We start from the raw sequence: 144,179 nt of genomic DNA on the forward strand, positions 1-144,179 counted from the left end.
TTTTAAAATGGGCCTTGCAGCCAGGTGCAGTGGCTCACGCCTCTCATCCCAGCACTTTGGGAGGCCGAGGCAGGTGGATCACCTGAGGTCAGGAGTTCGAGACCAGCCTGGCCAACATGGTGAAACCCTGTCTCTACTAAAATACAAAAATTAGCCAGGCATGGTGGTGGGCACCTGTAATGCCAGCTATTTGGGGGGGGGGTAGGGAGGGTGGCGGCAGGGGTCTCAGGCAGGAGAATCGCTTGAACCCAGGAGGCAGAGTTTGCAGTGAGCCGAGATTGCGCCACTGCACTCCAGCCTAGGCAACAGAGCCAGACTCCATCTCCAAAAAAAAAAAAAAAAAAGAAACAAAGGGCCTTGGATTAGGTTCAAAGGGCTTTCAGCAGGTGACGTTGCAATGGAGAGTGTTCTACAGAGAAGAAACAGGTAGGGAAACATGAGATTGTGTGCAGGGAGTAGTGACCATATATTTTGGTCAAGGCACTCCATCTGTGGCCGGAAAGGTGTTTGAGTTGGCGGCATAGAAATCCTGGACTGGGATTGCTGACGGAAGGCTGTCAGGACGGATCTAGGTTGATTTAGAATGGGGAGATACTGGAAGTGGGGAGACCAGTTTGCAGGGTTTTGCAATGATGCAGGGAAGAGGTAAGGTGCCCTTGGATTGGGTGGGGATGCCGGTATTGGAAAGAGGAGGGTGTAAAGGGACCAGGGACATAGAGTCAACAGGCTTTGATAACTAGAGGTAGGGCTAAGTGGGTAGGGAGGTAGTCCAAGGCCATCTTGAAATTTTTGAGCTTGGGGTGAAATAAATAAATTCATTTTGGGGAATACTGTGGTAAGACAACCATTGCCTATCCAGGCAGTGCAGCCCAGAAGGTTGACAATGTGTCTGGAGAAAGTCAGTGCTAGATTTGGGATCATCCTCCCAAGGTTACAGCTGAAGTCTTGAACAACAGATGATACTGTGGAGGACAGAGTGAAGAGACAGGAAGGCAGCAGAGGACGTAACCTTGCCAAACATCCCGTTTTTGGGGCAGGAGAACAAGGAGGCATCAAAGGTGACTGAGGCGATGTAGGAGGAGAATGAGGGCAGTGCCGAGGTTCAGAAGTCTGGAGAGGGATTTCAAAGAGGAGGTGGCATAAATCAAAAATCACCTCAAAACCCAGGACCCGACAGGGCATGGTGGCTCACATCTGTAATCCCAGCACTTTGGGAGGCCTAGGTGGGTGGATCGCCTGAGATCAGGAGTTCAAGACCAGCCTGGCCAACATGGTGAAACCCCATCTCTACTAAAAATACAAAAATTAGCTGGGCGTGGTGGCGTGCACCTGTAATTCCAGCTACTCAGGAGGCTGAGGCAGGAGAATTGCTTGAACCTTGGAGGCGGAGTTTGCAGTGAGCTGAGATAGCGCCACTGCACTCCAGCCTGGGTGATGGAGTGAGACTCTGACTCAAAAAGATAAAACAAAACAGCCGGGCGCGGTGGCTCACACCTGTAATCCCAGCACTTTGGGAGTTCGAGGCAGGCGGATCACCTGAAGTCAGGAGTTCGAGACCAGCCTGACCAACATGGAGAAACCCCGTTTCTACTAAAAATACAAAATTAGCCAGGCGTGGTGGCACATGCCTGTAATCCCAGCTACTCAGGAGGCTGAGTCAGGAGAATCACTTGAACCCGGGAGGCAGAGGTTGCGGTGAGGTGAGATCATGCCACTGCACTCCAGCCTGGGCAAAAAGAGTGAAACTCCATCTCAAAAACAAAACAAAACAATACAAACAAACAAAAAACAAAAAAACAAAAACCAGGACCTTAACTATTTAGCAAGCTGCTGCTGCTTTAGTATTTTCACCAAGAGTAGATACAACCCTTTCCCTCTTTTTCCCCTCTTTCTGTTAGATGCTGGAACTTTCAAAGACTTTTCTAAGTATTGCCAACAGAGAGCAAAAGAGAATACAGTAAACATCAGATCTGCAGGGTATACGGTTCTCATGCCAGCACAGCCATGGTGCTCTATGGGGCTCATGGGTTTCCCTCCAAAAGGGAGCAGAGTTCCTCACACCCCAGCCCGAAGTTGGTATGGCCCCTTGGAGTTCTTGGCTGGGCTCCCTGTTTCAGGGGGTGGCTTCCACTCGCTGGCCTCTTTCTGCTCCCATCACATAGGGGCCCCTGCTCTGACAACTGGCATTTGCATCTGGGCAAGACGGCAGCCTGTCCAGGCCTGGCCTCCCTCTTCCTTTGCCCAGCATGAATGACCCCTTGTCCTGGTCAGGGACACCAGGAATCCTGTCACTCTTCCCAGGAGACAGTGACTACAAGCAGGGCCAAGAGCCCAGTGATAGGCTAAAGAGCTACCAGCACCGCAGTGTGTAAAGGACCAAGTCACGGGGTGCAGCTGGGGCACGCGGGAAAGGAGGCAGTGCTCTCCCTCGGAGCCAAGTGTAGCAAACACTGCCGTGGTGGAGGAGGTGACTGAGATGAGCCTCTAGGAAAGGACGAGAAGGATGCTGGTGGCTTTTGGCAGAGCTCACTCATTGTAGGGCAGGTTGGACCAGACAAACTGCAAAGGGTTATAGCATGAGCGTGGAGGCTGTGGCGTGGACAAGCCCGCTGGAGAGATCTGGCCCATTCCTCCCTTCTGCACCCCATGCAACCTGGCTGCTCCAGCTCCTGTTCAGGTCTTACTGGTCCAGGTGATTCAACCACATGGAAGCAGAGGCCCCATCATTCCCCGCAGGCTCGCTGCCTTCTGTGGGGTGGGGTTGTCCCTTTACCTTTCTGAGAGTCAGCTCTTGTGGCTGCACCCTCTAACTTAGGTTTGGGGTGTATCCTGGCAATGTAAAGAATCACCCAGTGTTGCAATCATAGAATTGTGGCATTTTAGGGCTGAAACGGATTTCACATATACAATGTCATAGAACTTCAGAATTTAAATAACATGTGGTATTGATGCTATCCGGTGTTGTCCTGGAACTGGTTCATACTGGCTCCCCAGTGCCACCCTAAGAAGGCGGAATGCACCCTCTAACCAGAGTTTCCATCTCTTCCATCCATCCTTTCCTTTCCTTGCCTGTCTTACACTTTAATTTTTTTTTTTCTTTTGGGTACAGTCTCGCTCTGTTGTCCAGGCTGGAGTGCTATGGCTCAGTCAGGGCTCCAGTGATCCTTCTGCCTCAGCCTCCCCAGTGGCTGAGACTACAGGCTTGAGCCACCACACCTGGCTAGCTTTCAAGTTTTTTGTAGAGATGGGGTCTTACTATGGTGCCCAGGCTGGCCCTCAAACTCCTGGCCTTAAGTGATTCTCCTGCCTTGGCCTCCCAAAGTGCTGGGATTCCAGGCGTGAGCCGCCATGCCTGCTGCTCTCATTTATAAGTGTCCATGCTTTCTTGACTTTTATCCTCCTGTAAAAGCCCTAACCAGAACTTTGAGCTCAGCTGTGCAAGAACAGAAAAATCACACTGTGGGGAAAAATACAAGCATCAAAGTTAATTTGCTTTCGTGTTGGATTCACATTTATCACCAAGATAGAGCAAGTCCAATAACCCATTATAAATGACGTATTTCCAGTCTAGTTTGTTTCTTCTTACTTGTGGTCACGCTGTTGACCCCAGCCTACAGGGTATGCCACTTTTCCCCTCAAGGGCAATGAAGCCTCTTATTGTTGAGGATATTACAAATACACGATTGTGTCTGCATCTCCCTGTTGCATTCCATGTAAGTATAATAAGAACATTGCCCCATATTCAGCTTAAACTATGAGAGGGAATTCCAGGAGAGGTTTAATAGTAGTCAGTCTCTTTCCCCTGAGAACCTATTTTCAGAGGAATTATTTGTCCCTCACTCCCTATTAATAGTGCAATAGCATCCTCCTGCTTCTATTTTTTGACAGGATTCTAGGCTGGGGTGACCAGACTATGCTTTCAGTATCCACTCATTGAAATGGAATGCAAAAGGCCAGGTGCAGTGGTTCACGTCTAGGACTTTGGGAGGCTGAGGCAGGTGGATCACTTGAGGTCAGGAGTTCAAGACCAGCCTGGCCAACATGGTGAAACCTTGTCTTTACTAAAAATACAAAAACTAGCTGGATGTGGTGGCGGGTGCCTGTAATCCCAGCTACGCGGGAAGCTGAGGCAGGAGAATCGCTTGAACCCAGGAGGCAGTGGTTGCAGTGAGCTGAGATTACGCCACTGCACTCCAGCCTGGGTGACAGAGTAAGACTCTGTATCAAAAAAAAAAAAAAAAAATAGAACACAAAAGATTTGGATTCTAAATTCTGCTGCTAATTAATAGCATGACCCTGGGTAAGTCGTTTCCTGTCTCTAGGCTGAGGTTTTCTCATCTATAAATGAAGGCTTTGGACAACGTCAATGATGGGCTAGTACATTTTTTAACAATCAGCTCTTAGTGAAGTGGGAGGAGAGAGAAGCCTGATTTGTAGTGTTTGTCAGTTTCTGTGGTGTAAATAATCCCACTGAAGGCCCATTTCAAACTACCAATTTGAAGTAAACCAGCTTGAAAATATCCTGAAAATGAAGCCATTGGCTGTGGTGAGCCAGTTATTTAAATTCTGAAGTTCTATGACATTGTATATGTAAAATCCATGTCAGCCCTAAAATGCCACAATTCTATGATTGCAACACTGGGTGATTCTTTAAATTGCCAGGATACACCCCAAACCTAATTAACAGCATTCGCTTGCTGCATCAGTGCACTGGCATCGTGATGAAAGCTGGCTTTGGTCCAGATTCGGAGCCAGACGCCGTGGAAGCAGAAGCTGCTCTGACGCTCTGTCGTGGCTGTGAGTTGGGGAACTCAGGCCTTGAAACTCAGTCAATCAAGAGCTGCTCCTGCCTTCCCTTCTTTTGGTCAGGTGGGGATGATTCATCCCTGTGTTATTTCAGCCACTGTTTCCCAGGGTGCCTGGAAGCAGGGAAGGCCTGAGAGCTTGAAGCAGACAGAGGAAAAACAGGGAGGAGGAGGAGAAAGGGACCCGCCTTGGGTAGGGCCCCTGCTGAGTCGCGGACAGGTGTGAGTCATTCCTCTCTGCTTCAGCAGCCACACCTTTTGTCAAGTTCTGAATGCCAGGTGGAGAATCTGCCTAGACCAAGCGCCCTTGATCAAGTCAGAACAGGTTTCCTGAAAGATCATTCCCATTAAAATTAATGGAATCAGAATAGGCTGATCTTTTCTGTAATGCGACGTGTTTCTTTTCAACATGTTTCCTAAATGCTTAGAGAGACCCCCTAAAAGTATAGAAGAGGGAGAAAAGAGGAAGAAGTGTGCTTTCACATCCCCAGGGCTCGGGACTAGAGAGAGAAGGTGGTTTTATATTATCCATTCCTGCCTTTCCAACCAACCACCTTACCAGCTTGCCAAAGAACTGACCAACTAGGGCAGTGAAGAGTATAATGAGCATGAATCCTCATGAGCTGCCATATTATGATCAAGATCTTTCCATTGAGTGTGTGTGTTGCTATTGAATTAAGAAGAAAAGGTCTAGAAGGGAAAGACTTGGCATATAAATAATTTCAAAGTCTTAGGGACACACTTTACAACCATAAGGATGACTACTATTGAAAACAGAAACAACTCCTCTCTCTGGTCCGTGTCTTCAAGATGATAAAGAAAAGAAGGAACAATAGTTGTGCCAAAAAGGGCCACGGTCACGTACAGCCTATTAGCTGCACAAACTGTGCCCTATGTGTGCCCGAGGACAAACCCATTAAGAAATTCATCTTTTGAAACATGTTGGAGACCACAGCAGTCAGGGACATTTCTGAAGCGAGCGTCTTCGATGTCTATGTGCTTCCCGAGCTGTATGTGAAGCTACATTACTGTGTGAGTTGTGCAATTCACAGCAAAGTAGTCAGGAATCGATCTCATGAAGCCGGCAAGAACCAAACACCCCTGCCGTGTTTAGACCTGCGGGTGCTGCCCCACAACTGCCAGCAAAGCCCATGTAAAGAGCTGAGTCCTTAAAGACTGAAGACAAACTATTCTCTGGAAAAAAATTAAATGGAAATTATACTTAAAAAAAAAGAAAACAGAAACAAACAGAAAATAACAATGGTGGGTGAGGGTGTGGAGAAATTGATACCCTTGTGCATTGTTGGTAGAATGTAAAATGGTGTAGCCGACGTGGAAAACAGTATGGGAGTTCCTCAAAAAAACTACACAGACAATTACCATATGATCCAGCAATCTCACCACTGGGGATACATCCAGAAGAACTGAAAAGAGTCTTAGCTGGGCACAGTGGCTCACGCTTATAACCCCAGCACTTTGGGAGGCTGAAGCGGGTGGATCACTTGAGGTCAGGGGTTCAAGACCAGCCTAGCTAACAAGGTGAAACCCCGTCTCTACTAAAAATACAAAAATTAGCTGGGTGGCCAGGCGAAGTGGCTCATGCCTGTAATCCCAGCACTTTGGGAGGCCGAGGTGAGTGAATCACTTGAGGTCAGGAGTTTGAGACTAGCCTGGCCAACATGGTGAAACCCCGTCTCTACTAAAAATACAAAATTAGGTGGATGTGGTGGCACATGCCTGTAATCCCAGCTACTAGGGAGGCTGAGGCAGAAGAATTGCTTGAACCCGGGAGGCGGAGGTTGTGGTGAGCCCAGATCATGCCATTGCACTCCAGCCTAGGCAACAAGAGTGAAACTCTTTCTCAAAAATAAATTAGCCAGCCGTGGTGGCACGTGCCTGTAATTCTAGCTACTCAGGAGGCTGAGGCAGGACAATCACTTGAACCCAGGAGTGGGAGGTTGCAGTGAGCTGAGATCCCGCCACTGCACTTCAGCCTGTGTGACAGAGCAAGACTCTGTCTCAAAAAAAAAAAAAAAAAAGAAAAGAAAACAGGGTCTTGAAGGTATATTTGTACACCAGTGTTCATGGCCATATTATTCATGATAGCCAAAAGGTGGAAGCAACTGAGTAACCAATGATGATGGATGAATGGACAAACACAATGTGGCCTGTCCATGCAATGGAATATTATTCAGCCTTAAATAGGAAGGAAATTCTGGCACATGCAACAACAAGGATGAACCTCGAGGACATTATGCTTAGTAAAAATAAGCCAGACACAGAAAAACAAATACTGGATGATTCCATTTATTTGAGATACCTAGAGGAGTCAGATTCATAGAGAGAGAAAGTAGAACGTGGGTTACCAAAGGCTAGAGTGAGGGGGGAATGGGAGTTATTGTTTAACAGGTACAGAGCTTCAGTTTGGAAAGATGAAAACGTTCTGGAGATGGATGGTGGTGATGGTTGCACAACAGTGTCAATGTGCTTAATGTCAGTGAACTGTACACTTAAAAATGGTTAAGATTTCTGTAACGTGTATTTTACCACAATTTGGAAAAGATTCTACACACACAGAATGACAATAACCAAAAACATTGGAGACAAACTCCCCGGGAAAAAAAAACCTCCCTTTTTTTTTTTTTTTTTTTTTCTTTCCGAGACAAGGTCTCACTCTGTCACCCAGGCTGTTGTGCACTGGCATGATCATGGCTCACTGTAGCCTCAACCTCCTGGGCTCAAGGGATCCTCCCACCTCAGCCTCCCCGAGTAGCTAGGAGTACAGGCACATGCCACCGCACCCAGTTAATTAAAAAAATTTTTTTAATAGAGACAGAGTTTCATTATGTTGCCCAGGCTGGTCTTGAACTCCTGGCCTCGAGCAATTCTCCTGCCTCAGCCTCCAAAAGTGCTGGAATTACAGGCACAAGCCACTGTGCTGGGCCTTCAATCTCTATTTTGTGTCTTTATAAGAAATACGAGCTCGGGCCGGGCTCTTGTGGTTATAGATGTGATTATAGATGTGGTGGCTCATATCTATAATCGCGGCACTTTGGAAGGCCAAGGCAGGTGGATTGCTTGAGGCCAGGAGTTCAAGACCAGCCTGGCTAACATGGTGAAAACCCCTCTCTACTAAAAATACAAAAATTAGTTGGGCGTGGTGGTACATGCCTGTGATCCCAGCTACTCAGGAGGCTGAGACATAAGAATTGTTTGAACCTAGGAAGCAGAGGTTGCAGTGAGCCAAGATTGTGCCATTGCACTTCAACCTGAGCAATAGAGCGAGACTCTGTCTCACAAAAAAAAAAAAGAAGGAAAAAGAAAGAGAAAGAAAGAAAGGAAGTAAGGAAGGAAAAAGAAAAAGAAAAAAAGAAATATAAGCTAAGAAAAGTAACTTGATCAATATGAGTCTGTTTGGTTATCTGTAAAATGGAGATGATAATGACATGTACTTCTTAAATCTGCCGTAAGGTTAAAATGAGACAGTCAAGTAAAGCCCTTGGTACAGTTTTGGCACGTAGTATATGCTCAATAACTGTTAGTGGCTGGGTGCGGTGGCTTACACCTATAATCCCAGTACTTTGGGAGGCTAAGGAGGGAGGATCACTTGAGCCCAGGAGTTCAAAACCAGCCTGGCCAATATAGCAAGATCTCATCTCTTAAAAAAAAAAAAAAAAGTGTTAGCCATTGCTATTATTGAATCATCGGACATCATGGTTGAAAGTCAACTAGAAGCTCTCCACGGGCAGTCTTATCTAATTTATCTTTTTAAACTGGATCCAAAAAATGGAAACAATTTTCTGCCACATAGTCACATCCATCAATACATGCATCATTGAGACCTACATATAAGTGGAGCAAAAACAAGCTACTATCTCTAGTCAGCATTCTTAACCTGTCTTCGTTGCTTATTCTGTATATCAGAGTCCTGCCTTCGTCCTCAGGCAAACTGCACTTGGAGCACAGGTGTTTTATGTTTATCAACACCATCAAAGATGAGACATTTGTTTTCTATGAGGAACTACCAGAATAATGTCAGCGGTGCTGTGGTGTCCACATAAACTTAAGAGGAAGGCCTGCAGGAGGAAGCCAGCTCTGCAGATAAGGCAGTGGTGATGGTAGAGCATGCCTGCATCCCCCAGGGTCCCACCCTAGGATACATGGATCCTCCAAAGCCATTTCTGTGCTCCCGGCTGCAGCATCCAGCATGTCTCCTTCAGGATATTTCCTGGGGAGTTCACCCAATGAGGGCGCAAAAGGCAAGGACAGGGAGAAAAACAGAGAAACAATACTGGGAACACCTAATACGTGGCTTTGAGATCTTTGAGACGATAGTTAAGGATGCAATATGGCAAAATGTGAACGTGTGAGGTTGCAATGCCAGTGAATATTTCCAGAACAGTGGTTCTCAACCTGGGGTGATTTTGCCCCTCCCTCTCTACTCCCCAGGGGACATGAGGCAAGACATTTTTGGTTGTCACACTGAAATGAGGTGCTGCTGTGTCTACTGGGTAGAGGCCAGGGATCCTGCAGAAAATCCTACAATCTACAGGACAGCCCTCTATAACAAAGGATTATCCCATCCAAAATGTCAGTAGCACTCAGGTAGAGAAGTCCTGCTCTAGAACAACCAGAAGGGATGAAAGGAAATAATTTCCTCCTCAGTGAGGGAAGGATGGAAGAAAATAGCTATTACTATGGATGGTTACAGATGAGGCCCAAAGAAAAAGAATCTAAAGAAAAAGACTGCCCTGCTGGGTGCAGTGGTTCACGCCTGTAATTCCAGCACTTTGGGAGGCCAAGGTGCATGGATCACCTGAGGTCAGGAGTTCGAGACCAGCCTGGCCAACATGGTGAAAACCCGTCTCTACTAAAAATACAAAAATCAGTCGGGTGTGGTGGCACATGCCTGTAATCTCAGCTACTTGGGAGTCTGAGGCAGGAGAATCACGTGAACTTGGGAGGCAGAAGTTGCAGTGAGCCAAGATCACACTACCGCACTCCAGCCTGGGGAACAGAGCGAGGCTCCGTCTCAAAAAAAAAAAAAATAGCAATAATTTTTAAAAATACCCTTTACCTTTTTAATTTCTTTCTTTTCTTTCTTTCTTTTTTTCTTTTTTTTTTTTTTTTTTGAGATAGGGTCTTGCTATTTTGCCCAGGGCTGGCCTTGAACTCCTGAGCCCAAGGAATCCTTCCACCTCATCCCCTCAAAGGGCTGGGATTACGCCCAGCCCAAGAATGCCCTTTGTATACTACTGGACATTTCTTAACTTTCTTACCCTTATATTCACACCCATACACCCACTAGTGAGCAAAGGATACATTTATTTATCATCTTTTTGCAACAGAGATATCAACATTTAAAACTGGATTTGGTGAGGAGGGGAAAATTCCTTTATAAAAGTAAGACTTCTGCATTCAGACCTTCATCTGTATTAGTCAGAACTTGTTTCCTATCCAGCTTAACATTCAGTAGGAATTTGTCCAAACATGAAATCGTTTTAAACTTCACAGTAGGTTATACGTGTGGAAACAGTTTTATGGACCACATATTAAAGTGGGGAAGAGATTTAGAAAAACTGCACTCAGTGGTCTGTCGAGAACTAAGAAAGAAGCAGCAGCTGGCCCAGGTCCTGGAATCCTAAACCGCATTGCTGTGTTCCTGGAGCACCGTCCCCCATAAAACAAGTGGCCCAATAGTGACCAGCATGTTCTATGACTGCCTGGGTTTGGATCCGATCTTCAGGAAGACAAGATGTGTGGCCTTAGGCCAGTTACTGAACTTCTTTGTGCCGCTGTCTTTTCACCCAAAAAAATAAAGATAACAATAGAACGTACCTCATAGCATTGTCGGATAGATCAAGCGAGATAATACAGGTAAAACACTTAGCACCTGTCAGGGCATTGCAAGCCCTCTAGAAGTCTTAGCTGGTACAGTTTGGATGAGAAAGTGAAACATGGTATATTGATCTAGGTTAAAGAACTGGGTCTGTTTGCTTTTAAATATAATCAACTTTTCTATCTCTGTGGCTTAAAAGAATCTGTAGGTTGTTTTAAAACTAGACAAAATAGAATTAATTTTCTTTTCCTCTACTCTGCAAATGACAAGCCAAAATTATACCGGTACCAAAGAATGCTTATAAAATTAGAAAACAGCATTGGTAGAGAAAGAGCCCAAGAAAGATAATTAGATAATTTACTATGAAAGGAAGTGTAAGAACAGGTTTTGTGTTTGTGCAACTCCTAAGTGCTCAATAAATGTCTACTGAGAAATAAAACTGAGCGATATTTTTTTGGAAGATGAGAAGTAATACAATCAAGGGAAAGTTGCGTGGGAAAAAAAGGGAGATCACTATAGAGGTGACACACTGGGCTCACAAAATATTGTAGGAGTTTTGGAGAGTTCCCATGAAAGCACTCACAGTGGTTCTCTTCCCTGGCAGCTCACCGGGGCACCTTTAAGAATCCTATTGTTGGCCAGGGTGTGGTGGCTCGCACTTGTAATCTCAGTAGTTTGGGAGACTGAGGTGGACGGATCGCTTGAGCCCAGGAGTTCAAGACCAGCCTGGGCGACCAAAAAATACGAAAACTAGCTGGGCTTGGTGGTGTGTATCTGTAGTCCCAGCTACTTGAGAGGATGAGGTGGGAAAATGGTCTGAGCCTGGGGAGGCTGAGGCTGCAGTGCCACTGCATGCCAGCCTGGGCAACGGAGAGAGACCCTGTCTCAAAAGAAGAATCCTATTGCTCAGGGAGGATTGATTAAATCAGGATGGGAAGAAGAGGGCTGCAGCTCAGGCTCCAGAGTTTTTTGTATGATTCCAATGCACAGCCAAGGTTGAGAGCCAAGGCTCTAGTCTAGACCAGTGGTTCTCAACCTTGAATGCCAAAGGAATTGCCTGGGATTTTATTAAAACTCAGATTCCAGTTCAGTCGGTGTGTATAAGGGAAGCGGGGAGCAGAAGGGAGCAGGAGGCAAAGATACCTTTTTCCTAAGTAACTCCCAGAAGATGTCAGTTTTGCAGTTCTGCAGATCCCATTTGCAGCTGCAAGGCTCACATGTTTTGAAAATGGCTCTATATAAACAAATGTATGATATCATTATAAAGTGCTACTGTTGTTCTTTCAGAGGAAACTCATTTGTTCTACAAATGTTTAGTAGCCTATGTGCTTTTGGAGGGATACAAAGATGGATAAATAGATGGCTTCCCTCAAGTTATTTACAATTCAGTTTATAATAGATGACATTTAAGTTAAGCAGAAAATAAAACTTCCTGATTGTAAAGCTTTCTGATGGTGGCGAGATGAGATGGGTGTTCGAGGACACTAGGAGAGTGTTGATGGGTATTGGGGTTGAGGATATTAAGGGAAAGTTTTGCTTCAGGAAAGTAATGAAGGAAGAATATCTGTGTCATGCAACAGAGGATAAGTGGAAAATTCATGAAAGAGGTAGAAGAAGTTCATAGCAAAAAGAGATTGAGCATCAGGGTTTTGTTTTGTGTTTTTGAGATAGGGTCTCACTCTGTTGCCCAGGCTGAGTGTTGTGGTGCAATCATAGCTCACTGCATACTTGACCTCCCAGGCTCAAGCAATGCTCCCATCTCAGCCTCCTGAGTAGCTGGGACTACAGGCATTCATCATCACACCTGGCTAGTTTTTTTATTTGTTGTAGGGACAGAGTTTGGCTAATGCCACCCAGGCTAGTCTTGAACTCCTGGGAGCAATCCTCCCACCTCGGCCTCCCAAAATGCTGGGATTACAGGCATGAGCCACCGCACTGGACCATGAAAGTTTGAAAGAAGTAGTCTTATAGATGGTTATGAAGAGTTGGAAGTTTCTGAGGAAAGACAGCCTTGTTGCTGAAGGTAAGAGGACATTGCTACTGGATTTGAGGTTGTACCTGGGAGCTCCTACTGGTCTATGATACTCACTGGGCTTCTCAGGTAAGCCAAGCACATAAGTTCAGCTAAATTTTCTCTAAAAGATTCATCCATATGCCATTTGCACCTGACTTCCAAACCAAATAGATTTATAGACATTGAGAGCAGCTTCAGTCAAGTGTTGGAACCTAGGGGTTTGTACCATGAATCTTTCTGAATAGTTTCTCTTCGTGTCTTCTCCATGCATTTAACATTACTAATCAACAGCAGTCTGACGTCAAGAGTGTTCAAATGCATTCATATGTGTCAGGCACCAAGTGGACAGACAAAAGTTAAACTGGAACCTCATCTTTATTGGTCACCTGGCTGATACCAACTTTGCTGACGCTGGCAAGCTCCACACCAGGCTTGCAAAATCTCCACCTGCTTATGAAAGCACTAATGGACCTGCTGAGTTTTCAAACTGTCGGACAAACCTGCTCCTCCTTGTCTAAGTGCCAGCAGATTTAGAAATGCCTCTGATAGTCATTCCCCAAGCTTAAGCACCTTAAATTTTTTTAACCCACCTCCTGCACACACACACACACACACAATTTTTAAAGGGTAGTGTGTTTTTTTCTTATTAAAAGTAATATCTGTACTAGGCAGAATATTCAGAAAATAGAAAAGTATAAAGGAAAACTTAAAAATCACCATAATCTCTCTATCCAAAGATAACTATGAGCCCTGTTCATATTTTGGTAAATTTCTTCCAGGTCATGTTTATTACAAATGTGGGATTATGCAGCAGAGACAGCTTTGCTATTCTACTTTGTCAGTTGACATTCTTGTTAAATAAGTTAAAAGGGGAAATCATTTTTCTTTTCCTAGTCTGCTCATATCCGTGAAGGCAAATAGCTCTTCCATAGTGTAAATTCCCACTGGTGGGTCATGGTCTTCATTATATCCTGGAAACAGCATTTGGTAAGAGAATTATCCGGTGTTCCAGATGCCTTGTGCTGAGACTGCTGTTGGATTCAGTAAAGAATGGTTCTGTCTGAGGTAGGGATTAGTTAAGGTAGGTAGAATTTGCTGATTCTCACTATCACAATATTCTTGGGGATAAGGTGTTGTGCCAAACTCCTATTAATCTCGGTAGGGAAGGTACCAGGTTCAAGAGACCAAAGAAGAGACCAAGAGCCAGCAAATGAGACACGGGGTTTTATTAGGGGGTTACATACAGGGGAGAGAGTCCAGCGGCAGCAGGCTGGGCAACATAACCACATAGCCCAGTGGCAGTGGGTTGGGTAGGAAAACTGCAGCCGCCTGCAAACAGCATGCAGTTTCCATAGCATTTCCAGTTAACATCCTCCCCGTGATGACCTCCACCTGGCAACCTTCATTTAACCCAAAACTCGGGGCCTCGATGTACAGCCTGTGTTCCGTGAAACGTGCAACGGGTTCAGATGTTTATCATAGATAAGGAACGAACTTCCAGGTTAGCTACTTGGGTTCCCCAGCTTGGAACACACATTTAGATGCATCTGCCATCCAGGGTCATTCTCAGAGTATGCTTTAATAATTGCTACCAGATGTGTTTACCCAACGTAAGACTATCCCAGGTTTAGGATAGCAGCCTCTACGACTTAAGAAGGCCACCTTTGTGTTCGTAAGATAATCTGCATATTGTCATAATATTTGCTTAACTGACTATATAATCCGCTCTCAGGACATTTTCATATTAAATGCTCATTATTTCTTAAACTTGCCCTTTTCTTCTCACCTGTCAATAGACATTGATTCTCATGAGGCAATTCTTTCAACAAGCACTTATTGAACACTGACAATGCAAGAGTTTTCAGAATGCTGATGATCAGGCCCTTCCCTGAGAGATGATTTTAGACTAAGGATGCATGGTTTGGGGAGCCTATGAGCCATGGTTCTCATACCTGCTATACATTAGCATCACCTGGAAAGCTTTTGCAAAGGCCAGGGCTCAGGATGCACCCAGACCAGGTGATTGACTCTTTCTGAGGATGGGACTTAGGCATGTAGCTTTCAAAGCTCCCCAAGTGATTTTAATGTGCAGCCAGGGTTGAGAACCAGTGCCAGAAAACAATGATTCTCATCAAATTGGCTGCATATGAGAATCATCCAGGGAGTTTTTTAAATAAATTAAACTACCTGGGCCCCACCCCAGAACAAATGAGTCAGAATCTTTGGAAGAGGGATCTGGGCAACTGTATGTTTTCCAAAGCTCCTTCATATAATCTGATACATGGCAAGTACTGAGAATCATTGCTACAGGCAATCTAGTGAATGAGAAAATCTAGAGTTGAACCCATTTCTGGCTCTTTGGCTTTGCAAGCCACGCATAACTGTAGGATGAAGAGTCACCTCTGAGCAGCCATGTTGGGTAATGAACAGCTGGGCTGAGAACCTGAAGGCATGGGTCAAGTCTTGGCTTTGCCATATAACATTTGCTCTGCAATATCACACAAATCACGTAACTTCTTTGGGTTGGGAGTCCTGTCCACCTGCCTAAAAATCCAGTGCTCTTTCTACCATACCTGTTTTTAGACTTTTTTTCTACCTTAATTGATATTTTACTGTTTTGTTTTTGTTTTTGTTTAATGATCAGTACATAGACCTAATGATTCATTTCTATATAGTTCTTTTATTTTTTTTCCCAAACCTCCAGGTAGTATTTATCCCAGATTCCAAACTCTACTGTGGCCGAAAAGCTATTTAGTCTATCGGAAACATTCAGCAAGCTCTTTACAAAAATGACTGCAGTGTCTTCAACACATTTGAGTTGCACTCATAGTTTGCTCCAGTCATGTGCAAGTTTAATGTACAACTCTACATCACATAATGGGACATCTTTAACAACAAAACCTTCCCGTGCCCAAGGTCATGGACAGGAGAAGAAGGGAGTGAATTTCTACTTTATGCATATTTTAGGGAACAATACTGTGGCTATCATTTACCCTTTGAGCACTCTTGATTTTGGTCATTTATATTAGAACATGAGAAACAGTGACAGTGAATACAAATGAGTACTATCCGAATTCCTAGGCTGCTACCAGAAAATAAAATTTAAAGTCCCTTCCCATATTCACGAAGGTGGCAATAACTGTATATATATATTTAAAAAGTCTATAAACTTACAGAAAAGATAAACTCTGGCTTCTAAACAAATTACAAAATTGATTTTGCCTTTATCCTTGAGTGTGACACAGAAAAATGAAAACCTGTAGACCTAGTTATCAAAAGGCACTTATCCTCCTCAGCCCAGGTATGAACTTAAAGTTTGGCCTGAGCCAGTTTGATCTTCAAGTTTTCTCCAAATTTGTCCTTGAATCAAACGTATTCAAGTAGTCAGAACATTGCACATTGGGTAAACCTTTAATGCAAGCAGTCAAGTCCTTAGTCATGAAACCAGCCTCAATTGTCTCAATACAGACTTCTTTCAAAGCATTTGCAAAGAAGGCAAGCTCTTTATTGTTATCAGTCTTTGCTCTGAGGGCCAACCCTCTGGTCCAGGCAAAAATGGAAGCAATGGGATTGGTGGATGTCTCCTGGCCTTTCTGGTACATGCAGTAGTGACAGGTTACAGTCCAGTGGGCAGCCTCTGCTTCTACTGTCTTGCCATGTGGACACACCAGCATGCTGCTCATCATGCCAAGAGAGCCATACCCTTGGGCCACAAAGTCTGACCGCATGTCACCATCATAGTTTTTACAGGCCCAGATGAAGCCTCCTTCTGATTTCATAGCTTGGGCCACCATGTCTTCGATGAGCCTATGCTCATACCAGATCTTTTGGGCTTCAGACTGGGACTTGTACTGCTTGTCATATATCTCCTGAAAGACGTCTTTAAAACGTCCATCATATTTCTTCAGAATAGTGTTTTTGGTGCTCAGCTACAAAGGCCAGCCCTTAGAGTCATTTGGAAGGAACTGTGTGCAAAATCTTCAATTGACTTATCTTGATTATACTTCCCCATGGCAACACCACCACCCTCTTCCAAGTTATGTACCAGGTATGTCACCTTTTGGGTTCTGTCACTTAGTGTGTGGGTTATCTCCACTTTTCCAGGCCCAGGAACAACAAAATCAGCTGCTCTGTATTGATCCCCATAAGCATGGCGACCTACGATGATGGATTTTACCCATCCACTCACAAGCCGGGGGATATTTTTGCAGATAATGGCTTCTCTGAAGACCGTGCCAACCAGAATATTTTGGATGGTGCCATTTGGTGATTTCCACATTTGTTTCAACTTGAACTCCTCAACCCTTTTCTCATCAGCAGTGATAGTGGCACACTTGACACCAACATTATTCTTCTTTATAGCTTCTGCAGCATCCTTGGTGACCTGGTCGTTGGTGGCATCACAGTTGTCTATGCCTAAATCATAGCTATGTAGATCCAGTTCCACATAGGGAAAAAATGAGTTTCTCTTTAATCAATTCCCAAATGATTTGTGTCATTTCATCTCCTTGCATCTCTACCACAGAACCGCCACTGAATTTTTCAGACATTTTGAGTTTAATAAACCTTGAAAGTGAATCAATTTTTTTTTTTTTTCTGAGATGGAATTTTGCTCTTGTTGCCCAGGCTGGAGTGCAATGGCATGATCTCGGCTCACTGCAACCTCCATCTCCAGGGGTTCAAGTGATTCTCCTGCCTCAGCCTCCCGAGTAGCTGGGATTACAGGCATGCACCACCACGCCCTGCTAATTTTGTACTTTTAGTAGAGATGGAGTTTCACCATTTTGGTCAGGCTGGTCTCGAACTCCTGAACTCAGGTGATCTGCCCGCCTCAGTCTTCCAAAGTGCTGGGATTACAGGCGTGAGCCACCGTGCCCCGCCAACAGTGCATCAATTTCTTATCACCCTAATTCCTTCCAGTCTTGCAGACTTAACTGAATGTAGTTTATCTCCTGCCGGGATGATATGCTGATGGGGAGCTGGGGCACTATAGCTGCTCACATGCTCAGACTCACACACACAGGCTGGCAATCCCAAACCGGACTCCTGCTGCCTTGGCTTCTGACACAGCCTCTGCAGAAACCCTGTATATAGTTCTTAATGGCAAGTACTGAAAATATAAAAAGCTATGCAACTGTAATTCTTTTCCAAACAGTTATTCTATTGACTTTTTAGCTTATGATTTGGAGACAAATTATTTTTTTTAGAAACAGGTTTTCAAATGCCATCATCTTAAAACATTGCAAATTTGTTTGGTCTAAAATTTGACTAATTCACGATTTAATATAGATACTACATGCTCAAACCTGTCCAATCTTTCACAACACATTGATAAAATTATTAGGAAAAATTGGATTACCAGGAACGAAGGTGTCATGGAGGACACCCCGTTCCATCGGGGAACCCAGATCAAGGAGTAGTTTTATAAATAATTTTAGTAAAAGACAAGGGAATAAAGCTAAGCAGTATAAAATGTTTATAAGGTAAATGCATGATTACGACTTTAAATTGCCATTTGATTGTGCTTTTTTTTTTTTGAGACAGGGTTTCCTTCTGTGGCGCAGGCTGGAATGCAGTGACCTGGTGCGATCTCAGCTCACCACAACCTCTGTGTCCCGGGCTGGGGTGATTCTCTTGAGTAGCTGGGACTATAGATGCGCACTACCACGCCCAGCTAATTTTTCTGTTTTTAGTAGAGACAGGGTTTTTCTGTGTTGCCCAGGCTGGTTTCAAACCCCTGGGCTCAAGTGATCCACCCACCTTGGCCTCCCAAGGAGCTGGGATTAGAGACACACACCACCACACCCAGCCTGATTGTGCTGCTTGTAATGGGATGTTGGAAACTGCCAGCACAGTTTCCACCACCTCCCCTCCCCGACCCTCAGACTATAGTCAGTGTCTCCCTTAATTTGATTTCCACTTATTCTATGAATAGCTAAATTGAAAAATGTATGATGTATATGGAAAAATATACAACCAGAGTGGGGAAGGGGCACTAAATAAAAGGAAAAGGAATCTAACCCCAGGCCGTGAGCTTACTTCTTTAAAAAAGTATTTACCCTTATCAAAAACAATTTTTTTTTTTAAGAGATGGGGTAGGTTTCCTGCTTCTTACAAGTGTGTTTCTAGAACTATTAAAAACTTGCATTTACAAAATAGTTGGTAAAATGCCTCTTCTGGCTTCTGCAAGAAAGCAATGCTGAGATAATCGAGGGTACTCGGTTGAGGATACTCACCAGATTTGGCTGCTTTCTCTCCTGCTTCACCAGAGTCTGGCCTCTTCTGGTTTTAGCATCTTCATTTTCTGCAGGTGAGTCTGATTTCATAGTTTTGCTCCCCCTTTCCCTTTTGTTTACACTTTCTTACTTTTATTGTTTGTATATTTTAAAATCAGTTTCAGCATCTGCAGGAGGTTTGGATACCATCTTGCCAGTCTCTCCATGACTGTCTCTTGAGCTGAACTGCTACTTTTCCCCGGCTTCCTGGCAGAGGCAGTGTTCCGGGCCGGCACTGCGAGGGCCTTTGCAGAGCTGTCCTGGTTGCAATTCTTACCACCCCTAAGCTGCTGGGACCGTTAAAACTTCTTAAAAGCATCAAAACTCCTTTTTTACTTGCGAAATATTGCACAGAATCCTGATATTTCATAGGGATAGAGATGTAATTATCCCTGCTGAAGTGGGAGCACGTACACTTTTGTGGAATGCTCATACCCTTGATCTGGAAATTCCACCAGTCATTGTGTGATGCTGACAGATTTTTACCTTTGAATATGAAAAATGATTAAGAATACTTTGGGGGATTTTCTTTTCATAAAGAGAAATTACCACTCACTTCTCCCAATTCTTTTTATTTTTTATTTGTATTAATCTAATTTTACAGAGATGGAGTCTCACTGTGTTGCCCAGGCTGGCCTCAAACTCCTGAGCTCAAGGAACCCTCACACCTTGACCTCCCGAAGTGCTGGGATTATAGAAATGAGCCGCCACGCCTGGGCTCCCAATTCTCGAAGTTGGAGAAAACAGGGAAAAAAGGTGATGTTGATGGTGAGGAGCTTGGGAACAAATAGCCCTCATGGTCCTGTCTGCTCATGTCAATGAGGGAGGGGATCCCTGGTGGAATACCTCACGGGAGAGGCAGGAGTCAAAATCTGACCAGGTAAGAATACACGACCCCGGCGGGCCCACGTTGTATTGGCCTTATTTATCCATAAAGGGTGAGGTGGAGAGTGAGAGGAAGGAGCATTTCCTCCTGAGAGAATAGGGTTGTGACACAGCCATATTTGACCTGGTCATCCCTGATGGTCCATCAGGTGCTACATAAGACCAACAGAAACTACTCACTGAGCCATCCCTATTAGGTGACCCATGACCTTAATTAATGACCACTAATCTGTGTTCATTGTTTACCAGCAGGTTAATAAGCCCTTTAGTAATACCAGAGAAGAAAACAATTAGGAAAGTACAGGCTAGATGACTGTATGACCTGCAGAGAGCCTAGACTTTTATCTGGCCCATCAGTTTGGGCTCCATAATAAGTGTAGCCCAATATTTCCTTTAATAATTATGTAGGACTAACGTCTCATCTCCCTGGGAAGCTCCAAACACTTGACTTATGAATAGGCTCTCTTTCTCTTCATTGCTAGAATTCTATCCATCACCACCCTCATTAAAGAAAATATATATAAGTTTTGAAATTGCTTATGTTTTTATAGAGATTCAATTGCCAATGAAATGATCTTGAAATTTCTAGATAGCACTGGGCATGGTAGCTCACGTCTATAATCCAAGCACTTTGGGAGGCCGAGGTGGGAGGATTGCTCGAGCCCAGGATTTAGAGACCAGCCTGGGCAATATGGCAAAACCTATCTCTACAAAAAATACAAAAATTAGCCAGATGTGGTGGCAGGCACCTGTGGTCCCAGCTCCTTGGGAGGCTGAGATAGGAGGGATCACCTGAGCCCAGAGAGGTTGAGGTTGCAGTGATCTGTGATAGTGCCACTGCACTCCGTTGGACGACAGAGTGAGACCCTATCTCAAAACAAAACAAAACAAATGTCTATGTAGGCATTTTGAGTAAACTTTTTACTAAAGTGTAATATTCATATAGAAATATATACAAATCATAAGTACAGAGTGGGATGAATTTCCTCACTCATCAACACACCATGTCCCCAGGTCAAGAAACAAAGCATTACTGTCATCCGAGAAGTCCCCTCTTTGGACCCTTTCGGTCACTCCCCACCCAAGGTAACTATTACCCTACTTCTTTTTTTTTTTTTTTTTTTGAGACAGAGTCTCACTCTGTCACCAGATTGGAGTGCAATGCTTCAATCTTGGCTCACTGCAACCTCCGCCTCCCAGGTTCAAGTGAGTCTTGTGCCTCAGTCTCTTGAGTAGCTGGAATTACAGGTGCATACCACCACACCTGGCTAATTTTTGTATTTTTTGTAGAGACAGGGTTTCACCATGTTGGGCAGGCTGGTCTTGAACTCCTGGCTTCAAGTAATCCACCTGCCTCAGCCTCCCAAAGTGCTAGGATTACAGGCGTGAGCCATTGTGCCTGGCCACCACTACCCTAATTCTAACACCATGTATTCATATTATTTGTTTTTGAATGTTTCCTTTTCAAGTTAACCAGTTTAAGTTTGTTCCTGTGGACAGAAAGCCTTCTTGTCGGTATTTTTATCTCATCAATTATAATGATAAAGAATGCTATTTTTTTTTCATCTTTCTCCTTAGTGCCCTAGAGTGATTGGACCAGCTTGATATAAAGCTGTAGAACTCAAAGGCTAAAACATCTTTCCCACAGATGCCATCACTCTTTTTGTTTAATTGTTTGACCTAGAGGGGCTGTGAACATCTCTGTTCTGGTGTATTTTACAGAGAATATCTCTGTAGCTGGTGTATTTTAGTGCTTATTTGTGGATCCAATCAAGCCATATGTATTTGCATATCTTACTTTTATGCACGTGTGAAATGTGCACATACACACACAGAACTTCCTGTTTTTTCCTGCATTGATTTCTCCTTTCCTATTTCTATCCTCAGTAGACATCCTTCTCTACCCCACACTATCCTTGCCTTGGGGTCCTCGTACAAACCTTCCTCAACAAATCCCACTCTCCAGAATCAGTCACCCCTGTACACACTGCCTTAAAATGATTGACTATTTATCATTCAAAAGGTGCACACAACCATGGAGAATCCCCTTTCACTTCTACTTTTGATGTAAAGACCATAAGAAATCCAGGTTTGGAAGGGGAAACAGTGCAGTTAAAGCAACTGGTAGAATGTGTGGCTTTTCATTATCTGCCTGAAGTTCCATTCTGAGTTTTTCCTGAATGAGGATGGAATGTCTGTGTTTATACATTTTTTTCTTTTTAAAATATGTCTCAGGCTGGAGTGCAGTGACTATTCACAAGTGCGATCATAGCGCACTATAGCCTCAAACTCCTGGGCTCAGGCAATCCTCCCACTTCAGCCTCCCAAGTAGCTGGGCCTACAGGCAGATACCACTGCTTGTGGTTCTGTGTTGAGACGTTTGTTTGCTGAAGCGACAGGCACCCTGTTCATGAGCTCATTCATTCACTCACTCACTCATTCATTCATTCATTCATTCAACACATCTTTCCTGAGTCCTATTATGTGCCTGACCTTGTTTGAGAGGCTGAACTTCTCAAGGGAGAGATCTGTTCTTCAGGCCAGAGGGAAATTTGGAAGCCCAAATAGAGAACAGTATTTATAGATCTGACCTTTAGACTATAAGAGGCACCTAATTCCTTAAAATAGAATATTGTTGCTTTTCGTTATGCCATGCACATGATAAGGGCTCTGTATATATTTTGGGATGAGGGCAATAGTATTGTACATGTTTCTCTAAAATAAACTGGTAAAAACCCTGGATTGTTTAGACTGAAATGAATAAAGATCATTATTACTTTTTAAATTAAGTCTAATCTCTTAGTTAAGTCACCACAACGTATTTGCAGTTGTTTGTGTATGGGCCTGTTTCTTTCTTGGAATAATACTCATTCCTTTTTAGGTTGCCACCTTTCCTGTTAGTTCCACTATGATGGTGAGCATCATATTCTACCTTTGTGTATTGCCTTTCATTTTAAAGGCTTATGGCAGAAGGATCTGAGGCATCCTTAAGGAAGCATTAGGTCGATGTATGAACAAAATACTACATATCCTTTTTGTGTTATGCAATAAATCATATAGTTCCTGCTTCAGATGATTTCTTCCAGACTCACTCAGCAACACTCTTTATCCAGACCATATAGCCTTGACTTTCAATAAAAAACAAAGATGAGGCCAGGTGTGGTGGCTCACGTCTGTAATCCCAGCACTTTGAGAGGCCGAAGTGGGAGAATCACCTGAGGACAGGAGTTCGAGACCTGCCTGGCCAACATGATGAAACCCCGTCTCTATTAAAAATACAAAAATTAGCTGGGTGTGGTGGCACATGCCTGTAATCCTAGCTACTTGGGTGGTTGAGGCACAAGAATCACTTGGACCCAGGAGGCAGAGGTTGCAGTGAGCCAAGACCACTCAAGGGTGGTGTCTGGGTGACAAAGTGAAACCCTGTCTCAAAAAAAAAAAAAACGAAAACCAAAGATGAGTTACCAAAAAAGTTTTAACAAAGGGCATAGGGGAGAAAGTCCTCCTCTTTCCGTGGCCAGCATTCTGTTACCAGTTGATAGTTTGCACACAGCCAGCTTTGACTGAACTCACCCCTGTTAGTTCAAATTTCTCTGAGATTTGAACTGGAAAGAGGAAAGAGACATTAAAATGAGCTCTCTGAGTTGTTTTTAAATTTGTTGCACTGAACCCATGACTGTTAATCCCATTCACAGCTGTAGTAATTATATTGCATAATCAGTGAGGGGAGACCCTTCCCTTTTTGTATTCTTATTGAATAGAGAAGACAGAAAAATGTCAGAGCTCTGCCCTAAAGTAAGATTCCTTCCCACAAAAGAATTCTGGACTCAGAAGGGAAGCATGATCCTTTAGAAGGTGAGCTCACCTTGTCCACTCTCAGCTCAGGGGTAGCAAACTCATAGATCAGTAATTCCTAGTCTATAGGACATGGATGCCTGATAAGGCATTTAAAATTGTGGGGTTGCAAGCATTATCTATAGACTGCATACATAATATTTTATACCTACACATACTATTCAAAAACATGGGGATGTGTAATTGCAATTAATAAAATACAAATTTGCTCAAAGGCATCACTAAATTCATGACAGTTTTAAAAATAACACTAATACATAATATTTCTTCCATTGGTTATCGTCAGAAGCTTTTCTTTGCTTAGAAGCAAATTAGCAGTTTTTATTAACAAGATGGCCCTCGTAATTTAAAAGTTTGGGGGTCACTGTTTGAGACTGTTGGTGATCTATGTTTAACTCATGGATGACCTCCTCCTAGCTCTATAAAATATTGAGGTGTTGACATCCCAAACCTGTTATAACTGGAACATACATATGAATCCTACTCTGCACAAGGCACGATATTCTTGATTTCATCCTTTCCTAACTCCGTTTGTCTCATGGCATTTACAAATCTTCTTTTTTGAGACGGAGTCTTGCTCTGTCGCCAGGCTGGAGTGCAGTGGCGTGATCTCGGCTCACTGCAACCTCCACCTCCCGTGTTCCAGCGATTCTCCTCCCTCAGCCTCCCAAGTAGCTGGGACTACAGGTGCGCACCACCATGCCCAGCTAATTTTTTTGTATTTTTAGTAGAGACAGGGTTTCACCATGTTGGCCAGGATGGTCTTGATCTCTTGACCTTGTGATCCGCCCGCCTTGGCCTCCCAAAGTGCTGGGATTACAGGCATGAGCCACCACGCCCAGCCCAGCATTTACAAATCTAATTGAAGAAATACGAAATAAGTGCACACGAAAGTTACATAACGAGTTAAGAAAATGCAAGGAGAAAACATATATACTACATGATCAATTGCGAAATGCTGTGAACTCAGAGATAGCAGGGAGGGAAAGGTAGAGAGAGAGAGGGAGAGGAAGGTGAGTGGTATGGTGAAAGGAAGTGTGTTCCCAGGGCGGACATCAGAGCAGGTTTTCATAGACTCTCATTCCTGGCTCTGCTGATTGCCACCCAAGTGACCATGGATAGATAACCTGACCCCGCTAAGCCTCTGTTTTATCATCAATAAAATCAAGATTATAATTATAATACCTCTCATATTGTGTTATTGTGAGGATAATTTATGACAAAATATATTAAATGCTTTGTACGATAGCTAGTGTATAATATGTGCAAACTAAATGGTAGCTAGTGTTTATTCTATTAGACTGTAAATCCCTCCAGGATGGGAAGTATGACTTACTTATTTTTGCTTCCACAGAATCTAGCACAATGCTTGACTCATAAGTACTCAATAAAAGGAAAACATTTGTTGAATGATGGGAAGGATAAATGGATAGATGGTGGGATGAATTTTTTTTAAATGAACTATGGGCTTTGGTGACATGGAAGGGTGTCATGGAGAGCAAGAGGTGAATCTAACCATTCATGGAGAAGAGAGGAGGGCACTGCAGTGGGAGAGGACAGGAACCAAAGCACAGAGGCAGGAAGGCACCTGGGATTGAGTACTGGGATTCGGCTGTGGAGGGAGTGGCCTGCCAGGCTGGGGAGTGTGTATCTTCCAAGTGGATAGTAGGAGCCAGTGAAAATTCATGAGGAGGAGAATGGCATGAGGAGGGAAGTTTTCAGAGGGTTAGCCTGGTGCTGGTGTGGAAAGGAAGGGAACAATCCATACTAAGCAAGAAGTGGTCAAGTTCCTGACGAGAGTGACAACTATGGAAATAGAGACAAAGGACTGACTGAGGAGAGGTCAGAGGTCTCACATCTCAATTCATTTGGAATTGATAAGGTGGTCACTTAAACCATCTACCAACACGCCTGCTGACTCTTGAAAGGCCACATTTTTGGCTGGGCACGGTGGCTCATGCCTGTAATCCCAGCACTTTGGAAGGCCAAGGTGGGCGGATCACCTGAGGTCAGGAGTTCGAGACCAGCCTGGCCAACATGGTGAAAGCTTGTCTCTACTAAAAATACAAAAATTAGCTGGGCATAGTGGCACACACCTGTAATCCCAGGAGGATGTACTCGGGAGGCTGAGGCAGGAGAATCACTTGAACCTGGGAGTCGGAGGTTGCCGCGAGCCAAGATCATGTCATTGCACTCTGGCCTGGGCAACAAGAGCAAAACTCCATTTCAAAAAAAAAAGAAAAAGAAAAAGAAAGAAAGACCACATTTTTGAAAATCACTGTGGGTGAGTACTGAGTTAGAGAAGAGACATTGGAGGGATGGATTGATGAGGAGTGTGGAGTCTGCTGCATGAACTGAGTCAAGGAAAGGTGATTGAGGGGTAGGCTTTTTTTTTTTTTTAAGAGACTTGGGAAGATCAACAGCGGTGAGTATTAGAATGGGCAATGGAGAGGGAATAATCTATAAAAGTGGAACTGAACTCGGGACTAAAGTGCCAATGACGGAGACTCACTTGCCTGAACAAAAGTGAACTGGAAGTCCAGCAACAGGTGCAGAGCCTCACGGCTCTGCCTGTGGTGGGGCCGAGGGCACAGGTGAAGCCTGGTGCTTGGAGCCAGACTGGGCCACTCCCCTTCCCTGAGGAGGAAGCAGAGCTGTGGTCACCTCCCTTCCCCCTCCACCCTCCACGGAGATCTCCCCTCCCTCTTCCACGTCCCACGGATACTTCCCTTCCCCTCCACATCCCACGGAGACCTCCCCCTGCCCCCTTCAATTTCACTTGACTAGGAATACACAGTGGAGCTAGCACAGGTGGCCTGCTTCTTTTATGTTTTTGGGAAAGCGGTCTGTCTTTCTGGAGGAAGTTATTTTTTCTTAGATAAAGGGACTATCTCTGGGGGAAAAATGATTCCAAAAAAAGAAATAAAGAACAAAGAAAAATAAGGACTCTCCTTTCTCCTACCCTTTGGGGGAATTCACTCATTCATTACCACATTTAATTGAATTGAAAAAATAGCCACTTTCTTCTTCCAATAACTACTATTGTCGGTGACTACTTGATGTTGTCTTCTGTTAACCACATGACATCCTCTGTGAGTTTGTGGAGCACCAGTGAAGAGGTAAGAACACCCAACTCATTACTGCTTTTCCATAACACAGGAAGATGCTGTTAGGGCTAGGTATTCTCTGGGGTTCTTAAAAATTAGATCAATCCAAGAAGACTGAGAAAAATCACATGTATTTCCCCAAAGAACTTTACAAAGGGTAAGATGCTCTAGCCCGGAACTAGAACTTTAACATAAATCTGGTCTGAAACCTTGGTTAAGGATGTAACAGTTTATATTGGGGAATCTGTATGTGGATCTGAAAAGCAGGCAGCTTTCTACACAACTGGTGCAGATATAAAGTGGTGCCACCATCTGAGACGACACTTTGGCCTTTTTGTGTGTGAAAATTGACATACTCTATGTGAAAATTCATATATTCTATGGTCTAACCTTCCATCCTTGGGTATATACCAACAAGAAAAACCAGGAGACATATCTAAAGATGTTCAGAGCAGACCTTTTAGTAATAGCAAAAATGTATAAATCAACCAATTGTCCATCAACAACAGAAAAGATAAATCCAATGTAATACGTTCATACAATGGAAAGTTATTAAATCATTAAATGGCAGATGGTCTTATAGCGACACGCAACAAAGTGGATAAATCTGAATAATATAATAGTGAGAAAGTTAAAGCCGGGTGCAGTGGCTCATGCCTGTAATCCACTTTGGGAGGCCGAGGCAGGCAGATCACTTGAGGTCAGGAGTTTGAGACCAGCCTGGCCAACCTAATTAAACCCAACTCTACTAAAAATACAGAAATTAGCTGAATGTGGTGGCAGGCACCTGTAATCCCAGCTACTCAGGAGGTTGAGGCATGAGAATTACTTGAACCTAGGAGGTAGAGGTTGCAGTGAGCTGAGATCACACCATTACACTCTTGCCTGGGTGACAGAGCAAGACCCCATCTCAAAAACAAACAAACAAAAAAAACAAAAACAAAAAAAGCAAGTTAAGTCCAAGAATTACACACGACATTAAGCTCCCCTCACAATGTTAAAAACAACTAAAATGAAACAACAGTTTTCCAGAATAGGTATATTTATGATAAAACTATAAAACACACATATACTTAACAGGAAGTGAATCGTAAGCCAAAAACTCGATATCCAGGGGAGTTCGCTCAGGTAAGCAGATGGATGTAAATTACACTCGTTTTGAGTGGTGAGCTAGTGGATGTTCTTTATTTTGTTTTACAAATAGGGTGATGGGGAATGCAGGAACCGATGATGAGTGTGTCATGAGCCATGATGTATGATTAATCCAGTTCTGCACATCTGAGTGGAGTAGGGGTTGTGGGAAACCGTCGCAGGTCTTGTGGGACACAGACAGACCTGATGACTTTTCAGATAGAATTGCAGGCTGTAGGCAGAGGAATGGAGTAGATATATTATTAGAGTTTGTCATCCAGGGCCTGGCAGGATAATCAGTGTCATGAAGGACAGCACTCCTGCCTGGAGGAGTTTTCAGCTTATTCCAGACAAAACAACAATGGAGACATTGAGTCTGAGTTAAACATTAGGGCCATGGAGTCTACTGTTTTTATTTTTCTAATGATAAAGATATTGTAACTCCAATGTCTTTATTTTATTTTTTCTGTCAAGAAAGATATTGCAGAGACAAAAATTTGGAAAATAAAGGATAAAAAAAGAAAATATTATTCCAATACCCAGAGATCATCACTGTCAACCTTTTGGTGTGTTTGCCTCCTGTGGACTGTGATTGATAAGAACCACTAACAACCCACCCATTGTATATTTTCTGACTGAGGTGACCTAGCAAAACTGTTCAGAGCTTAATTCTTTGGAGTGAGAAGAACTGAATTTGAATCCCAGCTTTGCATTTACCAGCTCATGGCAAGTCAATAGCCTTCCGTAAACCCCAGCTGGGTGATGGCACTAGTGGGATTTGTTTTGAGAATTAACCAAGAGGAAACGTGATGCAATTAGCATTTACAGTGTCTGGCACACAGTCAACCTTCAGTGAGAGTTGTGAGTTATTATTAAGATGATGTGCCTGGTTTGGGGCAGTAAGGTTCATTTAGTTAAAAGATGGGGAACTCCAAAAAACACCCAAACAGCGGAAGGGATCCTAGGGTTGTGAAGGTGGAAAGGGCTATGTTATGTTTGATTTGAAGACAATCTGATGGGTGACTTCCAATATGTGAAGAATGAAGGCTGTCTCAAAGGATTTGAGAGCCCAGAAAATAAGCTTAATCCTGCTCTTTCAGCATAATAGAAAGTTTATTTATCCTTCTCCAGTGAGAAAAAAAAAAATACCTTCAACATGAGAAGAGGAAAGGGCAGGGGAGGAAATGACAGGGACAAGCAGTGTCATCTTTTGAGCCTTTGTCTTGGCCACAGCAACTCTCGAGAATAATAACATGCTCTATTTCTCCTGCACTGGGGACCGAACAAGGGGGTATCTAGGTTGAATGCCTCTAAATTTATGTTCTAAAAGTGATGGAACACCCTCATCACTGAAGGTTTTATAAAATGTACAACGGACCAGAGTGGCCTTGGGCTTCTCAACAGCAACTCTGCAAACAGCAGATAATGGAGCAATGCTTCCAATAGTCTGAGGGGCCATTATTTCCAAACTTAAATTTGATATCTGGCCAGATGATCAATGAAGTTTGTAGTGGAATAAAGACACTTTCAAACACACAGGTTCTCAAAAACTTTACCTCCCATGTCAGTGGAAGATGTGTGCCACCCCACTGAAGGAGTAAACCAAGAAAGCAAAAGACACTGGACCCAGAAAAGAGAGGATCCAACCAACACGCAGCAGGCAGAGGGGATGATGGTGAAGGAGACCCCACCTCAGCAGCTGAGAAGCAGGTCAGGTCTGGAAAGCAACCAGTTCAGATTGGAGCCAGCCAGAAGATGCCAGGAAAGATTGCTTTGAGCAATGAAATTAATAGAATAACTGATATGAATGTACTGAGAAAATCTTTACTCAACTAGGGGAGAGTGTGGGGATAAATTAATAATAGTAAGAGACTACTAAGCAAAAAGGGAAAAAAAGACAGTTCTTAACACTGGGTGATGGGGAAATTGTAATGAAAGGAAAAGTTAAGGCTGGGCGCGGTGGCTCATGCCTGTAATCCCAGCACTTTGGGAGGCCGAGGTGGGTGGATCACCTGAGGTTAGGAGTTCAAGACCAGCCTGGCCAACATGGTAAAACCCATCTCTACTAAAAATACAAAAAAAAAAATTAGCCTGGTGCGGTGGCACATGCCTGTAATCCCAGATACTCCAGAGGCTGAGGCAGGAGAATCGCTTGAACTTGGGAGATGGAGGTTGCAGTGAGCCGAGATTGTGCCATTGCACTCCAGCCTGGGAAACAAGAGTGAGATTCTGTCCCAAAAAAAAGAAAAAAAAAAAAGGAAAAGTTTATAGTAATTTTACTACTTAAAAACAACATAGCAGTGTTATTTACAGTATCCAAAAAGTGGAAGCAATCCAAATGTCCATCAATTGATGACTGGTAAACAAAATGTGGTGTATTTATACAGTGAAATGTTATTTAGCCTTAAAAAGGAGAGAAATTCTGACACATGATATAACAAGGATCAACCTTGAGGACGTTATGCTAAGTGAAATGAGCCAGACACAAAAGCACAAATACTGTGTGATTCCGTGTTCATATGAGGTCCCTGGAGTAGTCAAATATATTATAGAGTCAGAAAGTAGAGTGGCAGTTACCAGGGGTGGTTGAAGTTGGGGAATGGGGAGTTTGTGGTTTTTGTTTTTGTTTTTTTGTTTTTGAGACAGGGTCTCACTCTCTCGCCCAGGCTGGAGTACAGTCACAGCTCACTGCAACCTCCGCCTCCTGAGCTCAAGTGATCTGCCCGCCTCAGACTCCCAAGTAGCTGGGACCACAGGTGCACACCTGTATTTCTGTAGAGACGGGGGCTTGCCCTGTCATCTAGGCTAGTCTCAAACTCCTGAGCTCAAGTGGTCCGCCCGCCTCAGCCTCCCAAAGTGCTGAGATTACAGGTGTGTGCCATCGCGCCTAGCTGTGAGTTAGTATTTAATGGGGACAGTTTCTATTTGAGATGATGAAAAAGTTCTAGAAATGGATCATGGTGATGATTGCACAACAGTGTGAATGTACTTAAGATCACTGAACTGTACACTTAAAATGATTAAAAAGATGAATTGTATGTTATTTATATTTTACTGCAATAAAATATCCGTGAAGAAAACCCCAAAACACCCTGTAAGGTGCTGTACAAATGAATTGAATTACAATTATTTTTCTCATAGTGATATCAGTTTAAAGACTCAGTTATTAGTGAGATCCTAATACCTCACTTTGGTAAGGGAAAGGAAATTACCTTTTCCCAACAAAATCACATATCTTTATTTTTAAAATCCATGATTCCAAACGCATACCCTAACAAATAATCCTGTATATCCATCTTCCAGTGATGACCTCTATGCCTCAAGATCCTTTATCTGTCTCTTCTAACATAATTTTCAATGTAAAAAAAGTCTGACCATGCTACATATATGGTTTAAAAATTGCTTTTTAAACAACTTTACAATATATTTTGCCTTCTTTCCACATCTATGTTTATATAAACACACTCATTTTTGTAACTTATTTTTAATAACTCTGGAATCAAGATATATTTTATATTAATGTAAGTCCCTCTTCTAAAGACAAGTCCCTCTGTAGTTAGAGGTTTTCAAAAGCCTCCTTTTTATATTTTCTATTGTCTCAGAGACACATGAAATAAAAATATTGATTTTTGTTTTAAGAACACAGAAATTCCAATTTTAGATCATGAGATTTTTTTTTTCCTTATTCAGTAAAGCAAAATAAAAACTTGTTGAGAGATGACGGTGATGTTTCTTCTGTGTGCCTTGGTGGGAAAGGACTCCGAGTTGCTTTGTTCATTTCCACCTGAAGCCAAACTGCTAAGCAGTTAAAACTCAAGGAGCCGTCGGACAGGTTTAACAAGAGTGAAGTGTGCCGCTCCACACCCACCTTTGCAAGACAGAACTGCTTCATGGGTTTGTTGAAACTGCTGTGGAACTGTGCTATAACTTCTTCCTAGATTGGAAATGTTTCTGTCTCAAGCCAGCATGGTTTAAATGTTTCAGAATAAAATTCTGCAAATTAGTAAAAAATGCACACATTGAATCAGGTTAAATCTGCTGTCACGTATATCCACTTATTATTGGAGAAGAAGCAATCCCTGGGGCTGTTCTCCTGATTTGCATGACTTTTTCTTGAATCCAGCTCTTGCTGAAGGGAGGATTTCTCATTTGGAGGTTAATTTATTAAATTGCGAGGAGCTGGTTAAAGAAAGCAGAAGTATGCCGGTTTTCTAAGAGTTTCCTAAGTATGAATGGCTGTTGAATTTCTCAAAGTTTAAGGGGGAAACTCTCCTGTTTCTGACGTTTGCAACCTGCCCTGAGGCTGGGAAGATTCTACAAGGAATTGTCTGCACCCCACAGGGCTTGATTGTTTTCCTAAACACCATTTGGTGGTGGTTGTAACTCCCGCCACTCAGTGATTGCCACCGCCTCACCCCTTCCTGTTTCCCATCCATAGTGAATGCTATTTGCCATTGATGTGAAAAGTTCTAGAACAAGAGTGGATCACTTGCATGGAAAGCTCCAGGACCGGCTGGGTGTGGTGGCTCATGCCTGTAGTTCCAGCACTTAGGTGGTGTCGCTTGAGCTCAGGAGTTTGAGACCAGTCTGGACAACACGTCAAAACCCTGTCTCAAAAAAAAAAAAAGCTCCAGGATCTGTACCTTGTCACTTTCAGAGCCTTTTTAAAAAATCAAACGCCACCAGAAAATATTATGCACCTTTAAAAGCAATGCTAACAAGACATTTACACGAGGTTGGAAAATGTTCATGATATTATGATCAATTAAGAAGCTGAGGCCGGGCGTGATGGCTCACACCTGTAATCCCAGCACTTTGGGCGGCTGAGGCAGGTGGATCACCTGAGGCCAGGAGTTCGAGACCAGCCTGGCCAACATAGCGAAACCCTGTCTCTACTAAAAATACAAAAATTAACCGGGCGTGGTGGCGGCAGCCTATAGTCCCAGCTACTAGGGAGGCTGAGACAGAAGAATTGCTTGAACTTGGGAGGCGGAAGTTGCAGTGAGCCAAGATCATACCACTGTACTCCAGCCAGGGTGACAGAGCGAGACTCTGTCTAAAAAAAAAAAAAAAAGCTGAATACAAACTTGTATATAACCTGACATTGGTTGGTTAAAAAGTTCATTAGGGGAAAAAACTGGAAGGAACCTTCCAAAAATATCTAGAATGATCACCTTGTCTGGTTGATAATTTGCTTTGCTTTTCTTTGCTTCTCTCCATTCCCTTCTGCCTTTTCTGAGTATTTTACAGCAAATACATAGACTTTTATAAACAAGAGAAAAAAAAATCCTAACTTCGGATACATCCTTCTAAGCAAGCCTCTTAATTGATTTGCTGAGTGAGCTCTCAGCTCCAATCTGGGCTTTGCCCTTTACAGACTTGGGCCTTGGCAAGTAATGCAGGTTCTTTCTCATGGCCTCACTTTTCTTAGCCAGTGTAGGCAAAGATGAGGAGTTTGAATAGGGTTTCTTCCCTGTGATCTGTGATCTTACCAAGCTTCTGACAAAAAAACAAAAACAAAAACAAAAACAAAAAAACAAAAAACAAAACAACCATAAAAACAAAAACAAACCAAAAAACCCCAAACTTTTTGGGACCCTAGATGAGGAGAGTCAGTTGAAACTTGAAACTAAAGATGATCTTTCCCCAGCTCCTGCTCTATTTAAATGATCACTTTCTTTCTTTCATTCTTTTTTTTTTCTTTTCTTTTCTTTGAGACAGGGTCTTGCTCTGATGCCCAGGATGGAGTGCAGTGGTGATCTCAGCTCACTGCAGCCACTGCCTCCCAGGCTCAGGTGATCTTCCTGAGTAGCTGGGACCACAGGTGCGCGCCACCATGCTAGCTAATTTTTGTATTTTTTGTAGAGATGAAGTCTCGCTATGTTGTCTAGGTTGCTGTCAAACTCCTGTCCTCAAGTGATCTGCCTGCCTTGGCCTCCCAGTGTTGGGATTATAGGTGTGAGCCACTGCACCTGGCCTAGATGTTCATTTTCTGTGTGTTGCTATTATGACCAGTGGGTTGTTTGATATTTTGTCTCCTGCTTTAAATGTTAAGATCAGTGAAGACAGAAATATGGACGTTTATCTTATTCTTTAGTCTCCCGTATACCTACACCTCTATCTGTAGCAGGGAAACAATGTATGTGCAATAACTGGTTCATGATGGTAAGATGCTAAGATGCAAATGGTTTATGAAATTTGTTGTTGCTGATGCCTAAGATTTTGAAAGGTGGTCACTTTGGAAACTAGGTTACATTTCGTTGGCATTACAATCATCCAAAGTCAGATCATTTATGGCTTAGTGTCCGTTTTGATTTCATGTCGTTTAGTATATGAATCTCTAATTTCATTTTTTCTTAACAATGGAAGCTACATTCAAACAAAACAAAACGAAACAAATACATGCACTGTGATTTGAGGACACCAAGAAAATCACCACAGCTTTGGGAATACAACTAAAAAAAATAAGAGTAGCTGGATGTGGAAAGATCACTTGAGCCCAGGAGTTTGAAGCCAGCCTGGGCAACATAGTGAGATCTCTAAAAATAGATAATAAATAAATAAATTCATTAATTCAATAATAACTGTAATACATTTTGGTGCGACTTCTACAAAGCAGGCTTATTACTCTAGTGGAGGAAAATAACAATTGAGGTTGGGTGTAGTGTCTCATGCTTGTAAACTCAGCACTTTGGAAGGCTGAGGCAGGAGGATCACTTGAGGCCAGGAGTTCAAGACCCACTTGGGCAAGATAGTGAGACCCCACCTCTACCAATAATAAAAAAATTAGCTGGGTGTAGTGGCACATGTCTGTGGTCCCACCTACTCAGGAGGCTAGGTGGGGGAATCGCTTGAGCCTAGACAGTTAGGGTGCAGTGAATCCTGATTGCCCCACTGAACTCCAGCCTGGGCAACAGAGCAAGATCCTGTCTCCAGAAAAAAAGAAAGAAAATAACAACTGATGGGATAGTTTCTTGGTTTCAAGTTGATACCAAATCATTGCTCAGAAATGTGTTCTTTCATGACTGATGGGACAGGAATTTTGACATAATGGAAAGGGCATGAGACTAGAAACAGATGGAATTCTGCTATTTTAGGTATCAAGTAACTCACAGATGTTTCTTAACTTCTCCAGGACTCACTATTTTCTGTTTATTAAAAGGTGGGTTCTGGTTTATATAGTGCTGATGTTGGGAACATGCTTTCCTGGCCAGAGCACGTGTGGTCCAGGTGCAGCAGGTGGGAAGTGTCCTACAACCAGTCTGGCACCACCATGATCTGTTTCCACTAGTGGCTGTCCTCAGGGGGTTTCATTTGGAGAATGAGTTCTGAGGCTTTACAAGTTTTTAAATAACCGATGCAAAAATGTTTTAAGCAAGCTTTTGTTTCTGAAATTATCTATGGAATATAAATGTTGAGTGCCTTCAGTAAAGGATGATTAGCTATTCAAGTTTCTTCACGTAACCATAGCACATTATATCTCCATGTGGTGTTTGCTGATAACTGGGTTTACTAGCAATAATCTGCATCTTGCCTTTATATATATATATGTTTGAGTAAGTGTCCCAATCCTAGCATGTTCTATAGATTGACAGTCCCTCACAATCATGATAAGCTTAGAAAATTACTTCCAAAGTATTTTCAAAAGGTAAACTTACTTGGCTGTTATATTATATTTATTGACTATGTGGCTTACCCATTAAAGTAAGTGGGAGTTATTGTTTAGCTTTAGATGTCACTTGGCCATGGGTGTGGGTGGCTCCTGTGGGGTCCATAGCGGTACGTGCCATCACTGGGAACTTTAACCTCCAGCCTCGCATCTTGCAAATCTGGGTGCTACATAAAAACAGGATCAGGCAGGAAAGTATGGATGAATCCCCAATATCCATGCTATCCAATGAAAGGCAGTCAAAAACGTACTCTATTTTTTTTCTTTTTGGAGACAGGGTTTCACTCTGTCACCCAGGCTGGAGTGCAATCGCTTAATCTTGGCTCACCGCAGCCTCGACCTCCTAGGCTCAAGTGATCTTCCCACCCTAGTCTCCTGAGTAGCTGATGTATACCACCATGCCAGGCTAAGTTTTGTATTTTGTATTTTTGTAGGAAGGGGGTCTAACTATATTGCCCAGGCTGGTCTCAAACTCCTGGGCTCAAGTTATCCTCCTGCCTCAGTTTCCCAAAGTGCTGAGCTTACAGGCATAAGCCACTGTGCCTGGCCCAAAAAACATATTCTTAAAGCACAATGGATAGCACAATTTACCTGTGCCAAACACAAACCAAATGGCAACAACAACAATAAAAACTCATCACTTCAGTGACAAAAAATGAGAAGTTCCTCTGAGCTATTTAATTTCCACAAAGGTTAAGTACCCTCCCCCAGCAAAAATGAAAAATCACTGCAAACAGAAAAACTCACCTGTTCCTGAAGGACACTTAAACCAAGTAAACCAAAGATAGTTTGGGCTTAATGTATATATTTTACAAACATTTTCCTATTTTTGAAATGGGCTTTGTCAAACACCTTTCTTCAATGAAAGCTTTACATCATTTCAACAATTTTAATTAGGAGAGATCAATCTTATTTTTGTGATAATTCAGATCCTAGATTCATTATTTCTGGAGGATTCTAATTTATTCAGACAAGTGGAAGAGAAAAGAAAAAGTAAAACATACATGTCCATTTTATTATTAAGATTTTAATTGTCAGCCATTTTAATAGGCATTTTCTTTTCCTTCACATTATGACTCCACTCCTAGCTTCTGCCTGTAATTTTGATTTATTAAAATACTACTCCTTGGCCGGACACTGTGGCTCATGCCTGTAATCCCAGCACTTTGGGAGGCCAAGGTGGGTGGATTGCTCGAGCCCAGGAGTTCCAGACCAGCTTGGGCAACAAGGTGAAATCCTGTATCTACAAAAAATACAAAAATTAGTCCAGTGTGGTGGTGTGCGCCGATAGTCTCAGCTACTGGGGAGGCTGAGGCAGGAGGATCACTTGAGCTCAGAAGGCAGAGGTCGTAGTGAGCCAAGATCGTGCCACTGCGCTCCAGCCTGGGTGACAGAGTGAGACTGTCTCAAACAAAACAAAAACCCCAAAACTACTCCTCTTTTAGGCAGAACAGTTATTTTAACTCACGGGCTATAAATCATCTTGTGACAAAGAGATATCCTTTACCAACACAAAGATATAGAGAGTTCCCATGGGATTTTGAGCAAGTAAATGATTCTTCTTAATCTCACTGAAATCAAAGTGTCTGTTTTCTTTTAAAAATCTGCTCTGAATGTGACTGATTCCTGTTTCCTAACTGCAAGGTCATTTCTAAGGTCAGCCAGAGAGAAAGCTGCCTGTCAGTGATCTGTTTTATCAGCACAAGGGGAGCTATCTATGAGTGGCAGGGAAAAAATAGCCGACCTTAGGTCAGCCAGTGAAGACTCTGCCAGACTTTGGATTCTGATTTTTTAAACCAAGTTGTAGGAAAACAAGCTACTTTTAAACCTCTTTGCTGTGCTTCCAAAATTCTATAAATATACCTTCATTATAGCATACTTAATGTTGTATTGTAATTATTTGTTTTACTACTGCACTTTGATACCCTGCAGAAAAAGAGTCATGCCTTATTCATCTTCATGTGGCTAGCATTGAAACTGTTGTGTAACATTGTAGATGTTCAATAACTGCTTTCTAAATGAATGCATCTTAAATGTCTCCAGGAGGGAGGTTTACTGATTTACATGTGGGATAAAGACAGGGACATTAACGGTTAAAATTTCACATCCAGCAAAGAACTTTTGGCTTAAGAGGTGGTACCTTAAGCTTTATATGTTTCACAGTGTTCAAGAATGTTCACGTATTTTATCTCATTTGACCCTCACTGTGGATTTGGAAGTTTGGCAGAGCAAGTGTTATTTCCATTATACACATGAAGGAATTGAGCTCTTGCCTAAGTAAATGGTAGCACTAAGATTATAACTATGGGCAAGTTATCCTCGCTCTTCATTGCGTGATGAGCCAGCCTAGACAACTGATGTGTGTGTGTGTATGTGCGTGTGTGTGTGTTGAGGTGGGGGGGGTTCCATCTGTCGGGCATGTCAATCTATTTATTTTATCCTCTTATCTTTCTTTATCACCCTTAGAGAAAGATAAATGAAAGCCACTGTCTTCCTAGAGCAGGCATGTTTGGTAGCTGGAAGCCATTCGTGTTCTTGGGGATGCCTGGAGAAGTCCAGGAAGCAGTAAAACGGGCGAGGAAGCAACGCAGCCAAAGGTGTGATTGGTGGCGTGGGCTCTTCGCCTCCTCCTCTGTTTTGCCTGCAGATTGAACAGTTTTGTGAGTCTGGGTGGTGGCTGGGTCTGTGTGGAGCCTGGTTCCTATGACCCTAACGGGACCCTTGGCTAAGAAGAGCTTTTGTTACCACTGGGGGGTGGTTAATAGATATGTGGTTTTTTTTTTTTTAAAGGATAATTCTACCATGCAATTGTGTGGCCTTTTTATCACACATTAGAGAAGAATAATCCCTGATTTTTTTTTTTTTTTTTTTTGAGACAGAGTCTTGCTCTGTTACCGAGGCTGGAGTGCAATGACACGATCTCTGCTCAATATAATCTCCACCTCCTGGATTCAAGCGATACTCGTGCCTTTGCCTCCCAAACAGCTAGGATTACAGGCACCTGCCACGACACCCAGCTAATTTTTGTATTTTTAGTAGAGATGGGGTTTCATCATGTTGGCCAGGCTGGTCTCGAACTCCTGACCTCAAGTGATCCACCCGCCTCAGCCTCCCAAAGTGCTGGGATTACAGGCGTGAGCCACCGCACGGGCCCCTGAATTTCTTAAATCAAAGTTTTACTATAATATATTTAAGGGCAGTGACTGGATCCTATTTATTTATCTTTGTATGTTGCAGAGTATTTCCATATCCTAGGTTATAATTATTTGCTGAACAAATGAGATGCATAGAGGGAAAACATCCTAAATGAAATTTTGTACATTATACACTGACATCTTCCCTCCATGCATGTCTTTCTCTCCTCCACCAATGGATATTATGGGCTGTTTGTGCAGAGGCTGACTTCCAGCCATTGATTCTGTTTGAGAAAAACCACTGTCTTGTCTATACATCAGTGTTTGTACAGGTTGAGCATCCCTAATCTGAAAATCTGAAATCCAAAATGCTCCCAAATGCAAACTTTCTGAGCACTGACATGATGACAAGTGGCGAATTCCACACCTGACCTCACGTGATGACTTGCAGTCAAAACTGTTTCATGCACAAAATGATCTAAAATATTGTATAAAATTACCTTCAGGCTATGTGTAAAAGGCATATAGAAAACAACTAAATTTCATGTTTAGGCTTGAGTTCCATCCGCAAAGATCTCTTGTTACATCTATGCAAATATTGCAAAATCCAAGAAAATCCAGAATCCAAAATATTTCTGGTCCCAAGCATTTTGGATAAGGGGTACTCAATCTGTATAATCATTTAAACACTTGACCACTTTGGTTTTATTAAAGATTCGAGGAAATTGAGACTACGATGCAAATTATTGGTTGTGCTAACAGTGATAAACTTTTATCTCATTATATGTGTTTACTCCTTGAATTTAAGACGTTCAGCTGTAAAAAGAAAAAGAACAAGACATTTTGTCAAAAATTATGCCTAAAGGGTCAAGTTGTCATGAGAAGCGCTATAATATGACAAAATTTAGAAAGTCCCACTCTCTTTACAACATAAAAATCTAGTTTTTTATTTTTGTTTTCAGTTCATAAACATTTTGGAAACGCAGTGTATCTGAAGGTAATTAGCGGCATTGTTTGGGAAGATGAAAAATTTATTAGAAAGATCTTTAAATGGCTTTTACTAAAGCGTCATTTAACAATTTTCCATATTATAGAAACAGCTTTTCATGGATGGTGTGACTGGGTCTGTATCCAAACTCGGTTCGGTTCCTGGAGCCTACGGTGCAGTTAACACTCAGCCTCTTAACTGGCAGTGGCCCTGGAGCAAGTCTTTGGAATGTTCAAGTCCCGCGTCACTCATCGGTACCAAGTTGATGATCTCTGCCTAGGATTCTTTGCCACCCTCAGTCTCAAGTCCCAGGAGGCCTCCTCCGCTGACTTGGGTGAACAGCTCTGAGTTCCGGAGAGGGTTGGGTCTGCGGAGAAGCGCGCGAGAGACAAGCATCCGCAAGGTTCTCGTACAAAATTTGGAAACTGGACCTGGCGTTGAAATCTTTACTCCTCGTTTAAAAAGACCATCGAAAGGGAAAAAAATAAAAGAAATTGCAACTTATATTTTTATGTTATCCCATGAAAAATTAGCTGTAGTGTTTTCCTCTTTATGCCAAAGAGATTAATATTTACGTTGAAGACTTTTCCAGGAAGTCATGGTTTTCTGTAAAAAAAGGTTTTACACATCAGAAATCGGACTTCTGAGGCAATTTCCTGAATTCCTGGAATAAAACAAAACAAAACAAGTCCCCAAACAAAACTCTATCATCTAAAGCGTTCCCTCCTCACTGTGGTTCTAGTCAGTGCGTGGTAGGTAGCGTTTCCAGTGATCAACAAAAGTAAATATTTGACCAGTAAGTCTCCAATCGAGAGGCCCCTCCATTCCAGCTATTTCCGCCCGGGGACCGAGGAAGTCCTCAAAAGCCGGGCCACGCATTCCCAGCCCGAGAGGCCCCAGCGCAGAGCGCAGCGGCCCCCGCGAGCGCACGTCCTCCCCGCGGTGGCTTCGCCCAGGGCGCTCGGGTCTCGGGGACCCCGCCCCCGCCCCGCCCGGCGTTACTCAGGCCTCGGTGGCGCAGGGCGGAGCCGCGGGCGGCGGGTGCAGGTGGGGAGGGGCGGCCGGAGTGCGTCGGTGACACCCGCGGCGGGGCGGGGAAGGCGCGGCGGCCGCACCCCGCCCTGGGAAGAAACCGGCCAGGTGTGGCCTCGGCGCCCGGTGCCAGCGGGGAGGAGACTCGCTCCGCCGCCGACCAACACCAACACCCAGCTCCGACGCAGCTCCTCTGCGCACTTGCCGCCCTTCGAGCCACAGCTCTTCCTCCCGCTCCAGCCCCCGGCCCGTCGCCGTCTCCGCGCTCGCAGCGGCCTCGGGAGGGCCCAGGTGGCGAGCAGCGACCTCGCGAGCCCTCCGCACTCGCGCCCGGTTCCCGGGCCGTCCGCCTGTCCTTGGTCCCCTCCGCTTTCTCCGCGCCGGCCCGCCTCGCTTATGCCTCGGCGCTGAGCCGCTCTCCCGATTGCCCGCCGACATGAGCTGCAACGGAGGCTCCCACCCGCGGATCAACACTCTGGGCCGCATGACCCGCGCCGAGTCTGGCCCGGACCTGCGCTACGAGGTGACCAGCGGCGGCGGGGGCACCAGCAGGATGTACTACTCGCGGCGCGGCGTGATCACCGACCAGAACTCGGACGGCTACTGGTGGGTACCTGCCCGGAGAGCGCGGGCTGCGGGGCTTGCGGGACAGGGAGGGACCGTCCTCTTCTGGGCGACTGGGAGACTCGAGTCCCGAAGGTGGAAAGATTTTTTGCCCCAGGTCCGGAAAGAACTTCCCGGCCGCGCTGGGAGCAGGACCCGGGTGTCCTGACGCGTGCGGGGACAGGTTGGCCCCTGTCCTGCGAACAGGGACTCGGTCTTACCTTTCTCTCCTCCCGCGAGCCCGGGCGGGTGGTCAGAGGGGGCGTCCGGCCAGCGCGGGGCTGTCCCCTGTCTGCTGGACACGGCTGCAGTCGCCTTTGTCCCAGCCCGCGAATGGGAGGTCAGGCGAGGTGGGGCTGCGACCACAAAACCCAACCTCTCCAACCGTAATCAAAGTAAAAGAGGAAAGGAGCTGGGCCCTGGTCCTGTCTGGTGGCCGAGTGGTGCTCGGGACTCCGCAGTCTCTACCGGCTCACCCCCAATGCCAAGTAACCCCGAGTCCACGACTGCAGCGACTCCTGGACTCCTCGGCCACCCAAGGACGTTTGTATCAAGGCTGCGCGTCCCGGCGGCGCGGGGTCCTGTCCCGAGGAGGCGCTTCGGCTTCCCCTGTCGGGCAAACGAAACTTCCCCGCCGGGGTGGCTGCCGGGCCTGGGGCTCGAAGTTCGGCCGGGACGTGCCTGTTCCCCTCGGTCGTCCGCGCCGCAGCCTCCGCGGGCGAGCGCACCCGGGATCCTGCCTCTGAGCCTTTTGTTTCCTCCTTTTTAAAAACACCGGATGAAAGACCCCAGTGTGCCTTGGATCGCAGAGCGCCGGCCGCGTGTCTGCTTTGATCCAGAATGTGTGGGCAGGGGAGTGGGGGGCGGGGGGAGAGGACGACGCTGGGGGTCCGCCCTGGCCTAGGTGCCCCGGGAAGACCCCCCGGTGAGAGGGTCAGCTTCTCCGGATCCTCGCGGAAACAGACCGAGGGCGTCATTTGGGTGGGTGGGGAGAGACCCTGTCCCTGCTTTGACCGGGTCTCGGGAGCTGGACTCTAGATGCCCACGTGAGCCGTGCGCGTTTTGCAGCCCGCCCCACCTCCCCGCCCCCTGCTAGTTCTTCCCACGTCGGGCTTTTGGGAAAGAGGCCCTGAGCGCCGGGACGTTATTTACCAGGCGTTGTGGCCCTAGGCCTGGGAGGAGCAGCCTGAATGCGCTCCAGGGAGTTTTGTTTTTGCAAGCAGTTTTGAAGGCAGGGAATACTCGAGTCGCAACCTGTTTTCTGCTTAGATTCATTTATTTATTTCTGGGGCATCCTGAAAATCTATTTTCGCTTTTTTTTTTTTTTTTTTTGAGTTAGCAACGAATTGTCTCAATCTTGGAGTTCTTTGTTTCCTGAACAAAATGTGTCTGGGGATTTCCAGGGAAAATGTGCCAAGCAATAGGAGGAATGAAAACTTGGGTTTTCATTACATTTGTTTTAAAATTTTGCCAGCCATTTAAATGTGAAATTTAAATTTTTTCTCGCAGTCCTCCAGGATTTGAGATGCACATCCTTTAAATGTGTGGGTTACACACAGTTTAAATCCAAGTCAGAATAGAATGTGAAGGACTCTTTAGTAGCTCTTTTTGGCGTTTTCATGAACCAAGTATTTATTTTGATTATGATTTATAACTATGCTTTTGCTAGCCTGGATTTCTTTTAAATAGACAATAATCAGTACTATTAATCGAATATTTCACTCCCTTGGCTTCTTATACCTTTTGTAGGGAAGTAAAACTTTAATAAATTAATTGGTTAATGAACTGCATCAAGATACATGTTTTATTAGGATTTCCCACTGAAACATTTAATTTTGGGCAGGCTCCATGTTTTTTCATTGTGTAGTATCATTTCTTGTGTTCTGTTTTTCCAACTTAAAGCCTACTTATAAACTTGTCAAGTCTCACATCTCTCTGGGAAGGGGAAAGAGATCTAAGTGAAAAATTACCTGACTTTGAGGAAGGATGTTTTTTCTCCTCATTAATGTTGCTCTGCCCGGCAGCAGGGCGTCAAGCTCAGGGCTTGAGTCGGGAGGCGGTCATTCTTTCCGGGGACCCTGGCAATGGAGTTTCCTCCCGAGCCTGTCCCAGCCTGCAGTGGTGCTACTGACTACAAAATAGCCCACACATGCTGACTTCTGCGTTTTCAAATAATAGCGACTGACTGAAGACAGGGCATGTAGCAGTTTTTCTGGTGGCATTCTGGTTTTGTGTGGAGGGATATGTTTGGCTGTGGCATGCACTTTGTAGAAGCAGGGTGCCCTCTGTGCCCAAGGGAGCCACTGCTCTCTGCTAAGTGAATGATGATTAAGAATTTCATAAGTATTTTTCTGACCCAAAGGTTTTCTAAATAAAGGTTTTTGTGGTTTTCTTTTCTTTCTTTCTTTTTTTTTTTTTTTAGCACGAAAACTAGTATAAAAACTATTGGTTGACTTTAAACTCATTTATTTCAAAAACTGCTACTTTATGGCTGAATTATTAATAGATTGGTGATTTTTGAGTGGAGTGTTTTGTATTTAGCCCTTCCCTAAATAAAGTAATTTGAATGTGTGGAGGGCCCAACTCTTAGTTTTCCTTTGAAAATGACTTTAAAACATCTCTCTCTCTGTCCTTTCCAGGAACAGCACTTACCTATTTTTAGGACAGTATTAGATCTCATTGTATCCTAATTCTCCCTTTTTCCCCTACCACCTGCCTGTTCTTTGTGTCTTTATTTTAGATTGAATGGAATCTGCAACTACTTAATTTTGTTAACATTTGGTAAATGTTACAACCTTGATAATGAAATAATAGACATGTACATGTCTTGAAATGTAAATTTTGGATTCTTCTTGGATAGGATGTTATATTAATACTGTTTTCAATTACAGCAGAATTACTCTAGTCTTATTCCTGTCATTAAAACAAGTTACAAATCTGTAGTGAAATTTGTTACCAAAGTAACAAAGTCTTACAGTTAGATCTCACCTATCAAAGGGTGAATTTGTGGGAGGATTAAAAGCAGAAAATAGTCATTAAGTTTCAGAAATATGTGGTTATAATATTAATGCTTATTTTTCTTCAGATCTCATGATTTCAAAACTAAGATACATGTGATCATTATTTCATATACATTTTAAAGTTAGTCTTAAATTAGGTTTTAAGAGAAGCTTATTTCTTACTATGAGACAAACAGGTCCATTCGCCTGAATTTTAGAGCAGGGGGGACCCCTAAGGATCACTTAGCCTAGGCAGAAACCCCACATGCAAACTTCAGAGACAGGAAGCTGAGGACGTGCCCAGGATCCCAGAATCCACTTATGGCTGGGTTGGCCTGAGGACCCAAGGATCCTCACCTTGGTTTTCCCTGTGCCTTCACAGCCTGACTTTTAGAATGGACAGGCCTGTAATTACACCATGAAAGCATCTCAAATTCCATTAATTCCTTAATTCAGCAAGAATTTACCGAGCATTGGCTGCATTCTGTGTTAAGTGTCAGGGGAGATCAAGGCGGAAATCTATAGCCTTGAAAGGAGTGTAGGCCCTTCCAAGGAAGATAAGTACACGAAGACTAGCACGCAAAAGCGGAATGCACAGGAGGGGTGTACGTGACTTCAGACTTCACAAGGAGGTGAGAGAATATCTGTCGTGGGGGCACTGGGAAGACTTTATATAGGAAGTGGTGTCGAACTAGACTTTGGAGTATTTCAGCTGTTTCAAGATGGGTGGGCAGAGAGCCTTCCAGGGGGAGAGAAGAGCATGAGAAAAGTCTGCGAAGCCCATGGAGTGATCTTTTTGAGCATTCCCTCTGAGCACGGAGGGAGTAAGACGAAAGGAGGAAGCATCCTTTTTGACCAAGGCATTGGAGACCTTGAATGCCCTGGAGAGGGATTTGGATAGGCAGAGGGAAGCTGGTGCAGGTTTTCATTGAAGCCGTTGAAAGTCTCCTCCATTGGAGTAGCAGGGAAGTCAGACGATCATAACTGAGCTTCTGGACTGTTTAGGTGTTGGCTTAAGGAAGCCATTGCACCAGTGAAGGAGGGAGGGAATGAAAGTCTGAACCACGGTGAGGGCGGTGGATGGGAAAGTAGGTGTTGCCAAGGTGAAGTGACAGCTTCAGCTAAGAATTGGATGCGAGAGGCAAGGGAGAGTCTGAGAAAACAGGCCCAGAGCTCGAGTGACTCATAGCGTAGATAGTCCAAACACTTTTCTGGGAGATGATTGCAAAGCAAGATTTAGTGTAGCTTAATATATGGCAGGTAACATTTATATGGTTATTAAATTTAACTTGTATATTTTATAAAAATATCAGGTCGGTGGTTAATAATAGTTACCATTACCCGGCAAATACCTGTGATGTGCCTTGTATAGGATGTTATGTCAAGCCTCATAACAAACTTCCCAGTTTACAGATGGGAATCTGAGGCTTGCCTAAGGTCACATAGCTAGTTAAGTGGTTAAGCTAGATTTGAATCCAGTATACCACAATGACCCAAGAGAAGATTAAACCTGTAGTGTGAGAATTCACCTTTTCTACTTGTAAACCTTTTTCTGAGTTATTACTTATTTTTAATCTGTTAAATTCCTCAGTCTGCATTCCTGTGAAATATTTCATAATCATTGTATTCTTTCATTAATACTCCTGTAGAGTTTCTATCTGCTTAGGAAAAAAGAAACTCAATTTGATTCTGCATTAAGCCAACTAATTGTTAGTCAGATCTATTTAATGGGACAATACAGCTTTCAACAGTCATTTTTTTCTCTAAATATGGGCATAATTTCATTGTTCAGGTAATGGAAATGTCTTGGAAAGGGAAAAACTGCTGATGGCTCTGATGCCTCAGTGCTGACTTCTTAGGGTGGAGCAAGGAGGGCTTGGGTGTGAGACTTGGAGAGTGTGTCTTGACTCAGCTAACCAGTTTTTCCAGACCAGGAGGTTCTAGAAGGAGTGGTTTCAGTCTGGAGGCCTTGTTGCTGCAGCTGGGAGAAGTGCCCCACCCCTTGATTTTCTCCATCTCCCTCCCGCTGGGCTGGTCCCAGTGGCCCTGCTGCTTGAAAACGTTCAGGTGTGGTTATGATTTTGAAGTCACGGCCCCACAGATCCTAAGACTCAGACATGAGCTGCTCATTTGAGGTGACATCTTGTAAAATACTAGTGCAGTCCAATAATTTATGCCTCACCACGGACACCTTGGGCTGGAAGGGCTCATGAATGTGAAATCTACATTTCATGAAAATGAAGACAGTTTAGTGAGAAGCTGCAGCAAACAGATCTAAGGTTCTGCTTGGAATTACATTTTGTTTGTTTGTTTGTTTGTTTGTTTGTTTGTTTTGAGATGGGTCTTGCTCTGTGGCTAAGGCTGGAGTGGTGGCATGATCATAGCTCACTGCAGTCTTGACCACTCAGGCTTAAGTGACTCTCCCACCTCAGCCTCTCGAGTAGCTGGGACCACAGGTGTGTGCCACCATACCCAACTAATTAAAACAATTTTTTTTTTGTAGAGACAAGGTCTCGCTCTCTTGCCCAGGCTGGTCTTGAACTCCTGGGCTCAAGTGATCCTCCCACCTTGGCCTTCCAAAGTGCTAGAATTACAGGCAAGAGCCAGTGCACCTGGCCTTTGAATTTTCTTACCCTCAATAAGTTTCTTTCATGCTGGTAAAGTGTATCACTCTCTATGAATTGTCTCAGTTATTTTTGAGCCTCGTAGGGAACCTTACGAACTCCTGAAATGCCTCACACTTAATACCCAATCCATTTCTTCCTTCTCCTCTTTCTCTTTTTTTTCTTATCACCCCACTTCCATTTTGCTGCAGGACATCCTTAAAGTTATGGACTGGGGCAAAGACAAAACACAAAAATGAAATTTCAGCTGGGCGCGGTGGCTCATAGCTGTAATCCAGCACTTTGGGAGGCTGAGGCGGGCGGATCACGAGGTCAGGAGTTCCAGACCAGCCTAGCCAATATGGTGAAACCCCGTCTCTACTAAAAATACAAAAATTAGCCGGGCATGGTGGCGGGTGCCTGTAGTCCCAACTGCTCAGGAGGCTGAGGTAGAAGAATCGCTTGAACCCGGGAGGCAGAGGTTGCAGTGAGCTGAGATCATGCCACTGCACTCCAGCCTGGGCAACACAGCGAGACTCCGTGGAAAAAAAAAAAAAGAAAGAAATTTCAGAACCATAACAACAGCAGCAGCCTCCGCAAGTAAGAGCTATCACTAAGTGAGGCCTCTGCCTCTGCAGTGCCCCCCTGAGCCTCACCTCAGCCCCAGGAGGGGGGTGTTCTACCTGTCATAGAGGCAGAAGCTCCAGGCACTGCCAGTGGATGTCACTTTAAGTTGCTCAAGGTCACAGGCTGTATAACTGGAAGTGGCTGAGCTGGGCGTGGACTCCAACTGTGCCCTACTTCAAAGTCCTTCTGAAGTTAATGATATGTGATCAGCTTTCCACTATCCCGCAAACACAATCTGCCAAACACACAGTGTGAAAATCGAGAAAACTGCCTGGAAAAGAAGCAGAACTTTTATTAGAGTACTGTTTCTGTAGCTCCTGGGCGTAGACAAAATGCAGGATCAAAGGAGGCTGTCTTTCTAAAATCTATAGAGAAAAAAAATCCACCATGTTTGCTCACTGCTGGAGTGGGAATGGGGAGGGGACAGCTGTACTCTCTGGTTGAGCTTTTGAAATGAGGGTAATGAGATGAGCCATAATATCCTCAGATCGGTCTTTTGTTTGCCTTTGTTTTTCTTCCACTTTACTAAGCCAAACATGCATTAAGTACCTTCTGTGTGCCGAACCTTATTTATGTTGTTAGGTTAAGTGTTTGTAGGAGTCCAAGATGACTAAGACATGGGACTTTGCTCTCCAGGAGCAGGTAGCCAGGTGTGTTCAATGCAAGAGAGAGGATGCAGAGGTGTGATACGGAAGCTCCTTGCAGAAGGCTGTAACTTCTGAAATTTTGAACTTTTGAAGGATGGCTAACACGGCATTTCAGCTGATGTATATAGAGGGTGTTTAATGAATTTTTTTTTTTGAGACGGAGTTTCGCTCTTGTTGCCCAGGCTGGAGGGCAATGGTGCCCTCGGCTCACTGCAACCTCCGCCTCCCAGGTTCAAGCGATTCTCCTGCTTCAGCCTCCTGAGTAGCTGGGATTACAGGCATGCGCCACCACTCCTGGCTAATTTTGTATTTTTAGTAGAGACGGGGTTTCTCCATGTTGGTCAGGCTGGTCTCAAACTCCCGGCCTCAGGTGATCCTCCCACCTCAGCCTCCTGAAGTGTTGGGATTACAGGCGTGAGCCACCGCACCCGGCTAGTGAATCTTAGAGGTAAAGTATCATCCTTAAATGAAGTATTAAAAATATATTTTTCTTTTTATGCAAGAGCCTTTCAAGAAACTCAAACAAAATAGTATATGTGAAAAATGCTTTGAAAATTGTAAAGAGCTAAGCAAATAGGCCTTACGGTCAATATTAATGCATTACATAACTATCATAGTTCCTAACACACATTTCCTGAGTTTTTTCTAGGCAATTATTCCATGAACCTGAAAACAGAGAGACATATGAGTCTTTCTGGCATATGTACAAGAGCCTGTGTTGACTGAATGAACAAAAGAAGAGGAGAGAGAGGAAGGGAGAGATGGAAAGAGGAAGGAAGGAAAGAGTCCAGTTGGAGAGAAAATATATAAACAGAAAGAAATGCAAAGTTACGGGGCATGGTCCAAGTGTCTAATGAGCAACATAGTTATTATAAAAGTATTTTTATAAAACAAAGAGAGTAACTCTTCATTTAAAAACTTTTTTTTTTGCCTATAATGTCCCTTTTTGAAATATTTGTCTTTTTTTTGTGTGTTATTTTTTCTTTAGCTTTCTGAAAGTATGAACTTTTTTTCCTGTATCTTTCTGAATATTTTTATTTTTTTAAGACAAGGTCTTGCTCTTTCGCCCAGGCTGGAGTGCAGTGGTGCAATCTCGGCTCACTGCAGCCTCTGCCTCCCAGGTTCAACCATCTCATCTCAGCCTCCCATCTCAGCCTCCTGAGTAGCTGGGACTTACAGGCCTGTGCCATCACGCCCAGCTGGTTTTTTTTTTTTTTTTTTCTGTAGAGATAGGGTTTCGCCATGTTGCCCAGGCTGATCTTAAACTCCTGGGTTCAAACAATCCGGCGGCCTCTGCCTCCCTAAGTGCTGGGATTACAGGCATGAGCTGCGGCACCCAATGTTGTCTTGTATTTTTAAAAATAATATTTTTGGCAACACATGTAAAGCTAATGCCTTAGGACAGCTAGTTTTGGAGTCCTGTTTTTAAAGAAAAATGTTTTTTTGAAGGTAGTAAAATAAAAACTTGAAATCTTGGTAATATTGTTCACACATTCCTGTGGTCCGTCTTTGGATTAGAATCCAGAACTTGTTTTCTTTTTAACCACCGATGAAGGGCTCTCTATGCAAATATTTGGAACCCTTACTTGTTTAAACAAGTTTTAGGATGAACTTAAAAAAAAAGTATGTACAGGTAGGTTCTTTGTAATATGACTCATTTATCTGTCAGAAGAGTTAAAAACTTTTAAGGATGAGTTTTTTTTTCAAGGGCACCTATTAATTTTGGTTTAGAAGTCAATATTCTTTTGATAAATTTGACCCAAATGAGTTTCTTTTTCTTTTTTTTTTTTTAAAAAAAGCATATGACATCTGCCATCTTCTGTGCCACTGAAATGGGATTTAAAAATTGAACTTCATGGCTTGTTAATTTAATTCCTAACATGATTTGAAAATCTCTCAACCCTAACACCCATATGTAGCAGTATTAAAAATTTCTTTGAGGGTAGGGATTTAAAAAAATTTGTATGCACTTGTAAGTACATCATTTTAAAATTATTTCTTTATACATTATAGAATTTTGCATTTTCCCAAACTGCACTATATGAATTAAATTTAATTCAATTAGCATGAATAAATTTATTTACCATGAACTTAACATAGACATTTGTATTATTTTCAATAAGGAAGAATGAGGTTGGTCATTTCCTAAAATTGAGTTACAGAATGAATGAGGTGAAGAAATCTTACATACCATTTAGCCCAACAGATGGAGATAGAAATTTCTGAGATTAAAAAAAAAATCTAAAATTGTGTGGTCAATAACGTATATATATATAATCTGACTTAGAAAGGTTTGAATTACAGCTTTTAAAAAAATGCATGTTTCCTGGCTGGGAGCGGTGGCTCACATCTGTAATCCTAGCACTTTGGGAGGCCAAGGCAGGTGGATCACTTGAGGTCAGGAGTTTGAGACCAGGCTGGCCAAAATTTGGTGAAACCCTGTCTCTACTAAAATACAAAAATTAGCTTTGCGTGGTGGCAGTGTGCCTGTAATCCCAGCTACTTAGGAGGCTGAGGCAGAAGAATCACTTGAACCCAGGAGGTGGAGGTTGCAATGAGCTGAGATTGTGCCACTGCATTCCAGCCTGGGCGACAGAGTGAGACTCCTTCTCAAAAAAAAAAAAAAAAAAAAAAAAGGCATGTTTCCTGAAGCAAGCTCTCCTGGCTCTTGTGCTGAAGAATCCAGTGCTACACATACAGGTGGTGTATGTCTGACATCAGACTAACCCGATGGGTCGAAATCCTTTCCGCTGAACTTCCTCCCGGATTGAGTACAGCGAGTTCTGTGTGGATTCTTCATTGGGCTAAGACAAGCAAACTGACCTGTCAAGGTGGATTCCCTATACCTTAGTTGGCCTGAGTCTCCCTCTCCCTCTGTCTTGTTTTGATGGACCGAGCCCTTCACAAGGTGTATACCTAGTTCCTTTTCTCGCCTCAGTCTGTTTCCAAAGGGAATTCTTGGCCACACCTAAGACTGAAGTTGGATTCTTACAGATGAAAGATAGAAGTAGACCTTGTTTTAAGGATCAGACGTGGTCTTGAAAAGTTGTGTATATGATGAAATTTGGTTAATTAGATCACATTTCCCAATAGACAAATAATGATATAAAAGATTCTTTATTTCATTGTTCCGACACTTAAGCTTTTTATTTTTTCAACCCTTTAAAGGATTAGATTTCTGTGCATTCCCTATTCTTATACAGTTGTTAATTTATTTACTAACATGCCATGCAAAACATGTAAGTGTTTTAGTGGATATCAGGAACATATGAGACAGGGCACAGTGGCTTACACCTATAATCCTAACACTCTGGGAGGCCGAGGTGGGCAGATCATTTGAGGTCAGGAGTTTGAGACTAGCCTGACCAACATGGTGAAACCCCATCTCTACTAAAAATACAAAAAAAAAAAAAAGTAGCTGGGCGTGGTGGCGCATGCCTGTAGTCCCAGCTACTCGGAAGATTGAGGCAGGAGAATCACTTGAACCCCGGGAAGTGGAGGTTGCAGTGAGCTGAGATCGTGCCACTGCACTCCAGCCTGGGCGACAGAGCAAGACTCTATCTCGGAAAAAAGAAAAAAAAAAAAAGAACATATGGAAATCCTTTAGAAAAGCACGAAGAATTTATTTGTATTATTAGCAGCATATGAAGTTACCTGTTTTTTTTTTTTTTTAAGTTCAAATATGGGTAGCCAAGGGGAGGCAGGTAAGGTGTCTTCTCTTTATAGGATGCCAACTGATCTCTAGAGAAATAGGAATGTCTTCTAAAACTAGGGGGAGGGAATTAAAAAATAGAGCAAACCCGCCAATGTTTTAAGCCAATGTTTGGTTGCCTTACCTCCTTTATCCTGGATGTAATTCATTTCTAACTGTGGTATAACTAACCAGCCTAGTTATTGGGTAAAAAGAAGTTGGCGAGTTTTATATTTTGTGGTCAAATGAATTTGTTCTCATAAATTCACTTTTAAAAAAGTTCATTCACAATTGTGTTTGTCCTCCCTGTCTCTGTTTTTTAATACATTTTAATTCTAGAATAGTTTTAGATTTGCAGAAAAGTTACAAAATAGTACAAAGTTTGTGTATACCCTCACCCAGTTTCCCATGCCTCCATCATTTTATTTTTTTTAACAGCTGGGTTTTATGCTGTGTTGCCCAGGCTAGTCTTGAACTCCTGAGCTCAAACAATCCTTTTGCCTTGGCCTCCCAAAGTGCTGGGATTACAGGCGTGCCCCACCCTCATCTTATAGCTCAGTTTGGGATTGTTTTTACAGTGGCACACATTATTAAACATTATTAAATCATTTAGGAAACTCTGACTTTCCATTGTGTTAAGAGACAACTCTTTCATTTATCTGCTTGGGACTGGCATTCTTTGTGGGAATCACCCTCGGAGCCAAATTGCTGAACAGAATTTCTTAATGTTTCAGAATAAAGGTATTCCTATGTCCCTTCAATAAAGAAAATAAAAATAATTACACAGGACCTTCCTAATTTTTTAATTCATCCTAGGGTTCTGAGTGAGGTTGCTGGGTTTCTTAATGTTTTCCTTTGTTTCTTGAATTTCTTTCCTCTGTTTTATAACAGCTACGTTTTGGAAGGTGTTCTAAGTCAGTTGGAATTCTGCACAAGTTAGGACAACAAATATGATCTTGCTTATATCTCAGCAGTATGAGAAATGGACCTCATTTCCTGTATAATTCGGAGTGGAAGACAGAGACTGGTTGCATTGGTGGTGGGTGGTGGCAGTCCTGGTTTTGAGAGCTGGATGGCTCTGGCACCACCTCCCCTGGGCCTGCCTGGAGGAGCCTGTGTCTTCTTCTGGGAGTAGTTCCCAGGGAGGTCTGGGCTCCTCACCCACATTCATCTAGTCCTGGCTTGTTGGGGAGCCTTGCCTGCAGGGAGGAACCCCAGATGGGTGGCCAAAAAAGAAAGTGCTTTCCTGTGGTGAGAGAGTGCAGCCAGGTGCTGTGGAAGAATTCCCACATTACTGTGATCTTATCCCATCTATGCATAATGCAACCATTGTTTGTCAGACTTTTTTTTTAAACAGTGAAATTCTTTCTTTCACACACACACACACACACACACACACACACACATCCAGTTGGTTAGACAGGCACCAGATAAAAGCAGGCTCAGGCTGGCCCTGGATGAAGGTAGGAAGAGCCAACTTCTTGTAGCACATCCGTGAGGACTTTTCACAGACGTTAAATAATCACTTGATCTGCTTTAAATCTCTCTGAAACCAAACTACAGTAGGCTGTGCTGTGGCATAATACATCTCGGTAAATTTACAAGCCAGACTTTGGTTATACCTTGCTTGAAGAGCAAATGAAACTCTGTCATCTCTTTCTTTAAGATACAGACCATCTGCAACATTTTCCACCAATGCCACTGTTGTTTTAAGGTTTCTGCTAGGTGTCTTCCAGAAAAGTGCCTCATTTGAAATGTACATTGAATGAGCTTCGTTGTAGAGAAAAATAGGTATTCTAGGAACATCTTGAAAGGAGAATGGGTTTGTTTTGCAATAAAGATAATGTATTTAAATTTTCCATCACTTTCTTCACAACATGATTTTTAAAAAAACGTTGTCTTTTACAGGAATTACAGAAAAAATATATATATATTTTACAGACAGGGTCTCACTCTGTCACCTAGGCAAGAGTGCAGTGGTGTGATCATAGCTCATTGCAGCCTCCAACTCGTGGGCTCAAGTGATCCTCCCACCTCAGCTGCCTGAGTAGCTAGAGCTACAGGCATTCATCACCATGTTTGGCTAATTTAAAAACAATCTTTTTTTTTTGTAAGACAGGGTCTTGCTGTGTTGCTCAGGCTGGTCTCCAACTCCTGGACTTAATCAGTCCTCCTGCCTTGGCTTCCCAAAGCACTGGGATTATAGGCGTGAACCACTGTGTCTGGCCAATACTTTTGTATAGTAAGCTTTTTTCTCCTCTCCTACCTTTCCTTCAGCCAGACTTGCCAGTGAAATCTTTATGCTCTGTGTCTGACACCGTGAGGTCTTCCTGCAGAGGGACTTGTGGTGTTGGGGATTGTCAATAGGGACCGCTGTGGGATGAAGCAGGAGTGAAGCTGAAATAGCTCTGTGTCATTGTCATGGCCAGAAGTGTGTTTTTATAACTCAGAGAGATAGATTTCTGGATTGGATCCTGGACCTGGGAGGGGAAAACTTGCTGTGAATGACATTATTGGGCTAATTGGTGAAATCTGAACAAGTTCTATAAATTAGAAAATCGTTTGTGTCAATTGTAAATTTTCTGAGTTTGATCATTGTATTGTGATTATATATAAGTGAATGTTTTTATTCTTAGGAATGATATGCTGAGATATTTGGGGGTTAAAAAGCCATGTTTATTCTCAAATCATTCAGAAAAAAATAATATGTATACATAGATAAATATATGCTGAAATATTTGGGGGTGGAAGGGCATGGTTATTCTAAAATGGTTCAGAAAAAATAATATATACACACAAAAAATACATACACATCTATGGAGAGGGGAGAAGGGGGATAAAAGAAACACAACGAAATGTTAACAATTGGAATTCTGGATAAAGGGTCTCACAGGAGTGGTTTTGTCCTGTTTTTGCAGCTTTTGCAAGTTTGACATTATTTCAGAATTGAAATAAGTTATTTGATGTCTGGTTTCTCTGTGTTTGCCTCCTTAGTCAAACCGGCACGATGTCCAGGCACCAGAACCAGAACACCATCCAGGAGCTGCTGCAGAACTGCTCCGACTGCTTGATGCGAGCAGAGCTCATCGTGCAGCCTGTAAGCTTTCTCTGTTCCCATCGCTTCTCCCAAAGCCTGGGCCACACCCGGCTGTGCTCTGGTTAGCTTCTGCTGGCCGGGGCCTATACACTGACCTCTTTCACGTGGTGTTTAGAGATGCTGTTTTTCAGAACAGACTACGGAGAGATGTGTGTCTTCTTAACCTATTTGTAATGTTGGTTTAACAATGGGAACCAGCTTTCAAACAGTTCCCCGTTCCCCTCCCAACAAATGTTTACACTACAGAATGCCACCTTTTTGGAAATAAAGCAATTTATGATTTACGTGACTTTTTGATACTTTCCCTTCTGAGAGATGCAACCTGGCATGTTTCTGTTCCTGGGTTGGAATGGATCTTCATATGCACCATCAATTTAGTATGTTTTTTTTTTCAGGGAAAATGACTATATTGAGATAACAATTTTATCTGAGAAACAGAAAAATGGGGAAAAATAGGCAATGGAAAATTGAGGAGGAAGGGTAACATTTGTGAGAACCTTGCTGTGTTTCTTAAGATAACTGAGACATTCTAGGATCTCATCGAATCCGGATTAGAAATCGTGGAGTTTGTGGTATTTGCTGTGTAAAGTCTTCATTTTAAAACACTAGCATTCACCTTTGCTCTGAGTTTGCTGAAAACAGAATAGAGAATGGTGGGGCCGTAGCCATCTTTTCTGTCCCTCTATTGAGTTACTGAATCTTTTCAGCCAAGTCCCCCTAATGCTGACATTGGTATCAGGGTTACGTCTGGAATCTGCCTCTTCACAAAGTACCCCTTTTAAACAGCCTATATTTGAAACAGATTTTAATCAAATGAATTTATGGGCTCTGTTTAGATAATATTTTAATGTCCTAATTTCTTAATTTAGATATTGTGTGCGTTCTAGTTCTGAATTTCTTCATCCAATTAAAAAAATAATGTCACTTTAGTCCATGTTCAGAGATATTTGGGGCTCAGCAAACTAGCTTGGCTCCAGTTCTAGTTGTTTCGAATGTCTGATTTGAAACATACTCCTTGAAATGTTCCTCACAGTGGCCCGATTCCTTTACACAAAACAAAATAGCAGACACCAGTGACTTAATAGTGAACATACACACACACCAGTCATTTGTAGTGACTATGGATACGTTTTACATGTAGCTCTGAAAATTTGCATGGCCTCATGTTCTCAGTTTATTTTTACTTACATGCATCAACGTGTAGTAAAAACAGGTTAGGGAAATAGTGTCATATTTGCTAACATTTCTGTTTAGAGAAATGAGGTTCATTTGACTAAAGCCAAGTAAAAGCAGCAAATATAAAATTCCAGAGAAAGATCAGTAGGTGGCACTGAAGCAGAGGAGGAAGCTTTCTGTTTTTGTTTTTCTAAATACAAAACCCTTTTTAAATTTTGAAGTAGTTATAGACTCACAAGAAGTTGCAAAAATAGTACAGAGGGGTCTCTACCCAGCACCCAGCTTCGCCCAGTAGTGACATCTTATATGATTATAGTGCATCATCAAAACCAGGACATTGTTTGGCCCAATAAGTTAACCAGGCAGAAGCCTTCTTTTTAAGAACTAAAACGTTGGCCAGGTGTGGTGGCTCACGCTTGTAATCCCAGCACTTTGGGAGGCCGAGGCGGGTGTATCAGTTGAGGTCAGGAGTTCAAGACCAGCCTGGCCAACATGGTGAAACCCCGTCTCTATTAAAAATACAAAAATTAGCCTGGTGTGATGGCACATGCCTGTAGTCCCAGCTACTCGGGAGCCTGAGGCAGGAGAATCGCTTGAACCCAGGAGGCAGAGGTTGCAGTGAGCTGAGATTGTGCCACTGCACTCCAGCCTGGGCAACAGAGGAAGACTCTGTCTCAAAAATAAATAAATAAATAAATAAAAAGAACTAAAACGTTATGTCTCATAAGATATAGGAAAAACTCTGTGTGTAAGAAGCCCTATCTGGCATAACGGTACAGTGTCCTTATCACAGTGAAATTCCCATTAGATGAGAGTTGTGTGTAAATATGAAAGATCAGCATTTAACCTATTGAAGCAAGGGGAAGGTTAGCATTCTGCAAATATGACTTTAAAAGCCAAATGCAAATTTAAAAGACAGTCCACAAACTTTGGTTCATGAATCTCCGTCTGTTTACCTTCTTATCTCAATAAGATCATTTTCACTGGGGAAACTTACAGTTTTTGTCATGTTTACAGTGGAAGCTCTTGCTTCCATTAATGCCCGAAGGTTTTCTTCCTGGTAGTATGTGTTTTCCTTCATGTGAGTGTTTTCTTTCAGGAATTGAAGTATGGAGATGGAATACAGCTGACTCGGAGTCGAGAATTGGATGAGTGTTTTGCCCAGGCCAATGACCAAATGGAAATCCTTGACAGCTTGATCAGAGAGATGCGGCAGATGGGCCAGCCCTGTGATGCTTACCAGAAGAGGTATTGTCCACAGAGCATGGATCGGGCAGTCCCCGTGAAAAAGAACACCACATAACCAGTTACACTCAATTCTATGACCCAGGTCTTCCTTTGAAGGCAGCACAAATATTCCCAAGGAAAGGCTTGCTTACTTGGTATTTTGCAGCTTTATTATGTATCTCTAATACAAAGTGAGCATTTCATTATAGATATTAACTATACCTCCCTTTAGAGGACAGAAAGACCTTTGGCGTGGCATTTGACTTTTTTTTTTTTTTTTTTTTTTTTTGAGACAGGGTCTCGCTCTGTCACCCAGGCTGGAGTGCAGTGGCACAAATGTGGCTCGCCACAGCCTCAACCTCCTGGGCTCAAGCAATCCTCCCACTTCAGCCTATCAAGTAGCTGGGCTATAGGCATGTGCCACACCTGGCAAATTAAAAAAAAATTTTTTGTGGAGACAGGGTTTTGCCATGTTGTTTAGGCTGATCTCAAACTCCTAGGCTCAAGCAGTCCTCCGTCTTGCACTTCCCGAAGTGCTGGGATTACAGGTGTGAGTCACTTAAGGGTCTAATATCAAGACAAGCTTAGTTTAATAAATACAAAAATGAGACCCTTAGAGTTGGAAACAAAGACTATAAGGCAGAAAAATATAGTCTGAATTTGTTCTACTACTACCTGGGGCCCAGGGTACTAGGAAAACTCCCAGGACAAAACGCATGAGAAAATGAAAGTTGCTACCAGGTTAGGCAAAGGCAGTGGCCCTTTCTATGCTGTTTCGTGCTTTGAACCTCTTCCTAAGATTTAATTTTTTGTATGTGATTAAGACTTAAGTCCTGGGGTAAAGAAAAAAAAATCTTCAAATACCATAAAACATTTATAGCTTCTCTATTAACACAAAAGACTCAGAAAAGGGGAAATTTGCCCAGAACGGGTTTTCATAGGCTGTTTTCCTGCAGTGGTTTAAAGGTTATTTTTCTTTGCAGGCTTCTTCAGCTCCAAGAGCAAATGCGAGCCCTTTATAAAGCCATCAGTGTCCCTCGAGTCCGCAGGGCCAGCTCCAAGGGTGGTGGAGGCTACACTTGTCAGAGTGGCTCTGGCTGGGATGAGTTCACCAAGCATGTCACCAGTGAATGTTTGGGGTGGATGAGGCAGCAAAGGGTAAGCAGCTTCTTAACAGCCCAAACCTGTGCAGTCCAGACGTTCCAGCACGATGGGGTCAGCCCATGTGTTTGTGTGACAAAGAGTCTTCTAGACCTCAGGTGGCAGCAGCAGCTTGCTGTTTGCAGGATTTTCCTCCTATACAATTTGAAAAGTGGTCTTCTATTTTGGAATGAATGAGATTTCAGTGTGGCTTGGGGAATCAGCCTCATTGCTTTATAGTCATCCTTTATCACACAGGTCATATTTAACATGTGTAATTTAGTTAGTAGACTTTGAATATCCAGTTCTTATATTGACCGCCGGAAAAATCTGTTGTGGGAGTTTATGTGCTAAATAACTTCATTGTTCTATGTGAGTGGCAACTGACCTCATCTGTTTTACTCATAGGTACTTGAAAAAAAAGCCCATTGTGGCGGTTCATTTAAAATGTTCACAGATTGGAGGAGCTGGAAACAGTGAAACTAGCCATTCTGGTTTAGGCCCATTGGTTGCTTACCTTAGACTTTTGAAGTCTCAGTTGTCTCATTGTGCAACCATAGCGTCACCAGTGTGGGAGTGAAGTAAAATAATGTTGGAAGGATATGCTGATCCTTTCCCTGGAACTGGAGTTTCTGCAAAGTATTTTTCAAGACTAATGATTGTTGTGTTGTTTCATGTAGTCATTATGTCCTATAATGAACAGGTGGTGGTAGAAATACGCCACAATCATGTAGATGGGAATTTTATAATGAAAACCTACTCCTAACCCTTCCCTTGAGAATATGGATGTGTTAGAGTGATAAGTTGTGGAGAGATTGTTACGCAATGTAGATGTGGTTGTAAGAAAGCTTGGTTTGATTAGTTGTTAGACTAATTCAGCAGTGGTTCTAAAATTTCTCAACTCCTTTAAAATTTTTGTGTATTCTTTCCTAAGTAGTGAGGACTTCAGTGACTAAACATTCATTCATTCAGTTACCTTTTCCTCCCTTTTATTATAAAGAATATAAGCTATTACAGAAGGTAAGGCTTAGAAAGAACAAAAGTCAGTTAAAATATCAGAAACCTAAATACAAATCTATTTGTATGTTTTCCAAATTTCCTTCTAATCTTCGAGCACATTTCTTGAGGATTTTATATGTAGTGGCACCCAACGTTCAAAGATTGTGGTCCCTAGTCCTGAAAGTGAATGTTATTGAAGAAAACAAGATGCGTACACTCCAATGCCAAATTTCTGTCTAGATCAGCTATAATACATTCTTGCTTAGTTGGGAGTAGAGGGGAGGGTGGCCAGTTCCTGTGGAGTGGAGCAGTCAAAGGAAGACATGGCGGAGCTGATGGGGCTTAACTACATCTTAAGGATCCACAATGATGGGCAAAACAGCCTTCCAATTAAATTAGTTATGAAACGTCATATCTCCTAAAGTTTTCTTAGTATGACAGTTATAAAAAAAGACAACCTATAATTTGTCATTTTTTTGTATTTATGTTGGGTGTAGCTTAAGAATGTAGTAAATGCTCAATGTTTTTAAATTTTGTAGAAGTATTACCACATGAATTCAGTTTTATGTCATTTTCTTTTTCTTTTTTTCTTTTTTTTTTTTGAGAGGGAGTCTCACTCTGTTGCCCAGGTTGGAGTGCAGTGGCATGATCTCGGCTCACTGCAACCTCTGTCTCCCGGGTTCAAGCAATTCTCCTGCTTCAGCCTCCCGAGTATCTGGGACTACAGGCGTGTGCCACCTTGCCCAGCTAATTTTTTGTATTTTTAGTAGAGACGGGGTAGGGGGGGGTTCACCATATTGGTCAGGCTGATCTCAACTCCTGACCTTGTGATCCACCCGCCTTGGCCTCCCAAAGTATTGGGTTTACAGGTGTGAGCCACCGCGCCCGGCCAGTTTTATGTTGTTTTCTAACAGAAGCAATTGATAAGCAATGCTTTCCGGATTAGGCAGGCAGCCCTCATGGTTGCAAACAAACTAAAAGCTGTTTGATTGCTTACTGCAGGTTCGCTCTGGGATTTGCTCTGGCTCCTTTCCTCTTATCGCTTGTTCCCCTGCATGCTTTACCTGGTTCCCAGGAGACTGAGCTGCAGGCCCCAGCTGATAAGGGAACTGTTGCCTCAGCAGCCAATCAGGAGGCAGGCACTCCTGAGCCAGGTTTTTGTTTTGTTTTCCTGATTTGTGTTTGCCGATGGACAGGTCAGATACTATACACCTGGCTGGTAATGAGAGGCGTGAGCTGGAGCCTGGTCATGTTGCTAATGTCCCACTGCATGCACCTGGCTGTCTCTGGTTTAAAGCCAAGACAGCTGTGGAAGAGAAGGGTCAAAGTCCCGGGTAACCTTCTGTTGTCTGACTCTGAAATGGCTTCCCTTTCTGAAGCCTTGCCAAGTGTATTAGAACATGGATGTGGCTTAGAACAATGTGTTTTATGTTCTTGCTGCAATCCCAGATTGGAATGTTTGCCCTTGGCATGTCCAAGAGATGACACAGGTGATTTGGAAATTTACACGTACTCATGCAAAAGAAGGGTGAGATAATGGACTTGCCCCAGTGTGAAACTGGTGGAACAATGTGTGTGATTCTTATTGTGAAACATTCTTAAATTTGAGGCTCAAATAATAAATTTAGTCAGATTTAATTTTTTAAAAAAGATAACTTAAGTCCACAATCCTAATATTGCCAACACTTATGGAAATTGAATCCTTGAGTAGATATAGTGACTTCCCTTTGAAATGGGCCATAGGGAGTTTTGCATCCTAAAAGGGAATGGTATATCCTGGATTTTAAAAAGCCAATAATTACATCCATCAAGACAATATAAAGAAATAAACAATGAAAGATGCTTTTAGGTCGACTATTTAGTTTGGGGAACAGTATATGATTGCATTTATTTAATGATTTTTGATGCACATTTAAGAATGATTAAATGAGTATTTTATAACATCATACATATATATGCACACATATGTTCTGTTTACATGCTTGCTTGCCTGTGCACAGGTAGATTTGTTTTTTTGTTTTGTTTTGTTTTGTTTTTTCAGAAGACATGATCTTGGTTTTCAGGTTCCCATTTCTAAACTTCCTTCTCTGCCCATCTTGAGCTGGGGTCAAGCAAGTTGAGGGAAGTATTTGGCAACCCTGCATTAGCCATTTGGGAACCTTTAAAAAATATTCTGACTTCAAAAATACTCCATATTTACATCTTTGGTTCTATCTGAAGTAAAGCCGTGATGCTGTACATAAGTGAAACAGGTGCAAAGGTGCAAAAACAAAGCACGCCTCTCTTTTTGTTGCAGGCAGAGATGGACATGGTGGCCTGGGGTGTGGACCTGGCCTCAGTGGAGCAGCACATCAACAGCCACCGGAGCATCCACAACTCCATCGGCGACTATCGCTGGCAGCTGGACAAAATTAAAGCCGACCTGGTACTTTTCTGTGTTTTATTTTAGAGTCTTCAAAATATCTACCGAAGGATCATGTAATTACTCAATCCCAGGGAGTTTCTTCTGAAACATTGCTATTATTTCTTTCCCAAAAGACTGGAAATTTTTAGAAATCCCACTTCTTAAATGGGGAAGTGGAATCAGTAGCCCTATTAGAGATTATGTTAACACTTGAAGAGGAGTTAAACCAGAGGCTGAGGGTGTGCAAACACTCATTTGCAGTTTGTGAATAAGTCTCTTTAGGGGTGGCAGTTTGTTTCTGCAGTAAGCAGAACATCTTTTTGAATAGGGGAAATGCAACAGTCTTATACAGTAGTTTGTGTCATTGGTGAATCCTTTCCTAGGTGGTAATTAAAACATTATTCCTACTGAGCAAAGCCATATCTCATCCCGACACCCACTCCTGTGCTGAAAAAAGTCAGACTTGAAACTGGGTTGAGAATTATAGCATAAAATTGTAACTGATCTTAAGTGCTTAGTTTCCCCCAGGTCTCTACACTTGTAAATCACTAAACTTTTTTTTTTTTTACCTGAGACCAAAGCTTCTCATCCTCATTTCTTCTTCTGGCTTTTTGGGGGCTTACTTTTGTCCACCTGAGCACCTCACCAACCTTCTCCTTCACTTCTCTAAGACCTAGGGAACCCTAAATCATGTCTTTAAACTTTAAGACAATTTTCTAACAAGTGAGTCTTTAAGTGACCCTGATCTGGGCTTTCCTTTGTGGAGATGGTGCTGCCAGGCCAGCAAAGGTTTGCTTTCCAACTGCCTAGGAAAAAGTCCCCATGGGCGAAATATTTCGTAGAGCTAGTACTTCTTTCTTTCTATGGAGGGATCGGAGGCCAGTATCTGATGAAAAGGAGGCTTAGAAAGGCCACTCTTTTCTATACAATCCAAAAGGGGATTTGTATCTACCTGCTTTTTGTTGTCTTCTAGCGTGAGAAATCTGCGATCTACCAGTTGGAGGAGGAGTATGAAAACCTGCTGGTAAGCTGATTTATTTCTCAAGTGCATAGACTTTCTGTTCTTTCCAGTTCAGTTCGAGAAATACCAAGCACATCCTGGCGGGGAGGCGCCTGTTCATCAATGCTAATGTTGTTGCTGCTGCTGAGTTTCCTTTAGAAGTGAATTTTAAAAGTTGTTTTCTTTTCTTTTTTTCTTTTAAGTAGAGACAGGGTTTCACCATGTTCACCATGTTAACCAGGGTGGTCTCAAACTCCTGACCACAAGTGATCCGCCCGCCTCGGCCTTCCAAAGTGCTGGGATTACAGGCATGAGCCACTGTGCCCGGCCTAAAAGTTGTTTTCAGAAGTCAGTCCCTACTGCTGTTCTGTTTTCAAGTTGTGTCACATAAATGGCACTTGTTAAATACTTGCAGTTGAAGCAAGAAAATGTTGCCACTTGTGAATTGTGGTCTTTTTTATGAAGTGTAAGCAAAAATAAAAGTTATTTTTCCCAAGATAGAGGTCTACCAGATCGTCATCACAATTTTATGACACTCTGTCATATCAGTTACTTGATTCATAAGAGGAGAGATTTCCATTCTTCTGCCTATTTGTGTCATCATATCTTTACTTTTTAATGTTTCCTTGTTGGCAATGATACTTTTTAAATAATGTCACTCGTGGTGACACAGTGATTTTCCTATTGGGTGGGGGTGTGACTTACGGCCCTTTGAATTTTTGGGGAGAAGGTAGGAAAAGCTTGATTTCTCTAAGAGTCCATTTTCCCCCTTATAGTCCAAAACCAATTATTGATGGGTACAAAAATACAGTTAGGTAGAAGGAATAAGTTCTAATATTTGATAGTACAATAGGGATATTATAGTTAATGATAATTTATTGTGTATTTCAAAATAGCTGGAAGAAAATATTTGTAATGTTCCCGACACACAGAAAAGATAAATGTTCGAGGTGATGGATATCCCAGTTATCCTGATTTGATCATTATACATTGTATACATATGTCCAGATATCATGTGTACCCCCGAATATGTACAACTATATCAGTAAAAAATACCAAAAAAAAACCTTATTTAGAAGAATAAAAAAAATTTAAGGCCAGGCGCGGTGGCTCACGCCCATAATTCCAGCACTTTGGGAGGCCGAGGTGGGTGGATCATATGAGGTTGGGAGTTCAAGACCAGCCTGGCCAACTGGTGAAACCCCGTCTCTACTGAAAATACAAAAATTAGCGGGATGTGGTGGTGCATGTCTGTAATCCCAGCTACTCGGGAAGATGAGACAGGAGAATCGCTTAAACCCGGGAGGGGGAGGTTGCAGTGAACTGAGATCGCTCGCGCCACTGCACTCCAGCCTGGGAGACAGAGCAACGCTCTGTCTCAAAAACAAAAAAGTTGCTGCCTTCTTGTTCATTGCAGATTTGGATGGGTCTTTTCCCATACCAGGTGGTAAGTGAATGCACAAGGTTAACATTCTTCCTATCCGTGTGATTTTTTTTTTTAAAGGGACCACGGGGTTAATCTGTAAACCTGCAGAGAACACCAGTCATCTGCATATTGTTATTTTAATGCTGCCTTTGAACTTCCTGTGCAGAAAGCGTCCTTTGAGAGGATGGATCACCTGCGACAGCTGCAGAACATCATCCAGGCCACGTCCCGGGAGATCATGTGGATCAATGACTGCGAGGAGGAGGAGCTGCTGTATGACTGGAGCGACAAGAACACCAACATCGCTCAGAAACAGGAGGCCTTCTCCGTAAGTTCACCGTACGCGGCTGTAGACACTTGTCTTGAGCCTGTTGCCTTGAAGAGCTGGGGGCTCGGGGAATGAATGGTCTATTAATAATTTAATCAGCCACTTGCAATTCAGCCTCCTTTGAAATGGTCATAAAAAATCCTTCCTTCCTGAAAACTTCTCCGTGTGGAGGCCATTATCCTTAGCAAACTTATGCGGGAACAGAAAACCAAATACCACATGTTCTCACTTAAGAGTGGGAACTAAATGATGAGAACACATGGCTACGTCGAGGGCAACAACACACACCAGGGCCTTTCGGAGGGCAGAGGGTGGAGGTGGAAGGAGGGAGAGGATCAGGCAAGATAACTAATGGGTACTAGGCTTAATCCGTGGGTGATGAAATAACCTGTACAACAAATCCCTATGATACAAGTTTACCTATGTAACAAACCTGCACATGTATCCCTGAACTTAAAATAAAAGTTAAAAAGAAAAAGAGGGGCAATACCTTGTTTAATATCCCAGAAGACCTAGTTTGTTTAGAGAGGGTAAGAACTGGTACGTTCAGATAACCCAGGGTGTGTGTGTGGCACTGCAGGACGGTGGGTGGAAGCCTGGGATTAGAAAACCTCGGGTTGGTTGTAGCTCTTCTTTCCTCCTGTGTCATCTTGAGTAAGCCTCTGCCACATCCTCTCCTGTAGCAAACATCCTTTTCAGCCTTAAAAATGCTGTGATTCTTGAGGAAAACAGCGTGATTCTTTGGCATTGTTCATTTCCAAAATGCAGTTTTGTATTTCACTTTTAAAAAGTACTGTGGGGGTGATGGAAGTTTAATGATGACTTGCTCCAAAGTATTTCTTATTTCTTCATTCACAGATACGCATGAGTCAACTGGAAGTTAAAGAAAAAGAGCTCAATAAGCTGAAACAAGAAAGTGACCAACTTGTCCTCAATCAGCATCCAGCTTCAGACAAAATTGAGGTAGGCTTCATGAGGTTTATATTTTTGTTAGAAAAAAAAAAACTTTTCATAAAGTAAGACTAACCAAATGAGTAATTCTTATACGACTTAAAGCCATGCCAACTTTATTTTCTGTTTTGGGATCAATACCCTATGCCAGGGGGTTGGCAAACTCTTTCAGGAAAGGACCAGACAATCCGTATTTTAGACTTTCAGGCCATTTGGTCTCTGTTACAATTACTTAACTCTGCTATTATAGTGCAGAAGGAGGCATAGACACTGTGTAAATGAATGAGTGTGCCTGTATTCCAATAAAACTTTATTTACAAATACAAGTGGGCCACATGTGGCCCTTGAGCTATAGTTTGCTGACCGCTGCCCTAGACTGCCATCTTTGGGCCACGCTCAAGGCTGACATTAGCTGGTACCACTGGTATGGCCATACTGCTTGTTAAAAAACACAGAAACTTCCATATCAGTTGGTAAGAATCACTGTCTTGAGCCCCCTAAGCCCTTTGCTTGGATGCCTCGAACCTCCCCATGATTCAGCAATCCTCCAGGGACAGGGCTTGGTGTGGCAAAGGGACGCCACTCCAGTGCTAGCCCCAGTGATGGTTCTGATTGGTCAGTATCTCTGCTATTTGGGTGATACATATTTTGACTAAGACTCCTCATGGTGTCTATTTGCGAAAGCTGATTTTAAAATTTAGTTTTGACCATACCAAGAGATATATGGTGAGAAATTCTCTTTCCAACTTTTAGAAAAATATCTGCTTGACTTAGAATGAGATAAAAACTGCTTACTAGCTTTCATGCAGGCTCACCTATCTCTTGGTGTTCATGCATCTGTACAACTGAGCTAGGCTAAGAGAGCTGACGTTTTCTTGTTTCAGGCCTATATGGACACTCTGCAGACGCAGTGGAGTTGGATTCTTCAGATCACCAAGTGCATTGATGTTCATCTGAAAGAAAATGCTGCCTACTTTCAGGTTTTTATATTTAATGATAATTTCATTGTTATTTAGGTCTTAATACCTAATCTTTTGAGTGTGTTTTATAAAGCACTGAAAATAATCTTCAAAATGTTGCATAAATCCTCTTCATTGATTTTGAGTGCAGAGGAGCATAGATTTGTAACCTTGCCATCAGTCCCACAAATAGTTTCCCGCTGTCAAATACCTAAATACTTTCTCAACGAATTTTTTCCTTTAGCCACCTGTCAAAGAGAGGCTTAGGGATGACAGTCCTTGAAACAGAACTACTAGATGAAATTGCTTATTGAGTTGCTGTTCATTCACTGATCACTCTCATCCTTCACAGTTTTTTGAAGAGGCCCAGTCGACTGAAGCATACCTGAAGGGGCTTCAGGACTCCATCAGGAAGAAGTATCCCTGCGACAAGAACATGCCCCTGCAGCACCTGCTGGAACAGATCAAGGAGCTGGAGGTATCATCTCAGACCCAGAACATCAGCAGCTGTGTCTGGTCAGGGAGATAAAACACATGCCTTGGATACAGCTGGCACTGATTAGTATTATTGTACAATGCACGCCCAGAGCCAAGCAAGCATTTTCTTCAGCTTCCAGTGGCTTTTCGCAAAATTAACTTCTTTACATGCCCAACTACTCTTGACAGTTACTTTTGCTTCAGTCTGGGCAATTTGTTGAAAATAAGAACAGAGAGAACATTACTTCACATGACAATTCCTTTGGGAACGCATACTTCAAATTTTATCAACATAGCCCTTTCACACAAGGATGTTCTTCCCTGCCCACTTAATTCCTGCCTGTGTAGCTTCTGGAGAGTGTTATCATGAAAGGTTCTCATGTTTCCTGCTGACGAATTTGTGATTTTTTACAGTTAACGCAACTGCAGTGATACTCAGTGTGTCATGTAGCTACATTAATGCAGTCTGAAAATCTCCTCTAAAACTCACAGAGTATCTATGTTAAAGTATGATTTTATTCACAATTGCAGAAAGAACGAGAGAAAATCCTTGAATACAAGCGTCAGGTGCAGAACTTGGTAAACAAGTCTAAGAAGATTGTACAGCTGAAGCCTCGTAACCCAGACTACAGAAGCAATAAACCCATTATTCTCAGAGCTCTCTGTGACTACAAACAAGACCAGGTGTGTACTCATTTAGAATGATACAAAAGTTTTCCCTGTCTTTACACACAAATTTTTGTCCATCAAGAAAGCAACATTTAATCTAGAGTTCAATAATCACCATAGTCAATGTCTTTGATCTATGAAAGCAGCAGCTATGGAACAAAAGCAGCAGCTCTGTTCTGAATCATATGGTATAGTTGTCAATAATAAGGACAATAGTTATTTTTAGAACTTTTAAAAATTCGTAAGGTTTAATACTTTTCTTTTAGTATGTCATACTTGTCTGTGATCACTCTCATCTTTAAATTTCTGATAAATGAGAAATGATGCTTTTATGCTGCATATAAAGTGAATGTCACTCACTATGGGTGACATAGTGAGACCAAATAAATAAAATGTAGCTCACTTCATGTATACCTTTTAGGCTCACATGTATTATTTAAAGCATCAGTATTGTCGGGTTATATGATGATCAGCTTCATTTGAGGGGAAAAACATAAGGTAAAAGCTTTAATAATTTGCATGTGTTCATCTCTGTTTCTACCTTTGAGAAAAAAAATAAAAACACATACTTATGAATAAAGCCAAACCCCGGGGCTGCTTGCCTTACAGAAAATCGTGCATAAGGGGGATGAGTGTATCCTGAAGGACAACAATGAGCGCAGCAAGTGGTACGTGACGGGCCCGGGAGGCGTTGACATGCTCGTTCCCTCCGTGGGGCTGATCATCCCTCCTCCGAACCCACTGGCCGTGGACCTCTCTTGCAAGTAAGTCATCCAAGTTCCCAAAGCCACGCATGCACGCATGAATGCGAGGGCAGAGGAAGAGGGCGGGTGTTTATACCTGAAGCTTAGACACTTGATGCCTTGCCATAATAACCACCTTCTAAAAAAAGGAACCTTATGAAGGTCACCTTCACTTTGTGTTACAATTTTATGTTGAATAGACAGTCATTATTGAAGAATAAAAGGGAATATCTGGCCGGGTGTGGTGGCTTACACCTATAATCCCAGCACTTGGGGAGACTGAGGTGGGCGGATCACCTGAGGTCAGGAGTTTGAGACCAGCCTGACCAACATGGAGAAACTCTCTCTCTACTAAAAATATAAAATTAGCCAAGTGTGGTGGTACATTCCTGTAATCCCAGCTACTCGGGAGGTTGAGGCAGGAGAATTGCTTGAACCTGGGAGGGGGAGGTTGCAGTGAGCCGAGATTGTGCCATTACACTCCAGCCTGGGCAACAAGAGCAAAACTCCATCTCAAAAAAAAAAAGGAATATCTGACTGTACGGGGTCAGAGTGAATAATACTTGTCATGCACTTCAAAGGCATCATTTTAAGGCTCTCCTTTTCTTAGATAATCAGTTGTTTTGCATGTAGCCACAAATATAAAATACCTTTAATATCAATATTCACTCACTGTAGGAAGAACATTCATTTAACAGATTGTCCATGGCAGATTCCTTTAAACCATTTAGTATGGAAATCTTCAACCACACACAGAATAGAGAGAGTAGTGTAGTAAGCTGCTGTGTGCTCATGACCAAGCTTTGGGTGATTGGCATCTAATGCACCTGCCATCCTGCCTTAGACCTCTGTCAATTACAAAGTTGCCGAAAAACAAGACAACAACAAAAAGTTGTAGTATATATGTCAGCCAATAATGTAGATAATTCAGAATGTACTTTTGGGGAGTAAATGAATCCAAATCCATGGACTGTTTTCAAAGTTATACCTCTACCTTTTACTTTATCAGTGACTGTTGTAGGTTTTTGTGCAGTGGTGTGAGCATGTCCAGGTTTCCCATTTGGGATGAAGTGTGAAAGCCTGGCTCTAGCATGTTTTCCCTTTGTGCCTCTTAGGATTGAGCAGTACTACGAAGCCATCTTGGCTCTGTGGAACCAGCTCTACATCAACATGAAGAGCCTCGTGTCCTGGCACTACTGCATGATTGACATAGAGAAGATCAGGGCCATGACGATCGCCAAGGTATGTCATCAGGGCCACGTAGGCTGCTTGGAGGGAGGGCAGCGCTGCCCCCTCAGTGCCTGTGTCCAACAGTTCAACCTTCTTGCTGTGTAGCAGTGCTTTTGTGTCTCATCAAGCAAGTCAGCTCAGCCCTCCTTAGAGGTTCTCGTCTGTCCAATAGAGAACGGGAGGGATTAGCATATGGCTGATTATGAGAGAAAGAAGCAATACTAATTCAGGTGGCCTGACAAGCAAGCCAGGAGTGCCTGTGGAAAAGCCATGCACTCCTGTAAGATTCTGGACCCCATGCCCCTTTGATGTAATGGAAAGTTAGGTCATAAAGGATTAACTGAGTGTCACAGAAGTAAAAGGTGGGATAGAATTCTTGGAAGAGCACCCAAAGCATTAGTTACTCTAAATCAGTTTTTTTCAGATCGTGGTCTGAAGAATCCTAGCAGGGGAAGGAGATACTTTAGGAGTGACAGGGATGGAAGTGAGGAGAGGGGCACAGATAGTACCTTTTGGGGTCCCCCGAGCCCTTTTTCTCTTTTTAGTTGGAGCAGCTTTGCTGGGCTCTGCTTTACAATTAGGGCTTCTGAATAATATTTCATTTGAAGAAAAATATTCTGTAGGCAAAAAAAAAAAAAAAAATTAGCAACCCATTCCTGTGGTTCTTGGGAACAATGTCTAAACCCTAAAAGACCTTTTATATCTTAATGAGCCTGTGATGAGTGTTGCTTTGAGTACCATCTAGTCGGTGGTATTTTTTGGCCAACTCTTCTTGATTGCATTGTGGGGCAGTCATAAATCTCAAATCACTTCTGCCTGTTTCCTTTCAGTTGAAAACAATGCGGCAGGAAGATTACATGAAGACGATAGCCGACCTTGAGTTACATTACCAAGAGTTCATCAGAAATAGCCAAGGCTCAGAGATGTTTGGAGATGATGACAAGCGGAAAATACAGTCTCAGTTCACCGATGCCCAGAAGCATTACCAGACCCTGGTCATTCAGCTCCCTGGCTATCCCCAGCACCAGACAGGTCAGCATGGGACATCTTTCTCTTTGTATCAACCATCCATACCATTTTAAAAAGAAAGGAGTTTGCATAAAACTGATTTCAGAACCATTTCTCTGAATGCTATATAGCCAGTGTTCTTCATGCACTAAATTTTCAGAATTGATTCCGAAATTCAAAGGAAGAAGGTATACTTTTAGGTAGTATGGATGTTTTTTGAGGCCTAGCACCTTGATACCTAGGTATTCTCTGATTTTTATAGCCCTAACTTCTTTTTACAGTGACCACAACTGAAATTACTCATCATGGAACCTGCCAAGATGTCAACCATAATAAAGTAATTGAAACCAACAGAGAAAATGACAAGCAAGAAACATGGATGCTGATGGAGCTGCAGAAGATTCGCAGGCAGATAGAGCACTGCGAGGGCAGGATGACTCTCAAAAACCTCCCTCTAGCAGACCAGGGGTCTTCTCACCACATCACAGTGAAAATTAACGAGCTTAAGGTAGGTATCTGCTACTATTTTGCCTGATTACCCTGTATTTTTTTTTTTTTTTTTTTTTACCCTGTATATTTTTATTTACCTGCAAATGAATAAAAAAAATCCTGGTTTAAATGTTTGTAGGCAAAAATATAAATTTTCAAGAAAACAGGCTTCTGGCAGGATTTCCTTATGTCTTATGTTTCCAAATTTGTAGACGGTTATCAGGCTGGGGGTTAAACTGTTCATTTGTGTGTTGTTGAATCAGGCTACAGTCCATCTCAAAAGTTTTCACAAGCATTAATTTGGCTTCTTGCAGAGAACAACCTATGATATGGGTTAGACAGGGGGAATGATCTTTATTTGTAGACATGACACTGACATGAAGAGATTTGGTTGGTGAGATACGATCTCAAAGCCATAGACAGAGTGTGACTACGGCCCAGGTGTGTCAGCTCCTAACTCAGTGATGTTTTCTGCTCAACCAAGCTTGGGCACACTGCGTTGGAAGGCCTAAATCGAGATATTCTAAGAGGATCACATTTACAGTGCTAATGAGGCCATACTCAAGAAAGAAATAGGAGTTCTTCAACTCCTCTCTCTTTCTTGAATCCTTTACTTTTAGTGGACTTTTTAAGGGCAAAAATGATCATAAGATTCACACAGCTATAATGCAGAGTACTAACCTCTGTGTGATCAGTATGCCAAAACTGTGGAATGTAGTTGTGTTGCTTAATGACAGGGGTACATTCTAAGAAATGCATGGTTAGGTGATTTTGTCATGCAAGCATCATAGAGCATACTTACACAAACCTAGATGGTATAGCCTACTATACACCTAGGCTACAAACCTATAGGGCATGTTACTGTCCTAAATACTGTAGGCAATTGTGACACAATGGTAAGTATTTGTGTATCTAAATATATGTAAACGTCGAAAAGATACAATAAAAATACAGTATTATAATCTTATGGGGGCTGGATGCAGTGGCACATGCCTGTAATCCCAGCTACTTGCTTGAGCTCAGGAGTTGGAGGCTGCAGGGAGCTATGATTGTACCACTGTACTCCAGTCTGGGCAACAGAGCAAGACCCTTCTCTTTAAAAAAAAATGTGTGTGTGTGTGTGTTTATATGTATGTATGTATATATATGTGTGTGTGTATATCTTAAGGGACCACCATTGTGTATGCAGTTCATCATTGACCAAAACATCATTATTAGACACATGACTATACACACACACAGTGGAGTACTATTTACCTTTAAAAAAGACAGAGATCCTGGGGCCAGGTGCAGTGGCTCACGCCTGTAATCCCAGCACTTTGGGAGGCAGAGGCGGGTGGATCACAAGGTCAGGAGTTCAAGACCAGCATGACCAACATGGTGAAACCCCATCTCTACTAAAAAGTACAAAAATTAGCCAGGTGTGGTGGCGTGCGCCTGTAATCTCAGCTACTCAGGAGGCTGAGGCAGGAGAATCGCTTGAACCCAGGAGGTGGAGGTTGCAGTGAGCCGAGATCACGCTATTGCACTCCAGCCTGGGTGACTCTGTCTCAAAAAAAAAAAAAAAAAAAGAAAGAGATCCTGCCATTTGCAAAAGCATGGATGAACGTGGAGGACATTATGCTAAGTGAAATACACCAGACACAAATACTGCTTGATTTCATTTATGTGTAAATTCTAAGAAAAAAGTTGAATGCATAGAAACAGAGAGTAGGGTGGTGGTTACCAGGGGTGGGGAGGGAGGAGGAGGAAATAGGCAGATGTAAAGGATTCAAACTTGCATTTGTGTGGGATGAATAAATCTAGAGATCTAAATTCAGCGGAAGACTACAGGTAGTAATCTTGTAGTGTACATTGAAATTTTGCTGAGAGTAGATTTTAGGTGCTCTTACAACACATACGAAAAAGGATAACCATGGAAGTTGACTGGTATGTTAATTTGCTTACCTGATGTAATCATTTCACTGTGTCTATGTGTATTAAAACAGCATATTGTATACCTTAAATATATACAGTAATAAAAAGAATCAGCTAAATCAAAAGAGCTTTCCTTCATTTTTGACAGAGTGTGCAGAATGATTCACAAGCAATTGCTGAGGTTCTCAACCAGCTTAAAGATATGCTTGCCAACTTCAGAGGTTCTGAAAAGTACTGCTATTTACAGAATGAAGTATTTGCACTATTTCAGAAACTGGAAAATATCAATGGTGTTACAGATGGCTACTTAAATAGGTAAACTCAGCTAACACTAATCACATATTTTCCTTTTCTCAAGCTTCTTTTTGTCAGACTTCATTTGCTTTAGATGCTTGCCTTACAGTTTCTCTGTTACTAGAGATTTACTTACATCCTTCTGTGGTTTGGAGAGCATGTTAATTCCACTAGCCTCGCATGTTAATTCCACTATTCTGAACTAGAATGTTATCTTAGAACTAAGTTATGCTCTAAGGGCCAGAACTTGAGAATTCTTCAGCAAATACAAAATGTTGGTCTGAATCACAATAGATAAAAAAATAGACAAAATAAATTTTTATCTGCTTTGACATTGTTCTCTTTCATTACTAGCTGCGAGAGGCAAATCTTCACAGACTAATTATGTCACTGGCAATTTTATCTGCTTCTTTTGCTCTTTCCAGCTTATGTACAGTAAGGGCACTGCTCCAGGCTATTCTCCAAACAGAAGACATGTTAAAGGTTTATGAAGCCAGGCTCACTGAGGAGGAAACTGTCTGCCTGGACCTGGATAAAGTGGAAGCTTACCGCTGTGGACTGAAGGTAACTTGAAAGCTTACAACAGTGGCCCAATTTACAGGAACTAATTCAGAACTGAGCTCCCAATTATAAAGCCTCACTGGGTTTTCATGAATTCTGAGGATTATTGGGTTTCAGTGGCCACACAGGTTGACACCAGTTGTCATCTCTGTAACTCTGTTTTCCAGACTGTGTTAGCAGGAACTATATAAGAAAGCAATTCGTGATGGGATTAGTTTGGGGAATGCTGAGTTAAACTGGTTTCTTTACTGTGGGACTTCTTAGAAACTTTAATATGTTCATATACATTATTATTATAACAGGATAGCACAAGGAACTAGATTATTGGAACAAATACTGGGAAATGCAATTCAGTAAATATATTTCCCTGGATTGACTGTTAGAATTTTAAATTATGAATATTCTAAAGTGTTTTATAAACTTTGCTCCCCGATTTGGTGACTTGTAGTGTAGCATACAATGGAAGAAGGGATTAATTTGCAATCTTTTTTTTTTTCATCTTGCAGAAAATAAAAAATGACTTGAACTTGAAGAAGTCGTTGTTGGCCACTATGAAGACAGAACTACAGAAAGCCCAGCAGATCCACTGTCAGACTTCACAGCAGTATCCGCTTTATGATCTGGACTTGGGCAAGTTCGGTGAAAAAGTCACACAGCTGACAGACCGCTGGCAAAGGATAGATAAACAGATCGACTTCAGGTATGCCAGCCTGCTCCCGCTCCTTCCCCATCTTCTCCCCTTTTGGTTGTTCACAAGATAATGTCACTTGAAGGGAGCCACTGTAGAAAACAGAGGTTTTGTTTTTTGTGTAAGTTAGGCATAACAGATGCTCTTTTCATGGACTGCCTGTATGCAGCTTTGTTAGAAATGGAAGGACAATGCATCACAATAGCCAACCCTGTGCAGGCCAGGTGTCATCCAGGGTCTTAGAGAAATGGCAGAAGCCCTTTAGCCAGCTCTTTTGTGTCCTATAAACTCTTGTTATGACTCTTGGAAGGAGTAGCTGCCTTGAGTTAGCATTCTCCAAAAGTTTATGAAAATTAAATCTTAGACAAAAAAACAATGCCTTTCTGCAAATAAGAGTTTAAAAAATCTCTGGAATATGAATTTGCCTATTCTGGAAATTTTATGTGACTGGAATCATACACTATGTAGTCCATTGTGACTGGCTTCTTTCACTTAGTATCGTGCTTTCAGAGTTCATCTGTGTTGTAGCATGTTTCAGTACATCATTTTCTATTTTTTTCATGTGTTTTTACGATTGAATAATATTCCATTGTTTGGCAGTGCCACATTTTGTTGATCCTTTCATCAGTTGATACCTGAGTTGTTTCCAGTTTTTGGCTGTGATAAAAAGTGCTGCTATGAACATTCATGTATAAGTTTTTATGTGGGAATATGATCAGTTTTCTTGGGCATATACCTAGTGAATTTCTGGGTGACTCTATGTTACATATTTTAGGAACTAATAAGATATTTATTGTATCTATTTCCCCCCAGATTATGGGACCTGGAGAAACAAATCAAGCAATTGAGGAATTATCGTGATAACTATCAGGCTTTCTGCAAGTGGCTCTATGATGCTAAACGCCGCCAGGATTCCTTAGAATCCATGAAATTTGGAGATTCCAACACAGTCATGCGGTTTTTGAATGAGCAGAAGGTATAAGCCAACTTTTTGTTCCATGGCTGTTTTGAGATTAATTGGGTGTAATTCATGTTTTCCTCTGGTTTTTGCATCAGTGCCTAGGTTTGAAATGATGAATATTTAATATTACTAATCCATTTTGTGAAGGCTTAAAGAATGCCCAGAGGAAAAGCAACTGAGATGTTTACAAGGAAATGCAAATTATGAACACAGAAATAACGTAATATTGTTCTCTTCATGTTATCATAAATTATCTTTATAAATTGAGGGGATAGGCCCAGAAAACAGGCTGACTAGAAAGTAACCTCTTACAGATAGTAAGTTAAAGAGCTTGCTTCTCTTTTCTGAATGGAAAAAATGCTCATCTCCTAAGCTGTAACTATAAGAATATGAGACAAGTACATGTCGTAATAAATTGAAAAAATGGTACAAATAACAGTGGTAAAAGAGTGAAATCACATTTATTTAAAAATATTTGTATGCATTAACATTGATAAATATTTTACTTTTTGTATAGAACTTGCACAATGAAATATCTGGCAAACGAGACAAATCAGAGGAAGTACAAAAAATTGCTGAACTTTGCGCAAATTCAATTAAGGTATGTTGGTTTCATAAAGAATGTTGGTGTTTCACCAAGATTATTATTAACTGCATGACTTGCTGATTTGTTGTAAAAAGTATACACTTCCTGAGGATAGCAATTATGGTCTATATATATTCTTTTCTGAACAAACCATAAAAATTAAAAATCTATTAGCTTGAATTCATTCCACATTGGCAGTATCCATTTGAATGGCTGGTTTCTATTCTTTGACTGGTGGTAGGTGCTGCATTCTCCATTTAGCATACAAAGATGTACTGCTTGGTTTAATAATGGTTTTTTGTTTGTTTGTTTGTTTTGACAGAGTTTTGCTCTTATTGCCCAGGCTGGAGTGCAGTGGTGTGATCTCAGCTCACCACAACCTCTGCCTCCTGGGTTCAAGTGATTCTCCCGCCTCAGCTTCCTGAGTAGCTGGGATTACAGGCATGCACCACCATGCCCGGCTAATTTTATATTTTTAGTGGAGATAGGGTTTCTCCATGTTGGTCAGGCTGGTTTTGAACTCCCGATCTCAGGGGATCTGCCCGCCTCAGCCTCCCAAAGTGCTGGGATTACGGGTGTGGGCCACCGCGCTAATGTAGTATTAGCTGCTTGGCCACTAGTGGCGCATTGTCTTTGGAGTGGGCGATTAGACATGCAGCCCAGTGATTTAAAACTGTGGAACTAAAGCTGTTAGTGATGCTTTTTAAGTCTATGAAGGACACTTTTCTTAAACTTCATTATGCTGCAGGATTATGAGCTCCAGCTGGCCTCCTACACCTCAGGACTGGAAACTCTGCTGAACATACCTATCAAGAGGACCATGATTCAGTCTCCTTCTGGGGTGATTCTGCAAGAGGTATATATGTCATCACATATCTCTTAAAACCTGCCCCTCCTGCTTCTTCCCTTTTCCCTGTCTCCTGCCTGTCTTCCTTACCATTGCTGATTTCATCCCGTTATAGGGTACCACTTTAAGAGGTTTAATAGCAGGTTTATGTGCCCTCCAGTGTGAGTCATTGATGTATGATACATTTTCAGAAATTATCAGGAATCTGTTATTTAGAGTCTTTGTAGAAATTGGGCTTAAATTTCTGGGTTTGATGAAAGAGACTTCTAAAAAGTGGAAAATACAGAAATTTCTAAAAGACAGCCTCTTCTCAAAGATGTCAGAGACTATCGTACCTGTCAGATGGTTTAGGGGGAACAGCCTGGAGAGATGAGAATGGGATACATTTTTGGCCCTTTGTTTTGCTGTACTTTCTTTTGCTGATTTTGGAATGAACACACTAAAGAAGAGAATTCACTCTTTATATAAAATTACACTATTTTAGAAAACAGAATTGGTCAAATTACATAGGACTTTTTTTTTAATGCAATGTCTTTTTCTTTCTTTCCTTCCTTTTCTCCAAGGCTGCAGATATTCATGCTCGGTACATTGAACTACTTACAAGATCTGGAGACTATTACAGGTTCTTAAGTGAGATGCTGAAGAGTTTGGAAGATCTGAAGGTAATTTACCGCTATCTTTTCTTGGAGCATCAAAAAAGAAAATGGAATAGAACCTTATTATTACTTCCACATTATAACATGGATTTGGACACATCCTGGTGAAACTCTATTTCCTCTAAAGGTTTAGTGTAATACTGCTTGTTTGTAAGTCTGGGGTTACTTCCATGCTCCGATACACTGCTTTAAATGAACTTAAGTAATAGTCATAATATTGCAACAACTTTGCCAAACAAAAGTCATTTGATTTATGTGTTAAAGGTAACATCTTGGACTAGGTATATTTGAATTTTTTATATTCAGTGATTGCTCCCTTTATTCCTCATTTATGATACTTAAATTGAGTTTATATGTAAACTTACTTTAATGTAAACTTGAAATAAAGGGAACATAATTTATGAAATCATAAACTTTTGCTCTTGAAAGAAATTACCTCATTTTACAGATGAGATAGCTCAGACTCAAAGATAATATATCATTTGCTAAGATCATATGAGCAGCTGGTGCAAGAATTATGAGAATCCAGATTTCTTGAATTTTTGCCTAGTCACTCTTTACATGTATGTCCGTGTGTGTAAAGAGAAATGAGAATGCACGTTGGTCTGGGAGGGGAAAAGTACTGCTTCTTTCTTGGAATGTGAGGTGTTTTTCTTTTGACATAATTTCTGATTTCATTCCACAGCTGAAAAATACCAAGATCGAAGTTTTGGAAGAGGAGCTCAGACTGGCCCGAGATGCCAACTCGGAAAACTGTAATAAGAACAAATTCCTGGATCAGAACCTGCAGAAATACCAGGCAGAGTGTTCCCAGTTCAAAGCGAAGCTTGCGAGCCTGGAGGAGCTGAAGAGACAGGCTGAGCTGGATGGGAAGTCGGCTAAGCAAAATCTAGACAAGTGCTACGGCCAAATAAAAGAACTCAATGAGAAGATCACCCGACTGACTTATGAGATTGAAGATGAAAAGAGAAGAAGAAAATCTGTGGAAGACAGATTTGACCAACAGAAGAATGACTATGACCAGCTGCAGAAAGCAAGGCAATGTGAAAAGGAGAACCTTGGTTGGCAGAAATTAGAGTCTGAGAAAGCCATCAAGGAGAAGGAGTACGAGATTGAAAGGTTGAGGGTTCTACTGCAGGAAGAAGGCACCCGGAAGAGAGAATATGAAAATGAGCTGGCAAAGGTAAGAAACCACTATAATGAGGAGATGAGTAATTTAAGGAACAAGTATGAAACAGAGATTAACATTACGAAGACCACCATCAAGGAGATATCCATGCAAAAAGAGGATGATTCCAAAAATCTTAGAAACCAGCTTGATAGACTCTCAAGGGAAAATCGAGATCTGAAGGATGAAATTGTCAGGCTCAATGACAGCATCTTGCAGGCCACTGAGCAGCGAAGGCGAGCTGAAGAAAATGCCCTTCAGCAAAAGGCCTGTGGCTCTGAGATAATGCAGAAGAAGCAGCATCTGGAGATAGAACTGAAGCAGGTCATGCAGCAGCGCTCTGAGGACAATGCCCGGCACAAGCAGTCCCTGGAGGAGGCTGCCAAGACCATTCAGGACAAAAATAAGGAGATCGAGAGACTCAAAGCTGAGTTTCAGGAGGAGGCGAAGCGCCGCTGGGAATATGAAAATGAACTGAGTAAGGTAAGAAACAATTATGATGAGGAGATCATTAGCTTAAAAAATCAGTTTGAGACCGAGATCAACATCACCAAGACCACCATCCACCAGCTCACCATGCAGAAGGAAGAGGATACCAGTGGCTACCGGGCTCAGATAGACAATCTCACCCGAGAAAACAGGAGCTTATCTGAAGAAATAAAGAGGCTGAAGAACACTCTAACCCAGACCACAGAGAATCTCAGGAGGGTGGAAGAAGACGTCCAACAGCAAAAGGCCACTGGCTCTGAGGTGTCTCAGAGGAAACAGCAGCTGGAGGTTGAGCTGAGACAAGTCACTCAGATGCGAACAGAGGAGAGTGTAAGATATAAGCAATCTCTTGATGATGCTGCCAAAACCATCCAGGATAAAAACAAGGAGATAGAAAGGTTAAAACAACTGATCGACAAAGAAACAAATGACCGGAAATGCCTGGAAGATGAAAACGCGAGATTACAAAGGGTCCAGTATGACCTGCAGAAAGCAAACAGCAGTGCGACGGAGACAATAAACAAACTGAAGGTTCAGGAGCAAGAACTGACACGCCTGAGAATCGACTATGAAAGGGTTTCCCAGGAGAGGACTGTGAAGGACCAGGATATCACGCGGTTCCAGAGCTCTCTGAAAGAGCTGCAGCTGCAGAAGCAGAAGGTGGAAGAGGAGCTGAATCGGCTGAAGAGGACGGCGTCAGAAGACTCCTGCAAGAGGAAGAAACTGGAGGAAGAGCTGGAAGGCATGAGGAGGTCGCTGAAGGAGCAAGCCATCAAAATCACCAACCTGACCCAGCAGCTGGAGCAGGCATCCATTGTTAAGAAGAGGAGTGAGGATGACCTCCGGCAGCAGAGGGACGTGCTGGATGGCCACCTGAGGGAAAAGCAGAGGACCCAGGAAGAGCTGAGGAGGCTCTCTTCTGAGGTTGAGGCCCTGAGGCGGCAGTTACTCCAGGAACAGGAAAGTGTCAAACAAGCTCAGTTGAGGAATGAGCATTTCCAGAAGGTGATAGAAGATAAAAGCAGAAGCTTAAATGAAAGCAAAATAGAAATTGAGAGGCTGCAGTCTCTCACAGAGAACCTGACCAAGGAGCACTTGATGTTAGAAGAAGAACTGCGGAACCTGAGGCTGGAGTACGATGACCTGAGGAGAGGACGAAGCGAAGCGGACAGTGATAAAAATGCAACCATCTTGGAACTAAGGAGCCAGCTGCAGATCAGCAACAACCGGACCCTGGAACTGCAGGGGCTGATTAATGATTTACAGAGAGAGAGGGAAAATTTGAGACAGGAAATTGAGAAATTCCAAAAGCAGGCTTTAGAGGTATTCACAAATACTTGATCACAGCTTCACTGTTTCTCAAATTATTCATCACATTATTATCTCATCTGAACTGTGCTCTTGCTGCTTAAATAGATGCTTATAGAAAATCTAATTTTTCTTTTTATTGCTCTACTACTTCCTGTCATAATCGAGGTAACTGCTTTAAAATAATTTCAATGCTGTGTGCCCTGCTGTTCTTTAATTGCATCAAATGCTGATCTCTGGGTAGCCTGTGTTTGGCCCCGCTTTTAAGAACACTGATACATGTATAACTTCCTCCGAATGTTCCATTCTACTTCTTAGAAGTTAGCTCTTATTTAGTGAGCTATGACATACATTTGTAATGAAAATTTTCTTAAATAGAAGCCATACTAAAGTGTTTCCCTATGCAATTTTTAAAACACTTTTTCTTTTGCCTGCTTAGATGATTTTTTTGCATGGATTATTTGGTGTTCGCTTTTGATCATGGCCCTAGTGCGTTTCCTTTTGTTTGACTTGCCTTCTCCTAACCCTTAATTTAAAAATAACTTCTTTAACTTTTAATACATTTAACTTCTACAGACAATATTTGTGTGTGGCTGGGTTGGTGTGTATGTGTGTGTGTATATATATCTATATATTATATATAAAATTATATAAATACATAATATATATTATATATTTATCTATGATATATATTTTATATATTATATATATCTTCGTATATTTGTATTGCTCCATTAAGTATGTTCATCTAGCTGTAACAGGTGAGATGTAGGTGTAGCAGGTATGATAACCTGAAACAAAACTCCCCACATTTTTTCAAAGCATAATTATTGTTAAGAGTAAGACAGGTCTGCAACTTACAGTTCCTTCTATAGAAAAAAATAGTAAGTATGAAGCCATTTATTGAAGTGGCAACATATATCTACAGAATTTTTCCCACAAATTTGTAAAATAAGCTCACAGTGTATCCAGGGACAATATAGAAAGAAAAAATAAGCACGGCTTTTTTTTTTTTTTAAAGATAGATACATGAAAGGAAGTTAAGTCATGATAGTAATATGATATGATTCAAAACATTATTTTTTCCCATTTCTTTCTTTTTCAATTCCAGGCATCTAATAGGATTCAGGAATCAAAGAACCAGTGCACTCAGGTGGTGCAGGAAAGAGAGAGCCTTCTGGTGAAAATCAAAGTCCTGGAGCAAGACAAGGCAAGGCTGCAGAGGCTGGAGGATGAGCTGAATCGTGCAAAAGCAACTCTAGAGGCAGAAACCAGGGTGAAACAGCGCCTGGAGTGTGAGAAACAGCAAATTCAGAATGACCTGAATCAGTGGAAGACTCAATATTCCCGCAAGGAGGAGGCTATTAGGAAGATAGAATCAGAAAGAGAAAAGAGTGAGAGAGAGAAGAACAGTCTTAGGAGTGAGATCGAAAGACTCCAAGCAGAGATCAAGAGAATTGAAGAGAGGTGCAGGCGTAAGCTGGAGGATTCTACCAGGGAGACACAGTCACAGTTAGAAACAGAACGCTCCCGGTATCAGAGGGAGATCGATAAACTCAGACAGCGTCCATATGGGTCCCATCGGGAGACCCAGACTGAGTGTGAGTGGACCGTTGACACCTCCAAGCTGGTGTTTGATGGGCTGAGGAAGAAGGTGACAGCAATGCAGCTCTATGAGTGTCAGTTGATTGACAAAACAACCTTGGACAAACTATTGAAGGGGAAGAAGTCAGTGGATGAAGTTGCTTCTGAAATCCAGCCATTCCTTCGGGGTGCAGGATCTATCGCTGGAGCATCTGCTTCTCCTAAGGAAAAATACTCTTTGGTAGAGGCCAAGAGAAAGAAATTCATCAGCCCAGAATCCACAGTCATGCTTCTGGAGGCCCAGGCAGCTACAGGTGGTATAATTGATCCCCATCGGAATGAGAAGCTGACTGTCGACAGTGCCATAGCTCGGGACCTCATCGACTTCGATGACCGTCAGCAGATATATACAGCAGAAAAAGCTATCACTGGTTTTGATGATCCATTTTCAGGCAAGACAGTATCTGTTTCAGAAGCCATCAAGAAAAATTTGATTGATAGAGAAACCGGAATGCGCCTGCTAGAAGCCCAGATTGCTTCAGGGGGTGTAGTAGACCCTGTGAACAGTGTCTTTTTGCCAAAAGATATCGCGTTGGCCCGGGGGCTGATTGATAGAGATTTGTATCGATCCCTGAATGATCCCCGAGATAGTCAGAAAAACTTTGTGGATCCAGTCACCAAAAAGAAGGTCAGTTACGTGCAGCTGAAGGAACGGTGCAGAATCGAACCACATACTGGTCTGCTTTTGCTTTCAGTACAGAAGAGAAGCATGTCCTTCCAAGGAATCAGACAACCTGTGACTGTCACTGAGCTAGTAGATTCTGGTATATTGAGACCGTCCACTGTCAATGAACTGGAATCTGGTCAGATTTCTTATGACGAGGTTGGTGAGAGAATTAAGGACTTCCTCCAGGGTTCAAGCTGCATAGCAGGCATATACAATGAGACCACAAAACAGAAGCTTGGCATTTATGAGGCCATGAAAATTGGCTTAGTCCGACCTGGTACTGCTCTGGAGTTGCTGGAAGCCCAAGCAGCTACTGGCTTTATAGTGGATCCTGTTAGCAACTTGAGGTTACCAGTGGAGGAAGCCTACAAGAGAGGTCTGGTGGGCATTGAGTTCAAAGAGAAGCTCCTGTCTGCAGAACGAGCTGTCACTGGGTATAATGATCCTGAAACAGGAAACATCATCTCTTTGTTCCAAGCCATGAATAAGGAACTCATCGAAAAGGGCCATGGTATTCGCTTATTAGAAGCACAGATCGCAACCGGGGGGATCATTGACCCAAAGGAGAGCCATCGTTTACCAGTTGACATAGCATATAAGAGGGGCTATTTCAATGAGGAACTCAGTGAGATTCTCTCAGATCCAAGTGATGATACCAAAGGATTTTTTGATCCCAACACTGAAGAAAATCTTACCTATCTGCAACTAAAAGAAAGATGCATTAAGGATGAGGAAACAGGGCTGTGTCTTCTGCCTCTGAAAGAAAAGAAGAAACAGGTGCAGACATCACAAAAGAATACCCTCAGGAAGCGTAGGGTGGTCATAGTTGACCCAGAAACCAATAAAGAAATGTCTGTTCAGGAGGCCTACAAGAAGGGCCTAATTGATTATGAAACCTTCAAAGAACTGTGTGAGCAGGAATGTGAATGGGAAGAAATAACCATCACAGGATCAGATGGCTCCACCAGGGTGGTCCTGGTAGATAGAAAGACAGGCAGTCAGTATGATATTCAGGATGCTATTGACAAGGGCCTTGTTGACAGGAAGTTCTTTGATCAGTACCGATCCGGCAGCCTCAGCCTCACTCAATTTGCTGACATGATCTCCTTGAAAAATGGTGTCGGTACCAGCAGCAGCTTGGGCAGTGGTGTCAGTGATGATGTTTTTAGCAGCTCCCGACATGAATCAGTAAGTAAGATTTCCACCATATCCAGCATCAGGAATTTAACCATAAGGAGCAGCTCTTTTTCAGACACCCTGGAAGAATCGAGCCCCATTGCAGCCATCTTTGACACAGAAAACCTGGAGAAAATCTCCATTACAGAAGGTATAGAGCGGGGCATCGTTGACAGCATCACCGGTCAGAGGCTTCTGGAGGCTCAGGCCTGCACAGGTGGCATCATCCATCCAACCACAGGCCAGAAGCTGTCACTTCAGGACGCAGTCTCCCAGGGTGTGATTGACCAAGACATGGCCACCAGGCTGAAGCCTGCTCAGAAAGCCTTCATAGGCTTCGAGGGTGTGAAGGGAAAGAAGAAGATGTCAGCGGCAGAGGCAGTGAAAGAAAAATGGCTCCCGTATGAGGCTGGCCAGCGCTTCCTGGAGTTCCAGTACCTCACGGGAGGTCTTGTTGACCCGGAAGTGCATGGGAGGATAAGCACCGAAGAAGCCATCCGGAAGGGGTTCATCGATGGCCGCGCCGCACAGAGGCTGCAAGACACCAGCAGCTATGCCAAAATCCTGACCTGCCCCAAAACCAAATTAAAAATATCCTATAAGGATGCCATAAATCGCTCCATGGTAGAAGATATAACTGGGCTGCGCCTTCTGGAAGCTGCCTCCGTGTCGTCCAAGGGCTTACCCAGCCCTTACAACATGTCTTCCGCTCCGGGCTCCCGCTCCGGCTCCCGCTCGGGATCTCGCTCCGGATCTCGCTCCGGGTCCCGCAGTGGGTCCAGGAGAGGAAGCTTTGACGCCACAGGGAATTCTTCCTACTCTTACTCCTACTCATTTAGCAGTAGTTCTATTGGGCACTAGTAGTCAGTTGGGAGTGGTTGCTATACCTTGACTTCATTTATATGAATTTCCACTTTATTAAATAATGAAAAAGAAAATCCCGGTGCTTGCAGTAGAGTGATAGGACATTCTATGCTTACAGAAAATATAGCCATGATTGAAATCAAATAGTAAAGGCTGTTCTGGCTTTTTATCTTCTTAGCTCATCTTAAATAAGTAGTACACTTGGATGCAGTGCGTCTGAAGTGCTCTTCAGTTGTAACAATAGCACAAATCGAACTTAGGATTTGTTTCTTCCCTTCTGTGTTTCGATTTTTGATCAATTCTTTAATTTTGGAAGCCTGTAATACAGTTTTCTATTCTTGGAGATAAAAATTAAGTGGATCACTGATATTTTAGTCATTCTGCTTCTCATCTAAATATTTCCATATTCCGTTGTAGGAGAAAATTACCCTCCCAGCACCAGCCCCCCTCTCAAACCCCCAACCCAAAACCAAGCATTTTGGAATGAGTCTCCTTTAGTTTTAGAGTGTGGATTGTATAACCCATATACTCTTTGATGTACTTGTTTGGTTTGGTATTAATTTGACTGTATGTGCATGACAGCAGCAATCTTTGCTTTTCTTTGGTCAAAGTTTTCTGTTTATTTTGCTTGTCATTTTCGATGTACTTTAAAAAGGTGTCTTTATGAAGTTTGCTATTCTGGCAATAAACTTTTAGACTTTTGAAGTTTTTGTGTTTTAATTTGATATGTTTATAAGCATGTATAAACATTTAGCATATTTTCATCATAGGTCTAAAAATATTTGTTTACTAAATACCTATGAAGAAATACCATTAAAAAACTATTTGGTTCTGAATTCTTATTAGAAGGTGGTCTTTTGAAGTTAGTCCTTTCAGTACTTCTCAGATGCCTGTCATGTACCCGATGGAGTCCTTGGAAAGAAGGCCTGTGTAGAGAGGCCAGCCTGGAGGTCAATACCCTGTTCTAGTTTATTCTGGACACTGAGTACCAAGTAGCATTGGCAAAAGTCACCATCATAGCATTGAAAAAACATGAAGTTGCTAAGATGCTTTTTGGGTATTCTCAAAATAGATAGTGTTTCACTTTGTCCCGTAAGAGGAAAGAATTGTCCTGGAACCCATGAAAATGATTTCTGAAGAGTTCTTGGCTCTGTGTTGAAGGACAAGGAAGTATAAGCCTATTCCTTTGGATCAAAGAGAAACTACTGAAATTCACACATTTGTCATTAGATTAACATGACTTAACTGAATACCTACCACGTCTAGTATTGGGTTAGGTACTATGAAGAGTGAGTAGAATTTACAAGCCCCTGACAACAAAGCATTGGCAATGTGGGTGGGGACAGAAACAGATAAAGCAGTCAGTGGGACAACTTTCAAATGTCAGCAGTATATATTACTACAAATTTTATAATACAGATAGAAAATAGGAAAACATGCTAATTGTATAGAACAAAAATCAAGATTAGATAAATTATTGGGGGCTTTTGGTACTTAGGGTGAAAGTCACCTCCATTCTCATTGCATGGGCTATTTTTCCTCCACAGCACTCTTTTCTTCCTTATTTCACCTCTTCTTCCTCTTACTCCCTCTCCTAATTTGGAGGAGTTGAAATTAATTTTATGCATTAAATACTGAGTTCGTGTGCCATGCGTTGTGCCAGAAGCCATGGAGTCTGTGCTAGAAATACATGGTGAAAAATAGCCCTCATAATCCAAAAGGAAGAAGAAAATGTGGCAAATGGTGTATCGGGAAAAAAAGGAAATTCCTTACGCTAGAGCTGGGAGACTATATTAGTCACCTCACCCTGCCATAACAAGATGCCACAGACTGTGAGTGGCTTAAACGGAAGGGTATTTTCTCACAGTTCTGGAAGCTAGAAGTACAAGCTCAAGATGCAGGCAGGGCTGCTTTCTAGTGAAACCTGGCTCATGGGTGGCTATCAGTCTTATCTGATTAGAGTACCCACCCCTCCTTTATGACCTCATTTAACCTTAATTACCTCTTAGGGCCCTATTTCCTTATACAGTCACATTGTGGGTTAGTACTTAAACATAGGCATTTTTGAGGGACCCAATCCAATCCATAACAGAGGCCTACCCTAGAACAGGAGTCTGGAGACCACTCCAGGAAAGTGATATCAAAACAGGTCAGCAGCATCAGTGTAGAGCAGTTCCTCGGGCTGAAACAGTAACTAGGGAGTACAGTCAATTGACAAATCTTTCCCACTCCCTCCAGGTTTGTGCCAATGTTGTCATGAAGCTCTGAGATGACATGGGGCTGTATCCTGAAGAGAGGATATGTTTGACGTGGGCTAAGTTTTAATTTGGTTCACATATACAAACAGGGAAATACCAGAACTTTTTATCAGGAGTCATGTCACATCAGAAATAGTCTCACATTTTTCCAGACCAACCAGCTAACTATGGAAATGCAAATAAAAAGTGAGGATACTGGGCTGTGCGGGGTGGTTCACATCTGTAATCCCAGCACTTTGGGAGGCCGAGGCGGGCGGATCACAAGGTCAGGAGTTCGAGACCAGCCTGGCCAATATGGTGAAACCCCATTTCTATTAAAAATAGAAAAATTAGCAGGGTGTGGTGGCATGTGCCTGTAGTCCCAGCTACTCGGGAGGCTGTGGCAGAAGAATTGCTTGAACCCGGGAGATGGAGGTTGCAGTGAGCTGAGATTGTGCCGCTGCACTCCAGCCTGGGCAGCAGAGCCAGATTCCGTCTCAAAAAAAAAAAAAAAAAAAAAAGGATACTGTAGGCAGAGTATGAATACATATTAACTTCATACTCCTCTCTTACCAGCTCCTAGCCACTTCTGTATTTTATGGTGCTGCCTATTTATAGTCTTATGACCATTTTTTAAAGTGAGAACCGTGCTATTTGCCTTTAGAAATAATTGTTCACCAAAAAATTCCCGCACAGTTCCTTCACAGGGGTAAACAAAGTGCAAAAGGAAACCAAGGTTTGACACTTGGGCTTGAAAAAATTTAAAAAATATATAAAATGGGTTAGATTCTGGGAGTTAAAACCATTTGGGGAAACTACAAGGGCTAATTCCAGGTGTTGGGTAGGAAATGTACAAAGTTAAGCTTGTGTTATCAAAGCAAGAAAGCATTCAAGGACTAATAGGGATACATGAAAGACACAGATGGCTTAATGTGTCTTCCACTGGCCACATTTGGGACAATTTGAGCATCAACAAGAATTATGATGTTAAAGGAGTATATTATATTGAATTAAAAAAAACCTTAAATCAATAACTTTAAAAACACCTTGATTCCCATAGTGAAGCAAACACTAAAATGGAGGTATGGAAAGAATGCCAGTTAATAAACATAAAAGGCATTATACTATTACAGAATCATTTATAACTCCTAATATAACAACAGATTCAGTGAAGGACTGTATCAAGTAGTTGGGGAACAGGGTATTCTTATGGACTCAAGATATAATCCACAGATTGCTTACCAATTCCTAAGAGGAAAATGTACTATTAGAATGAAGAGATGTAGCCACCACCTTTACCAAGTGATCAAATTTAGCATTACTAATATAATTGAGTTATGTGTCCCTGTGAGTTGGCAACATCTCTTAGGTAGTATTCTTGCAAAAGTGCTCAAACTGAATCTAATCATGAGGGAAACAAAATCTGACAAATCCAGAATGAGGGATATTCTACAAGACAACTGGCCTAGGCTCATCACAACATGTAATGATTTAATTTAAAAAGGAGGGTGAAGGAGGCTGATCTGGATTAAAAGAGACAATAACTAATTATAGCTTATGGGTTGAAAAATTAAAACTGCTATAGAAATAATTTTGGGGACAATAGGGAAATTTGAATATGAACTGTATAATAAATGATTTTATGGACTTACTAATTTTCTTAGGTTTGATCATGTATTGCGGTTACACAGGAAAATGTTCTTATTCTTAGAACATCCATGCTAACATATTTGGGGGTGAAGAACCTGCAACATACTTTCAAAGAATTCAGCAAAAATGATTGGGTGGGGCTGTGAATGTGGAGAGACGGAGAGAAATCAAACCTGGCAAAATGTTAACAATGAGCTGAAGGACGGCTAAACGAAAGCTCACTGTACTATTTTTAAAACTTTTCTGTAGCTATAAGCCGTCTTTTCTGAGGAAGTCGGGGAGGGGCAACGCCTTTGTGCAAAGGCCAGCGCAAACGCACGCAAGAGCTGAGGAAAGATTGGAAAACGCCTCTCAAAATAACAGTCCCGCCCTTCCCGGGACTCTTCCCTATAGGCTGTTCAAGTCACGTGACTGCTGTGGCCCCGCCCACAGCTCCCAGAGGCCCGCGCGCGCCGTCTGCAGTTTGACCGCTTTCTCTTGGCGGGTGGGCAGCAGCTATGGAGGGCGAGCCTCCGCTTGTAGAGGAGCGGCGGCGGCTGCAGGAGGAGCTGAACGAGTTCGTGGAGAGCTGCTGCCGGACGCTGGAGGAGGTGACGGCGTCCCTGGGCTGGGACCTAGATAGTCTGGATCCCGGGGAAGAGGAGGCGGCGGAGGTGAGGGGCGCGGCCGCGGGGCCCTTTCGAGGACTGTCGGCCCGGGGTCTTCTCTGGTAGAAGGGAGATCCGCACTGGTAGCCGCGGGGGGAAGCGCGAGGAGTCCTCGTCCGTGTGCAGAGCCGCGATGGGCGCCTGGGACGCGAGGGGAGCCGCGGGCCCTGGAGCAACCCTGACGTCCCTGGGTCCCGGGCTGGGGCGCGCGAGGGACTCCCGAAGGCTCCACATCGACCTCCAGTGCGGCGCTTCTCCCGCGGAACTTCGAGTTTAAAGAAAACGGGGAGCCGGGAGCGGTGGCGCACGCCTGTAATCCTAGCACTTTGAGAGGCCAAGGCGGGAGGATCCCTTGAGCCCAGGGGTTCCAGACTAGCCTGGGCAACATGTTGAAACCTCTTCTCTACCAAAAGTACAAAAATTAGCCGGGTGTATTGGTGTGAGCCTGTGGCCCCAGCTATTTGAGAGGCTGGGATGGGAGGATCGCTTGAGCCCAGGAGGTCGAGGCTGCAGTGAGCCGAGATCGCTCCACTGCAGTCCAGCCTGGGCGACAGAGCAAGACCCTGTCTCAAAAAACACACAAACAAATCCAGGAAGATGTGTTGAGTGAGGAGGGAATGGCAGGTTTGGTATTTATTTAGAAAATAAGTGAATGTGTCTCAGAGCGCTGCAGAGGGATTGGCGGTTTGCATTGTCATCTGTCATACGGATTCCGCAGTTGCACCAGATTCGGTGTCAGGAGAGCTGGGAGTTTGCCAGTTCGCCTTTCTATGCCTTAAAATTGGACACTTCTGACTGTGACAGCACCAATTCTAGGATTATTAAAGGTTGTCACCAAGAGATGGTAACTGGCAACTACCGTGGACATTAGAATTGCTTTTTTAAAAATGTAGGCAAGTGTATTTAGAGTGAACAATCGTGATTTTTGTTTTTTTGTGGGGTATTTTGGGTGGAATGAGAGGAAGGGAAGTGCTCCAATGTGGAGTAATTCATTATCTTTACTATTACTTCTGGGTTTACCATGCTGTGATAATTTCTCCTGGGTTTAAGTTACATGACTGATTCCTCAGAGACATTTAAAATATATTTGATTTCTGTATATACCATTCATTATTTATTGTATTAAAAAAAGCACAGAGGAAATTAAAAAATCTTTAATATTCATTTAGAGGGGTATTTGAAGCTGGGAATTCCATTGAGTGGGGCTTACCAGACCCTTCCATACATTGTTTACTCAGCATTGCGGTAACATTGGATTCCTTGTATTAACATTTAAATAGCACTTTGTGCCACTTACAATACATTACTTCATTTAATACTCAAAATAACCCTATGAGGTAGGTATTTTTGGCCACATTTTATAGACGAGGAAAGGAACACAGAGGTGATAATTTGTCGAAGGATGCATTGCTAGTAAATAGCAGTTGGGATTTCCGCCGGTGTTTTAGTACTGAAATTTAGTGAACAACAGTTACAGTTCCTGGTCCTCACAGAACTTATTGTCTGGTGGTGGTGAGGGGGAATACGGATAACTCAGCCATTATATTATCATGGGTCTATGATGGGTGGGGTTGGAATTGCTATAGTACAGTTTATTGTAGGCTGTGGTGGACAAAGGCTTCCTGGACAAAGTGAATTCTAAGCTGATAAATAAAAGTGAGTTGAATTAGCTAGGGGGTTGGGGTGTGAGGGGAAGAAGCATCAACAGCATGTGTAGAAGTTCAGAGATGAGGGAGTGACCAGATCAGGAAGCCTCAAGTAGTTAAGGATAGCTAGAGCATAGGGTGTAGAGTTAGAGTAGAATGGTGATGGTGAGTAGAGGTCAGATCTTAAAGGTCCTTGTCAGCCATATTAGAAATTCTAGATTTTTTTTTTTTAATGAAGGCAGTGGGGAGGTATGGAATTATTTTAAGCCAGGGCATATTATAATCACATTTACCTTTTAATAAAATAATAGCATACATTTATTGAATGCTTGCTATGTACCAGGCCCTATTTGAATTCCTTTATGTGTATAAACTTTGGTATACTTTTTTAAATCTTCACAATCACTTTGTGAGAGAGGTCCTGCTATTATTTTCATTTTATATAATAGAAAATGAGGCAAAGAGAGACGAAGTACCTCACCCAGTTTCATGCAGCCAGTAAGTGGCAGAGCTGGAATTCAAACCAGCTACGGGATGGAAACTGAAGGGGAGGGCAGCAAGACTGGAAGCAGAGAGAGAGAGCAAGAGTGAGAGAGAGCGAGCGAGCGAGCGTAGTCAGGAGATGGTGTTGTATTCCAGGAGAGAGTTGATGATACCCTGAGTTGGGGAAGTGGCAGTGGGGATGGAGGATGTTGAGGGATTTTCAGAAATATTTAGGAGTTAAATTGGCAGGACTAGGTGATTGATTGGATATGGGTGATGAGGGAGAAGAAGTAGTTTCTTGCTTGAGCAAGGGGGACCTTTCACTGAAATAGAAAAGTACAAGAGGAATAGGTTTGAGGGTTGGGAGACGATGAATATAATGAATTTATTTTTGTTTGTGTTGAACTTTTAGTGTCTTTAGTATACGGTACTGGAGAGAAACAAGGTTTAAAGATCTAAATTTTGGGAGTCCTCACTGTATAGTGAGAGTTGTAGCTTTGAGATCTTTCAGTAAGCATATATTAAATAGCAAAAGATCAGTGGTTATATTAATACTTACATGAAAACCAACATCTAAAGGGGGACAAGTAGAGCAAGGAAGACAGATATTTAGGATATTTAGAGGAGACCAAGTAGAAGATGCCAGAGAGGTAGAAAGAACATGAGGGGTGTGTCAGAATCACAGATGGACAATTAGAGTGTGACCTTCCAAGAGTTCAGATAAGACAAGACAGTGACATGTTCTTTGGCTTTAGTAGCAAGGTTATTAGTGACCTATTGACTGGTTTCAGTGGGGTGATGGTGGCAATGAGTGAGGAATCGTTATAGGTGAGGTGAGGTTGTTCAGACAGTGAGTGTAAATACATCTTTCAAAGAGTTAGGCTTTGAAGGAGTGGAGAGAGGACAGGGGCATTTAGGGAGTTAGGGGTTGAAGGAGTTTTATTTTTCTTTAATACACAACCACATGGGGGTTGAGAGAGGCCTGTAGAAGAGGATGCACTATACAGTACTGGTACATAATTAAATGGTAAACATTTAATGGTAATAATTATTTATTTAAATATTATGTACCTATTTTCTTTGTTTCTGTTTGATTTTTATAGGATGAAGTTGTGATATGTCCATATGATTCCAATCATCACATGCCTAAATCATCTTTAGCAAAGCATATGGCATCTTGTAGATTGAGGAAAATGGGCTATACCAAAGAAGAAGAGGTACCATATATTTACTAGGTTATATATATATATATGTCATGCATTTTACGCATTAATTCACAATTTTTGGAAGTTACAATGTGAGGTTCACTGACATAAAATAATAGCCCTTAGTTGAAGGGTAGGATGGTACTTGCCTAATTGCACAAATTATTGTGAGAAATAATTAAGTGATACTAATCTGTTGTTTATGTCAAGTCTTAAAATAGTCAATTATCTGATACTTAAGAACACTAAGATTTTTTTTTTCAGGATGAAATGTGTAATCCTGAGTTTTTCTATGAAAATGTGAAGATACCTTCGATTACTTTGAGTAAGTATTAAGTTATTATAATTTAAAAATATCTTAGTGTAGATACTGATTTTTCATTTTTGCATTATCAAAAGAATGGATTGTATAAGCATGCTTATGACAAAGAAGGACGTTTAGTACCTTAAGAGAATGTAGAATTAATTAATGTACATGGCAACTAATTCACATAATCTGAAGTTTAGAGACCAGGCTTGTATTAATAGGCAGTGAAAACCTTACAAAGCTTTGTATAGTAGAGCAGACACCTTCTTTCTCAGTTACAACAAAAATTTGAGCATGTGACACAGATTGAAGGATGAGACTGAAGATGGACATGTGTTCCAGGGATTCACAGCATATATAGAGGTTAAAGTCATGGGCTCTGGGAAAAGAATGTCCTGATTCCACTCCTGTTTTTATCATGAAAGATGTGACTTTCAGTGAGGTAATTAACCTGTTTGTTGCCTAAATTTCTTTATAAAATGGAGATGGTTATAATAGCCCTTTGCGAAGATTAAGTGATATATATATATATAATATTCTTAGAATAGTGTCAGGCACTTAGCTGGAGTCAGCTAGAGGGTCACAGAGTTGTGACCATTACAGCACAGGCTTCAAGAATGTTAGCTATTATTGGTCAGTAAAATTTGTTGCTGCTACTGCTGCGTGCCTAATTATAGGCATGAACTGCTTGAAGTCTGATTACTTCCTGGGCTGTAGGTAAATCTGAAAGGATTCTGTGTTCAGATTTCATAGACGGGGATGTGGATGTTTCTTAAGATTCTGGAAGGTTTGTCCACGTGCCCAAAGGGCTTGGATCAGAAACCAGTTAATAATTTAATTGTGGTCACTGATGATTCATATTGTATTTATGGATTTTTTTTTTTTTTTTTTGACAGCTAAGGACTCACAATTCCAGATAATTAAACAAGCTAGAACTGCAGTTGGGAAAGACAGTGATTGTTATAATCAAAGTAAGTGGCATTACAGTTTAAGTGAATTAAAGAATCAGATTATTATTATTTTTCTCATAAGCATGTTACTAATTTTCTTCAAGAAAAACCTGTGAAAACTGTTAACATGGGAAAGGTAAAGTTTTACATTTAACATTGGCCTAATGTGCTTCGTTTCAGCTTCATTTGTTAGATATTTCCTGTTGAGACACACCAGAGTCTCAATAGGACATTATCTTAGCTAGGGGTTCATCCTTTGGAATTACCTGGCGATTTATAGGTGAGATTGTCTTGTGGCTAATTAAGAAAATTATTATTTAGTAAATACAGATGGTCCCAACTTAATAATGATTTAATTTAGGATTTTTTCAATTTTATGGTGTTGTGAAAACAATACACAATCACAAGGTTTTAGACTTTAAGTACTAGTGATTCTTTTATCAGACGCTGGGCTGCATTTTCAACTTAACGGTATTTTCAGTTTATGATGGGTTTATCGGGATGTAACCCCATGTAAGTCAAGGAACATCTATAAATGCCACTGGGTGAGGCTCTTTTACCCTGAGATTTCCTCTCTTTAGAGTGTTGAAATGCAGTGTAAAGGAAAGGCTTAGGCTAAAAGAGATTAGTCTCCACAGCTACCCTCAGATTGCTACCCAGTAAGTGAGTTGGTTTGAGGTGATGAATACTTGGGATCCCCTTCTCAGAAAAAAAGTACAAACACAAAAGTTTTACATATAATTTCAGAGGATTCATATTAATAGAGCCTTTCATGCACAGCTTCAGAGCTGTGTTAAAGAGTTTCTCCCTGGGAACCTCAGCAGAGAGTAGGTTAGAAGTTTTAAGCATAAGCTTTTAGGAACTTGAAAGAAAACTTAATCCATCAAAAACATAGACATAGGCCAGACACGGTGGCTCACGCCTGTCATCCCAGCACTTTGGGAGGCCGAGGCGGGTGGATCATCTGAGGTCAGGAGTTCAAGACCATCCTGGCCAACATGGCGAAACCCTGTCTTTACTAAAAAATACAAAAATTAGCCAGGCATGTTGGCAAGCACCTGTAATCCCAGCTACTCAGGAGACCGAGGCAGGAAGAATTGCTTGAACCCAGGAGGCGGAGGTTTCAGTGAGCCAAGATTGCACCATTGCACTCCAGCCTGGGCAACAGAGCGAGACTCCATCTCAAAAAAAAAACCACACACATAGACAAACTAGTTAATAAAAGTTTAAATTTCTAATGAATGTAGATATGACATCTAGCCAAAACCTGAACAGCTTCTCTTGTAAGGATTTCTGCATTGTCTTCTTTGAACCTTCTGTAGGTAGCTTTCTCTGGACAACTTACCTTTTTTTCCTCATTCTTTTTTCTAGCTGAGTTATATTTACCAGGCTGTAGTCATGGTTGGTTTTCTCCCTCATTGAAATTGAGGATCTTTACCAAGTACTATTCTAAGCCAGTATCTGGACTTGATTGCTCAGAGTTGCGCTGTGGCTTCAGAAGGAAGACCATCTTATCCTTAGTTGTCTATATTACATGGGTTCTCTGCAACAGCCAGAAGCACATTTCTTGTATTTTTTGTTTTGAGGTTCCCACTTCTGTCACTGTCAGGGAAATTCCAGGTTTTTTTCTTTGAGGGAGACAGTTGACTCTCATTTTATTTATTCGGAGAGATTACTGAGCTATGACTAGTCAAGCGTTTTTTGGCCTCTGCTATTGGTTCTACTCATATCCCCTGGTAGTGTACCCATAAAAAAGTTGAGGTTTTTGGTTTTTGAAGGGGTTGATAATACTTAAAGGACTTTATTTGAGTCTTAAGTGGTTATATTTACTGAATTTATTTTAGAGTTGAAAGAGAACTTGGAGATCCTCTAATCCAGTGTCTGCATTTTACAGATAAGAAAAACTCTATCTGATAGAGACATGATAAAGTTCTAGTGTGTTTGTTCTAAAGGTCCTCCGTATTTTTATTTTTTAAAAGGTTTTTTTAAAGCTCTTTTATGAATTATATTTCTCTTTCACAACAAACTTGTGATAAGTTGAACGATATTTTCCCCTCTATAATAGGTGAAGAAACAGGCACACAAAAGTGAAGTAACTCGCCTCTGCTAGATAATAGCAAAGTGGATCCAGAACTAAGTTCTGAATTTTGACACAAACTCTGAACTGAGTTGTTTGATTTTCTGTTAGAAACGCTACATTTAGTAAAATTTGTGGACTAGGATTCTAGATATTGCTCAAATTTATTTATGATGTCTTTCATGATTAAGTGGAAGAATATCACAAACTTCATATCTCTACATACTAATTGTGACTATCAGTGCTGTTCATTGTTTATTCTGCTTTGTGTAAACCTGTTTTAAAGAAATAAAAGTAGCTGCTTGGCCATGTATTAATAATGATAACTGAGTTTTTGTTTCCTTAACTGTAATATAAAACTCTCATAGAGTTATTGAGAGGAACAGAGATAATGGATGCTAAACAAGCCCTAGCTCCAAAAATTGGTAGCTTCTATGGTCTAAGTGAAAATTAATGTACAGAAAGTAATATTAAGATAATGAAATGGATGAGTTTTATATATATGAGTAATTTAGAAAATGTTCTGCTTTTTGATTTTTATAATGGTAATAAGGGAGATTTGGACATTGAGATTAGTTCTTTTCAAAAGCAAAGAATTACTTTGAATGGATAGTTCTTTTGATAGGTAAGAGGAACTTTAATTTTGAATTCTTACACTATCTTAAATTAAGATCTAATTGTTAACCGTAACTTTTTTTTTTTTTTGAGGCGGAGTCTCGCTCTCTCGCCCAGGCTGGAGTTTAGTGGCACAATCTCGGCTCACTGCAAGCTCCGCCACCTGGGTTCACGCCATTCTTCTGCCTCAGCCTCCCGAGTAGCTGGGACTACAGGCACCTGCCACCACGCCTGGCTAATTTTTTTGTATTTCTTTAGTAGAGACGGGGTTTCACTTTGTTAACCAGGATGGTCTCGATCTCCTGACCTTGTGATCTACCCACCTTGGCCTCCCAAAGTGCTGGGATTACAGGCAGGAGCCACCGCGCCCAGCCAACAGTAACTTTATATGATCTTTAACCTTCTTTAAAAATTTTTTTTGGCCGGGTGCGGTGGCTCCCACCTGTAATCCCAACACTTTGGGAGGCCCAGGTGGGCAGATCACCTGAGGTCAGGAGTTCAAGACCAGCCTGGCCAACATGGTAAAACCCTGTCTCTACTAAAAATACAAAAATTAGCCAGGCGCTGTGGCGCGTGCCTGTAATCCCAGCTACTCGGGAGGCTGAGGCAGGAGAATCACTTGAACCTGGGAGGTGGAGGTCGCAGTGAGCCAAGATGGCGCTACTGCACTCCAGTCTGGGCGACAGAGTGAGACTCTATCTAAAAAAAAAAAAAAAAAAAATTTTTTTATATCCTCTGTAGAGTTATGCAATTTCTCAACAGATTATTTTTGTGGCTCACTTATATCTTAGACATTTTAAGATCTTTTCCCTCAGGACAGGACTTTCTTTAAATATCTTATTGATGTATTTACTTTTAAGGGAGAATGACTAACATGAAAAATTTTACATTTCTCCATCTAATTCATATTTTGTTTGTTACACATTACAATGTAAGTTTTTTGACAAGGTTTTATATGTATGTTTTCATTTCATCTGTCATGTCAGGCCTAAACTCAGTGTACAGAATTCTCAATCTTAAACTTTATGAAAGCTCGTACAGCTATTCGATCTACATACTTATTTTCAGATATAGTTACTTTGGTTAATTTTTTAACCAAGATATTTCAATCATAAACAATGATTTTATGTTTAGTGGCTTATCTTTCTCTTTCAACATTGAATATTCAGGTTGTGTACTTCAGTGTTGTGCAGTGTGTTTGAGTCATGGCCATGATATGAAGATCAGTGTACTATCAAAGAAACTTAAAAACGCAGGACAGGATGGCTTTAGATCCAGTCTGTTCCTATCACTTGGGAGACTTTGGGCAAGTCATGTTACTCCTATGACACTTAATTTCTTTATCTGTAACGTTAAGGAATTGACTCTGAATGAATTCTCCCTAAAATTCTGAATTTGTATCTTTGTGACAACACCTACTAGTACTATTTAATGTTGAATGTTATATGTTTAAGATCCCCTTTGATGACAAAAGTAACAAGAATGAGAATTGGCATTATTAAACAATAGATTAGAGTTTCAATTTGGGGTGATGAAAAAGTTCTAGAGATGGATAGAGGTTGCACAACAATGTGAATGCACTTCATGTCTCTGAACAGTACACTGAAAAAATGGTTAGAATGTTAAATTTTATGTTACATATATTTTGCCACAAAAACCCTGCAAAAACAGGCAGCCAAAGGGTCTTAGAGTTATTATAATTACAGCACATTCATATGTACCTTTAAATCATTTAGAAACATGCATTTTGAAAATTTACATTTTATGTAAATGTAAGTTTATTTAAGTATGTTTATCCTTTTTGTTGTCAGAAATATCTATGTTCTGAATGAATTGAATGCAGTTTGTTGCTTAACCTTTCCTGTACTTTTTCTTTTTCAGTAATTGGGGTGAGTATAAAGAGGAATTAGGAACCCTGAATGTACTCCTTATTTAAAGATATGCAGTATCCTTTTTGCAAATGATATCCTTTTAAAAGTATCACTCAAATTTCTAAACTTTATCTTAATACCTGTCACATATTATAGTCTTGAATTGGAATTTTGGTTGAATTACAAGGAATTTAAGTATCAGTCTTCATCATAAAGAAATTTAAGATGAATAAATTGAAGAAAATACTAAAATAATTTAAGAAGGAAATGATATTTCTTTGTTTAAAAATAACAGGCAAAGGTTTATATGGAGCTTGTTTGTAATACATCATTATTTTCTAATCTTTGTGTTTTTCTCCCAAATTTTTATAGCCTATATTCAAAGGAATTAGGCTTATCAAAGCTGTTTTTATAATTTTGTATTATGAAATGCCTACTATAATTAGAATAAAATTGATTGACTTGAAAGGGAACCCTTTTTTCCCCATTAATTCAAAACCCTTTGACGAGTAAAAATGGCCGTATATTGTTATCTATAGCCGTGTTAAACCATGGCCTCAGATTCACTGCAGCTCTCCTCTTAATATGTAGACAAGTAGTACCTCTTTTTTGTTGTAATGCTTAGTTCATAGTATGCTCTTATTTGAATTCCTTTTGCCTCTACCTAGGAACTTAATGAGGTTAGACTTTATCAAATATAAGTATCTGGAAAGAGCTACTGATTTTATGTTGTTCTATGAACCAGTTACTACTTTAAAATAAGTTAGCCAACAATAAAAGGATTCCTTTAGTAGCTCATGTTCTTTGTTTGCATTAGTGAATAATGAAGTCTAGAAAGAATTGTTTTAAATTGCTTTTTTTACAGTTCCAATCATTTTTTTATTTGAGAAAATTTGAATCTCAAAACAAAAATTTTCTTCAATGTTTAATACATCATATCAAGGTATTGTATTTACTTTTTTTCACTAATGAGCAGATTTTAGAAAATTCCTGTAACTACCGGGGGGCACTGCTGTTAACTTTTTTCGATTAATTTGGTTAAGCCACTATGCTTCCTCCTCAGGAAATTAAAATGAGTTTAATTTAATCTGTGCTTTCCTGGCATAAGGAGGTGTGGGATTTCTGCTGCTTAATTATTTTGTGGCCCCTAGCTCTAAGTCCTTGCACAAGTGGGATATATTTTGAATATTGACCATCTAGCTTGATGTCTCATACGAAAAGATATTTTTTACACAGTTTTTAATATTTCCATAGTTTATTTTCAAAGGGACTGTAATGCATATTACTTATTAAAAGCATTTTTTCCCCCAACTTTGATGGGGAAAAGCATATCAACAGATACCTACTTTTGTAGATGGCTATAAAAATTGTTACCCAAAAGGCTTTCTTAGAGCAAATTGTCTGTCATGATTTTCCCTGCCTGCCTCCATGGGACTGTCTATTGTTGGAGGGAACAGCAAACATCCATAAGACGTTTTTTTTTTGTGGCTATAACATTCAGGATAGAATTGTCTGTCATTTACTGCTTAAATTGATATTTTGTATACTTAGGGATTATGAAAAAAGTTTGTGTTAATATTGCATTATTAAAGCACATGTTTAAAGATAATTATTAGATTTTAAGTTCACAATGCTTCATGTATTGTTTATTCTTGTGATTTTATTTTTACTTTAGGGATTTATTCTTCATTGCCTGTTGAAGTTCCTCTGAATCACAGACGGTTTGTTTGTGATCTAACTCAAGCTGATCGTCTTGCCCTCTATGATTTCGTAGTTGAGGAGACAAAGAAAAAGCGCTCTGATTCTCAAATTGTTGAAAATGACAGCGATCTCTTTGTAGACTTGGCTGCCAAAATCAACCAAGGTTTGAGATTCACATCATAGCTTTACATTTCTTCATTATCATCTTATTCTATGAGTGTTATTAAGATGATTTAATTCTTGGGCCACTTTGAGTTAGAGTAAAATGGTTTTGTATCGTTCAATATTGACATGAAGTTGGCCCTCTTTGTCTGTGGGTTCCATATCCATCAATTTGACCAACGGTGGATTGAAAATATTTGGAAAAAATAAAAGTGGGTGGTTGCCTCTGTACTATACCTGTAGAGACTTTTTATTTTTGTCATAATTCCATAAACAATATATTAACAACTATTCATACAGCATTTACATCGTATCAGGTTTTTGGTGTTTTTTTTGTTTGTTTTTTTGAGATGGAGTCTTACTCTGTCACCCAGGCTGGAATGCAGTAACACGATCTCAGTTCGTTGCAATCTCCGCCTCCCAAGCTCAAGCAATTCTCATGCCTCAGCCTCCTGAGTAGCTGGGATTACAGACATGCGCCACCATGCCTGGCTACTTTTTGTATTTTTAGTAGAGATGGGGTTTTGCTACGCTGGCCAGGCTGGTCCCAAACTCCTGGCCTCAAGTGATCCTCCTGTCTTGGCCTCCCAAAGTGCTGGGATTACAGCGTGAACTACTGTACCCGGCCTGTATTAGGTATTGAAAGTAATTTAGAGAGAACTTTAAGTGTACAAGAGGGTGTGTGTAGGTTATATGCAAATACTACACCATTTTATATCAGAGACTTGAGCATCCATGGATTTTGATATCCTTGGGGGTTCCTGAACAAATTCTCCATGGATACTGAGGGATATTTACTCAGTACCTGAGGTTTTACTCTGACTTTTACATTAAATGTACCTTCTTTCTGTAAGAATATTACAACTGTGCTGTTACTTTAATCTCCTAAGCACTCTTATGTTCAACTAATGGCTGGAGAAAAGGAATGATATAAAACTTAGCCCATGTATATAAATAATATACAATTTTTAGAATGTTTTTATGTGCTACTTTGAAACAAGTTAAAATATAGGATTGTGATGTATTTATTTGATAATTCATAGAATTTAAAAGCTTTGAAGGATATAATAATTTTATTTTATTCTTTCATTAGATAATAGTCGAAAAAGTCCAAAATCCTACCTTGAAATCCTGGCAGAAGTAAGAGATTATAAAAGAAGACGCCAGTCCTATAGAGCCAAGAATGTCCACATAACCAAGAAATCATATACTGAGGTAAGTTTTACATAGTCTTTGTTGATAACAAGAATTTCCCTTAGGTAATTTTCTAAATCTGTTCTATGAATTTCCAAAATTCTTTGGAAATTTTCTGAAAGTGTCTTCAGGGTGGCCACACCTGATTTGTATCTGTTCCATCACTTCTAGATCCACCCTTTAGCAGGCAAAGGCTTTCATAGTACAAGAACCTTATATAAAACAATTGTACAATCTTAAAAGATATCTCCTTGTGAGAAAGTAGTAGTGTATCATGGTAAGAGCATGAGTTTGGGCTTTAGGTAGACCATACCTTGACTTTTGATTCTGCTGTTTCTCATTGGCTCTTTGACTTGAGCAAGTTATTTGAGCTTTTTAGATTAATGTTTTCTTTTCATAATAATAATAATATAATCTTTGTAGGGTTGTTATGAGAATTGACTGACAGAATGCATGCAAACACAGATTTCTTCATGAATATTAGCTATTATCTTTTTTGGCAGAAAGCATGTTTTTATGTACTCTAGTAAATGTTTGGACTTAAGAAATGTATTGATATACATTATTTATATATTAGTCTCTTGGTGTATGTCTAGACTTATTTTCAGATGCCATTTAATGGCTCGTTAGAGTTGATGAATTTTTTTGGTATATTTACCTTGCCCAGACTCTACAAATAATTTCCTCATTGATTCCCTAATTGTTCCCATATTATTTCTTACTTCTCTCTGATTTAAAAGACCTTCCATAATCTGGCCTCCTTTTCCCAGGCATTTCTTTGCTTTAGTCAAGCATGTCTCTTAAACTATATCTGATTGCATATATAATTATTCTTACCTCCATGCCCTATTACCTGTTACTTTCTTACCTGAAATGCTCTGTTTTTGCCATTTTAAATCTTGTTGAGTTTAAGGGCCACCATTTCCATGAGGTGCTAGTTGACTAATCTATCACTAGTTTATTGTACTAATACTCTGTACCACACAGCTTAGCTCTAAATTTTATGCTGTTCTTTTTACAGTTAAAGTCTGTGTTTTAGACTTACGTTCGCAAGTAGAGACCTGGGTCCCTGTCATACTACCTTGGTGATTCTCATAGTCCCTAAGATACTTGGCTCATCAGTTATTTCTTCTCTCATCTCATAACCCTTGTAATCAAGCTTAAATGTTGCTGCTAGCATTCTTTACGGTTTTATAGTTGATATTTTATTGTGGAAATATTCAAACATATACTAAAGTGGATAGCATCGTCTAAGGAACCCTTATGTACCCATCACCCAGCTTCAAAAATTGAAATAAAAGATTGGCAAAGGCTTCATAGAGAAGCATTTGAGGGAAGGGGAGAAGCAAGGAGGAGTAAAGGAATGTCTGCTTATTGACTCTTTTCTATGTGGTGGAGCCTGAGCTAGGTGGGTTCTGTGCAAATGGCAGGCTTCAAGGCACTTATGTGGAGCTGCTGACAGGGAGGCTTGTAGGCCTGCCAGGGAAGTGCGAGAGCTGGAACTTAAGATAGGTGTGTGTGACTCATGTCACTCCGCTAGGTTGGACCTTGGCATATCTTAGGTTTTCCATGGGACAATATAGTGGAGGAAGAGAAGTGGTGGATAAGGATTTTCCGAGTGGAAGAACTAGCATTCTGAAAAGCAGATAAAAGTATAGGAGTTTTTCAGAGACTCATTAGTAACCCAGGGTGGCTAGAGCTTAGGCTTCTCCGTTGAGAGATGAGGCTAGGTTCTATGTGATGTAGTAAAATCCTGGAGGGCTTTGAAGGCTTCATTAAGGAGTTTGGATATTGTTCCATTTTACTTTGAGAGCCATTGAAAGTTTCTTTAAGGTGGAGAGAAATGCAGTCAGGCCTGAATGATAGTGTTTCTGAGATTGCCCCGTGTCCCCTATACCTTTTTTCTGAAAACATTTTCTATTTAATCATGAGGGAAGTGTAAGCTCCTATTTTAGTTTTGTCTTTGCCTCTTCAGTGACTAACCCTGTGCTTGGTGGCATGGGTAAATAGGAAAGGAAAAACTTTCAAATGGTTCTTACCTATTTGAAAGTTTCTTTATAGAGTCATTCAGAAAGTATCTGTGAAGTGACTATATGTTTCATATTTTGTCTTATTAAATCATATGATTAAGTCAAGATGACTTAATTATAAGGTTTTAAAAAAATCATTTGTAAATAATCTCTAATAGAGAGATAAATTGCAAAACTAAAAATAGTACCAAGAACTCCCATATTGCCTTTACCCAGATGCACCCATTGTTAGCATTTTGCCACATAGCTTCTCATTGGCACTCTCTCTCTCTCTCTCTTTCTGTGCACATTTTTCACTCTCTCGATCTCGATCTGTACATATTTTTTTCCCCTTAATTCTTTAAGGGTTAAATTACATACCTCATAACCCTTTATCCCCAGTATGTATTTCCTAAGAACAGAGATACTTTCTCACATAAAGGTAGTACAGTTATAGCAACTTCAAATTTAATATTGCTGTAAAATTTTTATCTACTATTCATATTCCAGTTTGACCATTGCCTTTTCTGTGTTCTCTAAACTGCACAAGTCCCACAGTCCATTATGTCATAGCGCTTAGTAAATATTTGATTGTTAGCACTGATTTTTCTAGCGTTATAGTCTTAATTTTTTGAGCAGTTTTCTTACCCGAAGTTCGGTGCTTACCTCTCCCAAGGTGATTCGAGATGTGATAAATGTGCACATGGAAGAACTCAGCAATCATTGGCGAGAAGAGCAAGAGAAGGCAGAGGATGATACTGAAAAGTATGTCATTATCTTTATTGGTGAAAATACTCTCTCTTTGATAACAGATAACAATTAACTTATAATTGTTAAATTTTAGCATTTCCAAAACCCTTGATAGCACACAGTAAACTCATGAAAATGCTTATTGTTTTTTATTTTCAGTGCCCAGGGTTATTATACCAGAGTTGTTCTGACGTTACCCTTTGACAGTTTTCAGGGGATAGCCATATTAGTGAAATATTTAAATAGCAAAACATACTAACATTTATGCCTAGTATTCCATTATGGGAACACCAAGCATGTGGGAGTTATTTATGTCCTACTGCTCAAGGTCATTGCCAAGGTCTCATTGCAAAAATTTAAAAAACTGCAACCTCAGGCATAAATGGGTTAAGAGCTGTGTTTATTTGTCCTCTTATATGGGTTATAAGATTGTGCATATTTAGACTGTATCTACCATTGGTTTGATATAGAATATTACACTTTAGACTGGTGTGTCTGTGTATGTATACTGGAGACCAGTGGTAAAACAAACCGATTAACATTCTTTTCTATGTTTTAGGAATGAAGAAAGGCGATCAGCTTCGGTAGATTCACGGCAGTCTGGTGGAAGCTATTTGGATGCTGAGTGTTCACGACATAGAAGGGATAGGAGTAGAAGCCCACATAAAAGAAAAAGAAATAAAGATAAGGATAAAAACTGTGAGTCGAGAAGAAGGAAAGAGAGGTGGGTCTAACCCTGCATCATCCAACGTTGAATTCTGTACTTTTTAAAAATAGAACAGGTTCTTCTGTTGTAGACCATGCTGAGAAAATAGATTTTAAGAAAAAGCTAAAGTAAGGAGAGTAAACAATTGATGATGATTCTTAACATTCATTATAGTTCAGTTCAAATAACCACCACTCTAGTGACATAGATCTCTACATGTGTGATTGGATATTTTTTTCCCTTTTTTATCTCTTACTTGCTTGCTTCCTAAACAGGACATATGAAAGTATTGTCTAGGCAGGACATTAACTGTTAAACACGTGTTTTCCTAGATCCCTTTCTTCTGCTCATTCCTTCCTTCCTCTTTCTCTTATTCTTTCTTTTTCCTGCTAATTCCTCAAATAAGGGTATATAGGGTCAGAGAGAACATCTAAATTTTGACAGTCAATTTTGTCCTTGCTAGTAAAATTTTGATAGCTTGAGAGATGTGAATTAATACCGAATTAGTAAATGTAAATCATTTGAGGTCTACTTCCGTAGACCAGCTGCTTACAAGGCATGTACCTGGATCTCAAGTTCATCAGGTCTAGAGCTAAACTTACCTTTTTCTCAGTCTGCTCCTCTTTCCCCAGTATTACTGTCCTGGTTAAAGAGATGACTCTCATCTATTAACCTAAGCCAGAAATCAAGGAGTCATTTTAGATACTTCCTTCCACTCCTTATCATCTGGTCAGTTCCTAATGAAATGATGGTCATTTTCCTAATTTTTCTACTTGTCTCTAAACTTACTGCATATGATTCCATTCCCTTGTATACTGCTAGAGTGAATAGTCACCTCATAGAACTCTTCAGTGGCGGTCTGGCATGGTGGCTCATGCCTATAATCCCTACACTGTGGGAGGCTGAGGCAGGTGGATCACTTGAGCTCAGGAGCTCAAGGCCAGCCCGAGCAACCTGGCAAAACCTTGTCTCTACAAAGAATACAAAGATTAGCCAGGTGTGGTGGTGCATACCTGTGGTCCTAGCCACTTGTGGGGCTGAAGCAGGAAGATTGCTTGAGCCTGAGAGGTTGAGGCTGCAATGAGCCGTGTTCTCACCCCTGCACTCCAGCCTGGGCAACAAAGTGAGACCCTGTCTCAAAAAAAACGAGAACTCTTCAGTGGCAAAATTCACATTCTTTTGAATGGCTCTCAAGACTTCTGGGATCCTGGCTCCTACCTACTTCTTGTATTTTGCTACTATGCCATGAAACGCATAACTTGTGCTCTAGCCAGCCTGAGTTACTTAGAGTTCCTCATCCACACTGTGCCACATCTATGCCTTTCCACTTTTGTGTTCTGCTGCCTACCTCTTTTTAAAAGCCTACTCGGTAAACTCCTCATCCTTTAAGACCCATCTCAGCCATTTCCTGAAGGCTTTTTCTCACTTGTTCAAGCAGAGCTGATCATCTTTTCCATTTTGTTGCCACCCACCTAGCTCATAGTTGTTCTTGAGCTTAATAGTTAATTTCGCTGCTAGACTGTGAGCTCCATGAAGGCAAGGTCTGTATCTTATTTAGTTTTATACACAAAGTACTTTCAAATATTAGGCTCTCAAATAATATCCTGCCTGTCCAGGGCCACTGGTCATCAGGAATTAAAGCTTATTGTATTGGTTTGGTTCTTCTTACTATCATTCAGTTAATTAGGTTTAAAGCCACGTATGATTTAGTCCTTTTATACAAATTAAGTATTTGCTTAGTAATCCTTTTTGATTCATATGCTGTTTCATAATAACTATAGTGCTTCTACTTAAGTAATTTTTAACATCTCTAATCAATCCCTGTTGACTTAAATACATTAGAAGTCCTCAAAATCTAAACATTAAATAGTTTTTATTTAAAGAAGATAAACTGGATATAAGCAAGAAATACTTCTCAACAGGCTAATCTTTGATATCCAACCCTGGGGTGGACTGAATTATAGGGACTTGGTTTATCTGACTTAAACCAGAACAAGTAAAACATTCATTTTGAATTAAACAGTGTTTTTTTTTTTTTTTTAAGAGTATGTATGAAAAATGCATTATTAAAACTAAGAGACAGGCCGGGCGTGGTGGCTCATGCCTGTAATCCCAGCACTTTGGGAGGCTGAGGCGGGTGGATCACCTGAGGTCAGGACTTCAAGACCAGCCTGGTCAACATGGTGAAACCCCATCTCTACTAAAAGTACAAAAAATAGCCGGGTGTGGTGGTTCGCACCTGAAATCCCAGCTACTTGGGAGGCTGAGGCAGGAATCGTTTGAATCCGGGAGGTGGAGGTTGCAGTGAGCCGAGATTGTGCCATTGCACTCCAGCCTGGGCAACAAGAGTGAAACTCCATCTCAAAAAAACAGAAACAAACAAATAAAAAAACTAAGAGACAAAACTGAAATAGGAATAATCAAAATGTTTTTTTTTAAATTATGCTTTGAAGTTCTGCTTTAAAATTAACTTTGAGTATATGTAAATGATAACCAGAAAATTCATTTCAAATGGAATGTTAAAGTAGTATATTACTGTTGAAGGTGGTGTATTACTGTTGAATTATTTTAAAGCTCTGATATTAAAATGTCCATCATTTATAACCATTTTTTTATACCTCTTTTATTTCAGGGATGGGGAAAGACACCATAGTCATAAAAGAAGAAAGCAAAAAATATAAATGAAGTACTTGTACCTATATTAATTATGCTTATGCCATGATAACCAATATACAGATATATTAATTGGAATTCCTTTGCATAGGAGAATGTTTTTATGATCTGTTTAGTGCTTATTATTTTCCAATAAATATGCTTCAAACCATGAGTACACTATTAGGCCCTACAACTTTGTTTTCCTTATATTCTGTTAGATGATTTGCTTCCTATAACTCATCTTGTTTTGTTCTTTTTGCTAATAGATGTATCTCAAAAATTCTTTAATTAAGTCAATATTTATCATATGTAAATTAAACATGAATACATTCTCATCTTATAACTACATCTTATAAATAAGGCTAATAACCCTTAGAACACCACCTGCGGTTCTGTCCTCACCCCAGTGGCGACTACTGTTTACCAGTACGCTGGTGAATTGTAGTAGGGAAAAACAATCTAAATATTGAAGAGAAATGGCCTAATTAAAATATGATGTAGTCATAGGATAGATTATTGTATTGGAGTTAAAATAAATAATCTAGATCCATATTAACCTGGATTGGTCTCAAAAACATAATGCTCAGTGAAAATAGCAATTTGTAGAAAGTTATATACAAATTATATATATGTACAAAACAATACTATGCATTCTCTATGGCTATATAATGTACGTAAGTCTATTTTTAAAGGTTCAGAAGAATCCATACCAAAGTTCTAACAGTGAATAGGGGGTATAGATGAGAGATTAGGGGTGCAGATCAGGATTGGGAGGGTGGTCAGAGGGAACTTTAGCTTTATCCATAACACATTAATTTTTTAAAAAAATAAGGTATTTATGTTTCATTTAATTTAAAATATACTGTCATGTTGTGTTTTGTAAATCAACTGAATTGAGGTACTATTTACTTACATTTATTGCACCCTTTTTAAGTGTGTATTTTATTGGGTTTTGACACATTCATACCTCTGTGCAGCCACCATCACGATCAAGAAACAAATATTTTCACTGCCCCCAAAATTCTCATACCCCCTTTCCCAATCAATTCCTCTACCCCTAGCCCTAGGCAGCCACAGATTTGCTTTTGGTTACCATTGGTTAGATCTATCCATTGTAGAATTCATGTAAATAGAATACTGCAGTATGTACTCTGCCTTCTTCGTCTCTGCAGATTTTTGAGATTGATCCCTGTGCATCAGTTGTCCATTTTTTTGTTGCTGAGTAGTATGTTCTATCGTGTGTCACATCATTCAGCTGAGACTTTGGCGTGAAATGTTAAGCAGCCGACATCTAAATAGCAATATTGTGAATAGTGGAAACTCAGGTTAAAGATTTTGTTTCCAAGTAGAAATGAAATCTTATTATTTTAATAAGTAGCTGACAATGACAGAAAGATTGGATTTGGATCAGATGGGCTGTTAGGCTTCAGGTATGGGAAACAGCTCTCAGATTTATAAATTGGAAATCACCAGGTTACTTGCCCATATATAGTCATACTGCTGCCATTGTACTTAATTTCTAAATATATAAAATCCACATTTAAAAATTGTAAAAGCAAGGACTTGGGAGTGACGGATGAATCATGAAATTGCTGCTTTTATAGATCAAAACTACTTGAATCGTCAGGAATTTCATATTGTTTCATATTGTGTGACAATTTATAATTTTGTTTTAAATTATGATTTCATTGATTTTACTAACTGGAAGGAAGAAGAGTAAAATTGGCATATTTAGGTTTTTTGCAGAAGAAAGATACAAGTGAAAATTAGGAGTGGATTGGAGAAATTGGGGGAAAATAGAACAGTATGGAGAAAGGAAGAGATTGAAAATGTTACCAGAGTTCTTTAAAGCTCACATTTTATAGTATCACTGCTACAAACTATTTAATAAAATGTGGCATCGGGTGAAAAGAGGCATTTGTTTGATCCTTGAACGAATTAATCTTACATACTTCTTGAACCTTTCACTGGATATGAGCTACTTGAGAGCAGGGTTTATACCTTCATCATTGTGACCCCTGTGCCTGCAACCTCATAGTTGTTAATCTGTAATTTTAAATTTTGACAAAAGCATTTTCACAGCCCTGTCACGTGAGATCTAGTTTTTATTTCTAGAGTGCTGCTATGAATAACTACTATAGCTGCTGTCCATCTTGCCCATCCATTAAGGTACCTTCTCACAAACATTTCTAATCTACTGGCTGGAGTGCAGTGGTGCAGTCCGTAGCTCACTGCAGCCTCAAACTCCTAGGCTCAGGTGATCCTCTTGCCCTGGCCTCCCATGTAGCTGCAACTATAGGTGTGTGCCACTACACCTGGCTAATTTTTTTATTTGTTTAGAGATGGAGTCTTGCTATGTTGCCTAGGCTGGTTTTGAACTCCTGGGCTCAGATGATCCTTCTGTCCTCAGCCTCCCAAAATGCTGGGAGCCACCAGGCACCAGGTGTGATCTACCACACCTGTCTAAAAGGTACGTATTTTTAAATTTTTTTGTAGAGACAGGATCTCACTATGTTTGCCAGCTGGTCTCAAGCTCCTGGCCTCAGCCTCCTGAAGTGCTGGGATTACAAGTGTGAGCCACTGTGCCTAGTCACTTTAATTGAGATATTGACAAGTCAACTGCCATGCAGAGCCCAGGGCACTGGTTATATTCAGTAAGAAACTGAACTCAGCACTCAGAATTTTAAATTATATCAATGATCTTCAAGTATTTGCCACTTTTTAGTACAGCTAATTGGATAATCTCAAATCCTTTAGTGAAAATTCATTGTCAAATGGTAAATTTGAGATAAAATATCTTAAATGCATTGAGAATATTTTCTGATTACCTGTGTATGCTACAGTACAGACATTAATACTATAAACATGTTCATTGGTCCTCCCCCCTCACGGCCTGTCTTCTAAGGATATTTTCTGTTTCTTTTTAGTGAGTTCATGAATGTCTAACGGTTCTGATGCAAAGCTTTCTTGCATTCTGAGCATAAAAATAATAAAACCCACTTATATTTGCTTGAGTGTGTTTACAAGTCAATTTCCTTTTATGTAGCTTGCTTTTTCATTTACTATAATTGATCCTGCAGATGTGTTAATTATTAAACTAACGCTCTTTTAAACCACACTTGTTTGATTAGTGATTGTACTTCCTGCTGTGGTCACAAATTTAGGAGTTTTTGGTGTTACAGAAAGTGCTTATAGCTTTTGGATATTTGGACTGGGACCAGTAATTTCTAGAGCTCCCTTTCAGGAAAGAAAAAATAAGATCTGCCAGATATAAGGGGCTCTGAGCTAGATTCATCTTTAATGAATAAGTCAAGTCACTTTCCCATTTTAAAAACAAGTCCACCTAAGAAAAAAGAGGCTGCCTTAAAATAGAATATAAATTCCTAAAGTAGTTTTTAGTCCTTTGTTTTAGTATTATAAAGCAGGGGCACTTGCTACATACAGCCATTGGGAGAATGGTAAATGAAGAAAGGCTGCAGGCTCCAGGGAGTCCTTAAGAGTTTCACATCTTGTGTCACCAATTAAGGGATCTGGGTTTGAGTTTCTTGAGTACTCTTTATGAGGATAATTTCCTGTGATTGTGGAGCTTTAGTAACCCATGTTCCTCCAGCTGCAAGCCATGACTCCTAGTCTAGAATGAGGAAGGTAATTAAAGGGAGCGTCAGGAATACAGAGATGAAGCAGGAGCCTGGGCTTTATTTGGTAATGCCGACACAATTAAAAAACCAATACTTTAACGTGATAAATTCTTCACACACTGACAGAATAACTGATCAAAGAGGGCAGTAAGATGAGTCAGGTACAATACAGGCTGTGTAACCCTGAGCAGACTCTTAGTCTCTGCATGCCTTCTCCATACTGTATGCCCTCAGAAGATTGTCAGGCATAATGTGATTTGGCCCATGCAGTGTCTGACGGGTGGCAGGTGCTGCATGCCCACTGTTACTGTGATTGGTAACACAGATGTGAGCTCATCCTTTCTACTCTGGCTCCTGTGTCTGGTTTGGATTCTCAGATTGGTGTTCTCTCTCATTCTGCATGCTCTGCCCAGCAGCTGTGACCCACTCTTACATTTTAACTATGCTGACAACCAATTCCATGACTTCAGCCCAGACCTCTCCTCCAAGCGCCGTGTCTGTGTAAAATAGCACAGCTTTTCTTAGTGCTGTCCACATACTTCTGACTCCACATTGCAAAACTACAGTTACCACCCTTCCGTCACACCTCTGCCTCCTCACTCTGTCTTTCTGCATTTGGTTCACGTCACCGTCTTCCATTTCGATCATGCTAAAGGCCAGTGAGCTGGCCAGGTGCAGTGGCTCATGGCTGTAATCCCAGCACTTTCAGAGGCCAAGGCTGGAGGATCACTTGAGCCCAGGAGTTCAAGACCAACTTGGGCAGCATAGCAAGACACCATCTCTATGAAAAATTAGCCAGGTATGGTGGTACATGCCTGTAGTCCCAGCAGCTGGGGAGGCTGAGGCAGGAGGATCACTTGAGCCCAGGAGGTTGAGGCTGCAGTGAGCTGAGATTGCACCACTGCACTACAGCCTGGGTGACAGAGTGAGACCCTGTCTCCAAAAAAAAAAAAAAAAAAAGGAACTGAGAGTCATTCTCGATTTCCCCCTTTCCATTACCACTGTAGATTACCTCCTAAGTATCTTGTACAGGTTGAGTATCCTTAATTTGAAAATCTGAAATCTGAAATACTCCAAAATCCAAAACTTTTTGAGTGCTGACATGCTCTTGAGCATCAAGAGGAAAATTCCACACCTGACCTCATGTGATAGGTCTCAGTCAAAACTTTGTTTCATGCACAATATTATTTGAAATATTATATGAAATTGCCTTCAGGCTATGCATATAAAGCATGTGTGAAACATAAATGAATTTCATGTTAGATTTGGGTCTCACTCCCAAGATATCTCAATCTGCATATGCAAATATCCCCAAATTTGAAAAATATCCAAAATCTGAGTTGGTCTCAAGCATTTTGGATACGGGAAACTCAACCTGTACTGAGCCCACCCCGTCTTTCCATACTACTATTTTAGTAAGAAAAAGCCAGCGGACTGTTCTCTCTTACTATACTCTCACCACGGGACACTTTTGTGACCAGATGTGCGTGGGTTTTCCCCACTCGTCACTTCTCTGGGGGACACCAGCTGGGCATCCTACAATTTAACTCATTTCTGACATTGTCTACCTGGAGTTATCATCAGATCCCACAAGTTAAGGGCTCAGTCCCACAGGACTAATCCCCACTTCAGATACAGTCAGATGCAAGTCTGGGCCCCTGGTACTTCTGACGAACTGGCTATAAATTGGGGGTTCCCACAATCCCCTTTTCAGTTTGATCATTTGGTAGCACAGCTCATACAACTTGGGAGAACAAACACTTTACCTGCTATTGCCGATTTATTACAAAGAACTTTTTGTTACTTGCTATTGCCGATTTATTACAAAAAACCTTTTAAGTTTTTATGGAAGCTTCAATAAGTGAGCATGGGCCAGATGTGGTGGCTCATGCCTGAAATCCCAGCATTTTGGGAGGCTGAGGCAAGTGGATCGCCTGAGGTCACGAGTTCGAGACCAGCCTGGCCAACATGGTGAAACCCCATCTCTACTAAAAATACAAAAATTAGGTGTGGTGGTGGGCGCCGGTAGTCCCAGCTACTCGGGAGGCTGAAGCACGAGAATTGCTTGTATCCGGGAGGCGGAGGTTTCAGTGAACCAAGATTGCTGCTGCCCTCCAGCCTTGGCAACAGAGAGAGACTCTGTCTCAAAAAAAAAAAAAAAAAAGTAAGCATGATCGATGATATCATTGGCCATTGGTGATCAACTCAACCTTCAGCCCCCCTCCCCTCAGAGATGGGGCACAGGGAGGGCTGAAGGTCCTAACCCTGTCATCATGCTGCCAGTTCCCCTGGTAACTAGCCCCCATCCTGAGGCCATCCAGGAACCCCCAGCCACCCATCAGTTCATTAGATACAAAAAGACACCTATCACTGGAGATTCCAAGGAGTTTGGGAGCTATGGCTCAGAAAACAGGACAAAAGCCAAATATATGTTTATTATAAATCACAGTGTCTTACTACCCTGCCTAGTTCGAGTGGCAAACATCTCTTGCCTACACTACTACAACCGTCTCCTCATTGCTTTTCCTGCCTCTTTTTGCCCTCAGGCCAGCCCCACTTACAGTTGCCTAAGTAATTGCCTGAATTCCTCCCCCCGCGCTCTTCCCTCTGCCTCCATTACGGCCACATATGCTTTCGGAGTCTGAACAGTTATCACCTCCTCCAGGAAGCCTTATGGACCTAACTGGAGAGGCTAGACAGGGAAGGACTGACTGGGAAGATGCTATTTAAGACGAGGCCGGGCCTGTAATCCCAGCTACTTGGGAGGCTGAGGCAGGAGAATCACTTGAACTAAGGAGGCGGAGGTTGCAGTGAGCCAAGATTGCACCACTGCACTCCAGCCTGGGGAACAGAGCGAGACTCCATCTCAAAAGAAAAAAAAATATGAGGCCGGAAGGATGAGGAGCACATTCTTCAGAATACCTGCCATGCCTTTAAAAACATATACTCAAAATTGACTTTAGCCTTTGCCGTTTTCCCAAAGGTGCTCGCAAAGGGTTGTTTGGTTCATACACAGCTGGCTACTGCCACCTTATGGCAAAAAGTTGAAAAGAGACTTCCATGCATAAAATTCTGCAAACTTATAAAAGCCTGACAATTTTCCAGTTCATCTCACCTGGTACAATGGATGAATTATTCTGCATTTGATCTAAGAATATTACCTCTTCTCATGTGCTGGAGACCGTCCCCTCTCACCTGCTCAAAGATGTTTTTCATAGTATTTCCCTTTATTTTGCGTCACCGACCGTCATCTCTCTATTGACTCATTCTCACCAGCACTCAAACCTGCTGATAGAATATCTTAAAACAAAGAAACAACAAAGACCTTCCCTTAGCCCTCCCTTTCTCTAGTTACCACCCCACTTTTCTGCTCCCCTTGATGGCAAGCTTCTTCAAAAGAGTTTTCTATACTTGTCGTCCTCACTTTCTGTTTTCTCATCTCTTGAGTCTATTCCCAATCAGATTAGCCCCAGCACTCCACTCAAACTCAGCTAAGGCCAGAAATGGTTTCCACACTGCCAGATCCAATGGGGGAGTCTCAGTCTTCGCCTTGACCCAACCATAGGTGGCATTGCTCTCTCCCGGTTCTCCCTCTACTTCACAGCTGTTCCTTCTCACTGTCTGTGGCTCGTTCCTCCTCTTATCTCTGAGCTTTAAGCATGGTAATGCCCACAGTTCACTCTTTCCACCTCTTCTCTGTCTGCATTCTCTCCCTAAGCCCCCCACCTCCACTTTTTTTTTTTTTTTTTGAGACAGAGTCACTCTGTTGCCCAGGCTGGAGTGCAGTGGCCGATCTCAGCTCACTGCATCCTCTGCCTCCCAGGTTCAAGCGATTCTCCTGCCTCAGCCTCCTGAGTAGCTGGGACTACAGGCGCCCGCCGCCACACCCAGCTAATTTTTGTAATTTTAGTAGAGATGGAGTTTCACCACGTTGGCCAGGCTGGTCTCAAACTCCCGACCTCAGGTGATCCTCCCGCCTTGGCCTCCCAAAATGCTGGGATTACAGGCGTGAGCCACCATGCCCTGCCTAAGCCGTTTTTGTACTGACTAATCCAAACACCACCAGCTTTTCCCCCGGAATTCCAGACTGGACACCACCACTGGGATACCCAATCTAATTGGCATCTGAAAGCAAATACATTTAACAGCAATTTTTTTATTTCTTCTCCGCTTCCCATCCTAACCAGCCTTTCTCTGGTTTTTCTCATCTCAGTAAATTGCAATTTTATTCTTCCAGTGGCTCATCTTTCACTCTTTTTCTCACATCCGCCTCTAATCCGTTGGCAAATTCTACTGATTTCAGTATTTTCCCATTTCTTACTACCACACTTGCCATCAGCCTAATCAAAGCCAGTATCATCCCAGACAATCGGAAAACTTTCTTCTGGGTCTGTATGCTTCCAGCTTGTCTCCCTTCTTGTCTATTTCTCTGTGTAGGAGTCAGGAGCCTGCATGGTCCTATAATAATGAAGGTAAGACCATGTCACTTCTCTGCTCAGAACCCTCCAGCAGGTCCCCCTCTCGCACAGAGAAAAGTCCAGATTTCTCACCAAGATCTAAAAGGCCCACATGGCCTGTGCCCGCCCTTCGCTCTAACCTCACCTCCCACTGTGGTCTGCCTCACCCATCCTGCGTCCACTCCCTGCTCCCCAGGTGCATGAGCTTTGGTCCCATCTCATGTTCTCACTCTTCCTCCTGTTGAAAATCTCGTTCTTCACGTCCTCTGGTTCTCTATTCCAGAGTCATCTTTTCAGAGCCGCCTTTCCAGACCCTCCTATTTAAAATTGTACTTTCCCCATTCTTTCCCCTTCCATTATTTTCCCCTGTAGCACTTTGTAACCTAACATAGCTTGTGAAATTGTAAGTTTCACAAGCGCAGGGACTTGGTTTTTCTGCTCCCTGCTGGATCCCCAGTGCCTGGCAGATGGTGGACGCGCCACAGATATTTGTCAGATGAATGAATGAGGACCAGTGTCCAAGGCGATCCAATTTCGAAAAAAAGGAACATATTCTCTCTAACCTGTATATGTCTGGTTGACTAAAGCAACAGTATTTTAAATCAATTTTTAACTAATTGATTATATGGACTTATTTATATGACTTATTATATGACTTATTTATATGCAGAGGAGATGCCATTGCTCATTGTTTCTCTGTCGGGACAGAGACAGCAAGGCAGATTTTCTCTGTCCTGGGAAGAATCGGGTGAATACATTTGTTTCTGTGGACGTGCAGCAAGCTTTTTCCTAGAGGGGCAGGCCAGGGCCTCTTTGGCGACTTCAGGAGGCTGTCCCTTTCTTTGGTCCCTCCTTCAAGTGTAGGGAGATAAGGAACTTTCTTTGAGGAAATAAATGAAAACCCCAAGCTTCTCCTTTTTGAGGTTGAGCATTATCCAGACTTCTACATTTGGAGATAGTGCCTGCTGAGGCGGGTCTACTGATGGAAGGAAGCTCCAAGGCCTCCCTCAGACAACTAGCCTGGTGACCTGGGTTCCATGGGATGCCCAGATTGTCATGGACATGAAAAAGGTTCTGGGTAGTGCTGGGTGGGGCACCTCTCTGGCTGGGGTACATGCTTGTGAGTAGGATCCTGGGGATCCAGGCTTATTCTGAGTGTGGGACTTCCTGGGTGGAAATATTCTGGAAAAAGTGCAATTTTGCTGCCTTAAAGAATCACTAAGTCTTGGAACCCGCAGTAGTGCCCATGATCTCTTTGAATTAGACAAGAAGAGTGCTTGACTGTAGCTCTGGCAATCCTCACTGCCTGCCACGGCAGCTCATTCCGGAGCAGCCTCGTTCTGGGGTAGCTGTGGTTTTCTTCAGCCCCAAGGGCATTTGCTGAGTTTTGCTTTATGTGACTGGATGGGACTGGCCTTGGAGACATTAATAAGCACATGGGGGTTTTTGGACAATGCGAAGAGTTGGTGCCAAGCCACGAATGGGAGATGTTGAACTTCCTGCGAATCTGGTGTGTTGTAGCCTGAGTCAGTTTCAATATGAAAAATAAAAGTGACAGTGCCTTCCTTGTATGCTAATCTGGTGAAGTGGCTCATGCTGGCCATGTAACAACCTGGCAGCCTCCTACAGAAGCAAGTGGGGTGTGGCATTCCTGCTGTGTGCGTCTTCTGTTTGTCACCTCGCCCACTCTGTGGTCATATCCCTTGTCCTGATGTCTTCCATCACAGCAGCCGGGGGCAACTCAGCCTGGACTCATCCAAGCCTTTCTCTCTGTTCCTACCCCTGTGCAGCTAGAGAGCATCACAAGACCCCAGCCTGGTGCCACGAAGGGGTAAGGACCCCAGTCACTCCTCTCCACACCTTTAACTCCCCTCTTCCTGTCTTCGTTGCTTTCCTCAAACTGACAGCCTGGCCACTTCCCACTTTACTTAGAAAATAGAAACTGGTAGACACAAACTTCTTTCCCATCCTGCCACAAACGCTGTTCCTTTCTGGGCATCTGGGATGATGAGAGCTGATGGGTACTGAGTGCCTCCAAGGAGCCAGGGCTGCCCTCCAGGCCTCACACACTAACTCATTTAATTGATTGTTTGTTCTCTCCTACATAAAAATCCCCAATCCCAAACCAACCAACAAAACCCAACGCAGAGCACTTGACTGAGCTCACAGAGCACTGGGATGAGACCTCAGGCAGCCTGACTCCAGAGCACCCAGCACCTGCTACGGAGCCTAGAACACAGAAGGCACCCAGGAAAAACGAGTTGAATGATTCCATGCAGGAATCTAGGAGGCTGAACTTCAGCTTTAGAGTAAAATGCCCGTCAGCTCAATATCAAACACAAAGGGAATATAGTGATTATTTTGGGGAGGGAGAAGGGGTGAGACACAGTAAATTTATACTTAAATTTTATTTTCCAATGCAAAAAATATCTTCTAAGTGAAGAATATATGACAAATTCACACAAGTATAAAGAAGGAAAATAAAGCCAGTAGGAAACCCAGTACACTTTGTTCCGTTTTGAAATCCAAATATCTCTGGGAAAAATACTTCTACAGGCCACTCTCCTTTACGTCTTTGTCACAGTGAATTTCAGATCCCCACTGACATTACTGTTGTAAGTGTTTAAGATTCAGAGGTGCCAAAATGGAGATCAAAGTCTTAATTGTGGCAGGGCGCACGGTGGCTCACACCTGTTATCCCAGCACTTTGGGAGGCTGAGGTGTGTGGATCACTTGAGCCCAGGAGTTCGAGTTCAGCTTGGGAAACATGGCAAAACCTCCTCTCTACAAAAAAATAAACAAACAAGCAAGAAACAAAAAACAACAAAAACAAAGTCTTGATTGTATTAATGACAGCAAGGCAGGTGCTCACTCAGCCTCAGGTTCTTGTGAGACCAACTTGGAGACTGAATGTGGACTTCTCACGTCCTCTCTCAGTTTGAACCTGTGTGGATCTGCCCTAGGCTTACTCACTGTATTTTTCAGGGTTTTTCCAGAGAAATAGAGTCAATAGGGTGTGTGGAGAGAGAAAGAGAAAGAGAGAGAGAGAGAGAGAGAGAGAGATTTATTTCAAGGGATCAGCTCATGCAATTGTGGAGGCTGACAATTTCAAAGTCTGCAGGGTGGACCCACAGGCTGGAGACCCAGGGAAGAGTTCATGTTACAGGTAAAGTCTGAAGACCGTTTTCTGGCAGAATTCCCTCTTGCTCAGGGGACACCAGTCTTTTTGTTCTGTCCAGGTCTTCCACTGATTGGATGTGGCCCACTCACATCCAGGAAGGAGATCTCCTTTACCCAAAGTCTGCTGATTTAAATGTTCATCTTGGCTTCAGGAACTGTGGGTTATGGTGCAGATATGGGCAAGTTCAAGAACAACACCACACACAACCAGTCCTGAAAACAGTACAGAAACGCATCAAGAAATCCTAATCACAAAGATTGATCTCTTAAAGGGATGGACCCCAAATTCCCGAGGAACATGCACTTCGCCTAGAAGCACAACGAGAAGGGCCTGGAGAAGAGGCAGGACAACAACATGCAAGCTGAGGCTATCAAGGCCCCCCTAAAGCCTATGGAAGTCAAGCCCAGGGTCCCAAAGAGCGCCAGCCGCAAGCTCGATTTGTCTACACTGCCCACCCCAAGCCTGGGAAGCATGCTCGGGCCCACATTGCCAAGGGTCTCAGGCTCTGCTGGCCAAAGGCCAAGGCCAAGGATCAAACCAAGGCCCAGGCCTCGGCTTCAGCTGCAGCTCCAGCTTCAGTTCTAGCTCCTGCTCAGGCTTCCAAAGGTGCCCAGGCCCCCACGAAGGCTCTGGAGTAGAGAGCTTCATCTGCCAATATGAGGACAGAAGGACTGCTGTGACCCCCGGGCTGCTGTCTGCATGGGGCTGGTGTCTGCATGGGGCTGGTGTCCTCCTGTGCTATTTGTATGAATAAACCTGAGGCAGGAAAAAAATGCTGATCTTATCCCCAAACACCCTCACAGAAATATATAGAATAAGTTTTGACTACACATCTGGGTACTATGGCCTAGCCAAATTGACACATAAAGTTAGCTGTCACACATAGCTAGCTGCAGGTGTCAGAGCTGGGAAAAGATCCCCTTCCATGATCAGAGGCCCTGGCTGGCAGGGAGGGGCTACCACATGGAGGCTAGAGGTGGGGAGCTCATTGTCCTCCAATTCAGGTGGTCTAAAGGCAATAGGCTATGCTGGACAAGCGCAGGTCCTACTTGGACATGTTAAATAGAACTGGGGGCAGATTCCATTTTTGGGGGGCCCTCTTTTTAAGAAAATAATACAAAATTAGGGGCTGGGGGCAATGGCTCACACCTGTAATCCCAGCGTTTTGGGAGGCTAAGGTGGAAGGATTGCTTGAGGCCAGGAATTCAAGACCAGCCTGGGCAACATAGGGAGACCCTGTCTCTACAAAAAAATATTTTTTTAAATTAGCCAGATGTGGTGGTGTGTGCCTGTAATCTCAACTCCTTGGGAGGCTGAAGTGGGAGGATTGCTTGAGCCTGGAAAGTTGAGGCTGAAGTGAACCATTATGGTGCCACTGTACTCCAGCCTGGGTAATGGAAGCTGGAGTGACAGAAACTAGGTGACAGAGGGTGAGAAAAAAATTAGGTATCAGACCTTGGAAGGAGCTCCAAGCATAAATTTCATTACCCCATAGTAAATCATCTATGAGAAAGAATGCAGGTAGAAAGGAAAGATGAGAGTGGCCTACTTCTCCAACATTCTTGGAGCAGGTAGAGAATAGGTTATCAATAATTGCATTTGAATAGGTGACTGAGGGAATGAAACTTTAAGGGTGAAAGTTAGGTGATGGTTGGAAGTTTTTGGCCATTGGCCTTGCCGTGCTTCTGAACCATGACTCACCACCTCCATGGATGGACCAGTGTTTGAGCTCGTCCAAGTTCATATGTCTTTCCTCTGAATCAGGGGTTGGCAAGCTTTTTCTGTGAAAAATCAAAGGGTAAATATCTTAAGCTTTGTAGGCCATACAGTTTCTGTGGCAATGACTTGACTCCACTGTTGTAGCACAAAGCAGCCAGAGACAGTTGGTAAATGAAGGCGTGCGGCCGGGCACCAGTGGCATTTCATTTACCGAAAGAGTTGATGAGCAAGATTTGGCCCCAAGGCTGCCATTTGATGAGCTCTGCTCTAGGTCACTGGTTTTCAATATTTAAAAACAGGATATTTTCTTCAAATTATCTTCAAGAGCATCTAACACATAAGCCTGATGAAAACAGTTGCTGCAGTTTGAGTTTGGGTGGGTGGGGGTCAGCCTAGAGCCTGGTCCTTCTCATGGTGACACCAAAGGAAGCTCCGTGGAGCTCCCTGGGTTCTGAGGAACCCAGAGTGAAGTCCACTGCCCCACCCCACATGGCCTGTCCCCAACACGCTTCCAAATGATCCTTCCTACATTTGCTGTGATGTTACTTATTATCCCCACAACTAGATAGTAAGACCCTTGAGAGCCTGGGCGAAGGCTTTGCCAGCTTTTTCCCTTCACTATAGTGCCAAGCATGAGCCGAGACTCAGGCACAGCTGTTTAACGTGGAATAACCTGGGAACTTGGTCTAACCTAAGTTAGTCCCTGACTCAAGGTAATCAGTCACTGAAGTACGGATGCTAGAGCTGGACGAAGGCAGGGGTTCACTTTCTTCTCTGTGTAGGCCCCATCCCCCAGATTGTCAAGTGAGAGAATGAGGCCCATTCTTTCATCATGTCATTCACATCCAAATTTGTGCTCTGACCAAGATTTTACTTTCTCACAGATATTAAGTTTGGGTTTATCCCCAACTAGGTTTATCCCCAGTGTTTTTGGAAATAAGCTCTCAAGGTTGTTACGGAATTATTAGAAGAAAAACAGTGGTGGCAGTGGCGGTATATGTGTGTGAGTGGGTTAGGGTGAGGTGGGGAAGTCGGTCAATGTGTACAGTTCCTGCAATAGGAAAAGAAGCATGTGCTTCAGGTGAAGGGAATGCCGCTGACAAGGGTCCTTACTTATGCCTAGAATGGTGCTGGGCAGACATCCTCAATATTGGGCGAATTAAATGGAATGGTAGCCTCCAGGAGCCCTCACTATCCTACTACTCATTTTCTGAGTTCCTGAAGTTATAGAGTTAGTTACACAAAAAAGCAAAAATAGACACATCATGAAAATATTTAATGACCACAAATAAAATCTTCCCCTGCTCGGCCAGGCACGGTGGGCTCTCGCCTGTAATCCCAACACTTTGGGAGGCAGAGGCAGGTGGATCACTTGAGGCCAGGAGTTCGAGACCAGCCTGGCCAACATGATGAAACCCCATTTCTACTAAAAATACAAAAATTAGCCAGGCATCGTGGCACACGCCTGTAATCCCAGCTACACAGGAGGCAGAGGCAGAGAATCACTTGAACCTGGGAAGTGGAGGCTGCAGTGAGTCGATATTGTGCCACTGCACTCCAGCCTGGGGGACAAAGTGAGACTCCATCTCAAAAAAAAAAAAAAGAAAATTCTTCCTCTGCTCAAACAACATGTGTCCCAGATGCCAAATATCTCTGATGACAGTCTGGTGTTGTAAACACTCAATGCTATGATGCCAGAACACAGGGACTGCATAATGACAAGGTCCATCTGGCAAAACAGGTAGGGGTTTTTCATGAAGTTGATGAAAATGATGGTGGATCACTGTTCAACCCCCCTGCAAAGCTGTCATGATGCAAATGAGACTCCGGAAGAGGGAGAGACAAGTTGAGAAATGAAAAAGAGAAAGTTGACCAAAAAATCAGGATAGATTCTTGAAAAGGGGATGATTTAAACATCAAAAGATTCAGAGAGACCCTCGGGAGAACTAATAAAGCAAATTTTTTTTGTTGCTGTTAAAATGACTGTGCTGTAAAAAATAAAGGCAATGATCTTACACAATCATAAAACTTTATCAGAAATATTACCTTCTTTTGAAAAAGTCTGATTTACTTCTTGTTCATTTTGAAAATTAGTATATGGTTGAAATTATAACAAAAATTTTGTTAGATATAGGATTAAAACACATTTAATTTCACGTCCCCCATAAAATTTCAACCAAAACTCTTTTTTCATTACTTCAACCCAAAACTCTTTTTAAAAATTATTTGTTCTGAAAACATTTTACCCCTTTTAATGGAGCTCACTCTAAGCCATCTTTCCTTGGTACCGAGTATCCTTGGATAATGAGGACTGTTTTCCATAATGTTGGTGTAGAAAAAAACTTCTTATAAGCAAAACACAAAATGCCAGAGGAAAAGACTGTCAGAATTGATTAGTAAAATGTTAATACTTTTGCATGATGAACTAATAGGCTACAACACCCTGGGTGAAAATATGTATAACAGATATAATCACAGAGAGGTTAATAGGTGTGATATAGAGAAAGCAATACAAGTCAAGAAAAAGAAAAGTAACCTGGAGGCAAAATGGGCCAAAACCATGGTTGGTGGATTCACAGAAGAGGAAAAAGGGAGAAGGACTGGAGCACGGTTAACAAACGTGTGAAAAGATACCCACTCCTACCGGTAATCAGGTAAGGGCAAACTAAAGTATCAAACACCACTTCATCCATACGTGTGTGTCCTTTGATTTCACTACTAGGGGTAGGAATGTATCCCTTAGAAATACTCACACCTGCTCACACAGAACTATTTACAAGTTGTTAGAATATTATAATAGCAAAAATAGGAAATATTGTATTACTATTGTGAAAGTTGTCATAATCAAAATGAAGTCACTAATGTTAAGAAAACTTCAACAAATAGAGCCGAGGAAGGCCATAAAGAGAGGGCTTTCATGCTTGTGTACCTGATAACAATAAAGATGGAAAAAACCACAAAGCTTCTTGGACAAAGTTTTCTTGCACAAAGGCCATCACAACCCTATACAAAAAATACTTCCTCAAGGACATCTGCCCAGCAACTGCCTGTCCAACCACAGACCGGTATGATCCTTGTTGTTGATCTTTGTAGCCAAGGATAATTATTGCAAAACAATTATGTAATCTTCCTCATTTTTTCCCTTTAAAAATCTTTGTCTTCCTTTACCTCCCTGAATACACACATACTTTACTATGGCACACATATTCCTATTGCAGTGCTTTACTCCCAAATAAACATCTTTTTTTTTCAGGAGCCGCTGTTTGTTATTTTGGTTGACACTATTCATAGCTGATACTTACATAAGGCCTTCTATGGGTGGGCACTTTTCTAAGCACTTTATATAAATGAGCTCAATCCTCCATGACAACCCTGTAAGAAAGTACTTTTATTACCCTTAGTAGGCAGACAAAGGACCTGAAGCACAGAACAGAGCGGTTTATTCAGGGTCACTCAAACAGCAGGAGGCAGAATTGTGATGTGCCCCAGGCAGTCTGGCATGCGTCTGTACTCTATACCTCTTACTATACAACTTACACCCAGGGTAGGATTGGTTAAATAACCCGTAGAAAATCCTTACAAGGAATAACAACACATATTGTAAAAGGAAACAAATGGGTGGCAGTGTAATCCTATTTTTGAAATATGCAAACTGTGTATGTGTGGTTTATGGGGTGTGTGTGTGTGGCTGTGTGTGTGTAAATGCATGGATGACAGCAAATGGAATAAAGACACAAACTCAATAGTGGTTGCCTCTGCTAAGGAGCATGTGATGGGGGTAGATGATGGAGGAGGGGTGGTGCTGGTATAGAAAGACTTCTAATTTCTGTTGCATAAATTTTTGGATTGTTGAATTTTTAGGAGAATGTGTATTACTATAGACAGATTTCTCTTCTTTTCTTTTCTTTTCCTTTTTTCCTTCCCTTCCCTTCCCTTCCTTTTTTCCTTCCCTTCCCTTCCTTTTCTTCTTTTCTTTTCTTTCGGGATAGTCTCACTCTGCCACGCAGGCTACAGTACAGTGGCATGATCTTGGCTCACTGTAACCTCTGCCTGCCAGGCTCAAGTGATTCTCCCACCTCAGCCTCCCGGGTAGCTGGGACTACAGGCACATTCTACCACACATGGCTAATTTTTTATATTTTTTAATAGAGATGGGGTTTTGCCGTATTGTCCAGGTGGGTCTTGAACCTGAGCTCAGGTGATCCACCTGCCTTGACCTTCCAAAGTGTTGGGATTACAGGCATGAACAATTGTGCCCAGCCTGTATTACTACATAATTTTTAAGATGTGCAAATGAAACACGAAGGGATTATAGGCATGCCTGACCTGGTCTATGAATGGTGTCATTTGAGGCTCAATGATTGTTTGTATGTTTTACCCAGGGATGGATAGCAGAGTGCAGGGAGGAAAACCTGGGTGGCTGGGGAAGTGGCCCAGCCGGGCAAGCAGTGGGCTGGCAGCTCTCTTCCTCCATCAGTACTCTTTGATTGGATCAAGCCTCAGTCATAGGGATGAGAGAGGAAATAGGGATGTTTCTCATCTGGGAGGTGTGTTAACACTAGTGCCCAAGCAGGCAATGACATGCTTAGTATAGCTATGCCATTGTGGATTGGCAAACCCAAGGTCATTTACAATCCCCCTTGCCTTCCTCAACTATACAACTATAGACGTGTTTTTTATGTTTCGTTTTGTTTTTTTTTTTCCGAGAAGGAGTTTCACTCTTTGTTGCCCAGGCTGCAGTGCAATGGTGCAATCTCAGCTCACTGCAACCTCTGCCTCCTGGGTTCAAGCGATTCTCCTGCCTTGGCCTCCCAAGTAGCTGGGACTACAGGCATGTGCCACCACACCTGGCTGGCTAATTTTTGTATTTTTAGTAGAGATGGGGTTTCGCCATATTGGCCAGACTGGTCTCAAACTCCTGACCTCAGGTGATCCACCCCACTCAGCCTCCCAGAATGCTGGGATTACAGGCATGAGCCACCGTGCCCAGCCTGGAGATTTGAAAACAAAAATTTCCACTTTCCCAGACTCCCTTGTAGCTAAAAGGTGGCTGTATGACCCAGTCCTAGTCTATGAGACGTACATTGATGTCACTGCTTGGACTTCCAAGAATGCTTCTTCCAGGTGCAGACTAGATTGGAATGGTCCATCAGATGTTTGCTTTTTCCCCTTCTTCCTGACCAGACCACAGATGTGATGCCTAGAAATGTAGTTGCCATCCTGTGGCCATGAGGATGAAAGTCACACACTCTTTTGGTGTCGTAGGGCTGCTGTAACAAATTGCCACAAACCTAGTGGCCTGAAATGGTAGAAGTTTATGGGCTGGGCGCGGTGGCTCACCTCTGTAATCCCAGCACTTTGGGAGGCCGAGGCAGGTGGATCACGAGGTCAGGAGATCGAGATCATCCTGGCTAACACGGTGAAACCTCGTCTCTATTAAAAATACAAAAAATTAGTCGGGCGTGGTGGTGGGTGCCTGTAGTCCCAGCTGCTCTGGAGGCTGGAAGTCTGAAATCAAGGCATCGCAGGGCCATGCTGTCTCTGGAGACTCTAGGGGAGGATGCTTTCTTGCAGCGTTCTCCCCAGCTCCTGGTGCTGCCAGCAATCCTTGGCTTGGTGATGCATCACTCATTGCTCCAGTCTCTGCCTCCTTTGTCACATGGCTTTCTCCCTGTGTCTGTATCTCTCTTCTTCTTATAAAAGGCATCAGTCATATAGATTTAGAATCTACCTGACTCCAGTATGACTTCATCTTTACTTAATTATATCTGCAAAGACCTTATTTCCAAATAAGATCACATTTACAGGTACCAGGGGTTAGAACTCAAACATAATCTTTTTGGAGGACACAATTCAACTCACAAAACACACTAAGGATGGAGAACGGGAAGACAGAAGCCCCTGATAACCTTGTGCAGCCACTCCCAACCTTGGGCAGCCTACTTGTGACTTCTTGTTGTGTGATTCAAATAAATTCCTTATTTACTGAAGCCACAGTTTAGGTTTTCTTTTGCTCGCAGTTGAACACATTTCTAACTGCCACACTTCATCCATCCATCCATCCATCCATCCATCCATCCATCCATCCATCCATCCAGTCAATCAGTTTTTAGGAAGTGCCTATATTGTGCTAGAGATGTCTTACTCAGAGTTGAGGCTGGCACAGAGAAAGTACTCAATATTTATTAGTTAAGCACATGAATGGAAGGCAAATTCCTTCCATGGAACTTAGAGTTTGGACATACACACAAAAAATAGACAATTGAGGCCAGGTGCAGTGGCTCACGCTTGTAATCCCAGCACTTTGGAAGGCTGAGGCAGGCGGATCATGAGGTCAGGAGATCGAGACCATCCTGGCTAACACGGAGAAACCCTGTCTCTACTAAAAATACAAAAAATTAGCCGGACGTGGTGGCAGGCGCCTGTAGTCCCAGCTACTCAGGAGGCTGAGGCAGGAGAATGGCATGAGCCCGGGTGGCGGAGCTTGCAGTGAGCTGAGATCATGCCACTGCACTCCAGCCTGGGTGACACAGCGAGACTCCGTCTCAAAAAAAAAAAAAAAAAAAAAAAATAGACAATTGAAATGTATGCAGGGTCTTGTATAATACCTAACTCTGACTTGGGGCTTAAGGAGTTTTCCTGGTGACTAAGAATGGTGGTAGGAGAAAGTACAGAAGCCAAAGAGAGATTGAGAAACAGAAAAACTGACTGTGACTGACTCATTGAAGGCAGGGAAGTGGGGAGTGAAGAGAGGGAAAGGGGAGGTAACGGGAGGAGAGAGAGAGATTGTGTGGGTGTGTGACTATTAAAAGGTCAGTCTGGAAAGATGAGGCTAGAGACAGAGGCATGAACACTTGGGATCATTCTTTAATATCTAAGCCCTTGAATGTAGGACTACTATATGTATTTTAAGGGCATGGGGTCTGTGAGTGGGATGTCTTTTAATCTGTAAATTACCTGACTGATATGACAATATGTACAATGTATCGCAGAGAAGAAAGAACCTTACGGTGTGAACATCGCTCTTTCGTATGGTCGGATGCTGCCCTGGTAAATATGTGATTCTTGGGTCAATAGAGTCTGCAAAGCTCAAGTTGTGTATTTTATGTAGCATGTGTTAATACTTAAGGGCTGTTTCCAGTAGGTCTTGCTTTAGCACATCATCCTTATGCAGCTGTGTTTTTTGGATGAGGCCATGGAGAGCTGGTTGACGCCAAATGCTCACTCTGGATACTCGGATTCTCGCCTCGCTTCTGGCTTGACAAAGGGACAGGAGTAGACAGCTATCCTTCCATGGGTTTCCTTTTCTGCATCTCTAAAATTAACTTAAAAATTTCAGAAAAAATACATAAAATAAACAGTGCCTTGTGCGTAGTAAGTGCTAAAAATTGATTAAAAATATATGTAAATTAAAGTTAACATCATGTATAATCCCATATAATCCCTTATCATTGTGAGAGGGTAATCAGAAAACAGGTTGCTTTTGTGTCCCATGGCTCCTTGTGGTGAGCTGGTCCCTGCCCTGCCCCTGGATTAATACTCAGGCAGGATTGTGGCTTTTCTGGTCATCTTCACTGGTAGTGACTCAAGGATGTAGTATTGGTGTGCTCCAGACTTGGCAGATGTTAAAAGCTGAGTATTTCTCTTGAGGGTTCTTTTGTGGGTTCTTGGGAGAACCCCCATTAATGTGGATCCCTCACCTTCATTCTCTTGACCAAGTTGAATACATCTCTAACTAGCTGGTCCCCTGTAGCCCCTTCACAGCCCCTGGGCATCTGCTACTCCCCTCTGGACTCTTTTTTTGGGGTCTTCTTGCCCCTGTAGAGCAGCCTTTTTGGGGCAGGATCTAAGACAGCATCTCCCAGCTGTATCTCACTCATGGTCCCTCCTCTGCCCATCATACATCCTTTGCTATGTGAAGTTCAGGGCTCTCAGCCAAGCCAGTGTGGCAACCTCTCCTTGCCTCTGCCCACAGCTCAGGAACTAACGCTGCTCCCTTTAGACAATGCAAGTCAGACACCAGTCCTTTGGGTCCCCTAAACTACAAGGGACACACTAAATGCTTTCTAAGTGATCCCACTACTCCATTCTTTAGGCTTGAGGCAAGAGGTAAGCATCCCCATCCTACCCCGGTGAGGGAGGGGTAGACAGACAGCATGTCGAGAACTCTCTATACATCCCCCTTTGTCAGCACCCCTCGCCCTTCCACTCTCCATGTGGTTGAGGAACCCAAGAGTCATGAACCAGTTTTGAGAAATTTATAATGTACTGTTGTGTCCTTCCAAAATTCATATGTTGAAATTCTAATTTCCAAGCTGATGGCATGAGGAGGTGGGGCCTTTGGAAGGTGATTAGGTCATGAGGGTAGACCCCTTGTGAATGGGATTAGTGCCCTTATAAGAGAGGCCCCAGGGAGCTCTCTTGCTCTTTCCACTGTTGTGAAGACAAGAGGAGAAAATGACCATCCACAACTGGAAGTGGTCTTGGGGCCATCTGGGCAGGGATCCCAGGGTTCAGGGTACCCAGAGCATAGAAGATCATGGCCTCTGAGGGGGCATGTTTCCTTAGTCTTATGGACTCACACCCTGTGAGATGGAGCATGTCTACAAAGCCAGAGAAGGGCCCTTAAACCATGGGGCTCAGGGCAGTGGATCCTCTTACCTGAGTCTAATAGCCATTCTTGACTGTCAAGTAGGGTTCCTAAATAAAGCTATATTTCAAGAGAAGATACGTTGGCTGCTGAGAAACACACACACACACACACACACACACACAAAACAACAGACAAGAAAGAAAGCCGGAAGAATTGGCAGGATGAATAGCTCAGTTTAGTGGAACCAGGTGCAATTGTTCCAAGTATGGGGTGAGGCTGTGCTGGACCAACCCAGCAGCTCTTCTCTAGCAGCCCACCTTGGACCTGTGAGTGCTGGGAAATAGAGGATTTTCACAGAAAGAAAGCAATCATATCCAACCTAAGAGCTCAACAGCTCTGGTGTGGGGAACCCCTCTGAAAGAGCTGGCCATGCAGATCAGGAAGCACCTTCCATAGGTCCGAGGAGGAGCGCTGTGGAGGCTGGAGGTATAGCAGGCCGGTGGGTATAAGGAGGGGAGGGGCCTAAAGTTAATTGGGCCGGGGGAAGCAACAATGAGAGGGCAGAGGAATAACAGTCAGTGGGGCAGGTCAGAGAGGCCGGTGGACCCCGAAACAGGGCCTGGAGAGCTGTTGGCAGCAACCCTCACTGTAGGTGAACTTCTTGGGACACTAGAAGGAAAGGCTCAGAACAAGCTGGTGAGAATCCCTGTGGGGAATTTGGGGACCACTGAGAGGAGGATTCTGGGGAAAGATAGGCTTGCTTGTAATTCAAGGTGATTAGTCAAGCGCAGACTCTGAGCTTCTAGATGTGGAGCCAATTGAACTTGATTAATGTGAGCACCTAGGCTAGTGAAGACTGGGGTTTTCTAGTTTCCTATGCTTTTTCTTGGGTAGGAGGGGAAGGCAACCTAAAGAATGGACTTATGTTTTATAAAGAGGAGTCTAGGTGCCTTATATACTCATAATATATTCTTATTGATGGTTTGTGGAATAATGGGGCAGATACACAGCAGAAAATGCTTCCTATATCCCGGAAGCCCTTGAAATGGATGTTCCATCTCAATCCTCAGTTGTAATCTTCTCCAGTTAATTCTCAGAAAGACAGATGTTTCCAATTTAGCCTCGAAAAGTACACAGTAATAAAATAATCTTCAAATTAGCATGTCGGCAGGGCCTAGTGTTTACAATCCATTTTGAAAAGAAGTCCCCGCCTTTGCCTGTTTGCATTTCCATCGGGAAGATGGGATTGCCAAGCAAGCATCACCCTGTTATCTTTTCAGGTTTTATGTTCACATTCTGGTTCAGACATAACATTCTTCCTTTGAAGCTCTCTGCAGAAGCTGACCAAGTATTTATACTTTTTAAAACATAAAGTTCCTTCTTTGGTGATCAAAAAATCTGCCTTTCTGATGAGACCTCGTTACGTCTTATTTGAAAAATTTTGAAATGCTTTAGAAGATGATAGAGACCTGTTTGATTGGTTAAGCCTTTAAAGAAGTGAGAGATTCTCAGAGAGGTTCTTGATCTGTTTAACTTGAAGGAGGTTTGGATGAGTGGTGGAGAATGACAGAAACTGCGTGAGGATAGGAACCTGGCCGTCGTTAAAGGTGTCCCATGGAGGTACATAAAAGAAGAACGTGACTTCTAACACATGGCCTCTGCTTCAGATGTTTGGTGGAAAATCCTTTCTAGGCTGAGGCCAACCACCCTAAGCTTCTCGGGAGCAGGATCTGAGTGCAGCTTGCAGTCCATTTATGAGAACTTTGAATTCTCGTTCTCTTGTGCCTCCATCTTCATCCGGGCTCCAGGTCTATGCTCATCCTCAGTGGGAGGGCCTTGTGATGGATGCCATTTCTTTGGCACTTCTCCTATCAATAGGTAGTGTCAACATTCCCCTCCTTGAATCTGGGCTTGTCCATGACAGCTCCGCAACAGAGTGTGATGGAAGTAGTGCTATGGCAGTTCCAGGCCTTGGCTTTGAGAGGATGACAGCTTCCACTCTGGTCTCTTGGAGTCCTGGGCTGCCACGACTCCAAGAAGTCCACCTACTGTTTTAAAAAGACCACATGGCAAGGCCCTGAGACCACACGGAGAGAAAGGGGGATCCAGCTCAGCTCAGTCTTCCAAATGTTTCCATCGAAGCACCAGGCCTGTTAGTGAAACATTCTTAGGCTCTCAAGACCCAGACCAGCCTCCAGCTGAACACCATTTAGTGACCCCGGTCAATATAGCATGGAGAGCAGAAGAATCCGCCAACTGAGTCCTGCCCAAGTTCCTGACCCACACAATTGTGAGCAGTAATTGTTGTTTCAAGCCACTGCATTTTGGATCATTTATTTATGCAGCAACAAATAACTGGAACAGGCTTGGAGGCCACCCAGGAAGTATGCAGAGAATTGAGACATCATCATGCTGCATGTTCATGGAGCCCATTCGTGGGGATTGCACTGTAGGAAAACAAACCCAGGAAGAGGGATTCCTCTCAACATTTCCCCTCTCTCCAGGGGAGAGTCACAGACACCAAAATTGAAGGATACTAGCATCCAGGTTACACATGTCTGCCTAAGTCTGTGCTTTTTGCTAAGTCTTAGCCTCTCTACAGCTAAACTCCAAGTGGATGGGCTCTAGCAGTCCATCATGCTGTGCAGGTCTGAATCTTGCTGGTACATACAGCCTGTGCTCAAGCCAAGATCTGCTGTCAAAACAGTATCTCTTCCAAGAACAAAGGTCTATTAAAAAAAAAGAAAAGAAAAGAAAAAGAAAACAGTATCTTACTTGTACCCAAGTCAGCATCTCTGATCTGTCAAATGCTCCTTCTCCATTACGATGAATCAAATGACTCCACCATTACCACGGTGACAAAGGAGTGTAGGTGACATTGGTCTCCCATCAAATGTAGACCTGATCTATATCACAATTGTCTTTGGCTGGGAGTATTCACCATAAGAATCCTCATAACAAGTACAGCTATTGTTTGTGGGAAAGAAAAGAACAGTGGAATGCAGCTTTGTAGATAAGAATACAAAATATTTTAACAAAAATTTACCAGCTGTTCAACCCTCGGTATATATCACACAGACAATAAAATAAACACAATCAGCATTATTTACTCAGTGTGAATGACTCCTGGCTCTGGCACCCTGGCTGTTTAGTTGAGTTAAGCTGGCTTTAGCTGGGTTGTGTCTGCCAGGTTGCCTTCTGAAGGTAATGGCTTATAAAACTGCATGAAAAAATCTTAAGGAGTAGCCTTATTTTTAAGGCAATAATCCTCACTAAGGAAACTGTGTTAAATAGATTAGTGTAATGAACTCAACTTAAGAATTTTATCAATTCTTTTTCCATTGTTAGGAAAGGTAGCGTGACACTGAATTTTCTCACCATTATTATTATTATGTTTTTGACAGAGTCTTGCTCTGTTGCCAGGCTGGAGTGCAGCAGCATGATTTAGGCTCACTGCAACCTCTGCCCCCTGGGTTCAACGGATTCTTGTGCCTCAGCCTCCCGAGTAGCTGGGATTACAGGTGTGCACCACCACATCCGTCTAATTTTTTGAATTTTTAATAGAGTCAGCATTGCGCCATGTTGGCCAGGCTGGTCAAACTCCTGACCTCAAGTGATCTGCCCACCTCAGCCTCCCAAAGTGCTGGGATTACAGGTGTGAGCCACCTTGCCAGGCTTCCATTAATTGTTTCAAGTTTATTTTTTGCAACTTTTTCTGTACTGAATAGTAACATTTTGATATGAAGGATTTCTGGTTAGAAAGCAAAACAAACAAACAAAAACTCAACTGGTTTAATTTCCCCAGAAATGGTCTCAGATCACCTTTGTTACGCTTTTCTGTTTAGTAGGAATGTTCTGGCAGTGTGTTGAGCTGGCATATTTGGCTTCTGTTATGGTACTGTATATATTCTAGGAGACTCATGAGTTCTCTATGAGAATTTTATATTTTCTGTTTTAATTTATATCACATAAGAAAATTAATATTAGCGTATCTGAATGTTCTGACTACATAATCACCAAACACTGCCACATAGTTTCAATGCCGGTACTTATTTGAATTTAATATATTAATTTGTTTTAATTTTATAGTTGTATAAAACAATAGTTATGCTTTAGTCCTGTCTATGTGTTTGCATATTTGTTATTTTATTAAGCTCTTTTCTTTGTGCCAGGTGCAGATCTAAAAACTCTACGTGTATTATCATTGCCTTGCTAGTATTATTTCTTTCTTTCTTTTTTTTTTTTTTTTTTTTGAGATGGAGTCTCACTCTGTCACCCAGGCTGGAGTGCAGTGGCTCCATCTAGGCTCACTGCAAGCTCCACTTCCCGGGTTCACGCCATTCTCCTGCCTCAGCCTCCCGAGTAGCTAGGACTACAGGCGCCCACCACCATGCCCGGCTAATTTTTTGTATTTTTAGTAGAGATGGGATTTCACCGTGTTAGCCAGGATGGTCTCGATCTCCTGACCTCATGATCCACCCACCTCGGCCTCCCATTGCTAGTATTATTTCTGTATTGTATATGAGAAAACAGTGACACAGAGTGGTAAAGTTTAAGTAACAGAAAACTCAACTCAAAATTTCTTAAATGAGAATAGAGGTTTGTCTACTCACATCATTGAAAAGTCCAGAGGTAGAGTGAGTTTCTAGTGTGGTTTGGCTGGGGGCTCTGCTTCAGTTTCTTAGCAATGACTCTGGCCTGATTCTTTCTATGGGTGGGCTTTATTTTTTGGTAGGTGTTTCCTGGTTGGGTAACAAAATGGCTGCCTTTGTCTGTCAGGACCACATAGTTCCTCACCTACATCTAGGGAGAAAGAGTCACTTCTACAACTACCGGCTTTACTGTGATTTGCAGTCACATGGTCTGGGAGACGCCCTGCACTGGTTAGTTTAGGCTTGACGTCATCACTCTGCCCATGAGGTTGGGGATTATCATGATTGTGATTGCACTGTAAACCCGTGGAGCTAGAGTCTACCCATGGAGTTTGAGGGCAATTTATTCCCACACGAACTACCTAGCTGCTATGCAAGGGTGGTCTGCTGAAATGGAGGTGACGGTGGATGCAATCACAATTTCACCCTACTTAGGAAGTTGCCCAAGGTCATGTGGTTAATAAGTGGTAGCTGGGATTCCCATCTAGCAGAACCACTCCAAGGTCAGCAATCTTAACCACTATCCTATAGATCTAAATAACTTCACATTAAAAATTATTTGACTGGCCGGGCACGGTGGCTCATTCCCATAAACCCAGTACTTTGGGAGGCCGAGGTGGGTGAATCACTTGAGGTCAGGAGTTTGAGACTAGTCTGGCCAACATGGTGAAACCCCGTCTCTACTAAAAATACAAAAATTAGCTGGGCGTGGTGGCAGGCACCTGTAATCATCAAGTCCATTCAATACTCAATTTTAAGAAAGACTATGGGAGAGAATATTTTATAAGAAAGAGAAAAGATTAATAATCCTGTATCAGTTATCTATTACTATGAAACAAATCATCCCCAAACTTAGTGGCTTATCTTTTATGGTTTCTATGGTTCCGGAATTCAGGAAAGGCTTTGCCGGGTGTTTCAGGCTTCCATCTCCCATGTGGTTGTGATCAGACAGTGGCTGGAGCTGGAACAGCTGGGGCTGGTCAGACATCTCTCTTTTTTCACATCTTTCTTTTTTCACCAGGGACTCTCCATGTTGTCTCCCTGGAGGGGAGAGTTTGTGCTTCCTCCTAGCGTAGAAACCTTAGAGCAGGTAGATGGTTGACATTGTGACTCAGACCTCCAAAGGCAGGAAGTCCAAGAAAACCAGGGAAAGCCATAACACTTTTTGCAAACTAGTCTCAAAAGTCCTACAACATCCCATCCCTTTCATCACTTACAAGCCTACCCAGACTCAAGAGATTTCACCTCTCTGTGGGAGGGCTGTCAAAGTCACATTGCAAGAAGAACATGTGGGATGTGAGATAATTGTGGCCATATTTGGAAAATACAATCCACCACAACTTCCGTACTTCTGTTATTGATGGGTTCTCATGATCTTTAAAACAGAATTAACACCCAATGAGTAGCCTAGACCGTTGCTTATGGACACCCTATTGCTTGCTTTCAAATTTCAAGTGAAATCTTTTAAATGTGGTTTCAAAGGAGAGTAGTAATTTCTTCCCCACCACAGTCATGTCAGGCCAAAATGTACTTCTGTGTACCATTTTCAACTGCAAAACTTTGTTTCTTATGTTTGCAACTTAGAAAAGAATAACATTGGGAGGGTGGTGTCTTAGCTCGTTTTTTGTTTCTTCTAACAGTATACCTAAAACTGGGTAACTTACAAAGAAAAGGAATTTATCCTTCACAGTTCTGGAGTCTGAGGTTGACAGTTTGCATCTGGTGAGGGCCTTCTTGCTGGAGGGGACTCTGCAGAGTCCTGAGGTGGTGCAGGGCATCACATAGTGAGGGGCTGAGCATAGTGGCTCAGGTCTCTCTTCCCCTTCTCTTAAAACCACCAGTCCTGGCCGGGTGTGGTGGCTCACACCTGTAATCCCAGCACTTTTAGGAGGCAGAGGCGGGCGGATCATGAGGTCAGGAGATTGAGATAATCTTGGCTAACATGGTGAAACCCTGTCTCTATTAAAAATACAAAAAATTAGCCGGGTGAGGTGGCACGCACCTGTAGTCCCAGCTATCAAGGAGGCTGAGGCAGGAGAATCCCTTGAACCCGGGAGGCAGAGGTTGTAGTGAGTCGGGATCGTGCCATTGCACTCCAGCCTGGGTGACAGAGTGAGACTCCATCTCAAAAATAAGTAAATAAAATAAAACCACCAGTCCCAATACCATGATAACATATTAATCTACTAGCCCATTAATCTATTAACACATTAATCCATTTACCCATCAATCCATTAAAGTATTAATTCATTCATAAGGTCAGGGCACCCATGATCCAATTACCTCTTAAAGGCCCCCACCTTTCAAAACTGGCACATTAGGGTGACTCAACATGAGTTTTGGAGGGGACAAATTCAAACCATAGCAGTTAGAAATAGAAGATGAAGTGAATGGCAGACCAGGAAGAGAGGTTTTTTCACTAAACCTTGGGATTAAAAAAAGGAAGGGAAAGAAAGTTTAATCTGGGATTTAAAATCTGTCCATGGGATGGAGGGAGCTGAGACATTAATCAGAGGAGCTGAGAGCTCCAAATTAGTCTTGAAGTGATGCTGGGCAAGTCAAGGTGCATAAATCTGAGTATTGGGAAAGGATGTTAAGAACGTCTACTCACCCATGCTGCGGGAGAATAAGAAATACCTACTCAACCATGCTGCTCTTGTGCTCTGGGGCCAATATGAAGTACAACAAGTGTGACTTAAATACAAGCACTGCAATGTTAACACAGTCTATCTGAGAACCCAGGAGGCTGATAAGCAATTAATAGGTGGGTACTGAGGACGGCATGGATCTGCTAAACAAAGGATGACTCATGGCCCAGGCAGGATGGCTCAAAATTTCATCGTGCTGCTTAGAATGTTGTGCAATTTAAAACTTAGAAACTGTTTATTCCTGGAATTTTCCATTTAATATTTAAAAACTGCGGTTGACTCTGGGTAAGTGAAACCACAGAAAGCAAAACTGCAGATAAGGGAGGACTATTGTATTTACATACAATGGAATATTATTCAGCTATAAAAATAGAAGGGAATCCTGTCCTAATCTACAGCATGGATGAACCTGGAGAACATTATGCAAAGTGAAACGAACCACTCACAGAAGAACAACTACTGCATGATTCCACATATATAGGGTGTCTAAAGTAGTCAGCCTCATGGAAACAAGAAGAATGGTGGTTACCAGAGGCTGGGGAGAGAGGGAAATGGGAGCTGTTATTCAGTGAGTATAGCGTTTCAGTCATCCACGATGAAAACACTCCAGAGATCTGCTGGACAATATTGTGTCTACAGTTACCAATACTTAGAAATGTATCAAGACGGTGGATTTTATTATATGTGTGTTTCACCACAATAAAAACATCATTGGTCATTTATTTACCCCGTATGTTGCCTTTCTACTTATTTTTTGTGAATATAGAATGTTATGATGATATTCATATGTTTCCTTGTAATTTCTCCCTTCCCACCCTATTTTTGCCTTAGCATTTCTCAAAATTAAGCCATACCCTGAGGCTCCTTAGAAAACTAGCTCTCTGTGTCAACTAAACACAAAAGGAGAAAAGATAAAGAAAAGTAGCTCTTACCCCATCTCACAGGGATGAGGTGCTACACTAATGCCAGCTTCTTGTGGGTAACTGTATGTGGCTGTAATTTTTTAAAATTTAATGAATAGTGCATCTGAGTCCATAATGTGACCAATTTTCTAAAAGAGTTGGTTGTAGAAAACATGGAATTAAGTGGGAGCTCTTTCAATTAATTGCTTTCATGGTTGGTTACTCCTTCATTGCTTGTGTTTACAACCAATTTCCAGAAACAATTTTTGCACTTCAACATGAGCACACAAGGTCAGGAGAGTGACTCAAAAATATAAGCCTGCAAAGGCAGAATATCAATACCATTAAAGAGATTTCATGTCTTAGAAAAAGGCTTTTGATTAAAGTGACTTATTCTTTTTTTAGTACCTAATGCTTTAAAAAAATCTACCTTTGACTTCTCCACAATAGAATAAAAAACATAATTTTAGAACATGAGAAACTTTTTGACATTTTCAGAATAGACCAGTGACCAAGAACTTTCTGAACCAGAAGATTGTTTCTCCAATTTTATAGATTTTCCCTTCCTTTGAAAATGGATCTTATCATCTATAGCAGGGCTTTGTAGTTTTGAAAAAATATAATTATCCAAACTATTTTCTAGGTCAAGAATTATTAACAAGGAACCACTGAGGTTGGCTAGAATGCATTTCAGGTTTTTAGGCCCTTGAGGATAATCTAGACCCACAAGAATAATCCATTCCTATCTCTTTTCTTTTTCAAACAAAGAAAAGTGGACACTTAGTCTGGGTCCTTATCTGACAATGCAATAGAACACTGGAAATTCAGATGGGAAACCAGGGAACCTGGCACACTTGGTTGCAGTAACTGTGATCTTGGCCTCTGTATTAGTCAGCTTGAGCTGCTATAACAAAGTGCCATAGACTGGGTGGCAGCCAAAACAACAGAAGTTTGTTTCTCACAGTCCTGGAGGCTGGAAAGCTGATCTCAAAAAGTACTGTCTGATCTGGCTGCTGTGAGAGATCTCTCCCTGGCCTGCGGACAGCTGTCTTCTCACTCTGTCCTCACAGGGCCTTTCCTCCGGGCATGCACGAGGAGAGAGGGCTCTCGGGCTTTTTCCTCTTCTTATAAGGGAACTAATCCAATCTTTAGGGTCCCACTCTCATGGCCTCATCTAATCCTAATCCCTGTCTGAAGTCCCCATCTCCAGATTCCATCACACTGGGGGTTAGGGCTTCAATATATGAATTTTGGGAGACACCATTCAATTCATAGCAGCCTCCTTTATTACCTTTTTCTCTGGACTATAATCTAAGCTCTGAGAGTATCTTCTCAGCATCTTGGTTTTAATATCTGAAAAAATGATTCTTACTAGCAACTTCTCAGGAATGTCAAAGTTTATTTAGAAAATAATTGCATGTTATAAAAGACCAAATCTATTCTGATGCCTTAGATGTAAAAGTAAACCTGAGGAATATTTTAATGATTGTTATCACTTTGATTGGGAAATTGTTGCTACAAACACACATTCTTATCATTCCCTTTAACTCGTAGGGTCCCATTGGTGTAGTAGATAGAATGAACTGTAGTCTATGTCTCGAAGCTCAGGTTCCAGCTCTGCTCTGGAACTTGCAAATCTAAACTGTCAGTCTTTCCACCTTTTTTTTTTTTTTTTTTTTGAGACGGAGTCTTGCTCTGTCGCCCAGGCTGGAGTGCAGTGGCGCGATCTTGGCTCACTGCAAGCTCCGCCTCCCGGGTTCATGCAATTCTCCTGCCTCAGCCTCCTGAGCAGCTGGGAATACAGGCATCCGCCACCATGCCCGGCTAATTTTTTGTATTTTTAGTAGAGATGGGGTTTCACCGTGTTAGCCAGGATGGTCTCAATCTCCTGACCTCATGATCCGCCCACCTCGGCCTCCCAAAGTGCTAGGATTACAGGTCTTTCCACCTTTAAGAAGTCCCTTCCCTCTATAATATTGGGGAAAGAGGGGTGGATGTCTCCCATCTGCTCTCATTTGACCTCTCAGAGTTATATTCTCACCTTTTCAACTTTACGCTTCACTTCCTTCACTGCTGGTCTCAGTCTGGAACCCACTGACTACAGTCCCCTTGCTCTTTGCATATGCATGTGTGTGTGTGTGTGTGCGCCTATGGGTGTACATGTGCATGTGTGTGCACATGTATGTGCATGTATGTGAAATGATGCTGATTAAACAGGATGATTATCCAACACCAGTCAACTTGGATAATCTGATTATCCAAGGAAACTCAGAGGAATGTATTGACTCACATGAACAGTAGTACAAAGGTTCTTTATCACGGAGTCTAGTGAGAAAGAACAGTCGCATGAGTCAGGCAAAGCAACTTTATTACTCACAGATAGGTGGTGAGGATAGACAGAAGCCTAGGATCCATGGCAAGCCAGTTCTCCCAGGCTCAGTGGGGCTGCCCTGGGTGGCTGGAGTCTTGTCTGCACATGACCCATATTGCATTGCAGCTAAGAGACCGCAAAAGCACTCCGCTCTGAGTTTTATGCCCTTGGTGGGACTTGGATCACTGAGTTCAAGTACTGCAGGCCATCCTATTCTAGGAGGGATGAGGACATGGCCCAGGACAGTTGCCCCTTACCTCAGGATGTTGCGGTCTCTGTACATTCTACAGTTATTCCAAGAACTACCAGCAGGAGTAGGGAGAGCCGGGTAGTACGAAGCCATCTGGGGACCTGTCCTCCTGTAGATAGAAAACACAGGGTTACCCAAAACTCAGCCTCTGTGTTTTACCTCTTTCTTTCTACATGCCGTCATTCTCCTAAATTGTTTCACTCCATAGGATTAAAATCACAGCTGCTGGCAGCATTGGGTACAATCTTCCCAACTTTCCCACCTGATAAGAAACAGCTTCTTCCAGCTTTAGCTGAAAAAACCTAGGCAAGGGTTCTGATTGGCCTGGCTTGCCTACTGGGTCAGCTTGACAAGCCTAGCTAGGGCCAAAAGCCTCCTTTGGACGCATGTGGTCTTGGGGGTGGTCCCCTGCAGCTCACACGTGGATCACCTGCTACAATGAGGCCGTTTCCCCAAAGAAAGGAAGGTAAAGATACAACCACCATGTGGATGTGAGCTGGGCAGTCACCCTCACTTCTCAGTTTCTGCTCTAGTGGGACAGGTTTTGCAGCCCTCTTTTGGCTCTGCAGAGGTCCTCTTTAAAGCCCACCACACATAGCTACATGGGTAGAGAGGATTTACTGAAGGGCTAGGGAAAACTAAAGGGAAAGACAACACATAGTGAGAAGAACTGCAGACCATAAGCTGGCAGTGCCCATAGTCTAAGGGCAAGCATGCAAGGCAGTCCAACTCCCGCAGGGACCCTGTTCTGATGTACTGGTATCTTTTCTTTTTTGTTTTTGTTTGTTTGTTTGTTTTTGAGACGGAGTTTTGCTCTTGTCACCCCGGCTGGAGTGTAATGGTGCGATCTCAGCTCACTCCAACCTCTACCTCCCCGGTTCAAGTGATTCTCCTGTCTCAGCCTCCCGAGTAGCTGGGATTACAGGCATGGGCCACCATGCCAGGCAAATTTTTGTACTTTAGTAGAGATGGGGTTTCACCATGTTGGCCACTTTAGTCTCAAACTCCTGACCTCAGGTGATCCACCCTGCTTGGCCTCCTAAAGTGCTGGGATTACAGGCATGAACCACTGTTCCCGGCCTGTTTTGTTTTGTTTTTTTTTTTTGGTTGTTGTTGTTGTTGTTTTTGTTTTTTTTGAGACAGAGTTTTGCTCTTGTTGCCCAGGCTGGAGCGCAGTGGCACGATCTCGACTCACTGCAATCTCTGCCTCCCGGGTTCAAGCGATTCTCCTGCCTTAGCCTCCAGAGTAGCTGGGATTACAGGCGCCCCCCCGCCCACCCCACCATGCCTGGCTAATTTTTGTATTTTTGGTAGAGATGGGGTTTCGCCATGTTGGCCAGGCTGGTCTTGAACTCCTGACGTCAGGCGATCTGCCTGCCTTTGCCTCACAAAGTGCTGGGATTACAGGTGTGAGCCACCACGCCCAGCCTGAGGTACCCAGTTTCTGCCCTTAGGCCCTCAAGCCTCTGTGCCATGCACCTTCACCCTCTAAGCTCCAACTTGACTCTCCTGCCATTTGGGAAACCTTGTCACATGCATTGTTATGCCCCAGCATACGCCTTCCTCCTCCCAGCAGAACTTCTGCAAAGTCTCAGCAAGTCAGTCTGGAAATAGCATCCCAGTAGCTCAGGGAGGGACAGGCTGTGGTGGCCTTTGCCATCCAAGTTCTGCAGAATTGTGCAGGCAATGGACTTTGGTTTTACTGCTTTTGAATATGCTGTGTCAGACTCTCCTATGAGACTGCCTGGCAGACTTGTTTATGCCCTGCCTAACAGTGTGAGTTGCAGATGTGGATATGGTCAGCTCTCCATATCCGTGGGTTCCACATGCATTGATTCAACCAATTGCAGATTGAAAATATTTTTAAGAATCGTGTCTATATGGAACATGTACATTTTTTTCCTTGTCACTATTCCATAAACAATACAGTATGACAACTATTTTCATAGCATTTACTTTGCATTAGGTATCATAAGTAAACTGGAGAGGATTTAAAGTACATGAGAGGATATGCATAGGTTATATGCAAATACTACACCATTTTATATCAGAGACTTGAACATCTGTGAATTTTGGCATCCTTGGGGGGCCATGAACCAATCTTCAGTGGGTACTGGAGATAATTGTATTTATTTTCCTGACTGTCTAGCAGAGAGAAAGAGATCAATACTTTCCTCACAGTTCCATCACTGCAAGTCCTACTTACTCACAATAGGATTCTGTTCACCTTGCATTTTAAATTGTCTCCCCGTGGGTCTGTTGGGGATAATAAACAGGTCCATTACTCACATACTCAGTGGCTGCTCCTTTGGCTGTTAAGAATACCTTGCCAATACACTGAATTTTCTGCTGAGAGGATTAACTTCTTAGATGAGGATCATGCTTCCTCATCTCTGCCTGAAAGAGAAAAGTTGTTATTGTTATTATTATTATTTTGAGATGGAGTTTCGCTCTTGTTGCCCAGGCTGGAGTGCAATGGTGCGATCTTGGCTCACCACAATCTCCGCCTCTTGGGTTCAAGCGATTCTCCTGCCTCAGCCTCCCGTGTAGCTGGGGTTACAGGCATGTGCCACCACGTCCAGCTAATTTTGTATTTTTAGTAGAGACAGGGCTTCTCCATGTTGGTCAGGCTGGTCTCGAACTCCCAACCTCAGGTGATCTGCCTGCCTCGGCCTCCCAAAGTGCTGGGATTATAGGTGTGAGCCACAGCGCCCAGCCAAAAAAGGTGTTTTTTTTTCCTCTTTGTTATGCAAGTTATTTTAGTTTGGATCTCCACAGCAAGCTTGAATATTTTTTTGAAATTTATGGCTTATCTTAAAATTATTGTAAACTTTTCAATCTACTCCATTATATATCTGTTTGTTATATAAGTAATGTTTTAAATTACTTTCTATTAAGCAAAATAGATTTTCTGAAAAGATATGCCATATTTATCTTTTGATTCTATTATTCTCTAGCTGTGAGTTCTTCTTGGCATTGAGCTTGAGCATGAACATGTGGAATTACAGCCTGACTACCCACCACCCACAACCCCAATCCTCTGGAGCAACTTTGAGAGCTTGAGCCTTTGTAAAATTGCATCTTTGGAACACATAACCATATCCAGCTCTTAGAGGGTGACAAACAGAAAAGAGCTTTCCAGACGAGCTCAGGACAGTAAGAGTCACTGCAATGCCCTGTGGCATATGCAACATCCATGCCTTCTTTCAACAACTTCCTTCCTGATTGGGACTTTGGCATCATGTACTCACTGGCCTCAGGTGAATCATTGATTTATTGAGTTCTCAGCTGAGTGCAGCAGCAGCAGCTCCTGGTCAACCTGAACGTTATTTAGAAAGCCGGGGATAGAGATCCTGGGCTGGGTGTGTGTGTGAGTCAGGATGTCCCCAGGCCTCTGGATCTGGTGGATGTGCCTTACTGCCCAGCATCCATTCACTCTTCTCTGATAACCACACCCCAATATCTTTCTGGGGAACCACCCCTAATGCACTTCCATTCTATCTCCTTCAGGTGGTCTTGGCTTCTTTGGGGTGTGGAACATATGACTGAGGTCTGAGCGATCAGGATATTTCAGTTCCCAACCAGGGACTGAATAAGACACAACAAGGGCAATTAAAGTAAAATCCTATTGAGCTTAAAGCCTAAAAGATACACAATCTAGATCTTCTGTAGAAATCTCAGAGTCGGGAAGACAGACTCTCTGAAAATAAGGCCAAAACACAGAATAGGCCATGGCTAATTGACCATGTGCTGAAGAGAAGCTGGGTCCTGGTAACACGTGTTGGTATTTGCAGCAAACTACCCCTGAACCCAATGCTACCCCTGAACTTTTCTGTTATCTTAGCTAGTA

At 42.2% G+C, this 144,179-nt stretch overlaps 2 protein-coding genes, 1 long non-coding RNA gene and 2 pseudogenes across 6 annotated transcripts; 3 read left to right on the forward strand and 2 right to left on the reverse strand.

Moving 5' to 3' along the window:
• The first annotated feature begins 5,615 nt into the window (after positions 1–5,615).
• On the forward strand, positions 5,616–5,962 carry LOC129039217 (small ribosomal subunit protein eS26-like; annotated as a pseudogene).
• Positions 5,963–15,967: 10,005 nt separating this feature from the next.
• On the reverse strand, positions 15,968–17,208 carry LOC129038811 (isocitrate dehydrogenase [NADP] cytoplasmic-like; annotated as a pseudogene).
• Positions 17,209–39,636: 22,428 nt separating this feature from the next.
• LOC129038509 (uncharacterized) lies at positions 39,637–47,477 on the reverse strand. Its single transcript, XR_010126553.1, has 2 exons — positions 41,559–47,477; positions 39,637–40,308 (listed from the first exon to the last, which is right to left on the reverse strand). It is a non-coding gene; the product is annotated as an uncharacterized LOC129038509 (long non-coding RNA).
• On the forward strand, positions 40,745–85,758 carry DSP (desmoplakin). Of its 3 annotated transcripts, none has more exons than XM_054491603.2 (24): positions 40,745–41,340; positions 54,899–55,001; positions 57,277–57,425; positions 58,388–58,562; positions 61,840–61,968; positions 62,921–62,971; positions 64,540–64,701; positions 65,560–65,664; positions 66,537–66,632; positions 66,964–67,089; positions 67,620–67,772; positions 68,367–68,521; positions 69,616–69,742; positions 70,561–70,762; positions 71,020–71,246; positions 73,293–73,459; positions 73,864–74,002; positions 74,506–74,699; positions 75,501–75,663; positions 76,166–76,249; positions 76,983–77,090; positions 77,645–77,743; positions 78,423–80,717; positions 81,814–85,758. In XM_054491603.2, exons 1-24 carry the CDS (start codon positions 41,171–41,173, stop codon positions 85,048–85,050), a joined length of 8,616 nt encoding a protein of 2,871 aa, XP_054347578.2. In that variant the 5' UTR covers positions 40,745–41,170; the 3' UTR covers positions 85,051–85,758. The 3 variants fall into 3 exon arrangements, with proteins under 3 accessions (XP_054347578.2, XP_054347579.1, XP_054347580.1); XM_054491604.2 differs by having other exon boundaries at positions 40,747–41,340; positions 78,423–79,388; XM_054491605.2 differs by having other exon boundaries at positions 40,747–41,340; positions 78,423–78,920.
• A 3,610-nt stretch (positions 85,759–89,368) lies between these two features.
• Positions 89,369–108,090, forward strand: SNRNP48 (small nuclear ribonucleoprotein U11/U12 subunit 48). 2 transcript variants are annotated; one of them, XM_054492221.2, is made up of 9 exons: positions 89,369–89,593; positions 92,820–92,933; positions 93,186–93,246; positions 94,125–94,199; positions 100,417–100,605; positions 101,698–101,819; positions 104,484–104,572; positions 105,117–105,281; positions 107,896–108,090. In XM_054492221.2, the coding sequence occupies exons 1-9, from the start codon at positions 89,438–89,440 to the stop codon at positions 107,942–107,944; spliced, it is 1,020 nt and encodes a 339-aa protein (XP_054348196.1). In that variant the 5' UTR covers positions 89,369–89,437; the 3' UTR covers positions 107,945–108,090. The 2 variants fall into 2 exon arrangements, with proteins under 2 accessions (XP_054348196.1, XP_054348197.1); XM_054492222.2 differs by having other exon boundaries at positions 89,396–89,530.
• Positions 108,091–144,179: the final 36,089 nt, after the last annotated feature.

The sequence above is a fragment of the Pongo pygmaeus genome, chromosome 5 (genome assembly GCF_028885625.2).
Source record: "Pongo pygmaeus isolate AG05252 chromosome 5, NHGRI_mPonPyg2-v2.0_pri, whole genome shotgun sequence".
NCBI lineage: Eukaryota > Metazoa > Chordata > Mammalia > Primates > Hominidae > Pongo > Pongo pygmaeus.

Coding starts and splice junctions, on each gene's coding strand:
- DSP (XM_054491603.2), top strand. CDS start 41,171: ATGAGCTGCAACGGAGGCTCCCACCCGCGGATCAACACTCTGGGCCGC. Junction 69,743..70,560: donor GGGCCATGACGATCGCCAAG/GTATGTCATCAG, acceptor GTTTCCTTTCAG/TTGAAAACAATGCGGCAGGA. Junction 74,700..75,500: donor GATAAACAGATCGACTTCAG/GTATGCCAGCCT, acceptor ATTTCCCCCCAG/ATTATGGGACCTGGAGAAAC.
- SNRNP48 (XM_054492221.2), top strand. CDS start 89,438: ATGGAGGGCGAGCCTCCGCTTGTAGAGGAGCGGCGGCGGCTGCAGGAG. Junction 92,934..93,185: donor GCTATACCAAAGAAGAAGAG/GTACCATATATT, acceptor TTTTTTTTTCAG/GATGAAATGTGTAATCCTGA. Junction 93,247..94,124: donor GATACCTTCGATTACTTTGA/GTAAGTATTAAG, acceptor TTTTTTTGACAG/CTAAGGACTCACAATTCCAG.